General features: G+C 34.1%; 1 protein-coding gene and 1 pseudogene across 1 annotated transcript; both read right to left on the minus strand.

The window, feature by feature from the left end:
* Nucleotides 1-2,411: 2,411 nt before the first annotated feature.
* Psmd14 (proteasome 26S subunit, non-ATPase 14) lies at nt 2,412-107,468 on the minus strand. The gene is made up of 12 exons (XM_027938024.2): nt 107,280-107,468; nt 100,294-100,422; nt 96,989-97,040; nt 45,466-45,537; nt 45,116-45,235; nt 42,972-43,042; nt 41,695-41,845; nt 28,615-28,722; nt 22,000-22,074; nt 18,165-18,290; nt 5,385-5,447; nt 2,412-2,821 (listed from the first exon to the last, which is right to left on the minus strand). Exons 3-12 carry the CDS (start codon nt 97,034-97,036, stop codon nt 2,723-2,725), a joined length of 933 nt encoding a protein of 310 aa, XP_027793825.1. The 5' UTR covers nt 97,037-97,040; nt 100,294-100,422; nt 107,280-107,468; the 3' UTR covers nt 2,412-2,722.
* Nucleotides 107,469-138,043: 30,575 nt separating this feature from the next.
* LOC114094764 (la-related protein 7-like) lies at nt 138,044-138,659 on the minus strand (annotated as a pseudogene).
* Nucleotides 138,660-144,179: the final 5,520 nt, after the last annotated feature.

Raw genomic sequence — 144,179 nt, forward strand, 5'->3', positions numbered from 1 at the left:
AGTGAGGCATTGGGACGCGGGGGAGGGGGAGAACAGCTATGACACCATTTGACTCGCTTGTTTTCCTACTCTTGACCTTCCACCGCCATTTGTTCCTCTGAAAGGCTCTTGTCCCATTTTGGCCACCTACATTTCCTCCCCTCTTCCAATCATTGTCTCTGATTGCCTCTCCCTCTGGTGCTTCATAGGGTATCTTTCTCTGTCCTCAATGGGACACGAACCTTAAGTATACACGGAGAAAGTGAGACACCCGCTCTCAGCTCCTTTTGAGGCTTTCCTATTCCTGGCACCCTGAACTGGCTTTTTTTTTTTTTTTTAAATAAATAAAGAATGCAAAAGTGACACGTTAAGGTGTTAAAAGGAGAGAGAAGACATGGAGTGCACCTCTTAATTTTTAAGAAATTGAACTAAGGGATGAATTGCACTGACCCACTTTGGATTATCAGAACTATTTTCAATAATTCATCACGTGTAGTCTTTGTTTTGAATTAATATATACTCATGAAGGAAAACTAAGACTTTCCTCAAGATCACAACTAATTATGATCCATACTTCTGTAGACCAGTGCATATGAACCATCCCAGGATTCTTGATTGTAGGTTTGGGGTGGAATATGTTTCCATAATATCTACATGCTATTAATCAAGGCAGGTCACATTTTGAATCGTGAGGTTGGAATTTTCAGTGCTGTACACTAGTCTGAGGAAAGTAGGGCTATATCTGTGCCGAAGGTTTGTTTCCAGAGTTGTATTAACTCTACATAGTGGGTAGGTAAGAGCTCACATAAGCATATCAGATACACGTGCACCCATGTGTGGGCAAGTATGTGCACACAAACACAAAGTCATTTCAGTGCCTAACTGGGCCTAGGGCATCAGGCTACTGATAAAACAGTTGCACATTCCAAGACAAAGGCATTCCCTGAGCTTCTCCCCTTAGTATATCCTGATTCTTGATCCACTGGACTCAATCTACAAAGAAAACACAGGTTTTCTGCTAGGAGGGTTTTTAACATGTTTCTGAAATTGGAACTGTCTCCAACATGAATCAAGAGGAAGTGTTATGTGGCTATGGAAAATCCAGGAAGATCAAGTGATCAAACAAGGGCAAAAACAGAATCACTATGTAAACCTTATCAGAAGGGTTTTAATCACTATGTAAACAAATACACACCTTGAAGTGAATAAAAAAATAAACCTGTGAATACTTTCCAATCTGAATATCAAGACCAGTCCTTGACATACTAAATCTTTCTTCTGAAGGCATACTCTACAAAAAACCTTAACTAGCTCTTGAATCTTTGAAGTTAAGAACCTTAATTATAAAGTGGAAAAAAAAGTCATGTCCAAAAAACCTACAGAGATTAAGCAAAAGGAAAAATTCTACCTTAGTTTAATTGTAAATGGTTAGCTAATCCTAATAACCTGGATTAATATATTACATGTTCTACATAAAAATATCTTTATGTAAAAGAAGAAACTACAGAATGAGCAAAAGGTGCTTAGAATTCCTCTTAATTCAACCAAAAATGACACTATGAGACATACTGAGAATTTAAGCCATTTCTTTGTTTTTGTTAACTTCATCAGACAACCAGTAAAAGCCTAGAATTGTTCAACTAGGACAATAAATGGTCTACCACAATATTTATAATTCCTAAAGTAGGTAAAGTCTAAATCTTAAGACCCCAAATAAACCTTGCTAAGTCTTGGAAATACTCTCACAAGGAAGGGTGCAGACTGGAGTTAACCATGGTGTCTCTCTCTTTTTCCATATGCTTGGGGTAGCCAGTATGGTGCTGTACCATGAATCTTAACAGGGGCATATCAGGTTGGAAGGCTAAGGGTTGACTTCATTTCTGAAAACTGTCAATAGTCAAAATGTTTTTCTCCATCAGAAAACTGAGTATTTCTAAGTTAGTTTGGGAAAGATGAGAGGAAAAAATATTGCTCATAAACTTATGTTTTCTAAACTCACACCATGGCTACTTTTTTCATTTTGCTTTGAAGACGACATTGTATACTTCTGTGGCTATCTTAGATGAAAATCTAGAAGAGTTTCCAGCATGCAGATCCTAGAAATTTCAAAATTATTGGTGGAATGTACTCTTTTAAAATATGAACAATTCTAAATTAAAATTGCCCTTTTCTTCTTAAATGTACTCCTCTGAAATCCTGAAAGTATATGCTTTTAATAAAATGTCAACATTTTTGGGGGTGGGGTTACTCACTCATAAGGTAGCCACTCATTAATGGCAGTCATTTTGCATCTGTGAAGTTCTGTTATCACACTGATATAATTTTATAAGATCTTAAAATGCAAAGGGAAACATCTCTGTGTAAGATTTCCGAAGCACTGTCAAATGTTATTCTGTCAATTCTACCCAGTGCCAAAAAGACCTCAGGAGACATGGATTGTAAATGTATTTTATTTTGTAAGCAACAATCAAAATATATTTGTGCTACTGATTTCTTCAAATATTAAATGGGATATTAACCCACTTTGATGTATTCTTGCTCAACTTTGGAATCTGCAAAGACCCTAACTAAAGAAAACAGAAGTAATTGCACAACTGAGACTAGAAGTGTTACAGTGCTGCAAATGATGCCAGATGTCTTACATTTAACCAAATACACCTTCAGTGGTCCCTTGATTTTGAGCATTAGGAACAGCAGAGGAAGATACACTGAAAGTATCACTATAGTAGCTTTTTGTGTTGCTTTATTTAAATACGACGGTATCCAACATAGCTGCTAAACACTGGACAATATTTGAAGTCATAAGTACATCCACATGTTCTTCCAAATGACGTTTGGGATCCTAAAAGGGAAGGAATAAATAAGAAAAGAAAAAGAAAAAAAGATTAATCACTTTTTTTTTCAATAGCTGATGAAATTAGTAACTTAAATTTCCTTAATATATTGTTACATTCTTAGGGTTTTAAAATCTGTTAAAAAGATAAGTAATTAATAAAATAACAGATTGCACAATGAAAAATTAATTTACAAAATCAGTGCTATAACTATAGAGATTTTACAAAGGGTAACAAGGAATTATAAAGCCTATTATCATCTGATTTAAAAAAGGATGCCTTTTATGTGTGTGAATATGCCGGAGTATGTGTGTATATTCTCCGCTGGTCATATTTTTTGTTTGTTTTTGTGGAGCTAGGGATTGAACCCAGAGCTTTATGCAAGCGCTCTAGAGGTAGAGCCCCAGCTCAGGTCACATTATTTTGTTATCCCTAGAGTTTGAGGGAGTGCTTTATTTGAAAGAGACATATCAATAGGTAAAAGTTCAATGTGAATGCACACCACTTTTCTCCACGTTAGTAAAAATAAGAATTCTGCATAATTTTAATACCTCAAGAGCTGAACTTTAAATGATTCACAAAATATTCCTGGATCAAAAGTCACTGAATTTGGAAATTTTAAAAACAATTTGGATTGATTCTAAAATTTTGTTTCATGCAGATATTTTGGAAAAATACACTAGAAAATGACAGAGGTGTAATCCTTTTAACTAAAACCTAATCAGATCTATTTTTTGAAATAGACCTAGTTAAAAATGAGGCTTAAGGGCTCAGTGGTAGAGCACTCACCTAGCATGTGTGAGGCACTGAGTTCGATCCTCAGCACCACATAAAAATAAATAAAATAATGGTATTGTGTCCAGCTACAACTAAAAAAATAAACATTAAAAAAACGAGGCTTAAAATTGCATTGTAATAAAGGAAGAATTTCATCTATATTAATGTTTGATAGTGAATGGAGTATTTCAGCTAAATTTGAAAGCTTTGAAATAAAGGGTACATATTGTACACAATTTTTAAAAAGTATTAAAGCATTATTTTTTATGGGTATTGTTAAAAATCCCAAGGTTCTTAATTTTAAATAAATGCTCATCATTGGAATTATTTTTTGGCTGTGCTTTTCTATCTATAATTTCAACACACTGATTTCTTTAAACAACCCAGAGATACAATGTGCCATAAACAATTTCAAGTCACTGCACCACAATGTTATTATTAGAAAAGGGTCTTGATTCATTTTAGGTGAAAGATACTGAGAGTGACTGGTAAGAGAGAAAAGATATTGGTTTGATTCCACTATAGACAGTTTCCTTTTGACATAAAACACACCAAACCAATGAGATACTTAGTACATTTAAATAAATGATTCTGATGACTATTAAACTTTGTCAATTATATATTTTTCAGTTTCACTTTTTAGTTCTTTTATTTTATGTGAACTATTAAATAAAAAAAGTCTACATCATGAAACTATAACCTCAGAGAGTAATTTATTCAAATAGTGAATTCCATGAAGGGTAAAGACTCCGAACTGGTGATCTAATATTATATATTAGGTTAAGATAGTGGAAAAAGACAAGGCTGATATCACATAAGTCGAGAAAATAAGATTAATTATATTTCATGGGGGGGCTATTTGTTTTTAAATTATAATATTCCAAATGTACTAAGAATTTATTTCCTGATTTATGATATATAATAAAGTCAAACCTTTCCCCCTTCCATTCTGTTAGGAGTAATTGGTTTTATAGTGAATTGGTAACTCATTTATCAGTTATCTACATTACTTCTTGTGGCAGCTGGGTGATTCTTAGAGATTTCCCATCCAAGAATGGTCCTGGCCCAAACCTACATAGCTTGTGAGATGTGATGGGATCAGAGCATATGGTAGGATGGCTGAAAGCAAAGACAGCTTAGTGTCTTGCATCTGAAATATCATGATTCTGCCAACATCAGCAATATGATAACCATGTTCCATGAAATGGGGAAAAAATGTAATCAACATTCTTTAAAAAACAGTCTAATTAATCTGTAGATTCCTTTAATTGGTTGGTGTTTTCCCCCCACCCTTAGATAATAGCAACTAAAACATATCTTTCATCTTAGAAAAGTCAAAGAACAAATACTTAAAACCATTTCTTTTCATGCATTATAACCAACATAGTTCTAACATTTCTCAGATACATTACCTATATATTGATAAAATAATTCATTAAAAACGGTTAAATATAAAATAACCCTACCATTCTATTATCTTACATGATCTATAGTAAAAACAATATTTGCATAATTAATTCAGGACAAAATGCCCTAATTAATTTCTAGTAAATAATTTTTACTAAAGATAGTATATCATAGGTATAGATTTATGATTTATTCTCTATAGATGGCAAAGAGAATTTAACATCAAATAAATTCAGTGACCTTTAAAATTAGTATCATATTCACATGAGAGAAGAAAATGTAGAATGAACAGACAGGGGAAAAAAATTTACATAGGCCCTAAAATAGTTTTAACTCAGTAAGAGCAGGTTATTATGAGACAGTAAAACTGATTATAGTACACCTCACCTGCTTGCCAACATTCTTTATTGCCAGCTGTTCAGGTGTCATCTTATCTTCTTCTTCTACAGCCTGTGAATAAAACACAAAGGACAGAGCTTCAAATTCTTCATTTACATTTCCCTCTGAAAAATAATCACCAAAATAATGGGGATCATAATTTTCATTCATAAAACCTTTTACTCAAAAAATTTATTGCACAAAAAACCAATTTTACTAATCTTCATAATAACTTTCAGCGTAATGAAAGTTATTACTGCTATTATTTGAAAACAATGATTTCAAACAATTATTTGAAAACAGACTTAGGAAATATGTAAATGGTATTGAAAATATCAAACTTGATCATTAAATGGTAGTATTAACTGCATGGAGACCATTATTGAATTCTTTGAGAGGTAGAGGGAAGTGGAAGTAAAGCTGCTTTATGGCACTGTGGTACTAATTATGCTCTATCATCTTTTCCTACTTTTACAAGTAGTTCTCCCTCAAGTTCCCATTTCTTTATCTCCTTTATTCTTGTCAATCCAGCCTGCATATATACAGTATATATTTAATGGCACTTAGGATCAAAGGAGCTACTGACATTTGAACTACTTAATAAATCACATGTTAATCTCATCATATCTTTAAATCTCTTCTGGGAAAAAAAATTGCACTACTCTACATGAGGAATCTTTAGTAACAATAAAGAAATCTGAAGTTTTTGACATCAAAATAATTAGGGGCTGAGGATGTGGCTTCAGGGTATAGAGTGTTTGCCTAGCATGTGCAAGGCCCTCAGTTTGATCCTCAGCACTTGGCGGGGAAAATTACCTGAATCATGTAAACAAACCACTTTACACTACTTTCAGAGTTAGCTGTAAACTCTTGTGTATGACCACAAGCTTCCTAGCATAATAATTTTAAAAATCATTAAAACATTTACAATATTTATATTAGTATTCATCTCTCAAAAATGGCACAAAATACAAAATCTTTATTAAGAATCCTAAGCTTAAGGAACCTTCTTTTTAACAGTTTGGGTCCCGAAGTCCTGAAGATAGCACTATGCATCAGGAGAACTTGTGGTCTATGATTTTTTCATAGCATCTGATGATTGCAAAACAAAGAAAACTTTATGATTGCCAACCTCAAGAAATACTACCTCAGCATTTACCATAAAGATGGTTACAATAAGGGGTGAAATAGTAGTGGCAGAAAGCAGGAAACCAAAATCCCAGTGAGGGTTAGATTTGGATACTCTAAACTTAATAATCTCACAGCTGCCAAATTTCTTCATGTGTGAACAATGAACATGTAGGAAACGCAATCATCAGACATTTCCCATAAACTGGGAAGTTTGGCTGCATTTCACACCTTCTTAATAGTTTTGTAAACAGAGAACTTGAAAATGAGCAAAGATGGCAAGTGTCTAATTTTATAAATGGACAAACTATCTAGAGAATTTTTCCCAATAGAACCTGCCTAAATAGAAAAGATGGTGAATAAGTATTGTATCTACTTATTACTAGAGGATACATCATTAGAAATTACATTTATGACTCATAAACCTGAAAGAAGGAAAAACAAAATTTAATAACACTCCAAATCTAAAATTCCCTAGACAGAGAATATGTTCATTTTCAGAGTCAGATGTCACTCTATTATTCTCAGCTAGTTATGAAAGTATTTCCTAACTAGGAAATTGCTTCTACTTTTCAATGTTTCACATAAACAGAAACACTGACATGCATTAAGAGTTTTTCTTTCTAAATTTCTTTTACAAATTGTGACATTAGACTTTATTGACTTAAAAGCATATTAGATGAATGAAACAATTCACATAAATTTGTACTACATATCCATTCAGTGTTAGTTGTCCTATGCACATGCCAATAACATTACTTACTACAGTACTGGAAGGAAGCAAGAGTTTTGGAATTTGGCTCAAACTGCCAATCCACATACAAAATAGTTATTAGGAAGTATTTTGGATTATTATAAATATCAAAGGTGACAGATATACAAAGATGAAGGCCAAAAGCATTTAAAGCACTAATCTTATCTGAAAAGATAAACAGAACATAAAGAGCTCTAACAAAATTTTAAAGTCATTTACATCATTTTACCACTTTACCAATTAGTTTTTTCCATTCCCAATAATTAAAAGAGAGTTCACAAACTCTTTGTGAAGTGCAGATGGTAAAAAGTACTCCCAGCCATAGATGCCATCTGGGAAATGAGGAGCAGCTGTAGATTTAGGCATATACTAAGGTTGCAAACCCCCATGACAAAAGGAGTAAGCACATCTCTTCCATTCTAAGACAGACCAGATCATTACATCAAACCCCTAAATATTCTCTCCATCTACCTAAGTCACCTATATCTTATCTACCATCTGGGCAAGACCAGTTTGTCTTCATTCACAGTTCTAATCTGGCTAGTCACCAGGAAAAATTAAGAAATGGTAGCAGCAGAAACAAATGAAATTCAGGCACAGGCAGTGTCCTCACTAGGGAACTTCTGTGTTTATGGCAACTTCTGTGATTTGGCTTCAAATTTTGCTTTTGCATTCGTGCTCTTCGGTTTACTCAACCAACAAAAAAGCACTGAAAATGTTTGTGGCTATTCACACTAGAAACGTTTTTAACAGTTTATCAACAAAGACCCCCAGATGGCTATCCCATCACGCACGGTCTGCACAGTTCTAAGAAATTCTTGGAATTTGGTCTGTTATATGATCATAATCCCCTCAGATGTGCCCCCTATCTTAAATAGGTTTTACTAAACCTCTTAACCTCATTCTCTTTTTTCTGTTAATATTCCAAGTTTCTCAAATGAAAAATCTATATCTCAAATTTCACCATTTTATTTTCCTTTTAACAAATGTAGATTGGATCCTTGGTGTTTACTGTCACTCTTTTAAGGCCCTCCACTACGCCAATTTCAGTTTTTTCAACACCTTTGGATTATTCCACCTGTTTTCTATTCTTTAACCCTTGCTTTTGATACCATTCTTATTCCACATACTTCTCTGATTATTCCGTTGGATTCTTTTTTCCCTGATGACATGCTTTTTTCATTCTGTAACATGCCATGATCCCACTTAAGCACATGCTTTCTAATATAGCCAATATGGCAATTTTAATGTAAAATAGAACACAAACTGTTAAATGGAATATGCTTTATTTTATTTTTTTTAACCAGTAAACAACCTCTGGATAACTGCTAGTGGATTTCAAGACAACATATTTTACTTCTTTTATGATTGTAACATTTATTTTTTACACTGAGAACAACACTGTTGTTCTATAGCTGAGAATAACACTATGGGTTATGGGTGTAGACAATGTATTTAAATAAATGGCTTTTTATAAAACACACTTGGGAAAACAAAATGAACAAATATGAAGCAATCTGAAAATTATCTGAGAAGGTACAAGAAGTTTGAGTATGAATTACATCAGAGTTTTTTTTTCTACCCATCAGTATATGTTCTTTACAAATATTAACTTACTGAAGTCTGAAAACAATCGAATGATATAGTTAGTCAATATTTGATATTTAAAGACATTAGGCACTATATCCTTGGGGTACCATATACTAATTCCAACGATATTTCTTTTTTGGGGGGGCAGGTACTAGGGATTGAACTCAAGGGCACTCGACCATTGAGTCATATCCCCAGTCATATTTTGTATTTTATTTAGAGACAGGTTCTCACTGAATTGCTTAGCAAGCCTCACTTTTGCTGAGACTGGCTTTGCCTCCTGTCTCAGCCTCCGAAGCTGCAGGCATGTGTCACTGCGCCTGGCTTAATTCCAGCAATTTTCTATCATAAAAGGAATTTTTCAAATTTGTTTTGCTCTCAAGGAGCTCACCTTTGGGCTTTGATTGCCTCTAAATCTCAAATTATAATGCAGTATGAGTGTCCAGAAAGAAGAGTGAGAACACAGAGATAAATGTACCTAACTTTTTTCTTGTGGATCACCAGGGGAAAAAATGTCAGGGTAAGAGTATGCAGAATTCTCTGGAGGAAGAATACATCATATGATACTTATTGGTAACAGAGAAAGAGACCCTGGAGACTGAGTGGCTGTAGGAGAAGAGAAAGAGGTTAAGTCCCAATTTTAAAGCAAACACAATGACTAGGAACATGACAGTATCCCGACAATAAAACTGGTAGAGGAACTATTCTAGGTAGAAAGCAGAATAGACACTACTGTTCACTCTTAAACATTAGCACTTGAAGCACCTGGGACATGCAAGTGGAAAGGTCTCAGAGCCAGGTGTGGTGGTACATCCCTGTAATCCCAACAGCTTGGGAGGCTGAGGTAGGAGGATTTAGAGTTCTAAGTCAGCCTCAGCAACTTAGTAAGGCCCTAAGCAACTCAGCGAGACCCCATTTCTAAATAAAATACAAAAAAGGGCAGGGATGTAGCTCAGTTGTTAAGTGCCCCTGGGTTTTAATCCCTGGTACCAAAAACAAACAAAAAAAAAGTCTCAGAGATGATGAAGAGGATAATAAGTACCAAATGATAGGGAAAAAGATATTTCAAAAGTTAATATGGCTAAACCATGAAAACAATCCCCCTGCCCTGTAGTGCTGGGAGTCAAACCCAGGACTTACACATGCTATGCCAATTTTTCTTAAAGAAAAGTTTAAAAATAGAAAAGCAAAGGCAGCAAAATGGAAGAGTTAGGAAAACCAGGTAACGTATTGCCACGGAAGTAAAGGGAAGAGACTTAAGTTCAAAGGTATAAAGTACAGGCAAGGAGGCAAGGAAAATAACTGAAAAAAAAAAGCAAAATCAATGTACTAAAAAAGTGAATCAATTACTTCTTTTAACAAGGTGGAAATAGTAGAAACTATCATTAGTATTCCACTCCATCAGGGAAAGGCGGTGTTTCTAAGGACACTTCAAAAAAGGATCAATGACGGGAGAGTTCAGCCTTACAGAACGACAGGTACCAAGTATGCAATGATGAAAAATAGCTGAGGCAGGGTATGGTGTTGTAACACCTGTAATCCCAGCAACTCAGGATAACCACAAGTTCAAAGCCAGCCTCAACAATTTAGTGAGGCCCTAAACAACTTAGTGAGACTGTGTGTCAAAAAATAAAAAGGGGGTGGGGATGTAGATTAGTGGTTAAGTGTCCCTGGGTTCAACTGCTGGTACAAAAAAAGATTTTAAAGAAAAAGAGATGCCCTTTAGAGGGCACGGCACATAGTAGCTCCTTAAAATTTATATGTTTATGTTAAGATCAGTTAATCCTAATGATTAGTTTCTTAAATAATAGGTATTGCATCCTTCATTCATTCACTCAAATATGTATTGAGCATCTACCATTTATCTGTCAGTGTGCCAGAAACAAAATGAGACTTGATAGCTGAATTCAAAGGGCTTAAAGTCAAAACAAGAAATTTTAAAAATAAGAATTAGCTTAACAGAGATACATTGGAGTATAAATAAGCATTCCAAATTGTTGATATGAAGGTCTCAATGGTGCAAGAGTGTTAAACTGAGCCCTGAATGGGAAGGCACTACAGTGACAAGGAGTGCTTTAGGCCAGGAAGCAAGAAAGAGCATTCTAAGTTTAAAGAACTGCAAATTATTCAGTAGCGCAATAATATAACAGTGGTTAGGAGATAAAGCGACAGAGGTTTAGACTTCATTCTAGGGCAAACAGAAGTCAGTCATCAAATCTTTTTAAAAGCAAGGCAGTGGCATGAACCAATTTATGTTTTAAAAATTAAGGTAAATTTTACTTAACATAAAATTTAACCATTTTAGAATGCAAACATTCAAAAACATTTAGTACCTTTGTAATGTATAATTATCGCCTCTATTCCCTAACATTTCACTATCCCAATGCAAAGCTACTTAGTCTATTACTTCCTACTCTTCCCTTGCCCAACACCCTGGCAATCAGTAATCTGTTTTCTGTTTCTGTGGATTTGGATACATCACATAAATGGATCACATAAGAAGACCTTTTATTCCTGGCTTCTTTCATTTTTGCTGCCCATGGTATTAGAGATCCACCCACGTGTAGCATGTATGTATAGTTTATTTCTATTAATAGCTGAGTAATATTATATTATATTATATATGCGTGTGCACATGTGTGTATTTATATCATGATTTGTTTATCCATTCATCTATTCATAGACATTAGGATGTCTCTATCTTTTGGCTATTATGAATATTGCTGTAAATATTCATATACAAATTTTTGTATGAATACCTATTTTCACTTCTTTTGTGCATATATTCAGGAGTAGAACTTCTGGGTAACTCGGTTTAACTTTTTGAGGAACCACCAATTTGTTTTTCATAGTGGCTGCACCATTTTATATTCCTACCAGGAATGTATATGGATTCCAGTTTCTCCACATCCTCAGCAACACTTGTTATTTTCCATTATTTCAATTATAGCCATGCTATGGGGTATGAAGTGATATATCACTGTGGTTTTGATTTGCATTTCCCTCAGGATCAGTGATGTTGATTGTAAAGAAGCAGTTTAGCTCATGGATTAACCTGGTAAGTAGAATGGCTTACTGATTGACTAGACAGATGTAGGGGAAAGAGGGAGGAGTCAAGAATGCTATTAATAACAACAGAACTGGTTGTAGCCATCATGTGCCAGATGCTTCACACATACTATTTCCAATTCTTAAAACAACCTTTTTTCTTTTTAATTTTTAGTTGTAGTTGGACACGATACTTTTATTTTATTTATTTTTATGTGGTGCTGAGGATCAAAACCAGGGCCTCGCACGTGTGAGGCGAGCGCTCTACCACTGAGCCATAACCCCAGCCCCTTTTAATTTTTTTATAGTTGTAGGTGGACAGCATGCCTTTATTTGTTTAGTTTTTTATGTGGTGCTAAGGATTGAATCCAGGCCTCACACATGCTAGGCAAGCACTCTGCCACTGAGCTACAGCTACAGCCCCCAACAACCTTGTTTTTGAGATAAGAAAATAAGGTTCAGAGAGGCTGACTTGTTTCTAGCCAAACAGGCAACAAGCAATGAAACTTTGGCTTAAACACAATCCTATCTAGATCTCAAAGCAACTTTTATGGTAATTAGGGAAAAGTATTACTCTTAAATGATGCACTTTGAATAATAATAATAATAATAATAATAATAATAATAATAATAAAGCAAAACCCAAGATTATTAGGTGACACTGAAAAGCACAAATTCTTTACAAAAATCTTATAGGAAGACTGAAATAAGTTAGACTCATAAAGTTAAAGGTCGAATGGTTTTTTCTCATACACAGAAACCATAGCACAATAAGGGGGGGAAAGTGGGTAGAGCAGATCCCATGAAAATAGAGGGACTATCTGTGGAGTAGAGAAAGAGCACTGAAATGGACAAAATCATGCTATATACATATAAGAATATACCACAGTGAATGTATATCTATAAAGCACCATTTAAAAACAAACCAAAAAAAAAAGTAGAAAGAAGACCAGTAGAGTAGAGGAAAGGGAACAGGGGGAGAGAAGAGAGAAGAAAAAAGGAAGCACTGACATCTGAAAAGGAGCAAATTATATTCCATGAATATATGATTTTGTCAAAATGAACCCCAATATTATGTATAGCTATGATGCACTACTAAAAACTTCTAAAAAAAAATCAACTGAGGGCTGAAACCAATAAAGATCTGGTTTAATTTAAAGGTGGCAGAAGCACCCCGAAGCCCTAGATTTGATCCTTAGCACTGCAAGCCAAAACAAAAAAAGCAAATCATATAGGGATTCAATTTTAAAATATAATGACATATAGTAATGTGAAATAAAGATCACATGTGTATGTACATACTTTGTGTGTGTGTGTTTAACAGAAATTATGATTCAGCTTTTTGAGAAAAATTTCTAGGGCAAAATCTATCCAATAACCATCTTCTTCTTCTTTTGTAACATAACCCTGATTTTACTAAAGAACTTTGCTTCCAGCTAAAAGACCACATTACATAGACTTTCTTGCTGTTAGATGTGTCCATTTGACTAAAGTCTGCCAGTGAAAGATAATCAAAATTTCTGGGAAGAAATTTATGGGAAGAATCCTGAAAGGGAACTAATTTACCCCTGTTTTGCTTTTCCTTCTCTTCCAGCTGTGTCAAACTTAGAGGAATGTTTTGGGAGGAGTGGGAGCACTAGGGATTGAACCCACAGCCTCATGCATGGTAGGAAAGTGCACTACCAATGAACTATTCTCCCAGGGCCAGTAATATAAAACTTAGATGGGATAGCTAAAGCTCTAGCCATGAAGCAAGAGATGACCTAAGGATGGAAGCTAATCCATGGCAAATGGAGCAGAAAGAAGGAACCTGGGTCTTGCATGACTTTGACGGTTTATATTGCCCATGAAGTACAAGAGATATCCCTTTCTATTTTATTTAAGGCATTGACATTTTGAGCTAACACAACCCTAGATATAACACTTGCTGAAGGCAAAAGCGTAAAAATTCAGGAGTTACATTAAGTATAGAACTCTCTGTTTCCCACCTTAGAGGTGATACTGTTACCAACACAACATACTGACCTATATAGAGATCACTTTGAAAAAAGGGGAAAAAGGAAATAGGGTAGGGATTTTTTTTTATGTTGTTATACAATTTTATTTTTCATACTAAACCTGTTAAAGAGAGCATATTGATTTCAATAGTTAAAAAGATGGCCTCTAAAAGATGTTATTATCTACTTACCCAGTAATAGTACATTTTTATAAAATATTTTTTTAATTTAAATTAAAAGGTATTTCTACTTTAACTTTTTCTTTGACTACTTAATAAGGTTATCAACGCCATTTGTCTTTCTTCAGTGAGTTTCCTAACTCATTTGCCCAACTGATTAATATTTTTACTACCTACATTTATTCTTAATTATAATAGTTCTCAAAGTTCTCTAGCTTATTCTCTTGGATTTCTATGTGTGATTACAAATATATCATATTCAAATAATGATGATCTGACCTATTTCCCCCAATATTCATATCTTCTTTTGTTTTTCTTATCTTATTACACTAACACAAAACAAGATTTTCCTATCTGACTACTACAGTAAATGAACTGTAATCATATTTACATGTTTTATATGTAATCATATAAAAAATTCAATTTTTTATATGAAATTCAAAAATTTCTTTCAGGTTACTAAGTAGGTCAATATACCCATCTAAAAAACTGTTAAATCTTAGAATTTATGGAACTATATGCTTGGGGAAAAGGCAAGTTTTGCTTCAATGCTATTCTTTTCAAAAATGGTCTCTTTTGCAATTCATTTTTCACCTGAACATTCATTTACAAATAATGTAATCAAATATTATCAAAATTTAAAAAAATAGCAGATGCATGTTGGCATGAATAAATTAGGAGGTTTGGAATAACAGAGCTGTGGGTGTTGTAGTTCAATAACGAGAAACATCAAATTAGTAGTAATCCAGTAGAATTTCTGTGTGGTGAATTTAGACTTGAAATTGAAAACTTGGAATATAGGAATTTAATTATTTTCTAACCTTTCACTTTAGGACCTAACTGGCATCTAACAGTAATTACCTTAGTTTAAAACACCAGCCAATTAAAAAAGAATACTATGAAGAACTGGTAGCATGGGCCTTTCATTTTATATTTTAAGTGTTACTAAAAAAATCCACTGTATTTCTTTCAATCAAAGAGGGAATTACATTCCCAAATTTGGACTCTTTCATATCACAGCTTACACATTGTTTTCATTTTTTAACCAAACCTTACAAGTTTTTGAGTACTACAGAGATTTTTTAAAACTGTAAAATAGGAAAAACTTCTGTGGACGGGCAGCAGTAACCATAAATAGGTTACTTCCTGGCAGTGGTACCAATACAAATTTACTTAAATGTGTAATGTAATAAAAATCATTCCTACAGTCTGCTGAATAATAAATTGTAACATTCTATTTATAAAAGGTTAACTATTTTAAAAAATAAACTATCTCTATCTAGTCTTCACATCATGAAAAATACTAGAAAGATATAAAATAACTTACCTACAATCTAGCACTAAGTGAGTATTTCCAGTTGAAATACTATATCTATAATAAGGGTATGTTCTTCAAAGCCAAACCTAATTCTGCCAAAATTTAGTTTGTAAGAACCTATTAGATTTATTTCAAAACTGAATTACCTTGAAAGACTTATTGCTACACTTCTGTAAATCTTACACATTTGTCTCCTGGATAATAGTTTGGTTTTGGGGGTAAGAAGTGTTTAATTTAAAAGGGAAATTTTATTTTGGTGTAATATCCTATGTCATTTTAAACTATGACCCTGAAATCTTAAGTTCCAGCCCTTACTATTAAATTTTAGCCCCACGTTTCTGACCGTTTATTTAAAAATTAACTCTCTCCTTCCTCACTCCTATCTAAATTGAAAATATTAATGGTACCAACATACTTCTAGTCATTTAGACAGGAAATCTTGAGTTCATCTTTGATTCCTCCCTCTTCTTTCACCTGACTTATCCAACCAGTACCATGTTTTGTTTATCTACCTATTAATGCCTTCATTCCTACTGTCACTAAGTTAACCCAGACAGTCAGTACCTTTTGTTTGGTAATAGTGAATAGTAAACTCCTCTTAAATAGAATTTCCCATTCAAATCTTCTCTTAAAGGATCCTTCTACACTATTGTAAACTTATATTTCTAACGTCAGGTTCTGGGCATATCATGCCTCTGATCAAAAGTAATTTGTATCCTGATATTCCCAGAACTATTATTAGATTTTAAGAACTATAAAAAACTTAACTCTACTATTCACCCTCATGTACTATATACTCCAGCCAAGTACACTGTTTCATAAATACTCCATGTACCTTTTTTACCTCCAACATTTCTCCAATCCTAGTTAATCACGACTGTATGCTCTACTTATGAGTTCCAATTTTTTAGACTTCACATGTAAGTGAAATCATGTGGTATTTGTCTGCCTGTACCTGGCTTATTCAATTTACCATAATGTTCTCCAGGTTCAATGTGCTGTTGCAAATGATGGGATTTCCTTCTTTTTAAAGGCTGAATAGTATTCCATTATGTATGTGCTTCATTTTTTCTACTTATCTGTTGATACACACATATGTTTTTGATGTCATATTTTGGCTATTGTGAATACTGCTCCAATGAGCACTGAAGTATAGATATCTCTTTGACATTTGATTTCATTTCCTTTAGATAATATCTAGTATTAGAATTGTGGGATATGCCCTATGACCTTTTTATCTACTAGGCATTGCCCATATTTACTTTGCCTATGGGTACATTCCTACATGTTTCCAAACTTACTCATCCTTTAAAGCCTTGTTCAAATGTTGTTGTTTTCTAAGAGAGAAACCTGGGACAGTATCACAACAGAAAATCAGAGCCTCTGAACTCCTATAAAACTTCTCATGTGCTTCTCTCTGTCCAACCCCATCCCCAGTCCCACTGGCACCAGGGATTGAACCAAAGGGGCACTTTACCACTGAGCCACATCCCCAGCCCTTTTTTTGTATCTTATTTAGAGAAAGGGTCTCACTCACTAAGTTGCCGAGGCTGGCTTTGAATGTGGGATCCTCCTACCTTAGCCTCCTTAGCCACTGGAATTATAAGTGTGTGCCAGCACACCTGACTCAGGTGTTTCTCTATGGCAATTTGTACAATGTCTAACTTCCAGAACATATAAATCTCTTGGATACCTTTGTTAAAATATAAATTCTAAATCAGTATGTCTGAGAATCTATATTTCTAACAAGATCCCATAAGATGATGATCCAGCTGGTCTATGGACATTTGAATACTAAGGTGTTATGGAACAGATTTTTGCCTAGTGCTCTGGTTACTTATAAACTTTTCTTACTGTCCCTATTTTCCTATAAATGAAGCAAGGCTCTCAGTTTTCCACTTCAACTTGTACAGGAGATAGTCAATAAATACTTGCAAACATAACACTGCATAATGTATAAGGGATTTTTTAAAATGCAGGCTTTCAATCCATTAGTGAGTCTGAATCTGAATGTATGATATGTATGTATACAATTACAACAGAATAAAATGGAGTTTGACGAGAAAGAACAAAAAATGTATCATATGTAATAAAGGTAAATACTGATTCATAAAACATTATAAGTTATACATTCATAAACATTTACATTTACTGGATCAAAAAGGAAACTATTTTTTATGTATGGTCTAAAAAGTTGGAAAATATATTTTGGGTTGAATTTAGGTTCCAAAAGACATGAAAGAAAGTAAGTTCCTTGAATAGCAGAGATTTTGTATGGCTTAATTTTTACCATATCCCTGGTACCTGGCACATAGTATGTTTCCAATAAATATTAATTGGATTTTTTTAACCAAATGGAAAGTAGAAAAATTCATAAAACAAAATATATGCAGCAAGTAGTAAGCTGTTGTTTCTGTTCTACATTCCCTTACTCTCTGTCCCTGAATAATAAAGACATTTCAAATGTGCAACTATATTACATGTTCTATAACAGGGACTGGCAAACTAGAGAACCCATGGGCCAAAGCTGGCCAGCTGCCTATTTTAATGATCACAACCACATTCACTTGTTTACATATTATGTATGGCTGCTTTTGCACAATAGTAGTGGGTATTAGGAAAGACTGAATGACCTGAAAGTCAAATATTTACTCTCTGATCTAGAGAACAGGCCTCTGTATTTAAACTATTTATATTTATATAGTTGCTTGGTATCTAATCATATATATTTCCAAAAAAAAAAAAAAAAAAACTAATGTTAGAAGTAATTTTTACCTTATTGTAATTCTTGGCTAATTCCAACATCTCTTTTACCACCGACTCATTGTGTTTACAATGTTCACTGTAGTCCTGAAGTGTCAAACCTTCCATCCAACTCTTCTTATGCAAATTTAGCAGCATCTAAAAAATATAAAGAAAAAGTAATTATTTTCTTGCCTGAAGGATATTCCCCCTTCACTTGACTTGAGAAAATTCACAAAATCTTTTTGAATTAATGAATTCAAATAAATTCCTATTAGAATTCTCCTAAATTTATAATAATAATTTAAAGAGTACTCCAACCCCTGGCTTTTGCTGTCCTACCTAGAAGGTGATTCTCATCTTTGCTGGGCTTACCTTACTCTCTTCCTTAAAGACAGATGATTCCCTAACCACATTATCTAAACAAGCCATCCCATGCTGTCTTAAACATAAAACTTTCTTTTTAAAATCTGCTATACTGTAATGTGAACACCTGAAATTATTGTTTACTTGTTTACTGCATTTCTCTCCCACGAAAGGGAAATCAAAAGGGCAGGGACTCTGCCTTGTTATTTTCAAGATCATCGGGGGCTGGGTTTGTGGCTCAGGGGTAGAATGCTCGCCTAACATGCATGAGGCACTGGGTTCGATCCTTAGCACCACATAAAAATAAAACAAAGATGTTGTGTCCACTTAAAACTATAAATAAATAAATAAATAAATAGATAGATAGATAGATAAATAAATAAATAATTTTTTAAAAAAAGATCATCAGGGTCTAGATTCTAAAACAATATCAAATAATAACAAACAATAGGTATCTTGTTTGAGTGGACAAATTAAATTTTTATTTTATACACAGAACTGCTAATTTTTCATGTAGTCGGGTTTCAAATGCCAAGGTAAGGAAATAAAATGCCCCACTTACTGACTGTGTGTCAGTCTTTTTTTTTGCAGGGGCAGGGTGTACTGGAGATTTAACCAAGAGGTGCTTTACCTCTTAGTTACATCCCCAGCCCTTTCTTTCTTTTTTTTTCCCCCAAGACAGGGTCTCACTAAGTTGCTTAGCCCAGTTTATATACCTATGAATTAAAAGCTTATACTAATCACAACGATTTCTTCAAATTCTAACATTCCATCTATAATTTAAAAACATAAAACTTTACTTATGTAAGTCATGAAGCTGTGAAGTAAATCAGATTTGTCTAGTTTGTAATCATATCAACAAATTGGGGCTGGGCTCTATATTAAGTGATCATGAAATTAAACACCTTATATCAATGCTTCTCAAACTGGACTCATGTTCGTTCTTTCTTTCTGTTTCATTTTTAGTGCTAGGGATTGAACCCAGGATTGCTTAATCACTGAGTCACATCCCCAGCCTATTTTTTAAATTTTGAGATAGGGTCTTGCTAAGTTGCTGAAAGCCTCATTCATTTGCTGAGGCTGGCTTTGAACTTGTGATCCTTCTGCCTCAGTCTCCTGAGCGGCTGGGATGTAGCTCAGTGGTAGAGTGCCCCTGATTACAACCCCCTGTTTCCCAAAAGATCCAAAGACATACTTTTGAAAATGTATGGGCTCAATTTAGGAAAATCACACTAACTTGTTTAGAGGTCTCCAGCTATTTGTGATAATTTATCTTACTCTGGAAAATAACATGTATGACAAAATCACCTATGAAGTTTTTCAAGACAGAAACCTCCCTCATTCCCTTCTTATGGTCCCAGGGTTAATAGAAGAATGTAGTAAATCCCACACAGGTAACTTCAATGTCTTTGATTACTTCCCATGTTCTCCACCGATACTGTTCTAGAAAATAGATACTTAAGTAAATTTTTTCACCTAAACAAAATATTTTCATTTGTTTTTGCATGATTATTAACATAAATACTGTTTATTCTAGTATTTAACACTAGTTTTCATCCACCATGAGTTTTTTACTTTCTGGGTTCTTTACTTTCATTTATTTAATACTTAAGAAATTTTTTTATAGTTACAACTATGTATGCTATAAAGTTAACCATAATTAATGTTGAGAATTGGATTTGCTACCCCTACAAAGAAAGTTTCAATGGAGCAAAAGGACATCTTGACAATGACTGCATAAAGATTACAATGGGACAGCCAGGTAAGGCTTGGGGTTAAGTATACAGGTTGGATGAATAAGAATAAAGGCAGGCTTTTATTACCATGAGAAGAGCTGATCTGAGTTATTAAGAGTATAAACATGGCAGTAATTAATTTATCTAAGAGTGTGAGTGTGTGTGTGTGTGTGTGTGTGAGAGAGAGAGAGAGAGAGAGAGAGAGAGAGATTAACTGGATATTACCAAATAGATGCATGACAGATATTATATTGATAAAATATTTATGTATCTAGGTGAATTTTTCACTTTGAATCTGAGTGGAATCCTTTTTCACAACCTGTAATTATTCCATTAAATTGAAAATAAGTTTTGAAAGTGTACTTCAAGCAATCAAGTAAATCTATCACAGCAGGAGACAACTTTGTGACAAATGCAAGCAGTTAGAAGACAGCTTTATAGGGTTCCCTCCTGTCAAAGAGGAACTGGTCTCTTGCTCCCCTCATTCATTACTATGTTCAAACATCTAGGTCCTTTAGGTGAGTGTATGGGTGGCTTTGGGCCTTGGTTTACCAAACTTAAATATAAAAAAGCAACCTCCCCCCACCAAAAAAACCCCAAATGGAATTTTTTTCAAAAAAATATAATACAGCATATTCTTTACCTCCAATTTAGAAATGAGATTAAAGATGGAAATGATATACTGAAAGAGGGGATAGATGTGTGGACAGCACAATTAACTCTCCTTCCCACTGTCCATAAACCAGATGCCCCCCACCCACTCCAGTAAACACCTTTGTGAGAAACAGTTTCAAGTACTAATTGTCTTGTTTGTTACTGAATTCTTATCATGTGTGTACTTCAAAATGGCTATAGTTCCCAAAACTCACTAGTTATCCATAGGAAATTCAGTGTTCTTAAAAAAACATTTTTTTTGTCCTTCCCAGAGAGAAATATAAGAAGCTAATTTAGTACAAGACTAATTTTAATAGTAAAGGGGGGAAAGTGGTTCAGATTATAATTTCAAAAAAAAAAACCAAGCAGAATTAAATTTTGATATTAATCATGAGAAAAATTATACTAGAAATAATTCTAATAGCAGACATAAACAAAAGAATTTAAACCATCAAGATGTTTGGCATTTTTCAAAAGTAATCACATTTGAAAACTGTATTAAAAGGGACAAGAATCTAGTTTGAAATATTTGAAAACCTTAAGCTGTTTCTTTACTCTCCTTAATTTACCATAAACATATTCAAGGGCTGGGGTTATAGCTCTGTGGTAAAGCACTCGTCTCGCATGCATCAGGCACTGCGTTCGATCCTCAGGACCATATAAAAATAAATAGATCAAGATATTGTGTCCATCTACAATTTTAAAAAATACTTAAAAAAATAAACATCAAAATCTACAATGACAATTTATTCTTAGCAAATCTGAAAAGCTACATTTTTAGTAAGAGAATTATAAAAGTCAACTTTATCAGAGATGATAAATTAATCAGAAACCCCACAAAAATAACGGAAATATATTTTTAATTTATCATGAAACAAAACTGAACACTTTCATTTTCCACTTCCTCTCTCACTTCAGCACCTACCAATTAAGGAAAAACAAGTCTTTCAATAAAATATTTCTTTATTTTATGTTATAATTCATCAGGATTCAAAATAAATATTTGGAAACAGCAGAACAGGTAAAGAAATCAAATTTAAACCATATACCAGTTAATAGTCTAAATGGTGTGAAAGATGATTTGCTCTTCTAAGACAAAAATTTAAACTTACCTTCTGTTCCAGTTCATTTTTCCGATAGTTAATAGTGATGGAGTAATAATGTCTGTTCAGTCCATGAATTAAGGCCTACATAAATGATTTAAAAAAGGATAACTTAATATTTTTCATCTAATAAATAAAATATTTAAAATTATTGATATATCCTATACACAATACTCTTATCATCTTCTAAAAAGGGTATTTTATCTTAAATTAAAACATTTTTCTCAACCACAAGTTGAGGAAAGTTTTTTGTCAGTTTTCAAGACAGGGCCTCACTAACTTGCTGAGATTATATGCGCCACCATTTCTGGTTTAGAAGTAAAGTGAAATTTAATGGAATGGGTGACACATTTTTAAAGCATGATACAGAGCCTGAGAAATTCAATTTTTTTGATAGCCTTGAGAAGACTTAGAGATAAGGTCTGATCTCATCACAATCTAAGTTTTAATTACCTATTTATAACTTTTAAGTCAGATGTAATACCTGGTGGTTCTTTGTATTTCAAAAGTTTAAAAAGCCGTAAAAATGCATGTGTTTCTTCAACCACATTAATCTGGATTTTATTTCCTAGTTCAACTTTTATCGTTTCAAATAATGTGTTCAGGCACATCTCCAAATTAACAGTGTATATTTTACTCTTTACTGTTTTTCTTGCTCATGCTCTTATATAGTGACATGCAATCTACTAACCAGAATTTTTTTTTTTACCATATTCTGTCTCTTAAGACAAATAGGCCAATCAATTATAATAAAAATGTAAGCTAATGACATATCTATATTAAAAAACAATGATACTGGATGTGCTAAAATCAATTCACAACTGCCCAAGTATCTAACTCTAGCAACAGTGATCAACTGTGATTCAAACAGTATCCTGGGAGACCTACAGGACCCTCTATCAGTCTAAATGATGAAAATACAGAAATACAACTTAGGAGTATTTTTAACAAGTATTAAAAAAAAAAAAAAAAGGCTTTGGGAAAAACAGTCAAGAATCTACAGACAAAGCTAACCAAAATCACCACCAGTCTTTGATTGATGGAATTTTTACAGTGTAGATGGTGCTGAGATAGAAAAAGAAGGAGTAGGGAAGTGAACATTTAATGATCCCCCAACATCTACTTTACACATCACATCTTCTAATCTTCAGTAAGGTAGGCTGATTCCATGTGCATTTGTTCTTTTTTTTTTTTTTTTAAGGAAAAGGCTTTACATTTTATTACATTTAATGTAGAATCCCGATTTTTTCCACATTTTTTTACTGGTACATTATAGTCATGCCTAATGGTGGAATTCACAGTCATCCACACAGTTTAACAATATGATTTGGCCAATATCGTTCTTCATTATTTTCCTTTTTCCTCCCCTCCTCCCTCCTGGACCATTTCATCTATTCTATTGATCTCATTTAAATTTTCATGAGACCCCTACTACCCTAAACTTTCTTTTCCTTTTTCCTCTTTAGCTTCCACAATGAGAGAAAACATGCTATCCTTGATTTTCTGAGTTTGGTTTAAACATAATGGTCCCAAGTTCCATCTGTTTTCCTGCAAATGACACAATTTTTTTATTCTTCTTTATGGCTGAGTAAAACTCCATTGGGCACATTTTCATTATCCATCATCTAGTGATGTACATACTGTCTAGTTCTATAGTTTAGCTATTGTGAATTGTGCTGCTATAAACATGGGTATGCATTTATTGCTACAGTATGACGACTTTAATTCTTTAGGATAAACACCAAGGAGTGCTATGGATGAATCATATGGTGAGTCCATTCCTAATCTTTTAAGGACCTCCATGTTGATTTCCATAGTGGTTGTGCTAACTTACAATTCCACCAATAGTGTAAAAGTGTTCCTTTATCTCCACATACTCTTGAGCACTTAAAATTGTTGGTATTCTCAATGGCTGCCATCCTAATTGGAATGAGATGAAATCTCAGTATAGTTTTGATTTTCATTTCCCTAACTGCTAACAATGTTGAACATTTTTTTCACATATTTATTGGCCATTTGTATTTCTTCTTGAGAAGTGTCTATTAGTTCATTTGTCCATTTATCAATTGTGCTATTAGGTTGTGTTTTTTGTTTTGTTTTGTTTTTAAAGAGAAGGCGAACAAGAAGAAGAAAAAGAAAAAGGAAGAAGAAGGGGGGAGGAGAAGAAGAAATTAAGAATATCTATTAAATCCTTATTCATTTCAAAGTGAATTAAATTTCAATGCATGAAAATATTACATTGTATAGATCTTTAATCTAAACTTATCTTTGTGTATTATATGAGGTGTATCTTCTGTGTAGAGAGTTAGAAACATGTGCCCAATTCTGTAAGCAGACAGTCTGGCTGGAGAGTGGAGCTCAGATTGAATATCCCTTCATCCAAGCACCTTTATGTAATGCATTATCTGCCCAATTCCATGTGGTGATGTATCAAGTAACAATTGTGACCAAAATATATACACAAAAGCCAACATGGTAGACAAACAGGTCTACATTTTAGATAGTAATTACACTGCTAAAATAAACAATTTGGTATCTGAAGGCACTACCTTCTTGGTTTTCAATTAAATTATTTAGATAAAAGTAATAAGACAAACACAGACAGAATTAAAAGACTAAAGATAAAACAAATTTAACTTTAAATCAAATGATATACACAGTCTTCTAATTTTATTTGCTCATCTGCTGTGTACTCCAGTGAATTCATCACAAATCAGAGAAAATCGTTGTGAGCTTTTTGGTCTCATGTAAATGGTCTCATGTAAAGTAAACTGCACATGGCCAGTTTACTTCTAATTATGCCTCTATACACTCCCTGCTGTGGAAAGCATTATAAAACACACAGCTTATGAATTATATATAAGCAATTGGTCCTTGATACGCTTGAAACATTATATGCTCTTAAAAATATCTGCTTCATCTAAAGATAAATTTGTTTGCCTTATTTTACATTAATAAACTGGAAATATGGTGCTAAACAATATCCATTGAATCACATTCTAAAATGAAGCTTTCTATATATAAACAACTCATAAAAAAAACAAAACATATTTTGTGGTTGCCTCCATAGTAGAGAACTGGGTTGCAGAAGGTAAAATCAGAAGGGAAAGTTTTTACTAAATGCCTTTTTAGGTCTTTTGAATCTTGAACTATATGACACATTATCTATGCCAAAATTAATTAATTAGATTCTCAACTATTATATAAAAGAATTAAAAGATGTGGTTATGACCATCAGTTCTTATATTAAGTGACTGAATTAGGAACAACTCAATTTTCTGGGCCTTAGTTGCTTTATCTACAAAACGACAACAGTTTCCTGGGCAACTGTCTTACAATGGTGTATCTAATAATTATCAAAATAATGTATGCAAGTAGCTTAACCCTACTACACAATGCAACTGTACTGAGAGCTAAAAGCCCTATACTTACAAGCTCAAAATGCTTGCACATGCATCTATGCATCAACATTCTCTAAATTACGTGAGTCTGACAATCTTCAGATTTATTGCAACACTTTTATCTGAAATGTCTGAACAGTTTTTAATGGAGTAGTTCTACAAATTAAGTTACCAAAATAAATGTTTATTAACACTCTTAATTCTAAACATTTAACAACAGTAAATATTCCGAGTACAAAACAATATAAAGTCTTACACATTTATATAGAAGCCTATAGTACTATATAAGTGTTAAAACTTTTCCCTCTTTAGCAGGATTAATAGCTTCTCCTTTATAACACATGAAAGTGTAAATAAAATCTGCCTATTAGCTACTTCAACATTATCACTAATATTTTAAAAATAACAATTTCTAGCCAGGATTGGTGGCACACACCTGAAATTCCAGCTACTCAGAAAACTGTGATAGGAGGATGACAAATTTGAAGCCAGGCTGGACAACTTGGCAAGACCATCTCAAAAAAAATTATAATATTTTAAAGCAGGATGCTTTTTTAAAGAATACTGGATCCAGACGTAGTTACACATGCCTATAATCCCAGGCAGTGGCAGAAGGTATGCTAGTTTGAGGCCAGCCTGGACAACGTAGTAAGAACTTGTGTCAATATATTAAAAAAAAAAAAAAAGGTTTACAGATGTAGCTTAGTGGTAGAGCACCCTGGATTCCATCCCAGTATGGCAAAAGAAAAAAACTCTAAAAATATTTTTGTTTCACTGTAGAAAGTTTAAGAAGTATGGACAAGGAAAAACAAGAAAATAAAATTCTATAATTCTATCACCTAAAAGTAATCAATACTAATGTTTTGGTGTAAATACACAGGCACAGTTTATAAAATTGTATATTTACAAAATGAAGAATTTGTATATCTTATTTTATAATCTCTTTCATAATATATTTTGATCTTTCCTTAAGTAATATACACGTAATCATAATACTCCCCTACCACTTTAAGTATAACAGTAAAGAAATAGAGTTAGAAAATCATTAGTGAACGCCAGCATGTACTAACAGCTGCTTTCAGACTTCTACCCCTACTACTTGAGAATTCGCTTAAGAGCACCAGCTAACTTTCCCTTGAAAATAAAAGGCATTTCTGAAAAGCTTTTAATCCCCATGTTAAAGATTTCACTAATATTACATTAAAATTATATTATGGTCATTACCATTTACTTCAAGCTCTTTTGGGTTGCTTTCTTTTTAGTGTGTCTTAGAAAAATAAGAAAGTTTTTTAAGGTATGGCTTTATTCAGTCATTTTCTGGCTTGATCCCATTTGTGTGTTTTTGTATTGAAATTGTCTTAAAACTGTAATGCACCCAGCTAGATGTCATTCTGATGGGCGCTATACAAACTGTGAAATAAATATATCTACAGATTCTAATTGGAAGGCAAAACAAACTAAAATGAAAGGAAAAATATTGATGCTGTAGCTATTATATATACATAGGTGGTTTAACTCACATTCAGAATCTGTCTCATAAAGTTCACCAAACTAAGACTATAACTAAGGGTTAAAAATATAAGTGGACTGGTATAGAGTAAAACAGATTTTAATATTGATTTAACTCAATTTTTAAGGTTAAAAAGCAGTGTTTTATTAAGAAAGAAAGAAATCTGCAACAGGTGGCTACTGACTTACAATTAGGAAAAACTTCTGGCAGAAAATACCAGTAATCACAATGATTTTGGATTGGAGATGCTACTTAACCTTTTATAAAAAATAATGAAGCAGTATGACTCGATGGGAGTTTATAAGAAAGGTCATTATCACAAGCTAAACAGGTCCAATAATATATTCTCTTGGAACATACAAGTATGGGCTTGTCTATCCCCAATCAAAATCACTGGTAGCTTATTTCATACTCATTATATTCTGTAATCTTCCTTAAGTTATAAAAAAAAATTTTTTTTTTTTTTCAAAAGCAACACACCTCAATCCTTTGAAACAAAACATTTCACTTTGATGAAGATTTCGGATGAGTGGTTGCTACAAAATCAAGTGTTTAAAAGTACCAAGTTATCAAAGTGTAACCAACACTTAACCATGGTTAACTGTTAAAGCCACAATTCCCCAAAGACAACCTTATAGAAGAACGAGGTGTCAGAAGGGGAACAGCAATAACTCCTATGTCTTTGTCTTATGTGTTCTATTTAACCAAACATGTTATTTTTGTTCTTTTAATTAATCTTTAGAGAAGTAATTAACTATACAGACATAGGCTATATGGCACATTTAAAATAATTTTTGCAGACAATGAAAATTTGTATTCAAACAATGAGACAAGTAAACGACTTGTCTCATTGACAAAGAAAACATTAATCACTCAAGAGGATATTAACTGTCTGAATACCAATAACTCCAATAACAGTGGTTGATATCATTAGATAAAATAACTTATAAACTCTCATAGAAAGTAATATTGTGTTTTGCAGCAGTTATTTTAAAGATGAAGATTAAACCAAAAAGGTTGGAAATTTTAAGTATTATTTAAGAATTGTTACTGGGTCTGGGTATAGTGATACCCCAGTGCAATCTCAGCAACTCAGGAAGCTGAGGTAGGAGGATGGCAAGTTTGAGCACAGTCTGGAAAACTCAGCCAGACCCTGTCTCAAAACAGAATTTACAAAAGGGCTAGGGGGATGTACCTCAGTGGTAAATTGCTTGCTTAGCATGTATGAGGCCCTGAATTCAACACCCAGTACCACACCCCCAGTAGACACAATTCCAAACTGTTTTCTAGAGGCTTGTTTAAATATGTATCAGTTCTCCCATTATTTTCTGCTATGAGAAATGTGTACAAACCAATCAATTGTGGTGGCCGATACCTTCCACCTAAAGCTCTTATGGGTTCTTCTCTATAATGTTAACCATACCTAAGATATTCTTAATCTAAAGGCTCTGCTATGCTCCCAAATGCTTACATATGGTAAAAAATTTAAAGATCTTACTAAAAATTGACTCATGTATGAACAAATATAACTTCTAAAATAATATTCATATAATTCTCTTTTAAAATAAAAAAAACTAATTGCAAACAAAGTAAAAACGTGAAGAATTAAGATCTTAAAATGACTGCAAGTCTGAAAAAGGTAAAAGAGTTTTTATACTTTTAAAATACATTATCATTTTACATACATTTCATATTATCAAATAGAGCCATTACCTGGATAGATGGCTTGTTCAAGTGACCCAGATTTGAAGTTGTTTGTCTTGGTTCATGTCCTAAGACCATCATATTAGCATTGATCAATCTGAAGGCATCAATAACAACCTGTAAAAACAAGGTGTCAAGTCAATTCTTTAAAAAAAACAAGTGATGATGCCAAGCAACAGTGGACAAGGCATGATCAACTTGCATCTGTTTCTGGCCTATTTCCAGAAAATCATTTAATTATAATATTAATAAAAAAGAACCTCCTGCTGATTGTGCCATCAGCACACCACCCTCTATCTTGTAATGTAAGATGACACCAATTATTGCAATTTTCATGAAGCAGTAAAGAAAAATGTTAACTTTGCATCTTTATTATTAAAATACGTCATTAACTAAACTTACACCAAACAGCCTTCATGGGTGTGCATGTTTGTCACCTAAATTCTAACTAATCAAAATGAATGACAGAGAAACTAAAACTGAAAGTGAGCACAAGCTAAGGGACTACATCCAAAGCCCAGCCCTGTCACATCAATTATACTACCACAGTACTTGAAATGACAATAAAATTGCAGCCAGCCAGGCACTTGCCCATGTATTCTCTTCTAGTCAGATACCTTTCACTTCTTGTGACTATGAAAGACTTTATATCTTGTCTGATGGCTTTACATGTCCAAGCCACTGTCAACAGAGGAGGCACAATGTAAGAAAACCAAGGTCATCACCGCTTTAAGCTAGGATCATGGTATTCAATGATGTGGCTATAAATTCACAGTACAGAAATTAATAATTGGTAATTAATTATAGAAAGTTTTAAAATTCTTACATGATATCATCTGTTAGCTCTTAGTAAGGGATAGAATCATATACTATTCTGTGTCATTCTGTCGTCATTATTATAGATTTAAAAGAACTTCTTGAAACTTTTTATTTTTAATTTTTTAATAGTTGTGGATGGACAGAATGCCTTTATTTTATTTGTTTATTTTCATGTGGTGCTGAGGATCGAACCCAGTGCCTCACACATGCTAGGCAAGTGCTCTGCTGCTGAGCTACAGCCCCAGCCCTTCTTAAAACTTTAAAATAGCATCAAATTTTAGGTGAACACATACGACTTTAGAATAGATTGCCTCTTTAAGGAAATTTAACTCAATACACTTGTCATACAGCACAGTTTTAGAGCAGGACATTATTTCCAGATTCACTTTTTAAAATGTTCAATAACTGAAATATGCCAGCCCTGCCCCCTGTCCCAGTACTGGGGATTGTACCCATTGAGCTACATCCCCAGTAGACACAGTCTCACTAAACTGTCCAGGTGGACTTGAATTTGGAATCCTCCTGCCTCAGTTTCCTAAGTAGCTGAGATTACAAACATGTGCCACCAGGCCCAGTGAGATAAACTAATGTTTTAAAATCTACTATCAACTAGATTCACTCTCATTTGTACAATTATTGTTTAAACATAATGAGAGATTAAAAATAATGTTTTTAGATTAAAGCAACGAAAATCTAAAAATCATATAGTAAATATTTCTACATGCTTTGGCTAAAGAATAAGATTCAAAGAAAGAAAATCACCATTTCTAACAAGGCTGAAGAGAAGAGTCAAAATATTATATTTACAAAGGTATAAACTTATACCCAAAACTATGACAAGTGAATCAGTCTAAGGTCTCTGCCCAATTGGCCTAAAAAAATTAACTTTGAATTTTGCTTTTCTTTCTAGTTCAAATTTTCCGAGAGATTTCTCTTGCCTCAAAATAAAAGCAAGCATTCCCAAAACATGAATGATTTAATAGTTTGTAAACTTTTTTCCTTTTTATACAATAACCTTTATCTAGACTTAACTTTCACATTTATATGTGAATATGGTCTAAGTTTCCTATATTTAATGTTTTAATGTATTTCCTTTTTTCATAACACATAATAAAAACAGGTACAGACATACTTTAAATAACATCCAGACCAGGTGTGGTGGTGCATGCCTATAATCCCAGAGGCTCAGGAGGCTGAGGCAGGAGGATAGTGAGTTCAAAGCTAGCCTCAGCAACTTAGCGACCCTAAGCAACTTGACAAGACCCTGTCTCTTAAAAAAAAAAAAAAAAAAAAGAAAAAAGAGCTGGGATGTGACTCAGTGGTTAAGTGTCCCCTGGGTTCAGTTCCCAATATAAAAAATAAATAAATAATAAACAAACAACATCAAACAATTGTTTTTAAGAAAACTTCACTGGAGTAAAATTTTCTTATATTTTGTACTAAAAACACATAAGATCAAGTTAACATGTGAGCAAAGGAGGGGAAAGGTACCATTCTGACAGGTATACAAGGTAAACAAATACATAATTAAAAATCAGCACCCCTAACTATTAATGGTAAATATCATTTTGGTCTAATTGTTTTATGATTCTATTTTTAATAATTCAGTTCAATCATTTGTAGGGGAAAAACAGACAAAATATGAAAATTTCATTATGTATCACAGCAAAATGCTTAGTTTTTTATACTGAATGTTTTCAAACTAAAACAGCAGAGAGCTATTTTACATGCAAAAGTCTTTTGTATTTTTCTGGAATATTATAAGCAGGTGTGAAACTTTGTGAACAGGAAATGAAAATAAGAAATAAATAGATATCATGATCTGTTAAAAAAAACTTGAAATTTTAAAAATTCTACAAAGAAATTAGAAAAAATAAGGTTTTAATATACTGTTCAACTAATAAATGATGTCCTACGTGAAATGACATGTTCAGATTGACCATTCCTGAGCAGCAATATGATAGCCAATAGAAATGATTACAGGAAGATGAAGGAAATTTGCTGCCATCACTATAGCAACTGTCTTAAGGAAACTAACGTGTTCAACAACCTGCAAACCAAAATTAGATTTAGCATGCAATAAAAATATAAATATGGCAATATAGTCTACATTTTAATTTCTCTACAATTTTATAATTGCTGCTTCTGCTGTGAAAGTAAGCGGGTTTCTCCTTTAGAGCAACCTATCAAAATAGACTCATTAATGTCCAGTGCACTAATGAGCAATGGGCAAAAAAGGTGTTAATTATGCACAGTAAGTAAGATTCAAGAAAAAGCCCTAGTGAGCACTTGGAGGTGTGTATAAGCTGAAGGCATTTCTCTCTGTTTGTGTATTTACAGCATGATGCAACAGAATGACAGCAAAATGGTCACTCCATGTTTAGGAAGAGAAATCTTAGATGCAACATACTAAACAAAGAACCCCCAAGAATTAATTAAGATCTGGGGAAGAAGGAGGAATAATCCATTCTTAGAGCTTTATGAATTTCCTAAAGAGTTCATTTGAAGTTTATATAAACTAGTTCAGTCTGTCTTGTAAATCTCAAATAGTAATTTAATCAAATTCTCTGCACAAAGATTATCTCCTTATTACATAATAACAGAAACCTCCAAGCTAAACTATGAAAAATAATTTCTGAAATGTGTTGTGATGCTTTAAAAATTCCTTCCCATAATGAAGTCCTGTACACCACATTGAATCTCTATTTACCAGCCTGACCATTTAATTTTTTCTGGTACAAGTGCCTTGAGACTTTTCAGAGGTCACTGCAACAGTAGACAGCTTATAACAAAACCATTAGCAGTTTGGCTAGCTTAGGGAAACCTCTTACTTTCCTTTTTTGTTTATTATCACTGCATGAATCTGCAGCATATGATAGTTTATAATTTCTCAGGCTTGTTAAATTCATGTTAAAGGTCTGTTTTCTTGTTGAATAAATTTTGTTCATATAATGCTGCCTATTTCATACACTCAGTCTTTAATAGCACCTTTGGTCTATGCGCAACTCACAGATCAAAACAGAGGACTAAAATAGGGGTTGATGATGCTATTTACATGTGTGATTCCTGCTGTCTTCTTGTTAGTAGCTTTAATATAATAGAAGACCTTGTCTGTTTTGTAATTAACACATCTTTACTGGAGAGATATTTGGAAGTGATTGCTGTGAATATACTGGTTAGTAAAATAAACACAATCACACACCACTTTCTGTTATCAGACAAATTTGTGAATTGTACACATTATACTCCAGATCAACAAACTGTGATATAACAGCCAAGTAGAAGACACATATTTATATAACCCTTTATTTTTCTGAAAATATGTATTCACTCTGACCTTGCAAATATAATTAGCTTGTGGGATGTGCAGATTTCAGTACCATGGTTGCTTTACTAATTGCAACTCTTGGAAATAGATACTAAATATTTGGAAGCTGCCAATACAAAATAAAAACTGCATCTTTTTTGTACATCTGTCTTAGCTTATAAAAGCAAAATAGTTTTAAAAACAATACTGAGTTCCATGTTTATTTCAAGCATACCCAAGGGACAAAAATCTATCATTTCATGTCAATGACAAATCTGGTTTAGGGCTTAAAACTTTAATTATTTTCAAATTTCGTTTAAATTTTTTTGGCTTCTTTCATAGTATATGCTATTTATTTTTAAATTCATGTGTTCTTATCAACTGCTAGGTCATTTGAAACACTAAATTTCTAAAGCATCAATCTATAGTTCCCTATTTTCATATTCTAAAGGAAGCTATTTTTAAGCAAAACTCTTCAAATTAGTTTAACATAAAGATTTTTAAAGAAAAATGTATACACACTTATGGCAGTAGTTACTATAATTTTTTTCTGTCTCTTTCTCTTCCTCCCTCCCCAGTCTCCCCACTAGTTGGCTTCTGTGGCATTTCCAGTTCCATTTATATTGAAGTCAGTGATCATGAGAAGTGTTTAAAATACAGTAGCCTCAATGTTTCAAGAAATTATAATGAATTCATTTTCTTAAGCTTAAAAAATCCTAAACAGTCTCAATCTTCCATAACCTTACAGGTAAACTCACTATAAATACATGTAAAATGAAGTGAAATCACCAGAAAAATTTTAAGACCTGAAAAATCAATGCAAACACTAAAAAGAAGGGAGGGTGGTGAAATAAAATTCAGTTACCAGTTAGGCTATAGTCTACCAGCATATAAAGTCTCTAAAAATGAGAGGTGTGGAGAGAAAGACAACACCCCATATCAAATACCCTTTATCACCTAGCAATGACCTGTTATCAAATGCTTAGTTTGTTTCTGGATTCTTTAAAAATTAAAGAGTGCATGTGACCTGGGAAGTACTACTTAGGGGTTTGTGACCAGCTTGTTACTTCTGCTGCCATGCACTGCCACACATCTATAAGAGAAAAACATCTTATGTCTCTTGTAAGCCCACAGCATAAAAAATTCAGAGATATCTTACTTTTTATGCCATTTCCAATGAAAAGCTCTAAGAACTAAAACTGACTCATGCCAAATGCATATCACTGAATTGCTGTGATTTCTTAGTCTCAAGTTTGCAACACGGAAATTATTTATAAAATGTCAATTTTAGCTCTGGAAAAGAAATTCCTATGTGTATGTACATTTTCTTTCTTCATCCTCAGAGAATTGCTTACTGTAGCTAGAGATCTGTGGTACAACTTTAATATATTGGGAGAAAAGGGGGATGGGTGAAACTAGCGTAATGTACTTTTTTGACAAGTGAAGACAATGAATCAAAATTAAAGCCACAAATTTTAAACATATATGCCTTAATAAAAACAAATCAAACTTTAGAAAGTAATATGACAAAAGGTAATTAGACATTTACAATTAGACTCATGAAACACTGTGAAAATAATTTACTTAAGTTACAAAACAAAGTTTAGCAGATTTTTTTACACTGTATGCATACATTCAGTATAGTGTGGGGATTTAAGTACTTGAAACACCGGGGATTCAGAAACCTTTCTGGATCTATTATTTTCTAGTTAAGCAACCTAGGAAAAGTTATTTGAACCTCTCAATCTCTGCTCAGGAATGAGTGATCAGAGTTGGTAATAAGATTAAATAAAATAATCTATGTAACTGTGTGATCATGGAGCTGCCCAATTCAGATCTTCCTTCTAAAGAACATGCTGTTGGGAACAACTGGCTCACAACTTCCAGCTGTTACACTTTTGGATCCACTGAGCATTGACACCAGGTCCATGCATCCCTCTGCAGATCCCAGCAAATGATTAAGCACAACAGTGGTACTAGAACTTAGCCATTCCTACCCCCCAAAAGGGATTTTTCTGAAGAGCAACTTGGCTCATGGACTCTCCATCAATGTAGCCGAAACATTATCAAAATTATCCTGCAGTATGAGGCTTTTTCTGCATAATCCTACCATCCCTTCTTCCCCTTTCATAGGGTCAAACTTGTATAACAGTTCAAACACCCTCCCCTTTATTCATTATGAGTAGCCTCCAAATAAAACAAAGCAAAATACTGCATTTGTAAATACTGTGAAAAGTTGGAAAAAATTACCCTAAAATTAAATTATAAGCTTGACATTCAGAGTTATTTGGCATACGAAAAGAAAATCAATAGTAAAACAAGAAAATACAGTTTCTTACAAAAAACCCAAATTAAAATAAAAGTAGCTAGGTATACAAAATATTATCTCTTTTTTAAAATGACTTAATATGCCTAGAATCTTGACACTCCTGCATGATAGGTTTTTCTAGAACCCTATGTGACAAATAAACAGTGAACTTAAAATTGAGCTCCTCAGAGGCCTACTAATGAGCTTCAAAGAAACTATCACCTATGAATCATTGGTCTGATACCAACTCAGAGTGCCAATTCTAACTGATGGCTATTCAGCCAACCTACATAAAATGAACAAGTGACTTCATATCCTTTTCTAGTATACAAACTAAGGCAACACAAAACTGGTACACCCATAGATAGTTCTGTATAAAGTAAAGGATTATAAGACCCTAGTGACCAAAAACATGCTAACATGGCAGTAGGGCAGGTAAATGAGAGGAATAAAAGATTTATATTCCTTCAAATTATCATCTTTCAATAGGCAAAAGCATTAAGTATGAAAAATGTTGGATAAAGTCAATTAATTCACTTTTATGCATTTTTATTTTGGTTAATTAAATTAATTAAATACTATATAAAAACTGTCTTGCCTAATCCACTCAATAATTAAGAAGTAGGCTATTATTGATAACAAAATGTTATCAACTTATGAGATTCAGAGAACTTAAGTAAATCCATTCCATGTTTTTGTGGCAAATATATATATATATATGGTGCAAAATATCCATTGCAATGAATGGGGAAAAAAAAAAAAAAAAACTCTCCAAGAAAGCATTTTTGGTTACTATAATCTATAAGTTTTACCATTCAGGTTTATTTTTCCTATAAGAAACTTGAAGAAAAAGGAAATTAATTATCTGTAAAAATCTAATCATTAACTTTAACATTATTTATTCCCACTTTTCTTATCAATGCTTAGTTTTTAATTCATGAGCACACTTCCATGGCATGGGAAATTGAAAAATTCAATTTAAAACACTGACTGGTGCTTAATTTGGAATAAAAACTGCATAAGTCAAGCTATCTCGAATGGGAAAAGTGGCAGTGAACACCTGTTAATCAGCTTACTAGTAGCTTAACAATAATCACTGAGGAAGAACCTTGAAGAAAATTTACCATAACCAATATCCTCCTTAGTATATTATGATGATAACACACTAAACCTGTCAAAACCAAATCCCAGGTCCAGAAAAGTACTAATTAACAACGGCTAAAGTCAAATCATCTAGGATACAATCCTTAATATATGTGACATCCCTGAAATGGCATCTGTATCAAATTTATAAGTCTTCTGTATAAAATTGGCATTAAGGGAGTAAATATTCTTTTCTATATCTTCAGTGCATGCCTGGCACACAGTAGTGATCAACAAGTGTCTGAATGACCAGGAATAATTAGAAAACTAATGAAATGACATTCAATAAACTAGAGCCAATAAATAATATTCTTATACATAATGGGCTATTGTCTTAAAGGTTTTACTATTTTTAATGAAACAGTTGGATTCAAACTAACTTGAAGCATATCTGTATCATTTAAAATGCACAGCAAGTCCTAAGGCAAAATAAATTAGTTCAGAGACATTAATTCAGAAGTTTTAGATTAAAAGAATTCCACTTAGAACTGTTACCTCTATATAAGATTCACTGTCTTAGAATTTTAAATATAAAATGGCTTTTATCTTTCTAGCTGAAATTTTCTGATTACATCTACTAAATAAATGCTATAGTATAGCATGAATTTTAAAATCAGGCACATTAGGATTTGTAATATTTTATAGATATTCTAACAAAATCTTGAGAATTTTATAAAACTTCAAGCTGATATTTAACAAGAAGCAAACAAAAGATATGCTAAATATCTTTCACTACTTTTAGAAGATAAATAACATGTTGAACTTGAATTCTGATCTGATTATACAATGTTCAAATTCATCAAGACTAATATCCATTAGCAAACTGTTTAACTGACTCTCAATCTCATTTCAGTCATTTGAATAAATGACTATATGACTGCTAACAAAAATGACCAGAACTCACAAAATTTAGTTTTTTTAAATGCTGAAAGTTGAAAAAAAAGAAAAGGAGGGTAACAGCTGAACACTGACAGACACATTCATTTCTTGATTGTATTTATGAATAAAGTACTCTTTGCAACACATATTTTTTTATTTTTTGGTACTGGGGAACCAACCCAGGGCCTTGCAAATGCTGGGTAAGTGCTCTGTCAATGAGCTATATCCACAGTCTTGCCAGGAATTGTAAATTCCAAGATAAGAAACTGTTTCTCCCCTCAAAGAGGTTCCAATCTTGTGAAGGGGAGACATTTATACAGATGAGTAGAAGACAAAATGGTTAAACTATTATTTGATTATTTTAAAACCTCCACCATCTTAAAACAGAATTTCTAATACAAAATTTCATGGAAAAGTAAAACTTTTGCTCCCTAATTCCTCAAAAGGACTCAAGCTTCTTGATGTCTGAAAATAACACATAAGGTCTTAGAACATTCGTTCCCTAACTCATTCCTCCTATTATTTGCATTTATTCTCCAGAGACCCATCTTCCCATATGATGCAAACTCTTCTTTTGCTTTTTAGTTTCTTGGCACCAGGGATTGAACCCAGGGTCACTTAACCACGGAGCCACATCCCCAATCCTTTTAATATTTTTATATTTTATTTTGAGACAGGGTCTCACTGAGTTGCTTAGGGCCTCACTAAGTTGCTAAAACTGGCTTCAAACTTGCAATCATCCTGCCTCAGCCTCCAAAGTCACTGGGATTAGAGGCATGGACCATCAAAGTGATATCCCATTCATCAAACTTCACCCCTAGTTTCATCTACTTAGTACAGCATATACTATTTTCTTATTTGCACTTAACACATTTGAAAAATTTAATTTGCATTTACCATTTTTTGCTACAAAGTAATACTTTATTGTATACTGGCACATACAAGATTCTGAATAAGTATTTGCTGAATTTGCAATTTAATACTGAAGGAAACAAGCAATAACAGTATAATTTACACTGTATTTGTATGCAATGCAGGATATCAGTGTATAATTGGTAGAATGTTATCCTGCCCACTAGTAACACTAAATGTATATGAATTGTCTTCTCAAAGAGACAGATTTTATTTATTTTGTGTCCCAGAATCATTAGCATATAGACATATCAGCCAAACATAAGAAATACTGATGAGCTGATTCTGCAATTAAATAAGTATCACATTTTTAAAGCATCTATTGAATATTTCTGATCAGATTAAATATATATATATTTCAAGAAAACCCAGCCAGGGTAAGGAAGTAATTAGACTAATAGTCATTAGTTTTTTCTTGTTTTCAAAATAAGAAAAATTGATTTCTGGGAGTTAGCAGGTAATATATACACATTTTACTAACATGAATTGTGTCAAGGAGAATGAGTTCTCTATGGCAGAAATACATTTTAATAAATATATTTAAATATCAAAACCAAGCTATAGGCTAGTTTTATCATTTTGTTCAAAGTAATCATTCTTCTTGGAATGAAGAAGTCAGTCACATTATAGATTGAATTAACTTCCTAATTTGCTGGGTTAATAAAGTCCAGTCGTGGGCTGAATATATAAAATAACAAAACATTGAAGCAGAATACTGAAAACTATTTCACTGAGTAGTTTAGAGCAAAACTTGCTTGTAATTTCTGAGCTTTGCTCCATTTAAATTATGAATGCAATTAGTAATGGTTTTTACCTATAACATTTAAAAACATTAATAGTACTGTATAACATACAAGGTAATATGATTTTTTTTTAAATCACATAGTCTATTTTCTTATGCTGTATGGTCTCATTTGTCCTAGGGATGTCACAAAAGCTGACAGGGATCAATCTTCTATATTGTTTTATAAAATTAGTAGAACACAAACCACATGGAAAATATCAATTAGTACATAAAACTATAAATAACTATTGAAAACTCAGATAAAATATATAGCTCTTTCCTCTGGCTTATGTGAAAGGAGTGATGCCTAGCCACAACAACTTAAGGAAAAGCCCTGCAATAACATCTGGTATTCATTTTTCATTACTGAGTTACTTTGATTATATAATTCATAATAGTATAATATTAAAGAGCCAGTAAAGAAGGTTGAACTCTGAAATTTTATAAACTTGGATTTGTATTCTTATTTGCTGCTATATCCTAGTCTGATTCTGGCAAAGTAATCTCTTTGACTAATTTTTTTTAATCATTTGTTTGATGAAATGTAATAGTGCCTATTTGAAAGATTACTGTAATGAATAAGTTAAAATGGTTATTACTATAATACCTGGCAAAAGCAATTATTCAATAAAACACAATTAAGTCTCCCTAAAATAAAATTTATTGTGAATGAACTGAAATTACAAAGAAAAAATCCATGCTTATTTTACCACTCAAAAAAAGAGGCAACAGAATTTTGAAAAACAGAAATATAAAAATATACAGAAAGGTTTTAAAAACCATAAATAGATACCCAATTTACATCATTTACGCATAGATTTTCATTTTAACTCCTGATCTAATGATTGCCTTACTAAATATTTAGACAGACCTGATAAGTCACATGCAGGGAAGGGAGAGACTCCTATGCTATTTTTCATTTTTGTAAGTTTATATTCTTAACTTTAATAATTTTAATGAAAATAACCTGGTTATGGACTTACTAGTATTTAATTTGATTCATAGTGTTGAGAGGTTTTGACACTGAAAGAATCATAAATTACCACCAAACCCAGACACCATATAGATGAAACTGCATTATTAACAAAAAACTGGATCCTTATTTAGGGTGATATATAATTATATTATATTTTTAAATTTTTTTGTGACATAAAATAGATATTTATGATTTCATAAATTTTTGAACTTTTAAAAACCAGATTTAACATTTGAAAGTATATAATTACAAGTGTATCTTAAGTAAAATCTACTCTTAATATGAACTATAACTAATTAAAATAGTGCAAATTCTAATATTATACAATATTTAAAATTAGGTTATGAAACTGAAATTGCCATTTAAAATTAAGCTTCAACTATTACTTGCAAATTACTGTGGTAGAGGGGGTTTATGGGATAATTTAATATTTCTAAAATATTGTTAATTTAATTATTACTTGAGTTATTAAAAAGGTTCCTTAAATACTAAATAATTAAATGTAAGAGGTATTATACAGTACTTTAATTTACAAAACTAATAAAAATGAAGTTTTTTCAATTCCTTTTATTTGTATCAGTTAAGTAGCAATATACTTAGAAAAAGAAAGTAAATAAATTGGAATATAGGCATACAGAAGTATCAGAAGTTAACCATTCTGAATTGTCTAGTATATTAGTTTCTATTATTATTTTTGTGGATCGTTTCTGCCTCTGAAAAGATAAATCACACCTAATAGGATCATGTTTTAGAGAAGACCTCAATTTTTATACATCCTAATAATATGATGTCAGAAAACGTTCCGCTTCAAATTCCTAACAGATACAAACACTACATTTTAAGAGCCATGTTTAGTTTGTTTGAGCTGGAGAGCAGATGTAAATGTAATCCACACTACTATCAAACTCCAGGTCTGACAGATATCAAGCTAATTTTTATTTCTAAGTACTTTAAAAATTATTTGTAAAACTAGCATAAAAAGGATTCCATAAATGTATTGTGATTTTATTTTAACAATTATTCTACACTACAATGGAAGTACATGCTCAAACAAGACACCTCAGCAGTATTTTAAAGCAGTAACCACCTAGCCAATTTCTGTATGTTCTGTAGTTTTTCTAATCCACTCTCCCTGTGGTTGAGCAAAATCGAATTGCCTCTCACATTTGCAGACAGCTCTGTGAAGGTGATAATAGAGCTGCTCCCTGCTGTCATGAGGCAGGAAATAGGAAAATGGCATATGGGGCTAGAAAGAAATAAAAAAAAAAAAGAAGAAAGAAAGAAAAGAAAAGAAAGAAAGAAGAGAAAAGAAAAGAAAAAAGGAAGAAAGCGAAAGAACAAACAACAAAAAGAACTAAATAAGAACAAAAGAGATTTTAACAAAGAATATAACCCAATATACTTTGCAAGTTAATCTCTTTTCAGAATCATTTAGCATATTTAATCATTCATCTGCATCCTCACTCCAAACATGTGAATGGTTGATACCAAGTCTCTGGGGCAAGTTTTCATTGTCTAAAACATTTGGAAAACAGAACTCCAGAGTATGTCCCTCACAATATCAATGAAACAGAGCCCTTAATAGTCATTTTGAAGATGTACTGATTCCAAATTCACCAGAAAATAAAGGTAGAGAAATGCTTATCAAGATATTAATAAAATGTATATAGCAGACTTTTAATATGGATTAACACTTTCAATTTTAGGAAATTTTTAAAAATTAAAGATAAATACTCGTTTACAACAGTAGGTGATTAAAGTAACAACATATCCCTAAATAGTTAAACTACTAATAATACCAAGGCATATTTATGGATTGGTACACTTGTTTGATTATTTTAATAAACAGTGGTTTTCTGTGTAATTAAAGACTCCTGCTTTAAAACAAAATGGATTTTTATTTAAAGTATGTGTAAACAGAATGTGGCAGTAGATGGCAATAAAGATAGAAATGACTCTACCTTTCCTTTTACACTCTGAATGGGATCCACAACCACTGCCACAGCTCTCTCCGACAAGGCTTCAAAGCTCTGCTGAGTGTTGATATCCACACCAGAAAGCCAACAACCAAAGCCAGGGTGACTGTGATACCAACCAACAACCATCTCAGGCCTGAAACAAAGAGGGCATTCAGACACTCAGAACAGAACAAGTAATACATTTATGATATGAAAAGAAACAACACACTAACAGGGTATAAATTAAGAAGAGATGAAAAACACACAGGTGTGAAAAAGCACCATTAGAAACTCTGAAATCCTACACCATATTATCCAGAAAACATGGAAATGAATAAGTGTGACAAAGGAGTGCTATCATTAAGAGATGCACATTAGCAGTGGTAGATAAGGCTTTCAGTTTTTCACCTTGTTACCACACTTTCTCAGAGCCAGTTTTTACCCTTTCAGCATTCAAGTAAATATCTACTCTTTAACTCCTTAGCTCTGGGAGTTGGATTTTCCAGACACAGAGTACATTTTTAACAATGGACACCAGGATCCACTGTTGTGAAAGGATTAAATATCAATTAAACCAGCAGTAGAACTAGGAACTCAGTCAAAAACCAATTTGCACTGTTCTGCTCAGCTGCTGAGCCTTTTGCTAACACTAATTTTGAAGTTTTTTCCACAGTAGAAGAATTTGAGCAAGAGAATGGCAACTACTGAGATTTAGTCTGAGGAAAAAAAAACTTAAGAATATCTGGGTTTTACTTTCTCTATCTTTAAAACTCATGTCTACAAATATACTTGAATATTCAGAATCTAATTCAGTTACAACTATCAAATACACACAACATACAAGTCCTTCAATTACAAGTGTCTACACAGTAACTCTATATGCTAAACAGAGAGAAGCCTCAGCTCAAGCTTACTACTTGACAGTCAAGAATTCTAAAATGAGGCAGTTCTCTGACTGGCAGATTTCTTTCATTCTAGAGGGAAGAAATACTACACTAGCAGTATATTAACCTGATACTAAAAGATACTTTTATATTGATTCCTAGGAATGATACTCATATAACATCCATAACTTCAGGGTATGTTTCTAAAGATATCTCCCATTTTTTAAAAAAAATAATCAACTGGGCTGGGGTTGTGGCTCAGCGATAAAGCACTCGCCTAGCAAGTGCGAGGCGCTGGGTTTGATACTTAGTACCAGATAAAAATAAATCAATAAAATAAAGGTCCAACTACAACTAATAAGTAAATAAATAAATATGATCAATTGAACTACTTACCTTCCTGTTTGCTTCAACATATCCAACATTTTGGCTTGGAACACTGGATCAACTGCTTCTACACTGACACCCTAGTTTGGAAAGAAAAAAAAGTGATTACTGTTTTATAACTTTGAAAAAAAATGAAACTTTATATGTGTTAGTTAATGAGTTAATACAACATTCAGGATCCTTTAAGAGTTTATGGCTATTTCTATGTATATATTTATCAAAAATGCCAAATAATTTAACCAGCTATGATTTTTGGTTAGACCTATGTAGGCAAATATATTTCCTAATGTCATCCTCTGATAACTGATAAAGACTACAAATATTCAGTTATTATAATAGAAAATTATTTTTTCAATAATTTACTGTCCCAATAAAAGCAATTAAAAAAACTTCCCACTGGACCCAAGCCTGTTAAAATGTTGTATTTTTCTAATTTAACCAAAACAAGATTTTAGCACATGAAAGAATAAAGAGGGCTCATATTATCTAGTTGATTGCCATTATAACTCCCACAAGTTGTCTTCTAACATCTGAAATCTAAGCACCTCTGCCCCAAAGATAACAGTAATGGAATTCCAACAAAGAGTGCATCCTTTGAAAACAATCTGATGTGTTTTTGTTTTTTTTAAACAGTTTAAAAGGAGACAATGAAAAAGGGGAAGGTGAGGGAGAGGGGAAAGAGGAGTGGGAAAAGGAAAAGGTGGAGAGGAGGAAGAGGAGAGGACCAGGAGGAATATGCAATAGAGACATATCTCTTTATGAGAAAGTTTGCTGACTCTTGGGCCAGAAGAATAATTTTCTAATTCTACTACATTATGCAAATATGGGGATCAAAATATTCTATTTTATACTGTCATATAAACATTTACATGGAAATGATTATATTAAAACCTAAGAACCATTTACTATAATAGGTATCTACATAATGACAGAAATAATTTTATTATGTGTTTCATATATCTAACATGAAAAAGATAGTTACAAGTAATAATAATCTGTGGTTTAAATCTAAATATTTAGTTAATATGTAGTATTCCTCTAAGTCCAAATGAACAAAAACAAATACAATGGATGTCTAGATGGACAAAATTCAAAAATTAGCGTATTTCAACAAATTACTCCAAAGAAAATGTTGTATATTTTTCTATTATTTTATATTACATTAGATATATATTGCACTCTGTGGTAAATATTCTATTTAAAATGTTTGTTGTATACATAATGCATCACTTAAAAATAATTTGTTCTCTAGTATGTACCTTATCAAAGCAAACTCAGTAAGAATCTTCAAGTAGAGCAAACAGCTTTATGACAACATTTTTTAAAGTAGATATTTTACAAGGCTCAATAAGAGAAATGTTGCAGAACAGAGATAAAACTCCATCAGAAAAATAAACTTTTTAAAGCAAATAGGTGAGAAGAATACATGTGTTATTTTTTGGAAGGTAAATAGAATGGTTATGGAATGTCTATTTTTAAATCTAAATGCACATGTTATCTACATAAGTCTAATGCATTTAAAAAAGTAAAACAACAAAAAAACTTTAGAAAGATTAACATTTTAATAAAGAGGCAGAGTAAGCAACTTTCAAAACTCATATAGAGTGTGGTTCATATAAACAAATTATCATACCTAAATAAAAAGAACTAAGAAATCCTCTATAGTTTTGGGTTTTGGCTTTTTACTAATTTTTACTAATATTTTTAACAGGAAAATCTTAAAAGTCATTCACTACCATATATAAAACAGTAAAAATAAGGGCATGTTTTAAGACCATGTAAACAAGATATGAGGACTAGTTAATACACAGGCATTAAATTTTTAAATAAGAGAATCTAAAATCTATTGAAATAAGTGTTCAAACTAATCAAACTAGAATCATGCTTTTAGTTAGTTGCTAACTTTTAAGTCCAATGTTTTGCTAATTAAAGATGAAGGAACAAGTTAAGGGATTTTAGCATTACCATCATCCAGTTTGGAGACCTATAAGAATTCATGATGCATTTAAAGATAAATGACATATAATCTAGAAACATTAATATTATAATTTTTTTCTCATTGGAAAGACAAAACAAAATGATAAAAGTTATTTTGCACAGGAAAAGAAAAGAGAAAAGATTTTCTTGCAGCAGGCAACCATAAAAGTACTCACTGTTCCTGATTGTGGCATAGCAAACACATCAATCACTCTGACTGTGTAATCATCAACAAATTCTCCAAGCATTAGACCCATAACTTCCATTGGAACTCCAGCACGGCCATGTTTTAACATCTGTAAATAGGAAGATATGTGGACACAAAATGTATTCAAGACTTTTGGTCTCTTTTTTTTGTTTTTAAAAATAATCTAATTTTTCTTCAGTGGAATTAAAAGTCTATTTTATAGATGTGCCTAAAATAATACGCAAGTCTGAGGGGATAAAGATGGCAAATATACCAAAGTAGAAGATAGAGTAAAAGCAACAGAGGTTTTTAATGCAAATAACTCCATTCATAACTTACTTTTAACAGAGCCAGGGAAGAGATATAAACTTGTTCTGCTGTGTCCACTGCAGGAGCATCTGTAGGAGGCCCCTAGAAACAAGTACATCAAGTATTACACACAGAGTATAGGAGTGGAAATTAAGTTACATGTCATATAAATTTGATTGTTTTTAAAAGAAAAACATGTCAAACATCTTTTCATTCAGTTCCAATGCAAATACTCATGTTTATAACAAATTCAAATCTTAAGAAAATACAAAAGTTAGCACTTAGAAAAGTTTCCAATGGCCTTAAAGCTTCTATCTTTCAGCAATGCTAACCTATTCATGGTACAAAATAACATTTCCTATTGAAACGTGAATATAAAATGCTGTTAGACTAGCATGATTAACTGAAAGAGAAACAACAAATCCTCTGAGCTTCTTGATTTTTAGCTAAAGATAGCACACAGATTAGGGATACAGAATTGTTTTGCTGATTCACAGATATAGTGGGAGGGAAAGGGAAAGACTTCTAATCCCTAGGTGAAATAGCTGTGAACAACATACTCTGCACTTCACCTAATGAAGCTGCTCCCCCCTCCTCCCACAACAACAAATTTAACACAGTTGTCTCAGGCATGAACAAACTGGTTAAGTTATGAAAATATCTCCAAAATCCTGACTACTACTTTTAAAACAAATATTATTAATCTTATTATAGACTATGGAAGATACCAAGTTTCTCTGGAAAAATCTTATTCATGAAAAGAAACAAATTTCTTTTTACTCTAACTTTCAGGAACACAAAGCAACTTATAGTCCTTACCTTCAAGATGCCTACTATCTTACAATCTTATGTGATTCTTCCCCCAATTAATAGACACTTTAAAAACTTCTTGCTTTTTCAGTGTTGGGTAGGCTGGGAAATTATCCTGAGATGTGATTTGTAACTGCCAGGTCCTGCTTTACTTAAAAGTTCTCACCCTGACAACAACTTTACTACAAATTACAAAATAAACATGTAGCTATTCAAGTTGTAACTCAATGATCTCTCTTTTACTTACTGAAATTCAACAATTGCTTTACTCTTTACAGTCCACACTTACAGCTCTATATGTGTTTCTTCTATTTATATGCTAAATTCTGTGATTTGTTTTGTTTAAAAGCTCATAATAATTACTCAAACCATTAAGTATAAAAGGTTCTAGAGTAAGTTTTCTCTAAATACAAGAATGTCCAGTAAAGTGGTAAAAAGAAAAAAAAAAAAAAAAAAGTCAAGCCCCACAAATTTGTATTTTGATAACAAATGCCAGACAATAAAGTTTTAAAATGACCAAACTTTTCATTTATCATCGAATGCAGCTTTTTATGGGGGAGGGGGGTGCATGGGATTTAACCCAGAGGTGATTTATCACTAAGCAATTGCTGAGGCTTTCCTCGAACATGATCCTCTGGCTTCAGCCTCCCAAATTGCTGGGATTACAATGTGCACTACCATGCCTGGTTCTACTGCAGCTTTACTGCTTATCTTTTAAACAGATAAGAATCTGTTTTAGGATGAAAACTTGGTGGCAAGCTGAGGTTCTAGAAGGTCAAAACATTGGCTGAAGTAATAATTTCAGTGATATAATCTTATTCATTTAAATAAGACAGGAAAAATTAAGAAAAATTTTAGAACAGAAGCAAGATAGATGTAATGAGAGGTTTGGGAAAATAATACTATAAGGTTAGGATGATGAACACTATATTCATAACATTATTTCCTGATCTGGAGCAAATTTTAAAATTGCATGTGGAAGGCCAGGTGCAGCAGTGCACATCTGTAATCCCAGTAGCACAGGAGGCTTAGGCAGGAGGACTGCAAGTTCAAAGACAGCCTCAGCAACTTGGTGAGGCCCTAAGCAATTTAGTGAGACCCCGTCTCAAAATTGAAAAATAAAGAAGTCTAGGAATGTGGCTCAGTGGTTAAGTGCTCCTAGGTTCATTCCTGGTATTCTGCTCCCTCCCCTACCAAAAAAAGCATATGGAAAACAAAGTTACACTGGTGTCTTGACTATAGATATTAATAGTCTTTTCTCAATTTGTCAGAAAATATTTAGGAAAAAGAGAGGATTAAAACATCACATCATCACCAAAATGTGTTACTGACAGAATCCAGAAACTATTACTGCCAAAAATGAAGGAAGAAAACTTGTTTTGTACATTCTAAATAATCAGTTCCTAGCAAAGTGCCTGGCACATAGTAAAAACTCAGTAAGTATTTGTTGGGAGGGAGAGAGGGAAGGAGGGAGGGAATCAATTAAGATAGCATAAGCCAATGGAACAGAAAAGAAAAATTGCTACCAGTTATTTGTGAGAAAGGAAGCAAGCCACATGCAAGTAAGTTATCTTAGCACCTCTCTCACAATATATTTTCCTCTAGTTCAGAATCTTACTAACAGAGAGCCATGTACCAAGTGAAAACCATGCAATTGTTTCTTTTAATATATGCTGTTTTTGAGACAGCAGTCAGTGGTATTTTCTGTTGCCCCTCTCACATTCTCAACCTTCTTACTGTTTTATTCTGCTTCTTGATCTAGCAGGCAGACTACATTTCCCAGACAAACCTAGCAAGAAGTAAAGAAGGGTGTGCAGCAGTGAAATGCACTGAGAGGTAGTGTGTGTCTATGGGACAAATAATAAGGATCTTGATAGCAGTGAATATATGAGGCTATTGTTATTTACATGTTTACCTGTTTGGGATAGCACAGAGATCATGTAGGAAAAAAAATTACATGGTTTTTTTGAAAACCATATTCTGGAAACTGAGCTCAGAAAGGTATGTGAGAACTTGTACAAATACATATCAAAGGTGACCTAAAAGCCCTGAAGGTGAAGGAAAAAAAAAATGTGTAGCTACAATTATGTCCATTATTTGTGACAAACCCAACTGGAGAATGCCATTCTGACTATTCAAAGAGACACCCCAAAATAGGAAACACCAATGAAATTTTGGAAAACTGCTTAGTGTACATAGAATATAAGAAAGAAGGTCTCTCTTCTCTTTCTTCCATACTGGTGATTGAACCCAGGACCTCACGCAGGTCAAACATGCCCCCTACCACTGAGCTATATCCCCAGCCCTTTAAAATACATTTCTTTGAGACAGGATCTAAGTTGCCCAGGCTGGTCTCAAACTTGTGATTCTCTGCCTCAGCCTTCCAAGCAGCTGGGATTACAGGAATGCATCACCTTGCCCAGCTAAGGTTTCATTTTTATGAAATATAAAGTTAGAGGATAGAAAAGATAAAAAATAATTAAAGATTAAGATTATACTGGGAGAGGGCTGGGGATGTGGCTCAAGCGGTAGCGCGCTCGCCTGGCATGCTTGCGGCCCGGGTTCGATCCTCAGCACCACATACAAACAAAGATGTTGTGTCCGCCGAAAACTAGAAAATAAATATTAAAAAATTCTCTCTCTCACTCTCTCTTTAAAAAAAAAAAAAAGATTATACTGGGAGAAACAAGGGTAAAATAACATGACAAGTTTAATTCAGAGACATAGAATAAAAAATTCTCTTTTACAAAGAGAGGGGACAACAGAGCTGTAAGTGTTGATTTGACTATTCTAGGAACATGGATTTAAAAGTCTTTTAAACAACTTTAACATAACCACTATAAAAATTAACACACTAGAAAAAGAAAGAATAAAAAGGAAGGAAGGAAGAAGGGAGGGAGGGAAGGAGAGAGGGAAACACAACCCTGCCCAGTCAAACAACGGTAGGAAGGCAAGACAGGAGAAAAATGATAAGATCAAATATACTGGTTATGAAAAACATATAAATGGATTAAAGTCCCCTGTTAAAAGATAAAAGCATCCCAAAATGAATTTAAAATGGAAATTTGTGTATTTGTGAGCAAGATTTGTCAATGAGATATAGGATGAATATCTCTTCTCTAAAATGCTTGGGATTGGGCTGGGGATGTGGCTCAAGCGGTAGCGCGCTCGCCTGGCATGCGTGCGGCCCGGGTTCAATCCTCAGCACCACATACAAACAAAGATGTTGTGTCCGCCGAGAACTAAAAAAAAAATAAATATTAAAATTCTCTCTCTTTAAAAAATAAAATAAAATGCTTGGGATCAGAAGTGTTTCAGATTTTATTGTTTTTCAAAATTTGGGATATTTGCATAGACTTTACCAGTTAAACATGCCTATTTTAAAGATCTAAAATGTGTAAAGTTCCAAAATCTGAAACTTTTTGAACACTCGAACATTCTGGATTTGAATCCAAGCATTTTGGATTTTGATTAGGGATGTTCACCCTATGTGTGTATTTCTTGTGTAAAAGAAACAACAATGGCCACTATGGTTCACTCCTCTTACATTTCTTCAGTGATGTATTACACCAATATTTCCCAGTATTAAATCATCTTTATATTTCAGGGATTAAATTATTCAAATTTTATGTAATAGCCTTTACTTATGGTTTTCATTTTTCTGTTCAAAAGGGAGACTGGTCTGGCCATTTTTCTGCTAAATTTATCTGTCTCTTTAATATTCAAAACAGTTCACTATTAAAACATTTGGGTTGGGGATGTGGCTCAGTGGTAGAGTGTTTGCCTAGTATGAATAAGGCCCTGAGTTAAATCCCTAGCACCACCAAAAAGAAAAACCCCCAAACAAAAAACTTTTGGCTTTGAGGCTGCTTTTGGAGCTAATTACTATAACTTTTTCAGTGACATTGATAAATTCAGTTTATCTCTATCAAAATGGAATGAACTACTATACAGCTGCAGAAATTTCCATTTCATTCAGATTTCAAAGCTATCACCATAAAATTGAACATATTTTATTCTCATTTTTTATTGTTTAATACTGAAAACATTTAAAACTAAATTTGTTTCTTTCTATCATTTTACTACAAACCCACATGCATTAAAGAGTTACATTTTTAAAAAAATCAAGTCATAACAAAAACTATGCTAAATATACAAGAAAATGTCTATTTGATCTCAGGGTAAAGAAACACAAACCCAGTGTTCAAACAAATGAAAGAATGTACATTTGACAACAATCTAAAATTTCTTAACACAGAATGAAAAAGCATAGTAAAACAAATACCCTCTAAAAAAATAGCTATATTTATTATAAATCAATAAATTATATATTAAAAATATATTTTTTATATTTTATATTATATAGTATATTAAAAAATACTAAAACCTTAATGGGAAACATGGACAAAGAATATAAAGGGACTAATTATATAAGAAATACATGATAAAATAAATACAAAAAATGGGGCTGGGGTTGTGGCTCAGTGGTAGAGCGCTCGCCTTGCACCCAGGAGGCCCTGGGTTCCGATCCTCAGCACCACATAAAAATAAATAAGTGAAATAAAGGTATTGTGTCCAATTATAACTAAAAAATTAATATTAAAATAAATAAATAAATACAGAAAAATGTTCAACCTCCCTAGCTGACCTTCTTTAAAGAAATACCAATCAACACATTAAAACATTGTGTTTTCTTCCTACCAAACAAACTTTACCATACCCTATTCTGGGGAGGGTATAATAAAAGAGACACTGTTTGTAGGAATGTGAATTGGCAACTGAACAAATGTAAACAAAAGCCTTACAACTATATAAACTTTGTGACCTACTTTTTCACTCTTAGAAATTATTTGAGTAAATCAGCAGAGATGTTTGCAGTAACCAAACTGTTCATGATACTTTTTTTAAATAATAAAAATAAACCAATGAACTTAACCTATAATTAAAGAGTATTGTCAAAAATCCCTTCCCTCCAAAGGCCCTAATGATCTGATAGACATTATAAACTTAAGTTAACCAAGTACCCTAATCTGCTGCTATATTTTAACATACAGTCTTGAAAGAATTGTTTGCTAAACTAAAAAGAAAGAGGCAAGGTTGTAGGAAAAAAGAAACCCTGCATAATGCTGGGAATAAGTTGGTACAGCCAATATTAAAAAGAGTATGTAAGTACTTCAAACGAACAAAAGGAAGGGAAGGGGGACAGAAATAGTAAAGACAGTAGAATAAATCTAACATAATTTTCCTGTGCATACATATGAAAATACCTAAGTTAATCCCACCATCATGTCTACCCACAAGAATGTGATTCTAATTAGAATAAGATATATACCATGCTTGTGTAATTGTATTGAAATGGATTTCCTGTCATATAGAACTAAGAAGAATCAATAAAGTAAAATAAGAAACTATCACATAACCTAGCAATTCCTCTTCTGGATATTATAGCTAGAAGAAATGAAATCAGCACCATAAGTTATCTGCACTCCCATGTTCACTGCAGCACTATTCACAATACCAAGATATGGAAACAACACACGTGTCTGCTGACAGATCAGTGAATAAACAAAGTGTGGTATTTATGCACACTAGAGTATTACTCAATCATAAAAAGAAAGAAATATTATCATTTGAAACAACATGTATAAAATTTGAGGACATTACACTATGTGAAATAAGTAATAGAGAGAAAGACATGATCTCACTTATAAGTGGACTCCAAAATAATGAACTCATAAAAACAGAGCTGAATGGTGGTTACTAGAGGTGGGAGGTGAGGAAAAAGGAAGATCTTCAAGTACAAACTTTCAGTTATGAGTAAATTCAGGTGAGATGACACATGCAAATTAATCTGATTGTGGTAACCATTTCACAAATATATGTATGTGTGAACTCATCACACTGTATCCTCTAAGATCATACAAATTTGTTTATTAATTATACATCAATAAAGCTGGGTGAACAAAAAAGAAAGCTAAGAAAAAGGAGTGTGGCTACCAAATACATTCACACTGAGGCAGATTTCCAGGAGTGATGGGGTGTGAGCGCACCAGGGATTGAACCCAGGGGAACTTAAAAAAAAAAAAAGCTACATCCACAGCCCCTTTTATTTTTTATTTTGAGAGAGGGTCTCACTAAGTTGCTGAGGCTGGCTTTGAACTTGTGATCTTCCTGCCTCAATCTCTCCAGCTACTGGGATTACAGGCTTGTGCCACTGCATCTAGCTTCTACCCTTTCTCAGTGGCTTAAGAAGGGGAGGAATTAACCCATAAAACAACCAGTTAGGCTTTAAATGATTACTAGTGCAAAGTATTTTAGTGACCCAGGAGGCAGCCTTTGTAGATCAGTTCTGGACTCTAAGTAAAGGATTCCACTTTTCCAGAGTCCTTCACTTTCAGAGTTACCCCAAACAGGAACATGACTTAAAAGTCATGATATCTAAGAAATGTTCAAAAGAACTTGATGAAGTTTGGAAAAGACCCAAGGTACAGAACAGCTCTCTTTAATTACCTGAAAAGTTATCAGAAGATGTTTAAACCAATAGTTCTCAAGATACAGTCCCTGAACCAGTCCTATCAGTATCACCTGGGAACTTGTTAACAATCAGAAATTGTGGGTCACAGTCCACAGATAACAGGGTTTTAAAGAAGCTCACCTACTACTGAGTCTGATGCTTGAAGTTTGAGAAGCACTGAGTTAGACTATATAGTATGTAGAACTATGGACTAATGGAAAGAAGCAGCAGGACAGTAGACTAGGAAACATCTTACATTGATCCAAGTTATCCAAAGAAAACTTAAAAGTTAATGAGTTTTCTGTAGTGGATGTTAATAAACACAGTTGTTTAGATTAGTAAAAATGTCATTCAAAGGATTCAAACATTTTTTGGCTGATTAAATCAGATTATATTTTTTCAGGTTCTCTCCTACCTTCCTATCAACTATCCTATTGTATCCGAAGGAAGACATCTCAAATTCCATGTCTTCAAAACATCAAGCTCACCATGTTTCTCCACAAACTAACATGCTCAGTTTATTCTAATTAATATCTCAACTCTCTCAATCTAAGATACCTAAGCAAAATTTCTGTGGTCTCTTCTTCAGTTCGTACTTTTAATATATTGCCAAGTTTTATCAATTCTTTACTATTTTGCAGTGGCAAAGAGTTTTTAAAATACTCATTTTTAAGAAAGGAGTTGCAAGAAAACACTACATAAGGAGTTCACTCCTAGTCAAGGAAGTTTGGAGTATACTGTGTATTCATCCACCTGATTCTCAAATATATGTTGTATGCTAGGATAATAAAGGATATAAGTAAAATCCTGGGCTAGGAAAAAAAAAATCTGTTTATCTTTGTTTAACCTAAAGTTTTCTAAATTGGTACATGGGTCACATAGTACTATCAAAAAACCTGGAGTTTCTGTTTCAGGCTCTGAAAAAATATATCATTTTTTTTCAAATGTGTGAAGAGGCTACAAATAACAGTTAAGTAATTGCTTTAGCTGTGTGGTTAAACGAAGGCTTCAAGAAGCTTGTGAGGAAGTCAAAATACACATCGGCATAGATTCAAGGCTAAAAAGTATCACAACCAGGACTAAAATATAATTTCTGATTTCTAACAACATCATACCATCCCACTTCAGATGCCCAAATCTACTTTTATTTTGAGAGCTTAGTTCCTTTCCATTGTTTATAATTTTAGAATCCTCCACCACCTGTAACCATTTCCTATTAAGGAAAATGGGAAGAAAACCTGGAATGTCCTTCCTATTCAAAAGCAGTTAACATGCCCACTGAGAAAAGGGAACACATACATAGGGATCCCCCTATGTTTTCTAAAATCTAGAGGGCACAGTGGGCTATCAGAACAAAATACAGTTCTTGGTGTACTTATAACACGGAATATATGCTAACATGAAAGCAACAACAATAAAATCTTTTTATTAAAATCTACCATAGGAAATTTAAGTCACATAAAACATTAGTAATTTTTAAAAAAAATCTCTGCATATAAATGATAGATTAAAAAAGCCAGAATAGTTTTCAAAACTATCCAAGATTTAAATCATGGTTATAAAGTCATAGTTATAAAACCATCATCACTTAAAATTATTTGAGAATTGATTAATCCTATTCTAAAGAACTGAATAATTAAGATACTAATTCATGATAGAAGCAGAGGTCTCAAAAATGAAAGTTTTTTTTCCCAAGATACTTCATGTACTAAATGGCTATCCCCTAGGCAAAGAAAAAATACTGAGGTAGAGATCTATTTCAAAAATTAAATAACTTTAAAAAATATATGGGTCACAGGATTCAGTGAGGACCGTAGGAGTGGTCAGGATGATGAGGTGATAATGGCCACAGAAAGTATATTGGGATTAGCAACCCAGAGGAACAGACACAGATAATGGTTTTAGCCCTCACCTATAGAAAGTTCCTAAAACCCTTTAACTTTTCTTGCTCTAATGCTTCATATTTCCAGTCCTACGACTTTACTGAGAAACCAAAGATTCCACAAGTAGGAAATGACACAACTGTTTTCTTAAATTAACTATTGTTAGGCTATGTTTATATTCAACTAAAATAAACATGTGATCACAAATAAGGGCAAGTTATAATATCCCCCATTATAGGATTTTTTAAAAATCCTAAACAAATGAAGAGAATGTAAACCACTTTCATCATCTTTCATTTAAGAACTTACTATGTTTAAGAAACTAAACTAAATGCTGAATAAATTGAGGGCAAAAAAAGAAAAAAACCTGTATTGTTACAAATCAAATGAAAATCTAGCTCCCAAACACTGTTTGAATTTTTAAAACTGGCTAAGGCTATTAATATAAAAAATAGTAATGGAAAAAGTCTTCTTTCTGGTGCTTCATCAACAGCATAGCTATAAAATTATCAGCTTCCATAGTGTGTGAACTATTCAAGTTAACTCTGCTGACCTTGTAACAACTATTTCACCACCACAATAAACAAGAATCAGAAAGGCACATTTTGGAGATTGAACATGATATAAGTGAAATGTCAATGTCCTTTAGTAATAATTATTACAGTAACTAAAGGCACAAGTATTAAGTTAAGCGGTACTTAACTAAAATAAATAAATATAAACTGAACTAGTCTATATTTTATACAATGCCACTATGAAATAAAAACACATATCACCAAGGACAGGCAAGTAAAATAAGAAGCACCTGACTGTTCTCCAGCTTTATAGTCTACTGTTAAGAGACTATTAAAAAAACTGAGATATGACTTACAGTTATAGATTGCTGTAAAAACTATGAAACTGCGGTGTGCAGTGGTGCATGTCTATGATCTCAGAGGCTAAGAAGGCTGAGAATCATGAGAATCACAAGTTCAAACCCAGCCTCAGCAATTTAGCAAGGCCCTAAGCAACTTAGAAAGACCCTGTCTCAAAAATAAAAACATAAAAAGGGCTAGGGATGTGGCTCAGTAGCTAAGCATCCCTGAGTTCAATCCCTGGTACTAAAACAAAAACAAAACTATGATACTAAAATGCACATAGCCCTCACAAAAACCAGAAACTTAAAAAATTACTTTTGCTGTACACATCCTTAACACTCAATTCCTAAAGGCAACTCTGAAATAATGGATTTTTAAAAATAAGTTTGTTTTGGGGTGGGGAAGAATTCATACTTTGTGCGTAGCTAAGACACAAGCACAGGCTGTGTGACCAGTCTTTATTCACACAAGGAAATCAAACTAACCAGTCACAAGAAACCTACTATGGACCACACAAAGGTATGAAACTTACCTATGTACAATGAGTTTTTAACTGCTACATTGCATAAAAAGAAATTATCATCCAGGTCCAAGAATTTAAATGTTGTTAAATTAAACGAGACAATTTTGTTGTTTTTCTTTCCCCACTTAGAAGGTTAAAATCTGATCCAGCATAAAAAGCTGTGATTTTTACTTGGGCAGCCCTTATAGAGTAAGTGCTAAAAAAAAAAAAAAAAGCCAACCAGCAAGCATTTGCCATTACAACAGCATAAAAACTAACGCTTTGAGGTGTTACCTACTCAGGCCTTTTAACAAATTTGTTAGCACTATTAGTTATATTACTCCACCTTTCTCTTAGTGTGAACTGGTATCAATTATTTAGACAATTTTATTATGTTATTAAAATACCTGATGATTAAACACGAACCTAAGTGTCACTTAAGATAAATGTAAAGTATCATCACTGGATTGCAACACTCCCAAAATACTAAAAATATAGTTATCTCAGGAAATGACAATGAATATTTCAAAATTTGTAAATAAAGTTGTTCTAATATTAAAATATTACATAGGATTTAATTTTATCATGGCTGTTGAAAAGTGCCTATTTGGTTTTGCACCTTAGAATTATTTTTAAGTCTATTAAAATGTGTTTTTAACAAAGAGAAAACAACATAAAACCTAAATATATAATATTTTGAACAGTTGGCAGAAAAAAAATTATGGTATCCAGTATAATCTCTAATAACATCTATCATAAAATTAAAATATTTAAATGAAATACCACCTTCAGTTTAAAACCCCTCAAAAACAAAGACTAAACACAAAATAAGTGAATCCAAACATACAAATAACTACTACTGTACTGTTTATTTCCTACCCAGCAAGGTAAGAAACAACCTTTTAATACTTTAATTTTGTGAGTATTAAACAACTAGTGTGAAAAACAAGCTGCATGTAAACTATTTCTACTGCCTGAGCTTCAATGACTAGCTGAGGCAACCTGTTATAGGAGGTGTTAATTGGCAATAGGAGTACAAGTCAGAAGCATGTTCCCCATCGTCCTAACCCAGCAAGGCTAGGTCATTAAAGTGGAAATGAATTCTTTCATGTTGACTTAACCCTTTCGGTGCATGATTTCAGCTGTTTTCTCTCAATTAATTAAAAAAAAAAAAAAAAAACTTGTTACTTTTTAGAATTAAAAAAAAAAAAAAAAAATGCCCCCTCTTCCCCAAAAGTCCTTTGGCTGACAGTTCCAATGACTTATTTAGAAGAAAGAACACAGCAAGTTAATTGCAATGTAATACTGCAACTCTCCTGAAAACATAAAAACTAATTGTATTTGCTTCTTTTAACACTGTAAAGAAGATCTAAAGTATAGTGTTTAGAAATAGCTCAGAATCCTTTAGTCATATAGAATTGTGATTTACATTTATGTGTGAGGATCCAACAACTGCACCTATAATCATCTTAACACTGGGATTTAGTACTAGTAATATATTCCCATATCATCCCTATAAGAATTCCCAATATAAAAATGTTTTGAAATGTATGAGTTAATACACCTTTCTAATTATGTTTCATTATTCTGATAAGGTACATAGTCACAGCATATCCTAATGACTGGTTGCCAAAAAAGCCAAAATTCCTTTTATGGCATGATCTCAGGTTTCCAGATGGCACATTAATTCTTAAAAGAAAAAAAAAAAGACAAAAAGAAGGAAAGAAAATAAGAAGGGAAATGTCAAAATAATGATGCATTGCTTTTCAAATGCCACATTTATCAATACTAATATCCCATGTATTTTAATCATTACAAGAATTTAAAATAAAACTCAATTATATAAACAATATTCTAAACATTACAATTAAAATTAATACATATGCTGCATCTTTCATCTGAATAATCTTGAAAAGTATTGACTTTAATAAAAATCCACAATATCAGAGTTAAGAACTAAAAATGTGAAAACCTATTACACCTAAAACTATACTTGTGATAAGCAATCAATAATTATCAACATGATAGTAGAGACATAATTTCGCCCATTGTTGAAATTTAACTGGGCTCCTGAGTAACTATGACCAACAATATGCTTATTTATTAGAAACTTGATCAGTAAGGGACAAAATAATAATGGGAATTATACTATATTACAACACTATACTGTCACTGTTCTTTACCTATTTCACCCACCTCCTTTCAAGTCCTCCAATTATTTGACAAACTCAGTTGCTGCCTTTCTGAGAACTTTCCCTAGTCAGATTGAACTCCTCTAATACAGCAAACCTAAATGGCTGCCCTAGAGCCAATGGTTTTTGAGAATATAAAAATTTCAGTGGGACACAGGCAGTGGGGTGGTGAGATGATGTAATAGAAAGGATAAGGGGGGAAATGATACCATTACCTGGTTATAAGGAGACCTAATAAAAATAACATAAGGGTTGGTGGCCTAGTGCACCACGCCCAACTGTGACATTCTTTCCCTTTAAGACCACCCTTAATACTTACTTTGAAACAATTTTCACCTACTTAAAAATGTGTGTATATGTGTGTGGGGAGGGGGGTGCAGAGAGAGAGAGAGAGAGAGAGAGAGAGAGAAATATGCCATGAGGACCAATCACTCTAAACATCTATGAAATCTCTCACCAGAACAGTGATTCCATTCTGAGTGACTATCACTCTCCTCCACTATGACAGCAAAGGAGAAAGTGTAATATTTGACTACTTTTGTTTTAAAGGATTTTTTACAGAAAATCTGTTGAAACCTCAGAAAATAGAAGATAACTATAAACATTTAGCAGTGGCAAAAACATACTATCTTTTATAACTGAAATAGGGGACCACAATCTAGCAGAAACTTGAATGTACTACAATAGAATATTAAGGTATCAAAATCGTTCCCTAATAGACATTACAACTAGCTCCAGTTCTTTAGTCACAAATGTTTCTCCCCCACTTTAAAACTATTGTTCAAATATAGTACTATTTATTTAAGTATTTCAATTATAAAACATGTAAAATATATTCTTCCACAAATGAACTGGGTTATTTTGGGAAGCATCCATAATTCATAATTCATTATTAATTAGCTCATCTTCTAAATTATTCTGTACAAAGCCGTGAATCGAATGCTACACTCACTGATACATACATACAGAGACAGTATGCAAAATTTATTTATTCATTCAACAATCACAGACTTAAAAGCTCAGTGCTGGCAATGTATCTCAGTGGGAGAGTGCTTGCCTCCCATGCACAAGCCCCTGAGTTCGATCCCCAATACTGCAAACAAAAACACACACAAACAAAAAACACCCCATATGCCATGTATTGGCTATATAAAGAATAGAAGGGATAAGGGGGGAAATGATACCATAAAGGCAGGCAGTTTTCTGCCCTTAAAAGTTTAACATTATAGAAGGTAGGCAAGAAACAGGAAAACTATAACTGCAACACATTAGATAAAGTACAAAAATAGAGGCATATATAAAGCACAGAATTCACTACAGTCTATTTAATATAATCTCTCTTTGTGCTAAGAATTGAAGAATATGCAGGTCTTTTCCAAGCAAAAGTCAGGGGAGAGCTCTGCCTTGGTTCTCATGGCATAGGTTGATTGTTATTTGCTTAAGAATAAGCAAATAACAATCAACCTATACATTATCATTCAGAGATTTCCAGGTGATAAAGCAAAAAATTAATAAATTTCCACGGGTGCTCTTTTGAAGATGTGACTTAAAAAAAAAAAGGTCACCTTTAAAAGTATAATTTTTAGGGGGACAAATGAATGACAGTAGAGGGGGCAGAGAGAGAAGAGGGGAGGGGAGGGGAGGGGGGGATAGTAGAGGATAGGAAAGGCAGCAGAACACAACAGACACTAGTATGGCAATATGTAAATCAATGGATGTGTAACTGATGTGATTCTGCAATCTGTATATGGGGTAAAAATGGGAGCTCATAACCCACTTGAATCAAAGGGTGAAATATGATATATCAAGAACTATGTAATGTTTTGAATAACCAACAATAAAAAATTAAAAAAAAAAAAAGGTATAATTTTTAATCAAAAGTTCAAAGCCAGCCTCAGCAACTTAACAAGGCCCTAAGCAATTCAACGAGACTCTGTCTCGGGATATGGTTAGTGGTTGAGTGCCCCTGAGTTCAATCCTTGGACCAAACAAGAAAAAAGTAGACCTCTAGAGTGCTTGCCTCGTACGTATGAGGCACTGCATTCGATTCCCAGCACCACATATAAATAAGCAAATAAAATAAAGGTCCATCAACAACTAAAAAAAATATTTTAAAAAAAGATAGTAAGGGTAAGTAGACCTTACCTAGACTTTTACATTTATAAAAAACATCCAGAAATATGATATGTCAAGAGCTTTATAATGTTTTTAACAACCAATAAAAAAAAAATTAAAAAAAAAAAATAAAAGTATGCTTAATACAAAAAAAAAAAAAAAAAAACATCCAGCACTTAAGAATATAAATCAGGGGCTGGAATTGTGGCTCAGCGGTGGAGTGCTCGCCTAGCAGGGACGGGACCCAGGTTCGATCCTTAGCATCACATAAAAATAAAGGCATTGTGTTAATTAAATATATATATATATATATATATATATATATATATATATATATATATATATATATATATATATATAAATCAAACATTCTGGAGTTCTCTGACATGCCTGAAAGAAATAGAGACACAAGATAATACTTGAGGGATAAGATGGTATGTCTTTCTACACAAAATGTCAGTCTGTAACATAATGCAATAACATTATTGTGACATTATATTATAACCTTGAATTAGGATCATATAATCCCCAGAACAAAATATTCTTTCAATAAATAATATTTATAAAAAGCTGATTATCAGACATGGGCACCACTGGAAGAGTGGACAGAGTTCTAGGCTAGGATTAGTTGGATCAATGATCAAAGGAGCTGAAGGTAAAGTGGATGCCACTGTGAGCAGCTGTTAGATCCACAAAGCAGTCATAAAAGCCAGGCCCTAGAGGTGCTAATATGAATACTAATAATCTTGCCTGTTTGTGTTAATCTTGCTGTATATTTTCCAAATATGTTATATTTATATTTTGCTTTATTTTTCAAATGTTATTTATATCTCATTTAATGAAAGAAGAGGAAGATAAAGTAACAATAGATAAAAAGAGAACATTATACAGATAAGGGGAATTCTAAGTATTGGGTCAATGTGGACATGGGTATCAGAAAAAAAAATTAAGAAGATGGCAAATATTTGTAAGACACTATGATATGTACTAGGTACATGATGAACCAATCAGATGTAGTACCAGTCCTTAAATGTAGTACAGGAGACAGACAAAACACAGTAAATGGAAAAATAAATATAAAACTTGGGTTTAGTACCAACAGGAACAAAAATAAGCCTCATGGATTTAATAAAAGTAAGGTACAACTTTGCAAATGGTCACTCCAGAAAACAAATAAGTAAGGAATAGCTAAAATGGTGGTTCTTGACCCTGTATATACCTCAGAATTGAATGGAAAACTTCAAAAATTCTTATATCTGGGCCTACTCAGATTTAACTGCTCTAGAATGAGGCTCAGGCTTTTTTTTTTTTTTTTTTTTTTTAAGTTCCCCAAGTGATTCTAAGGTAGACTTATATATTTTGTGAGGTTAATGAAATAACTGGAATGAGTTCACCAAACTAAGCTGGCTTGAAATTTCAGAGGTCCATAGCCAACTGTCAAACACATCAAATTCTAAATTACTACAGAGTTTTATTTTAAGCTCAGTGAGATGGAGAAGTTTACAAAATGTAATAGAAATATAAAGTAGGGATAGATTAGTCAAATCTGAAGACATATGGTAATGCCTGTGTGTGTGTGCTTGTGTTACTAGAGATTAAACTTAGAGGTGTTCTACCTCTGAGCTACATCCCCAGCTCTTTGTATTTTTTACTTTGGAACAGGGTTTCACTAGGTTACCCCAAAGTGGCCTCAAACTTAGAATCCCCTTGCCTCAGTCTCCCAAGTAACTAGGATTGCAGATATGCCCCACTATGTTGGGCCATATGATAATTCTTGCTATCTACAAATTACTTCTGGTCCTTCTCTCAGGCACATAATAGGACTGCATTTCCCTGACCTCTTACAGCCAGGTGTGAATATGTGACTTGCTTTAGCCAATGAAATAGAAGATTTCACTCTGTCATTTCCAGTGAAAGCTGTCCAAGAGACATTGTTGAGTGATAGTGTTCTGTTAGCTTAAGTCCTAGAGTTACCATAGAACAAAGCACCCAAGCTGATCCATGATACTCATGTAGCATGAGTAAAGGAAAACTTTGTATTTTTAAGCCACTGAAATTTTCAGGGTTGTTCCTAAAACATCACTGAGCCCTATAGTAAAGGAAGGAGAAAAGAAGCATTTAAGGAGTCTGGAAGGAAAGTTAGTGGTACAATTATTAAACAAACAATAGGGGCAAAGGGCATTTATTTAAAATATACAAAATCCTGTAATGGATGAGCGGAATGGCACTGCATGGGACACATCAGGAAATACAAATACAGTAGTATAATACAGCTAGTTTGGGATTAAAGAGGTTGGAGCAGGAGATAAAACTGGAGAGAAATCATGAAGGATTTCTCTAAAATCTAAACAGAAAATCAACTCACAAGAAGGCCAAAGGGGCCATTCTGTGAAGACACACTAATCCTTGACTTTCTTTCTGCTCTAGTGTAACTAGATAATGATAAGACTGTTCTCACCTTCGAGATGGCACTCTTCCACACATCATTTTAGAAAACTCCCAAATGATTCTGATCACACAGTTTTTATCATGGGGCTCTCCTTCCCCCATTCCTTTGAGAATCACTATACTTTGACCTGAAGACTGTAATTTTTATTTAACAGGAAAGCTTACTGAGGACTTATTATGGTTGTTTAAATAAATGAGTAAAATAATAAATACCAGTTCCAGGGGTGATGGTGCATACCTATAATTCCAGCAGCTCAGGAGGCTGAGGCAAGAGGATTTTGAGTTCAAAGCCAACTTCAGCAACTTAGTGAGGCTCTAAGCAACTCAGCTAGACTGCCCCTGCCCCCAAATTTAAAAATGAACTGGGGATGTGAATCAGTGGTTAAGTGCCCTGAATTCAATCCCTGGTTTGAAAAAATAAAAATAAAAAAATTCAGTACTACATTTTGGAAAGGACTCCAGCATTCTGGTGGTAGAAAGATTTATTAAGGGAGACTGGAAACAGGTGGGTACAGATGAGATTATGTAAAGGCTAAATTAAGAAGAGGCAAAGAGAAGAGAAGTAGCACACTTAAGACAGTTTTAGGAAGCAAATGCTTCCTAAAATATTTGGGGGCTAATTAGGTGAGGGATAAGTATAATATGGTTGCAGATTTTGCCTTGTCCGGCTACGTAAATCCTGATACCATTAAACAAGACAGACATTTCCTGTCAGGCCATATCCAAAATTTCCAGAATCTGATTATTTCTTTACAACACCTGCAATACAACACTCTGGTGATTAATTATAAACATTTATGTGAATATGAAATCCATTTATATCTCATTTTAAGTAATTTTGTTGTTACTTCTATTGGAAGTTATATGAGATTTCACTTCCTATTACCTTGATTAATCAAGACCCGACATTACTAAGTTCAAAGATAAATTAACATAGCTGTTAACATTACCTAGTCTGCAAATGGCTGGTTAGGCCCTCCTAAAGAGGATTCCCCTCTCCCTCCAAAACAGGATAACAGTAATTTACTAAAAATTAAACACTGTAAACATCTAGTCTTACTGGGACTAGTTTATTTCCTTCTTGGTACAAATTACTGAAGTTTTATCACTAGATAAAAATACATGATACTGAGTTAAATTTGTATTTAAGATAAATCAATATTTTTAATAAGTACATTTCATGCAACATTTGAAATAGATCTGTATTAAAAATTATTTGTTGTTTATTTGAAATCTGTTATGGTTTAGGTATGAGGTGTCCCCCAAAAGCTCATGTGTAAGACAATGCAAGAAAGTATGTAGATGAAATGACTGGGTTATAGCCTTTAAAAAAATCAGTCTATTAATCCACTATAATGGATTAAATGGATGGTAAATGTAGGCAAGTAGGGAGTAAATGGAGGAAGTAGGTCACTAGTGGCTTGTCTTTGGGGTTTATATTTTGTCCCTGGACAGCAGAACTCTGTGCTTCTTAACTGCTGTGTCCTGAGCTGCTTTCCTCCACCATGTCTTTCTGCCTCATCTTAGGCCCAGAGCTGTGGAGTTGGCCATTTATAGAGTTGGCCATAAACTATGGGCCAAATAAACTTTTCTTCCTCTAATTGTTCTTGTCAGGTCTTTTGGTCATAGTGACAAAACAAAACAAAACAAAAAAATGGATTAAAACAAAACTCAAATTTACCTAGGCATCTAGTATTTTTATTTGCTAAATCTAGCATTCTTGTCTACAAATAACTACAAGTCCTTTCTGTCCTAAGACCCTTTTCACAATTTAATTGTTCTGAGCAGCTTAAGCCAGAGGCAACTTAGTATTACCATATATACCAACACCTTTCTCAAATCTCTTACCCTCCTTGTCTTTAAATAAACAATACCTTCAAGACTAAAGCACCCTCACCAAATGGAAGCCCACAGTTCCCTTCTATGAAAAGAACAAAAACTAAATTTACATCTTAATAATATAGATATATTTTCATTCTTGTTGTAAATCAGTATCTACTTTGAAAACCTCTCCAAACGCTAAAATAATCATTCACTAACTGGCAAATACATGTTTTACTTTAGGCAGGAAAAAATTCAACATTCATAGCACACAGTGTATACTGCTCTGCTGGTCTTTCCATCCCCCAAGCAACATTCTTTTGTGGAAGGCCATCCTCGCACGTGATTTGAGTTACCTCCCTGGCTGGTAAGAGGTGCTTAGTCACAGCTGTGTCAGAGCCTTTCCCCACCCTTTTCCAGGTCTGGCCACTGCCCTGAAGACCCAATCTTCGCCCCTGACCTTGGGATGCTGCCCCCCTTAACCTTCATTGGAAGGGATTTTCCCCGGAATTTTTTGTTCCCCAATAAAAGCCCACTCCCTGGCGTGTTCTCTCTCTCACGCTAGTCTCCTCTGTAAACCTCGCCACCGCATTAGGTGGCTGGAGGCGGGAGCTAGGAGAAGCCGTCCTGGAGCTGGTATTAAAGGTAATAAGAGTCTTGTCTCTTTAATTTAAAACTCCCTAGCATTAACTCATGAATCGAACCTTCTTTCATGAAGACAGCGCTGGTCCTGTGGCAGATTCTTTAGCTGCCTCAGATTTTTTTTTTTTACTGTACACTCCTCTCATCCTATCATTAAGTGTCCATTAAACCAAACACTCCAAAAGGGTTTGGCACTTACTTGTTTGTAGCTTCACATGGCAACCGGGTCAGTGCTCTGCATACAACTTGTGGAATAACTTAATAGAAAAGTCAAAAAGTTTAGAGAGAGGCTGGGGTTGTGGCTCAGCAGTAGAGCGCTCACCTCGCACATGTGAGACGCTGGGTTCAATCCTCAGCACCACATAAAAATAAATAAATAAAGTAAAGGTATTGTGTTCAACTACAACTAAAAAAGTTATTAAAAAGAACATTTAAAAAAAGTTTAGAGAAAGCTACTGACATAATTGAAAAATTCCACACTACAGAAAATTACCAAACACACATGAAAAAAAGATGCTCAATAAATAACTCTCCAATCTCTTTATAAATAAGTGCAGTTTTAGCTTTTATTTTTGACTCACTATCTCACCCACAAATATGCCAAGCAGGCATTCTGATGCTTCTGTAAGCCAGGCATATATGAAATGTCTTAGAACAGAAATTCTTTGCTTGTGTGGTCTCCATTAAGAACTTTAGATCCTTTCTCTCAGAAGAGTTAAGTATTGTAAAGACAAAATAAATGAGAGGAAAGAGAGAAAGGAACTGGATAGAAAACTAATTAGGCGGCAGACTGGGTACTGGGGTCATCCACCTAGCTTTCTTAGGCTTAAGAGTATAAAGCTGCCTCTCAGGGATTGAGAGGCCAATGAGTAGGTATGTGAGTGGGAAAGAGAAGGAGAGAGTGAAATGACAATCAACCTTAGAGTGAACAACAATTTATTTTTTCTAACCAATGTCTTTTAAAATTTATTATAAAATACTTAGAAAACTCAAAAAAATGAGTATTTAAAAAACTCGTCATCCAGCTATGAAATAAAAAAATAAATGAAAGCAAGTGTATCCTTTTCCAAATTTGATGGATTAGATCCTTACTCCAAACCCCCAGATGTAGCCACAACTCTGATTTTCGTGATATCATGCATTTCTTTATACTTTACTACATATTCACACACAGATACAGTAGTAACATTACTTGTATATAAATAGACTTTAAAACATTCATACAGAACTTATTATTCCTCCATTTGCTTTTTTCCTTCATTAGGTTAGTATGAATTAATACTGCTGATATGTGTCCTACTGCTGAGCACACATTCTCCTACCAATAGGCAATTATGTTGTTTTTGACTTTTTGATATTACAAACTAGGGATCAGCAAACCAGTCTATAGTCTATAACAAACTACAGCTGGGTAAATCAGCTGACTGGACAGGCAGGCCCATACATTTTTGTATTTTGGCTGCTTTAGCCCTACAGTGACAGAATTGAGTAGTTTTCACTAAGTCATAGATCACATGGTCCATAGCCTGAAGAATTTACTATCTGACCCTTTAAAAGGATTACCAAGCCCTGTTATAAACAGTTGTACATATTGTACATATTCCAGAATCCATGCAGGACAATTTCTTTAGGGAATATAATTAGGAAAAGATTTGCTGTTATAAGACAGGCAGATCTTTATTATTACAAGACTTTGTCAAAATGTTTTCCAAGGGGTTATATACTACCAGTAGCTTATACATGCTTACAGAACATTCATGTTTCTTGTTTATCTTTTGCCCTTTATAATTCTATTATTTTTTCAAAAAGATTTTTTTGGGTGCAGGACTGGGAATTGAACCTAGGAACACTCTACCCATGAACTATATCCCCAGCTTTTTGTTTTGGTTTGGTCTTTTTACCTTGATAGGTTTCACTAAGTTGCCCAGGCTGGCCTCAGAACTTGCAATCTTCCTGCCTTAGCCTGCCAAGTAGCTGGGATTACAGGCATGCACCATCTTACATAGCTCTTTTGCCCATTTTAAAATGGGTATCTTTTTCTTGTCAGTTTGCAGAAGCTCAATATATATGGTGGTAATGCTTTTTGAATTGTGTTACATAATCTTAACTCTTTTTTCAATCTGTAGCTTACTGCTTTTGGGGGATGTGGGGGAATACTGGGGATTGAAGCCAGTGGTGTTCTACCACTGAGCTATGTCCCCAGCCCTTTTTATTTTGAGACAGGGCCTTACTAAGTTGCCTGGGCTGGCCTTAACTTGTGATCTTCCTGCCTCACCCTCACGAAGAGCTGAGATTTCAGTCACCCACCACCATGCCTGGCTGCTTTTTACAACTCTCCTTAGTTGCATCTGAAAAGTTGAGTATGGCAACAATTAAACCAACTAAAGAGTTGTAAAGATCACATGACTTAAGATATTTAAAGTACTTAGAAGAATGCCTATTTTTTTTGATGATGGTTTTAGAAAAAAATAAATTTTAAATGTCAATGTAAATTAATCAATCTGTCCCATTATTATTTGTACTATGTTTAAGAAATCCTGTCCTATACATTCAATTTTAAGTACCTGTAAAGCAGTATAGGTCTCAACCTCATCTTGTTTACTTACTACTTCTGAATGCTAAGAAAAAAGAGCACTTTCTATTAACTTGGTTTCAATTAACTATTTCAATATGAATAAATTTTCCTAAAATCTACCAACTATTTTAAAATTCATCTCTTAAAAAGTCAAAATAGAAAACTTCATCTAGAATGATTTTTTTCCCATAAAAAAAGTAAATAAAAGGGATACTGCTTAAGTACAAGAAAGAGCAACAGGGATTAAGTTTAAATTCCCACCTAAAACAAATTACAAATGGACAAAACTGTATTAAACAATAGTGTGTAAGACACTGTCATCGGACAACAAAGAACTGTGATCCCTGAGTACTGGGGAACAACTGAGGTTAGCCACCTTGAAACAACTGCAAGGCTCAAGTACAGGGAAGAAGAATCCAGGCAAAATCTAGTGTATTCTCTGAATTGAGGTTAAAGAAACAAGATTATTAGGAGAGCAAAACTGCTACAGTTATCTGGACACAGTCACAGAGATAAAAGAGCTATAAAGAGAAAAACCCTAGAGTTCTTCAGATCCTGAGTATTGTGCATGTGCAAGGAAACTACCCAAATCTAGGGAATCACCCAAAAAGATTAAAGGAAAGAATATGTATCTCCCATAGCAATGGAAACAGTGTTTGCTTCCACCAGCCAAACTGGAAGTTTTCAAAATTCACAAGACAATGATTAGAATAGACAGAGGTACTGCTTCAATAATGAAAAATAATAAGCCCTAGAGAAGGTACTGCTCTAGTCTCACCTAAAAAGTTAAAACACAACTAGAAAGAATCAAGGAGCATCCAACTAAGTCAATTGCATCTCATAGCAAATATTAAGAACATTTATAAGAATAAAAATATAGACAGTATACACAAGGTAAAACACACAACTCAGGCATCTAGTAAAAAATTATCATTCATGCAAACCAGCAAGAAAATATGACCCACAGTGAGAAGACAAATCAATTGAAATCAAGCATTGGCACAGATGTTAAATATAGCAGGTAAGACATTTAAAGTTATAAAGACTGTCAAAAAGTTAAGCAAAGACATGGAAAGTATGAACACAACCCAGATTAAATTTTTTGAGATGAAAATTTCAATACAGTAGTGGCCACATGATAAAGCAGAGGGTGAACTAAGAGGAGCCTGGTAGAACTTAATATCTAGGACTGCCAATCATTGGCCATAAGAAACAATGCTATAGTATGAAAAATAAACTACATGGGATTAGAAGAAGATTACACCTTGCACAAGAAAAATAAAAAACAAACATGAAGGCAGAGAAATACAACATGAAACACACAAAGTCCAAAGATGGGAAAAGAACCAGACCCATCAACAACTGTAAGCAGAAAAACATACATTTGTGATTTCTCAAACTGGGGTAGGGAGGGTAGAAGGGAACGGAAAAATATTATGAAATAATGATCAATATTTCTCTAAATTTGATGAAAATAATAAACCTACAGATATACAAAGTTCAGTGATGCACAACTACAAGAAACAAAACATATCTGTGCACATCATAACCAAAATCAATGATAAAAAGAAAAATCTTAAACATATTAAACAATAATAACAGATATATAGAGATCAACAGAACAGAACTGAACATTCCAGAAATAAATAAATCTAATATTTATGGTCAACTTGACAAAGGGAACAAGATAATTCAAAGGGGGAAAGAACAATCTTTTCAACAAATAGTGCTGAGACAACTGAATATCTATATGCAAAAGCATAAATCTGCACAACAAAGTGTATCTAGTACCATGGAACTGTTCACTGATAAACCCAGCAAAGATTTAATTGAATCACTAAAATATTCAACTAATCTAAAAGGAGGCAGAAAAAAATTGACAAAGAAGAAATGAGAGAAATACCAAACAAATAGAATACAATTTGATTTAAACTTAATCATAGCAATAACTGCACTTAAATGTAAAGGACCTAAGTAATCAACTAAAAAGCTGAGATTATCAGACTGAATTAAACAACATTAACAATAAAATCTCAAGATCTACTTATATACTACCTACAAGAAGCATACTTCAAATAGGATAATCAAACAGGTTAAAAGGAAGATATATGACATTAACACTAAGCAAAGGAAAGCTGAAATGCCTACATTAATTTCAAACAGTTTCAAAGCAAACAATAGTATAAGGCATAAAATAAGTCTTTTTATAATAATGGGGTCAATACAATCATCTTAGTATGCAGAAGCATCTGACTGATTCAGACATCCAATCCTAATGAAAACTATCCAAAGCCTGATGCAGTGGTGCATGTCTATAATTCCAGCTACTTGAGATGCTGAGGCAGGAAGACTATAAACTCTAGGCCAGCCTGATCAACTTAGCAAGATCCTGTCTCAAAATTAAAAAAAAAAAAAAAAAAGAGAATGTAGCTTGGTGAGTGTCCCTAGGTTCAATCCCCAGTACCACCATCACCACTACCAACAACAAAAAAACCCAACCTCAACAAAGTAGGAACAGTAGAGAACTTCTTAAAGTTCTAGTCAGATAAAGGACATTCAGATTGGAAAGAAGTAAAATTCTGTATTCACATGCAAGATATAAAAATTACTTGTGATAATATGAAAAATATAAAAATTAGAAATTTTACACTGGGTTAAAAAGACCATAGAGCAGGGGGGTGTAGCTCAAATGGTATATTGCTTGCTTAACACGAGCAAGCCCTTGGTTCAATATTCAGTAACACACACACAATGGGCAAACAGCTAATGGAAGAGAATACAGATTGCAGAAAGAATCATACTTAGAAGGACAACTGATTTTCAACAAAAGCACAAGCACAAAGATGAAAAAAAGATAAGCTTTTTAAACAAGCATTGTTGAAACAACTGGACATCTACATGTAAAAGAATTTTTTTTAAAAAGCCAAACACAAAATGTACAGAACTAGAGATCATGCCAACAGAAGTAAGTCAGGCCCAGAAAGAAAAGTATTATTTTTTCTCCTAAGAGTAATCTAAGGCTTAAAAAAAAAAAAAAAAAGACATGAAAGTAAAGGGGGGACTTGAAGGAAGAGGACCAGGATAAGGGATAGTAAGAGAGGGTAACAGGAGGGTGGACATGATCAAAGTATGTTATATGCAGTCATGAAAACATCACAAAGAAACCCATTATTTTATATAATATGTAATAATAATTAAGATTTTCAAACAGTAACAAAAAACTGAACATGATCCATACCTTGAACAATATACAAAAATTAATTCAAAAAGAATGAAATATGAACTTTAAAGCATAAAACTTCAAGAAAAAAACATGGGAGAATATCTTTGTGATCTTGGACTAGACACAGATTTCATAATTATCATACCAAAGCACATTTAGAACAGAAAATTTTTGTAAATTAAGACTATATCTGGGCTGGGGATGTGGCTCAAGTGGTAGTGTGCTTGCCTGGCATGCGTGAGGCACTGGGTTCGATTCTCAGCACCATGTAGAAATAGGAAACATAAAGATATTGTATCCACCTAAAACTAATAAACAAATAAATAAATATTTTTAAAAAGACTACATCAAAATTAAGAATTTTGGTCTTCAAAAGAGTTTATTAAAAGAGTAAAAGGGTTCGGTGCAGTGGCACACACCTGTAATCCAAGCAACTCAGGAAGCTGAAGCAGGAGGATCACAAGTTGTAGGTCAACCTTAGCAACTCAATAAAACCCTCAACAACTTAGCAAGACGCTGTCTCAAAATAAAAAGGAGTAGGGATGTAGTCTGTGGTAAAATGTCCCTGGTTCAATCCCCAGTCTCCCCATCCCCCAAAAAGCTTAGAAAGGTAAGCAATGGACTGGTGAAAAAATATCTGCAAATGAATGACATGTTTAATTTAAAAAATTATCTAGAATACATAAAGAATCCACAGAATTCATTAATAAAACAAACTACCCAATAAAAACTAGGCAACAAATAAAAATAATCATACATGGATGACAAAAACATGAAAAGACATTTATCATCACTAAGTCATTAGGACAACAGAAATTAAAACCGCATTCAAATACTACTGCCTGCTAAAATGGCTAAAATTAAAAAGACTATACCAAGTACTGACAAAAAAGTGAAAGAACTAGAGCTTTCACGTACTACTATTGGGAATATATACTGGCACAATCACTTTAGAAAATAATTTAGTAGTTATTTTCCCTCTAGTGTTGGCAATTGAACCTGGAGGCCTCCTATATGCTAGGGAAGTGATTTTCCACTGAGCTATATCCCCAGCCCAATTTAGCAGTTTTTAAATAAGTCAAATATATACCTACTACTGACCCACCCACTCCAATTCTAGTTGTTTACAAAGAGAAATGAAAGCAAATATCTGTACAAAGACCAGTACACAATATTCACAGCAGCTTTATCTGTAATTAACCAAAAACCAGAAAATACTAAATATCCATGAAAAAGTGAACGGACAGACAAAGTTTAGTGTATCCATCCAATGAAAGTAGTCATCAGCAATAAAAAGGAATGAACTATTGATATACACTTAGAAAAGAGTCTCAATGTAAGTACAAATGTTCCTTGACTACAATGAGGGTTATTTTTTATTAAATTCATTGTAAATTGAAAATATTGTTAAATCACAAACATTGACATTTCCACCAAAGGGAATACACAACATCAGTTTGTTGAAGAGGTATCTGTATTCCGGTGTTTACTGCAGTACTATTCACAATAACCAAGATATGTGCTATAGTTGAACAGTTTATCCTCAAAGGTTCAAATGCTGGAAGCTGGATCCCTGATGTAATATTGAAAGGTGGTGAGATCTTTAAGAGATAATTAGGTCATGGGGGCTGCACTCTCAGGTCTCACTGACTCAACTGGTTACCCTGAAAGTGAATTGTTATACAGCCACCCTGATACCTCCTCACAATATCTCTCAGACACATGGCTCTTTGACACATAACCACTTCCACTCTTGCACACAATTCCACCATGTGATACCATCTGATATAAGGCCTTCACTAAAAGTGCAGCAGCTGGTACCATGCTCTTGGACCTCTAGAACTGTAAGCTAAATACTCCCTTTTTCTTTATAAATCAACCAGGTATTTTGTAACAGCAACAGAAAAGGACTAAGACAATTTGAAATCAACCTAAGTATCATCAGTGGATGAATGGTTAAAGAAAATCTAGTAGTACATATACACAAGAGAGTATTATTCAGTCATGCAACAACATGTACAAACATGGAGGACAGTGTATTAAGTAAAATAAGACAGGAAGAGAAAGATAAATACGACATGATCTCATTTACATGTGAAAGCTAAACTGATCTCTGAAAAGTAGAGAGCAAAACAGTGGTTACCAAAGTTTGGGGAGAGAAGAGAAAGGGAAGGGAGGGATGGAGATAAGAGGGAGGCTGGGGAGAGAATGGTTAACAGTTATAGGAAATAGAATGTTACAGTTATAGGAAAAATAAATCCTGGTGTTCCCTTGCACAGTAGGGTGACTACAGTTAACAATAACGTATATTTCAAAATAGCTAAGGGAAGATTTTGAAATGTATTCACCAGAAAGAAATGATAAATGTTAAAGTGATTAATATGTTTATTACCCCTATATGACCATTTCCCAAGATAAAACATCACATTATACCCCATAAGTATGTACAATTATTGTGTCAAACAAAAATAAAAAACTTACGAAAAAGAAAATGAATTTAATATATCAACCTACCAAAGACCAGTACTTATCAACACAGTATACTATAGAGTATCCATTATCTGCCCTTGTGTTTACACTCATGATGATGAGATTCACTGGGAGTTGCTGGTCACTGTCACTGTTCAGCATCTCAGGACAGTATCATACTACATATTGCTAGCTCCAGAAAAATTTAAAAAGCAAAATTCTAAATCTGCAGTATGGTTTCAACTGAATGCCTATCATAAATGTCCAAGGTAGAGAGGAAAACTCCTAAATTGAACCATTGTAAATCGGGGACCATCTGCATAGCAATGAAAGCCAGGTAAAGAGTATCTACCATATGTTTCCATTTACTAACATTCTAGAAAATGCAAACTAATGAACAGTGCCAGCAGATCAGTAGTTGTCTGGGAGGGAGGAATGCAAAGAAATGTATTACAAAGGAGCATAATAAATTTTGAAGAAGATGAATAATTCATTGTCTTGATTGTAGTGATGATTTCATAAGTGCATACATTTGTCTCAATATCCATGGGGGATAGGTTCTAGAACTGACTTCTCTTAACCAAATCAGCGCATGCCCAAGTTCCTTACATAAAATGGCATAGTATTTTGCATATAACCTAGGCACATTCTCTTGTGTAAATTAAATCCATCCTCGATTACTTATACTAGTAAAATGTAAATGCTATATAGTCATTATATTATATTGTTTGGGAATGTAATAAGAAAAAAAAAGGTTAAAAAATCATTAAAGACATAATTTTTTCCAAATTTTTTTTGTTCGGTGGTCAGGAACATACATGAAAATGGAACCCACAGATACAGAGGCCTAACTGTACATTAAAACTTATGAAATTACATACTTACAATATGTATAGTGTACTATTTGTCAATTATATTTTAATACAACTATTAAAAACAAAATATTCCTACAAATTCTTATAACTCAAAAAATACTGTAAATTTAATACTTTCAGTATCTCTTATGATCATTATTAAATATAGGAATTACAAAATAAATGTTTTTACAAACATTAAACAATGGGAGAAAAGGCTTTATATACAGTAAATAAAATGTAGCATGCATTCAGAAATGCCAAGTTAAAAAAAATTTTAAGAGCATTTTTTTTTAGATTTCAAACAAAAATCTCTTGGTCCTATCTACAAGGTGACTGGATTATAGAAACCTGTGTTCTCTCTCTCACACACACACACTGAGAGAGAGAGAGAGAGAAGTTTCTAAAATTTCACTGCTTATAAGTTATAATTCCAAAGATAGTTCCAAGAAATCTTTGAGAAAAATTCTGGTCAAGGGCTGAGGTTGTGGCTCAGCAGTAGAGCGCTTGCTTAGCATGTGAGAGGCCCTGGGTTTGATCCTCAGAACCACATAAAAATAAATCAATAAAATAAAGATATGGTACCCAAATACAACTAAAAAATAAATATTAAAAAAAAAAAAGAAAAAGAAAAATTCTGGTCAAAAAGACAAATTTAGTCAGACATGGTGGCACAGGCCTGTAATCCCAGCGACTCACGAGGTTGAGGTGGAGGATTACAAGTTTGAAATCAGCCTCAGCAACTTAGCAAGACCCTAAGCAACTAAGCAAAAACCCGTCTCAAATTTACACACACACACACACACACACACGTATATTCACATATGAAAAGGGCTCAGTGGTTAAACACTCCTGAGTTCAATCCCCAGTATTAATAACAATAATAATACAATTTAAAAATTACAAAAGACAAATCCAGTTAGGGATACTTCAGTTAGGCTCTACAACTCACCATGATGCTGTGTGCTTAGAGATCACAATCTTTTAAACAACCTTCTGAGTAGTACTATGGTTTAAAAAACACTTTTAGAATGTCTCACCATTTTTCATTTATCCTATAACCATTAAGTAGATGATTTAAACACATATATAGAAATAAATGTAGATAAATAACTTGTACAAGCTACAGGTTGAGGCACATGTAGAACTAGAACTTGTGTCTCCTGATTCACAGTTCAATTCCCTTTCTGCTACAAAACATCATTTCAATCATTACAAATGTATTTTACTGTTTATACACTTTGCAAAATATTACTGCTCAAAGTCATTTACATTGGCAGTTCTGAGACCATTGTCATGAACTAAGAATAGTCATTTAAGCTAGGCACCATGGTACCATTCAGAACTTGAAAGTATAGTTTTGTCAGTTGGTACACAAAAACTTGAAATTAACATGGAAAATAATTTACAGATGGCTATATGTAATTCAGAGAAGTCAAATGAATAAAAGGTGGAAAGATCTATCATTATAAACCTAAGTAGAACTAACTAAAGCTATTCTGTAGGTTCAGCCACAAGTCAACATTAAATAGCCTCTAACCCTCATTATCATTAAAATAAGATACAGTGAAGCAATTCTTATCTCTCTCTTCTAAGTTGAGCTCCTAGCACCATGAGAGATCCATCACATATACTACTTCCAATAACATAATATTGCAAAGTGGATACACTTGTCATTGTTTGGATATGAGGTGTATGAAAACCTTCTGTGTTAGTATAGGAATAGTCAGAGGTGAAATGGTTATGAGAGTCATAACCTAATCAGTCCATCCTAGTTTGAATGGAATAACTGGGTAGTAATTATAGACAGGTGGGGCATGCTGGAGGAGGTGGGTTAATGGGGTTTGGGGCGGGGGTCACCTTCCCATTCCCCAGTCAACCCATTCCCCACATAAGCAGAGCAGTGTTCCTTGCTCATGTCCTTCCACCAGGATGCTCTGCCTCACCTGCAATGGAGTAGGCAGATCATGAACTGAACCTCCGAATCATGAGCCCAAAATAAACTTCCTCCTCTAAGTTTTCTTGTCAGGTATTTTGGTCATAGTGACAAAAATCAAACTAACACACTATTGAAATTATTTTATAAACGAAGAAGCTCAAAGTAGTTAACCAGAGTATTCTATGTGACCAAGGTTAAGTGGTGAAGTTTAAATTCAAACCAGTACTTTTTCTACCCCATCAAGCTAAACCTATTCTGATCAAACACAAAAATTACACTTCCAGAAATTTACTCTCTGGAATATGCAAGTGAAAGAATGTTTTCAAAGAAACACTACAACATTATAAATCAAAAGATAAGAAATAACTTAAGAGTTTATTAACAGTTCCTTGATGAAGTAGAAATGTAAGCCATCATTTCAAAAATAAGCTATATATATAGGTGAAATTACTAAGATACACTGTGAAGTAATATTGTATACTGTACTGTAAAATACAGCATCCAGTGGTCACATTAAACTTCAATTATTCTACAATTAAATAAAGTTTAAACATTTAGTTCTTCAGTCACACCAGCCAAATTTCAAGGACTTTATAGTCACATGTGGCTAATGGCTACCATTTTGAGCAGCTAGATAAAACAACACATTTACACCTTAACTGAAGGTTCCCTCAGACCACTGATATAGAATATCTTTACAAGGACAAAAACAAACTCTTAACAGAGGTTGTGTTGTTTCCAGAGAAGAGAACAGAACCCAAGTACATTTACTATTCTACATATACTTGTTTATAACTTCCAAACTCTGTAACACGTCATATTTGTTTCTCAACAACAAAAAAACCCCACCTGATTTATGTTAATTAGAAGCGTAGAAAGCTCAGAAATTCTGAGACATAGTAGAAGTCAGGGGACAGAATCATTTCTCCAAAACTTTCTAGAAAAACAGCTGAACACTACCTGAACTTCAAAGAATTCATTTATTCACAATAGTGTTTGGAATTCCATACAAAATACGACACAGTTCATACTTCTGAGGAATTAAGGGAAAAGGAACAGAAAAACACATCAGAAAAAACATGCTTAGAAAGCATGAGAGTGACAGTAGTCAAAGACATTGGGGAATGTCCTATTCTTCCTGGAACAAAGCACAGGTCATGCTGTCACATCTATTTTTCTTTTCTTTGTCTTACATTTCCATTTAAGTTTTACAGAGGAACACTTAAAAAGAAAAAAAAAGTTTCAGTTTTGCTCTGAAGCCACATTTTCCCCAAATGTTTTAGTTTTTCAAATCTTATAATAAAATAAGTTACTTGTTATATGCCTAAATTTCCTTACTGTAAAAGGAAACCTGTTGCTTCACTGTTATCTAATTACAATATTTTTGCTGAGGACTGGGGACAACTTTCCTGAACAAAACACAGTACCAGACAGCTCAAATTACATTTGAATTGATACTTTTCTCTCACTAGGAGATTGTTCACTTGGGAAGGTTAAACGGTCTGAGAATAGTGTTAACATGAAAACCTACTATGGTAGAACAGGAGCAAGATCCCAGCCTATCTGTTTACCTACACATTTACACTGCAATCTCATTTTCTTTTGGATACGTCTCACTACTGTTTACATCTAGCCTAGCGCCAGAACCCTGGCCTTTTCATCATTACCAATATATACTGCCTTTCACAGTGATTCTGGCAGGTCAGAGATCTGTGTCAGGTCAAACAGAAGGCCAACCTTATGTCCACAAAGTGACGAGGATCATGAATTTGTTCCCACACAGACTAGTAACCAGGAAGTCTGCCCAAATTTCAAGAATCTGAGCTAATGGGAAAAGAAGAAAAGCCCAAAGAAGCCTACCACAGAGGAATGTCATTCAGAGACTCTAGTAATCCAATCATATCCACAGACATTTAAGGAAGTCAAGTTACTAAGGAAAAAAAGTTCCTACAATATGTAATAAGGTTAAGCAGGTTACAGTGGGAAAAGATATCTAAAAATTATTTACAAGGGATTGGGTTGTAGATCAGTGGTAGAGTGAGTACTTGCCTAGCACACAGAAGGTCCTGGGTTCAATCCCAGAACTACAAGAAAAAAAAAATTACAGAAATTTATATCTTAAAGCTATTAGAAAACAGGTTTAAAATGTAATAACTAGCAATAAATAATTTAAATTATTTAAAAATGTATAGAAGAGATGCCAAGATCATTTCACACAAGTGCTATATGTAGACATCTCAACACTTATGTAGCCTTAGGCTACTACACTTTTTGGGCAGCACTGGGGATTGAACCCAGAGCTTCACACATGCTAGGCAAGTGTTCTACCACTGAGCCACATCCCCAGCCCCTACTATACATTTATATGAAGGAGTGAGACATTTGAAAATGAGTTTGTATTAATGAGATTGTGCAAAGAGACTCTCCAAAGTGTGCCAGCTCCACGGCTCACAGGCAATGAATGAGCACTGTCTGCCGGTGCCAGTCATATTACCAACCAACATTACTTTGAAGGCCGTGAGAGAAGCTGTTACCACTCTGGTTTAAACCCAGAGCAGCAGATTAAACAGAACTTTACATCAGTGGCAGGTCTCCCAAGTTCTCTTGATGCCACAGAATTCATAAGTGGGATCAGTATGTTCTAAAAAAACATGGTACTGCAAAAGGAAAAAAAAGGTTCCACAGCATCAAGCAGTGTAATACTTGAAACCTCATCATCAAAGTGACAGTTTTCAAGTGCCATTTATGATGCCCTAGTCTGGAAATATCCCAGCTAACCCATCTGATCAACAATTTCACAGATGGAAGCACTTGATGGCTAATTGGCAAGTCTATTATTCAAATAAAACAGCTCTCTGTACCTCTTTTTTCATTATTCAAGTCAAGGTACAACAAGACGGGTCAGTGAAATTAGCTTAATAAGAGAAGCCTCTTTCCCAAAATAATTTTTCTAGTGAAACAACGTATTTTGGCAATTAGAGTACTGATCTGTTTACAGCACTAATCTGTTTCCGAATAGTAAGAAAGATGTTTTAAGGATTCATAAATGTAAACCTTTTCTTAAAGGTTGTACTGTTTGTAACATCTGCCTTTATCAATGTCGATATAAATTATTACAGGGAATAAAATGAATGAAATATTTACTCATTTCTTAAATATTCTTAAAACATGGACCAGGTATTTCATGTCAGAATAAAAAAATAACCCTCTTAAATAGTTTATGTTTCCTAAACATTTAAAAAACAAGCATCTTATTCTTCATCTACATTTTCAATAAAAATTTCAAGATTATTCATGTTTTATCGATTCGTGATGCAAACACTACAAAGTTTATGTAGCTGAGGAAATGTTGAGGTAAATAAAATAGGTTTTCTTATCACAAAGACTTGTTTCAAACTCTAGTTCCACTTCTTGACTCAACCTTATAATACGGTAATAATTATTCCTACCTATGTCAGGATTATTATGAGGATTATATAAGAATACTAAATATATAAACACTTCATATTAGAACACGGAAGGCACACAGCATTAGTCCATTGGCTCGACTCTGGTTACCCTACCCCCTTCTATTAAGTCCTAAAGTGTAACCTTTGCACAATTTTCAAAATATATGAGGTCTCTTTATAAATCCATACATTTGCTCTAGATCCCACTGGCCATGGCATTCCCTATTCAGCTGTCTCCCTACATGATGAAAATTCTCATATCAAATTGAAAGCCTTCAAGGAAGAGCCTTATACAAAAACTGGGCTAAATATTCAAAGACCACATTTAGCTTACAAGATAGGAATCAGAAAATGTGTATAGTACTAGAATCTGCAGATGGTAAAGGGATACTAACCCAACAGTGGAACCTGGTACAAACTAAAGTAAAATCAAAACCATCTCCTTATAGTAACATAGCTATATTATGGTTACAGAAAGACATTCTACAAGGAAATGAAATAAGTAGTCTTCCATGATATATAAGAAACATCACCTTTCTATAAAACAAAATGGGCACTTTTCCAAAATTAGGTTTTGTTAATTCTACTATTTTTTGGTTTTGCTGCTGTTGGTGATGCTAGGGTTCAAACCCAAATAATCATGCATATCAACTGAACAATCTACCACTGAGCCACACCCTTGCCCTATTTTTTATATATATATATATATATATATGTGTGTGTGTGTGTGTGTGTGTATATATATTTTTCTTTTTTGGTGGTACTGGGGATTGAACCCAGACCTTGTGCATGCAAGGCAAGCACTCTACCTATTGCGCTATATCCCCAGCCCCCATTATATACTTTTGATAAGCATTTCACTTCTAATTTTTCAAACTCTAGTGTTTACAACCCTAAGGATTAGGGAATTAATAAATAGGGATTACCTGCCTATCACAGGCAAGTAAGAATGTATGCCAGTAAAAATATATGCCAATTAAAAAAGGGACAACAAGCAAGAGAAAAGTAAACCTATCATAATCATTAATTTACTTTTCATTGTCTCTAAACCTTCCCATTCTGCCCTTCATGGGCATTCAGTTTTTTGCAGGGAATAGCCTGTGAAATCAAAGCCAACAGTCTGAAAAGAAGCAATGGGAGGCTGCCCTGTAGAGACCTCTGCCCAGCTCTGGTGGCATGCTTCTAGGGCACTCGACCCAGCATCTCACAAAGAAGCACCTTGAATGTGTGTTATGGCAAAAGAACTCTAGTCCTCTATGTCCAAGTTTTAAATGGGTATAATATAAAGACAACTATCTAAATGGTAATATGAACTGAAAAATTAGAAGGTATGTTATTGACTTCTCAGATATAAAACCCAAAGGACTTAAAAATAACATACCAGTGATGAAGCCACACGTTTATACCAGCTCAACTTCCAATAGCCAAGCTATGGAAACAACCTAGGTGTCCTTCAACAGATAAATGGATAAAGAAAATGTGGTGTATACATACAACGGAATCTTACTCAGCTACAAAGAAGAATAAAATTATGACATTTGCTGGTAAATGAATGGAACTGGAGGCTATCATCCTAAGTAAATAAGTCAATCCCAAAAATCCAAAGACCAACTGTTCTCTCTGATTTATAGATGCTAACCCAAAACAAGGGAGGATGGGGAGAGGAATAATAGAAATTCACTGAATTAGATAAAGGGAAGGGAGAAGGAAGGGGAAGAGGAAAGACAGTAGAATTAACCAATCATAACTTTCCTACCCCTGAATTTGTATACACGACTAGGGTAACTCCACATCATGTACAACCACAAGAGTGGGATCCTAAATAGGTTATATTCTATGTATGTATAAACTGCCAAAATACATTCTATTGTCATGTATAACTAGAGAGAACAAATTTTAAAAATGGAGGGTAGGAAAAGGACACAGACTGGATAATTTAGGATCATTACACTCATACATTGGGAATATTAAGATTAAGTTTCAATGTCCTACTTTCCTATGTTAAAAACAGGATCTTCCCTTATTGACCACCCTACATATTCTTTCTACCAGAAACAATCAGAAGTCGTAGATTTTCTCAGAGCCTTCACTTTAAATTTAAAATACCTTAACCATTTCACTCTTCCTTATAATTTGATTTTATTTCATCAGAATATGATTAATTCTTGAAGAGTCTCATTGTAATTAAAAATATATCACCACTCTCTTATGTTCCTAAAGAACTAGAAAAAAATCATTTATTATAATTTCATATCAAATTTGAAATTTAACATTCACAAGTTTCCCTTGAAAGACCTGTCACAACTAGAATGTTCAAGTAAAATGACACAGATTAACAAAAATGCATCCAACAGGATTTTGTTTCTCATTTATTTAAGAACCCATAAGATTTGAGAACCCTTAAAAACAGATCTGCGGCATCTCAAGAGCACCACATTTTTCACAAAACTACCTATGCAGACTACAAATGGCAACTGAAAGACAATTCTCTAATTAGCTTACTTTTGACCTGACCTTTTAAGAGTAGAAACATCAGATAAAGTATATGAATAGAATGACTAGAAACTCTGCTTTATAAAATAATGAAAAGTCATTATCACTCAAACAAGAGTAGCAAAAGAAAAACTACTAAAAGCATTCTTGCATTTTTTGTTTCTAAAGCAAAGGAAAATGGCCAAATCAATCTAACAATGTTTAGGAAGACTCTTTGTACAGGGGACCATCAGACAAAGAAAAAAAAGTCTAAAAAAATGGTAAACAAAAACATCCATCAGTATATATACACTGTCAATATACGCACGTTAAAAAAAAAAAAAAAAAAAACTAACTCATAAAAGCCTTTTGTAAAGACTTGCCCATTTTCATGTTCTGGCACCAAACTTTTGCACAGTGCCACACACCTGTAATCCCAGCTATTTGGGAGTCTAAGGCAAAAGGACTGCAAGTGCAAGGCCAGCCTGGACAACTTAGGGGAGATCTTGTCTCCAAAAAAAAAAACACTGTACTAGCTGCTTGTATCTGTTTATTCTTGGCTTCCTTTGTCTCATCTCCAGATTACCCAGGTTCTTTAAAAATGTTAAAAATTTTTCTTTAAAAATGGACAATTTCATGAGACCCCATTTTAAAATAAAAATTTCAAAAGTGCTGCAGACGTAACTTGGTGGTAGAGCACTTGCACAGCTTGTGCAATGCCCTAGGTTCAATTCCCAGTATGGCACAGAAAGGAAAAAAAAAAATGTACAGAAAAAAACTTTATTTAACACCATTTAGTATTACCCTATGACTGGCTCTTTTGCTTTAGTTTTGTTTATGTAAAAAATTATACACATCAAGTTGAAGCCCTTATGCCTGCCTCCCTGCTCATGAATTTGGTGTGGACCTACACCTGTGCTATACACTATGGTAGCCACCATGTGTGGTAGCTAAATGTGACTATTTAAAATGAAATTAAATTTTAAAATCCAGTTCTTCGACTCTACTAACTATATCGACATGGCCTCAATAGGTACATGTGGGTTAAATTAATAGAATAGAAATCTCATTTCTTTAGCTGCTCCAGTCACATTTCAAGTGGTTAATGTGGCCAATGGTATTGGTAGTACAGATACAGAATGTTTCCATCACTGCAGAAACTTGGACAGTGCTCCTCTAGACCCTGTATGTTTACTCAAGAGTTATGAGCCCTTGAAAAAAGTGTTACTTTGTGTTTTTAAAATTTATATTAATGCTTTACACTGTATATATAGTTTTACAACCTGAATTTTTCTCTTTATGTTTATATGGTCTATTATGCATATTGCTATATATAATGCAATTCATTTTCATTGCTGTGAAACATTGCATCACACATTTTACCAGAGTTTTTTAAGAATTCTGCAATTTTTGAATATTCAAAAAATGTTATAACAAGTATCCTTAAACATGTTTCCTAATAATCCATGAGTTTCTCCAAAGTAAATAAATAGGACTCCTCCATCATAGATGTCTGGGTATTATAAATGTTGTCAAATTGCTCTCCAAAGTGATTTTAATCATTTACATCCTCACATGTGTTCTTTTAACATATATTTATTATCTACTCATTGCTAGGTAATGTTCTAAGCACTGAGCTACAATCCTTAACCAATTCCTCTTACACCTACATAAACATCTTCCCATAAGAAAAAAAGATTACACGAGAATTCTTGCTTACCTAAATTGTCATTTCACATAATACCACAGGCTTTAAAAAAAAAAAAAAGATCTAAGCCAGACATGAGAGTGCACTCTTGTAACCTCAGCAACTCAGGAGGATGAGGCAAGAGGATCCCAAGTTTAGGGCCAGCACAGCCACTTAGTGAGGCCCTAAGCAACTTAGCAAGACCCTGTTTCAAAATAAAAAATAAAAAGGGCTGGGGGATGTGGCTCAGTGGGAAGCACCTCTGGGTTCAATCTCAGGTATGTGTGCACACACACACACAACACACACACACACACACACAAATCTAGTAATTGTTTTAAGCTTTTATTACCCTGATACATAGTGATGCTGAGTATCTTTTCATATTCCCATTGGCTGTTCTTATCATTTCACATTCCTTTTCTATGTTTTTTTGTCTTATTCTTATATTACTAATACAAGTCAAATTATGAATCTTTTGATTTATGCTTTCTATCCTGAAGTTATAAAGACACATTTTCTTCAAACAAAATTGGAGTAGGGAAGAGTATCTATAGTGTGTGCTTGACATATTGACATCAGTTTAATTAATCCTAAAGACCATATAAGGAAAGTATTATTAAATTCATTTTAAAGATATGGTAACTGAATTTTCATTCTTTCTTGTGGTAAAAAACGCAACATAAATTTACCATTTCAACCTATTTTAAAGTGACAGTTCAATGGCATTAGGTATGTTCACATTATTGTGCAATTCTCACCACTAATCCATTTCAAGAACTTCTAAACTCTGTACCTATTAAAATCCCCATTCTCTCCTCCCTCCAGACCCTTGCAACTACCATACTACTTTATATCTCTTTTAATCTGCCTGCTCTAGGTACTTTCACGGAAACATGGGATACTTGTCCTTCTATGTTTAGCTCATTTCACTTAGCATAATGTCTTCTAGATTTACTCATGTTGTAGCTTGTGTCCAAATTTCATTCTATCAAAGCTGAATACTATTTCATTATACATATATGCCACATTTTATTTATTTATTCATCCATGGATGAGCATTTGGGTGGCATGCACCTTTTGGCTATTACGGAATAATGTTGCTGAGGAAACATAGTGTACAAATGCTGGAGTCTCTGCTCTCAAATCTTCTGGACCTACATCCAGAACTAGAAACGTTGGATCACACAGTAATTCTATGTTTAATCTTCTGAGGAAACATTATACTTTTTTCTGCAACAGTTCTTTTACACCAACACACTATCAATGCACAAGGTTTTAAATTTCTCTAATCCTTATCAACATTTATTTTGTTTTGTTGGTAGTAGCCATCCTAATGGGTATATATATCTTCCACATTTGTAAAGTTTGATTTCATAGGGAAATGTTTACCCCATTTGGTATACATTTTTGTGGACAGCATAAAATATGAGATCTGATTCTAGCCTTCCCCATATTGAAAGCCACTTACTTCAGCAACATTTAATAAATAGGCCATTTCCTTCACCACTAAGCTTCATTTACTGATTGATTGATTTGACTTGGTTGCAGAGTTAGGGGATCCCACTTAGGGCCTTGTACATTCAAGGCAAGTGTTCTACTAATGAGCTATACCCCTAGTTCTTTATTAGTTAAGTTTTAATGCCACCTATATGATAAATCAAATTCCACATATGCATGGGTTTATTTCTGGACTTTCTATTTAATCATATAGATCTACCTGTCTCTAACAATATAACACTACTCGAAACACACATTAAAATTTACTTTGAAATCAAAGCAAATTTCTTTTTTCTTTTTGGAATTTCTTTGCTGTTTGGGGGACTTTTTTTTTTTTTTTGCCTATGATTTTTTTTAATACCTTTATTTTGTTTGTTTGTTTGTTTTTATGTGGTGCTGGGGAATCGAACCCAGGGCCTCACACATGCTAGGCAAGCACTCTACCACTGAGCCACAACCCAGTCCTCCTATATGAATTTTTAAAGTAGTTCAATTCCATGAAATTCTGGTTGATATTTTTATTGGAACTACATTAAATTTATTATTAATTGAAAAGAACTGATAGGTGGCAGTAAGAATACTAATCCATGAAAACGGTATTATTTTTTCATTTACTCCAGTAATTTTTCTCATGTTAAATTACTACTTTCTTCAAAACAATGGACTAAAACTAAGACAAATAACTGAAACATTTCTACCCCAAGATCTAACAATAAGAAACTACAATAATGGATAGTAGTTAATATACATAAAACCCATTTACTATGAGATATAGGGGTTATACAAAGAAAATGTCATATTTGATTCATGGTATTATTTTTTAAATGTAGCCATTAAAATAATTCCTTAAAATGTTTTATCTCATCACATTCAGAAAGCCATTTCTCATCATTCTCCCACAGTATTTCTCCCACATTTTTGTATCTTGAGATATAATATTTACATCTAGACTATAAAGTTCTATATTTTGGCCATTTAAAACATAACTGAAGTCAGGTGTGTTGGCATACACCTATAATACTAGCTCCTCAGGAGGCTAAGGCAGGAGGATCACAAATTGGAAGCCAGCCTGGCAATTTAGGAAGACCTTGTTCAAAATAAAAGGGCTGGGGTTATGGCTCAGTAGTAGAGCACTCGTCACCTAGCGCAGGCGAGGCCCTGGGTTCAATCCTCAGCACCATATAAAAGCAAATAAATTAAAAAAAAAAAGGTATTGTGTCCAACTACAACTAAAAAATAAATATTAAAAAAATAAATAAATAAAATTTAAAAAGCGCTGGGGATATAGCTCAGTTGGTAGAGTGCTTGTCTCACATGCATAAAGCCCTGGGTTCAATCCCTAGCACCACAAGAAAACAAACAAATAAAAGGGCTGGGGATATAGCTCAGTGATAAAGCACTTGCCTAGCATGCATAAAGCCTTGGGTTCAATCTTCAGTAATGCCAAAAAACCCACCCTGACAACTTACAGGCAATACATATATAGGCTTGCTGCACATGTGTTCAATTTGGCCTACACTGTGTATCTTAAAAATTGAAGAACAACAACAAAAAAACATCCCTAGGGTTTTTCACATAAAAATCATGATTTCTGACTCTGCCTTAAACCTTACAGGTTACGTCATTTTCTTCACAATGATCACTACTTTACACTGAAAGTAGTTAATGTGTGCCAGGCACTTAAAACAACTGCTTGTGCATCTACTTGAATGTAAAGATCCTAGGTAAAGTACTAAAGTTCTTGTTCATCTTGGTATTCCCTACAGCCTAACACCCACTGCACAGAAACTCGAACTACTGCCCTAGCAAATTAAAACTGAAGACAAGGTGACAAATATTATTAATATTTACTTTTAAACTTACCTTGACTAATTTCCAACACTAAAACAGACCCAGAAACTTAAAACAGAAACTTTCAGAAGCTAGAGACTATGTTAAGACCAGTCTCACCTCTTGGGCTCCGTTTTTTCTCTTTTTAGAACTAATTTAGCTGCCACAATTTAGGATGGGGTGGTTAAGACAATGAAAAGCCACACTACAGCAATATATGTTTCTAATGCAATCATCTCACACTTTTTAGTAATTTCAAATTTCTAAGCACTTTAAAAAATAAATTTAAAAATACATTTAAAGTTTAAAGTTATTTTGCATAGTTTAATAATACTAACAAAACATCTCTTTCTGCTTCATACTACAGATAAATTATACTGAAGATTAAGACTGTAGACAAGCTGGGCACTGTGGCACACCCGTAATCCCAGCAGCTCCAGGGGCTGAGGCAGGAGGACTGCGAGTTCAAAGCCAGCCTCAGCAAAAGCGAGGTGCTAAGCAACTGAGTCCCTTTCTCCAAATAAAATACAAAATAGGGCTGGGGATGTGGCTCAGCACTTGAGTGCCTCTGAGTTCAATCCCTGGTACAAAAAAAAAAAAGACTGTGGACAGATTTAATTATTTTATCCTACCATTATTCAAGTACTAAATTTAAAAATGTGGTATCACAAAAAAATAAAACTTTTAGAGTTGTTCCAGAGGTATAGCCCATCATAATAAAGAATTGGGAAAAAGAAGGATGATAAAAACAAATGGAAGAAAATGTTTTAAGATAGTATGAAATACTAATGTCTAATTAAGAACTAAAAGTAGGCCAACAGACATGGCAATCTGAATAATTTCAACACAGTAAAAGAGGAGGAGACTCATTTCTGATATGGGAAGTTTTCTGTAACTATCTCATTAAAAATGTTCTTTTTAGCTTTACTCTATATATCCATTTTCTCTTCTATCTCAATGATTCTCAGGTTTGTTTGTTTTCCTTTTAATGTTCTAACACTGAAATGTTCCAATGGGCAATGAAAGAAAGACTAACAGTATGAGGTGGATATTAATTTCAAAGAGAAAAATCATGAGTGATGCAAATGTATGCATGTGATGGGATTAAATATTTCATGCATTTTTCTATGATTGTGTTTTTCTCATATACTGACATCATTTTGATTCATTTGTAGTTCACTTCAAAATCTGCATGTTGTTGCTTCTGATTCTGCAGAGCACTTTCTCCAAATTGAAATTTTAATGACTCAAGAAAGGTTGTACAATTTGGCATTGCTATCAATAACATTCAAAAGGATGTGGAAATCTTAAGTATAACAGCCTAATGAATATGGGAATGAAGGGAAAAGAACTTATAGAGACTCAACATAAATATAAGTTATACATGCCTTATCTATGGAAATTTTCACTCCTAATTTTCTATACACATGAAATTAGAGATTGGGGTTGTTTTTATATTTTGATGACTTTCAACACAGAAATATAATTTTTCACATCTCACATAAAACCACTTTAAGCATGAGAAAGAAATATTTTCATGATAAAAGAATGGTCATAAACTCACTTTTAACAGATGTTTGACTTTAAATTAAGTATTTAAACATAGAGTTTATGTCACCATATTTGTACTCTTACTCTAGGCCCTGAAGGTGTTAAGAACAGGCCTGGTCACTGTCAGAATTTCTGGTGGCTTGGAAGAATTTTTTTATTCTAAATTTTAAATTTATTTATTTATTCTAATTTGTTATACATGACAGCCAAATGCATTTCAACTCATAGTACACATAAAGAATAAAATTTTTCATGTCTCTGGTTGTACACAAAGCAGAGTCACACCACTCATGTCTTCATACATGTAATTAAGGTAATAATGTCCATCTCATTCCACCATCTTTCTTACCCCTATGCTCCCTCCCTCCCCTTTGCCCCATCTAAAGTTCCTCCATTCCTCCCATGCTCCCCTTCCCACCTCCATTATGCATCAGCATCCACATTATCAGAGAAAACATCTGACCTTTGGGTTTTTTGGGATTGGCTTATTTTACTTAGCATGATATTAGCCAACGTCATCCATTTACCTGCAAATGTCAGTTTTATTCTCTTTAAATGCTGAGTAATATTCCATTGTGTGTGTGTGTGTGTGTGTGTGTGTGTGTATATATATATATATATATATATATATATATATGCCATAGTTTCTTTAACCATTCACCTACTGAAGGGCATCTAGGTTGGTGCCACAATTTAGCTATTGTTAATTGAGCTGCTGTAAACATTGATGTGGCTGCTTCACTGTAGTATGCTGTTTTTAAGTCCTTTGGGTATAAACCGAGGAGTAGAATAGCAGGGTCAAATGGCGGTTCCATTCCCAGTTTTCTAAGGAATCTTCATACTGCTTTCTAGATTGGTTGTACCAACTTGCAGTTCCACCAGCAATGTATGAGTGTGTCTTTTACCCCACGTCCTCGCCAACACTTACTGTTTGTATTCTTAATAGCTGCCATTCTGACTATAGTGAGATGAAATCTTAGAGTAGTTTTGATTTGCATTTCTCTAATTGCTAGAGAAACATTTTTTTCATATATTTGTTGATTGATTATATATCATCTTCCGAGAAGCGTCTGTTCAGTTCATTGGCCCATTTATTGATTGGGTTATTTGGTTTTTTGGTGTTACATTTTTTGAGTTCTTTATATATCCTAGAGATTAGTGCTCTGATGTACATGTGGTAAAAATGTGCTCCCATTCTGTAGGCTCTCTCTTAAACTCACTGATTCAAGTTTGGCCTTTTAATGTTCTTCCAGAGTTTTTGTGTATTCTGCACGTTCTATAATTTTCCCCTTTATTGGATTCTGTGTACTCAAGATTATACACACTATCTTCCAGGACTGAAGTTCTGTTTTCTTTTTTAAATAATTTTTTTAATTTTTCAATTTTTTTTATTTTTTTTAATTTTTCAATTTTTTTTATTTTTCAATTCTCGGCGGACACAACATCTTTGTTGGTATGTGGTGCTGAGGATCGAACCCGGGCCGCACGCATGCCGGGAGAGCGCGCTACCGCTTGAGCCACATCCCCAGCCCTGAAGTTCTGTTTTCTATGCACTATGTAGTCCAATCTGTTAGTGATGAATTTTTAATTTAATTATTTCTTTGATTTCTAGGAGTTCTGCTTGGTGTCTTTTCATTGTTTCTATGTCTTTATTAAAGGAGTCTTTCATCATCTCCTGTATTTTTCTCTCTTAATTCCTTCCTTATATCTTTTTTTAGTTCATCAAACCTTAATCAGATTTTTATAATCCTTCTCTGGGATTTTGTCCACATCATTATCAGTAGGATCTTTATTACGGAATTGTGAATTTGGGGGAGACATTTGCCTGTTTCTTCATGATTTGGGAGGTCTTGGACTTGAGAATCAATTGGGATGAATTTCTTACCTCTTTTCTATATGTGTCATTTTGTGGGTATTTATATTTTTAGAACTTCTCTTTATGCTATGTTCATAGAAGCTAAGTGGTTCAACCTGAGGTCCCTCTCTATTCCTCCTTGGGTCCTTGTTTTAGATTTGGAGTTTTTGTCTCCTTGAGTATTTGATTTGGAGAACTTTAGGGCTCAAGTGGAACAGTTGTGTATGCAGAGAGATTTACTGTTGTTTGGTTGAGATGTGAGTATTTCCTAGCTCCAGGATTTGTACTCTGTGATTATGAAGTGTCCCAATTTCTTTTGGCCACACTTACTAGGGAACCTGGAGTGGTCCTAATGTCAGCAACAGATGTACAACTTCATGATAAATTTCCAGTGTCTACTTGGACAGCTATGAAACTATGTGCCACCTATTGCAGAAGTTGTGGGGTCAGCATTTAACAATAGTACCAACAATTAAAAAAAAAAAAACACCATTAACTAGAAAGAAAAAAAAAAAAAGGAGGAGTTTCATGAGAATGAATGGAGGTAAGGAAGTAGTGTATGTGAGTTTAAGTTATTGCAAGATACCTAGAAATAAATAGGAAAAAAAAATTTAATGAAAGTGTGGAAAGCAGGCTGTGCTGAGTTACTCCATGATATATATAAAACAACAGTTTTCAGACTGTGCCTAAACTTTTGTTACTACATTTTGCAAAGCACTAGTTTGCTTTAAGTCACTCCATTTTGAGTTTAAGGACTGAGGTGGAATGATTCCACACCTTGTTTATATAAGAAAATCACCACCATCTGCCAGAAACAACTGCAAGGTATGAACTGATAAATCACCATGCTAGTAAGAATGATCACCCACTTATCAAATTAATCAGAAGCACATGGATACATGGGCATATCAAACTCATACAGGAAAAACCAGATCCATCAAATGATGCAACCCCTTGGGACCCATAAAAGGAGAGGCATACCAAGACTAGACATAGCAGCATATTGACCCCATCACCTGGTCACTCATCACAAGTCTTGTCCAGGAAAATCGCTATAGCAAGAAACCTCTAAATTTCTGTCCTTGATCATTTGCAAAGTGTGGTTACTCTTGCATGTAACAATCATCAAGGTCCCACTCTAAGCTAACACTGTAAAACTGTCCAAGATCTAAACCTTGGACTAGAACAATTTCCTTTTCTTTGACAGGTCTATGCCCTGAAGTCCTGAATAAGTTCTTCAGCTGGCTGGTTCATAATCTTATCAGACCACCTACAGTGACTCTGAATCCATACCTGCTCTCTTGCTGTTGGCTTAGTTCAGCCTTCTGAACACTTTCTTAGCCTTTCTGTAACCTATATATGTAGTTGTGTAAAGTATGGTGTGGGACTTGTTATAGATATTATAGATTAAGACTAGAATAAAAGAACCTGTGATTGTCAGGCTTATGACTATCAGGTGACCCACAAGTATTCAGTGAACTGCCACTGATGAAAGTGGTATAGCCTGTGAATTTATCATTAGTCAATAAATTCTGACCCTGTGGAAAGACACAAATGTGGTTATAAATTTGTGTTTCTCTCTATCAATGACAGCACTCTTCTGACAAGCAGGATTCCCTGGAGTTTTATTATTTTAGGCAAGGATCAGTGGAGATAAGCAAGGTTTTATGAGGATAGGACTAGAGGATATGAAAGGATTAACACTGGAAAAGAGACAGGCCACCTCCTTTTCAAAGAAAACCAAGAGACCAGATGAATAGAGACTTTGATTATTTAAGTTCCATTTTATCTTCTGGCCCAATAATAGTGCCCAAATAAAACAATCAAGGCCAAGTAACCTCAAGTACAATGAAATTTCAGTGTCAACTATGATTATAATGCTGATATTTCTGTATTTTATTAATTCCTCCATTTAAAATAAACGTGACAAATTAGCACAAAGAGAAGATCCCAAATGTCTTCTTACCATATCACTGCATTATATTAAAGGTATTAAACTAGCTGTGCTTGGTGGTAGTGTTTTTCCACCATGCAGGAGGCTCAATCCCCAATCCCAAAGCCAATCAATCAATCAATGAGCAAGCAAGCACCAAATAAGGACATAAGAAAAATTCAAACAAACTAGACATGGTGATACAAGCGTATAATCTCGGTAACTTGGGAGGCTGAGGCAGGAGGAACCCAAGTTCCAAGTTCAAAGCCAGCCTCAGGAAATTAGCGAGGCCCTAAGCAACTTAGTGAGACCCTGTCTCTAAATAAAAATTACAAAGGGCTGAGGATGTAGCTCAGTGGTAAAGTGCGTCTGGGTTCAATCTCTGGTACTTTGAAAAAAAAAAGAAAGAAAGAGGATTGGGGTTGTGGCTTAGTGGCAGAGCGCTTGCATAAGAAAATTTCAAAAAGATACTGAATGACTTCCACACAAATAATGGAGTCAAGACTAAAAGCAAAAGTTTTTGTGGTATAAATTATCCAATCCTTACTCTGGGTTCTGGGCCCAAGACCTCAAAAACCTTTGGAATTTCCTTAATAATGGTATGTTTGTTATGCTAATGAATGATTCACTCTGGGCCCTTAGGTGGCTCAGGATGGAGGTGGTTAGTGATTTAAAGGCCTGAAACAGGCCCAATTTCTTAGGAGAGAAAAAAATCTGGATACTGACCTCTATCACAGTCAATGATTTAATCAGCCATGCCCATGTAATTAGGTCCCAATAAAAACTTTGAATACTAAGCTGGGCATGGTGGTGCACACTGTAATCCCAGTGGCTTGGGAGGCTGAGGCAGGAGGTTTGCAAGTTCAAAGCCAACCTTATCAAAACCAGGGGCTAAGCAACTGAGTGAGACCCAGTCTCTAAATAAAATGCAAAATAGGGCTGAGAATGCCCTTCAGTGGTCGGATGCCACCCATCCTCCTCCCCCCCAGTTCAATCCTTGGTACAAAACCAAAAAAACTTTGGATACTAAGGCTCCACAAAAGCAGGTGGTACTTCCTGACTAGTGAACACATCCATGTTTAGAGAGGGCAACAGACCCTGATAACAGAAAGAAAAGGCAGAGAAGCTCTGCATTTCCCCCCAGACCTTCTGTGTTTTGGATCTTTTGTATTTGGCTGAAACTGTAATCATAAGCACAGCACTTTCTTTTAGTTCTGTAAGCTGTTCTTGATCATCAAAAGAGTGGGGGAGGGTTCACCTACAAATTTATAGCCTGTTAGTCAAAACTGTGGATGGCATGAAGACATCTCAAATGCTGCTGGTATCTGAGGTAAGGGCAATTTTGTGGAGGACGAAATCTTTAATTTGCAAAAGCCTAATGTTATCTCCTGATTACCTGGAGAACTATACTCTACTGCAGAATTCCCAAATGACATGAAACAAATGTTTTTAAGCTTATCAAGCAGTGACTATAGCAACTATTATTAAAAAAAACAGCCTTGGACATTTCACTCCTCAAACTTAGGTTATTCATACAGATAATGATTCCATTTACTCACATAATATACATGCATCTTGTATGCATCTTGTACTTTCATCAAGGAAATAATTCTTGAAATGGTACAAAAGGCTATTCAACTCTCTTTTAGTTAAATAACCAAAAGGAACTCTCAAAGAAATCATATGAGGCCCTTACCTATTCTCCTATCTTGTCCCATGTTTTAAAGGGGCCACCTAAAGAGTCAGGCATGATGGTTGCATAACTGACTGGTGAACACATCGATGTTCAGAGAGCACAACAGACCCTTACAAAAGGAAAAGGCAGAGAAGCTCTGCATTTCCCCCCACATCTTCCGTGTTCTGGATCTTTTTTATTTGGCTGAAACTGTAATCATAAGCACAGCACCTTCTTTGAGTTCTGTAAGCTGATTATCGAAAGAATAGAGAAGAGCGGGGGAGTATCAAAACTACTAAGGAGGCATGGGCAACACAGTATAAGACACTGTCTCCAAATATAAAAAAAGAGGATAACAATGGGAAAGGGAAATACCTGCAAATTTAGCAACTAACTTGATCCCATTTTTATTTTCCTGGTACTGGAGATTAAACTTAGGGCCTTGTGCATGCTAAGCAAGTGCCATACCACTGAGCTACATACACCCCCAGCTCTTCGCTTGTTTCTAATGTTTTTGCTGTTGTTGCTATTATCTTTTGGTACTGGAGACGGAACCCAGGGGCACTTAAACACTGAACTATATCCCTGACCCCTTTTTATTTTTTATTTTGAGACAGGGTCTCATTAAGTTGCTTAAGGCCTCTCCAAGTTGCTAAGGATGGTCTTGAACTTGCAATCCTCCTGCCTCAGCCTCCCAATTTGCCAGGATTACAGGTGTGGGAGACTCTGACAGGCAACTTGTCCCTATGTGTGACAGTTTTACCTTTTCCTTTAAATGGCAAGACAATAACATTGCCCACTGATTTTTGAAGAGTTAGAGCAACCTGTGTCTCCTTTTCTCCTACAATTGTTTGTTACACTTTACCTAATTGGAAAAAAAAAAAGCTATTAGTAATTCAAAGATCTTTGAGTTCTTAAGAGCTAGGGGGTCTATGATAGAGCATTATGAAGCCTGTGATCAATCACCATCACCAAAATAAAATAAAGATCTTTGACTTATTAACAATACACTTAATATTTCGTTTCTGTTTATTCAAAAACAATACACTTAACATTTCATGTTACAGAAGTAAAACTAAGTATTTGTCAAGTTAGTCCTACAAGAGTAAAATCAAATTTTAGGGAAAAAATTGATTATCTATTTTTGATAAGGGAGATACCACAAATATAAGAACTCCACAAATTATTCTTTTGAGAGCTTGTCATCTAATTGGGGAGATGAAATACATACATGAAATGACAAGTTCTTAAGCAACATATTTGTAAGTTTCAATAAGAATACAAACTAAGGATTATAAGGGCTAATTAAAATAATCAGAAACTAATAAAAAATTATGGAACAACCATTTCGTTTTCCATTTAATAACAAAGATTTGCAATGGTCATCCAGATACAATATCACTTAATCTGTAGCCATTACTTCATGTCTAGGATTTTCCAGCATAGATTTATAATTTATTGCATTTAATACTTAAGGAAAGTTATTTGGTTATTTAAATATGCTGCATCTTCTGTTAAGAATTTTACTAAAAGCATTATCTTTATCTATAATTTGAAGGTAAATTTGCAGTATCTACATGCCACTTCAGCTCATGTCTGACATTTTTATGTGCCAAAGAATGGATTACAAAAATGAAGACTCATGAAGAAATTGGCTGACAGCAAAAAAAAAAGAGAGAGAGAGAGAGAGGGAATATTTAAACTAACAAAAGTAAACAATATAACTAAAGTCTATTCAAGCACAGAATATAGACTCACAAAAAGATTTCGTCTTTCTAAAGATGAAAGATGAACAGACCTAATCAAAGATTCTGTACAAGTGATTCTAAAACAGAAAATTTCATTAAGTCTCAAATAAAATTGTTTCTTACAGTAAATATACCTCACTTGGAATGAAGGAAGACAAAGGCATCAATTAGTGATACAGAAAGGAGAGAAAGTTGGTAACTAAAAGGACTATAAAGTTATGTTATAAACATTTCTAACATTTGGTCATAAAACAATAATTACTTAAAAGTCTCAGAAAAGGAACAATACATATCATTTTTTCTGTCAATTAACATTAGGGAAATGGAAGAGCAGAAAGATAATCAGAACTTAAACTAGGAAAGTCTTCTTTAGAGGACAGAATATCCTGAGATAGAAATCTATCTACAGGCCATTTTCCTAATAGTATGGAACAAAATAGATGATCATATAAAACTTATTTAATGAAAATGTAAAAGAAATCATATATATATGTATACACACACACACACACATACACATACATATATATATGAAATTTAAAGGAAAAAAGAGATATTACTCATCAATTCATCTAGGTATAATAATGAACAGCAGGAATTTTTCAGTGTTAAGACTCTACATACAAACAGTCTATGGGTCAATTGTCTAGTACTGGTAGTATACCATGTTCACTTTTTCATGTGTCACATCTAAAGTTTACAATGTAAATTTGGAAATAAGATGTTTTGAGTTCTTTCTTTACTAAAAGGCAAATTTATAATTTCACATATCCCAAAATTTTAAACAAAACAGAGAAAATTCTTATTCCCAGGAGAAAATTACACTAAATGAGTAAAAAAGTTTCCCACTTGTTATAGTGTTGCAATACAGCAGCCACTAATAAGGTGATCTTACCATTAAGTAAGTTACCTCTTGAGTGATTTTCTTTGAAGTAGTTTCTTTCCCTTTGAATAACTACAGAAAAGCTTATAGTTTACACACAAAGAAATACTCATTCTGTATACTAACCTGGCCCAGTCCAGGCATACCTCCTCCAAGTCTAAGAAGTCTGTCCATATTTCTAGAAAACAGAAACAAAGGAAAACGTTTCTAAGCACAAAAGTGTTTGCTCAATTGCTATCTATATAATTCACCTTCAGTCACTCAGTATGTCAAAAATATTGGTGGTAATTACAACACAACATCAGACTTCCTGTTAATTAACACCACATATTAATTCAAGAAGCTGTCTTCCATGCTAATTAACAGACCTTATTTCACTGCTTTGGTTTTGGGTTATCCCCAGTTTTAAAGACAAGCAATCTTAGCATACTTTCAAAACTTTGCTATCATTAAGTTAATTATATTTTCTTATTGTTATCTAATAAAGTACCTGAAGGAGGAAAAAGTGCCTGAAATGCTTATCATATGTATGATTGAATTTCCTTCAATTTGTCCAGAGTGTACAAATAAAAATCCTCACTTTTAAATTAAATTTTAACATCCTCATTAGTAAGTTCTGTGCTAATTAACTTACAGCTTGTCAGTTATCATCAAAACTACATGTGAAAGACATTGTGAGCAGATTATGGATCTCTGAATTAGCATCAAAGGCTTTTTAAAATGAACTCATTATACTAAAAGAAATACTAAAGAGTAAACATTAAGTGCATTAAGATAGTGTTCTAGAACCTAAATAGATATTTTCTGTTATTTCAAATGTTGTAGTGATGTACATCTTTTTCACTAAGGAAATCCAGCTGCTGAATTCAAAGTTAATTGATTCAAAGAAGATTAATTTTGAAATATCAATTTGACTTATTTCCAATGTTTAAAATATAGAAGATAAGCTTTCTCAAGTCTATACTTGAGAAATTAACAGAAGAAATAAAGAAACTGCAAGTGTTATCCAATGTCAAATACACAAATAGAAGTCATTATTATTATTTTTTTATTTAATTATTTTTTTGGCTGTAGAGTCTTTATGAAAACTCTATAAGAAAAACACCTTTGGAAGAAAATAATTTTACTGATAGCTACACTGCTGAATCAAGATTTACTGCTGGGGCTCGGGATGTAGCTCAAGTGGTAGTGCGCTCACCTGGCATGCGTGAGGCACTGGGTTCGATCCTCAGCACCACATAAAAAATAAAATAAAATAAAGATATTGTGTCCACCTAAAACTAAAAAACAGATATTAAAAAAAAGATTTACTACTGATTTTTCATAGTTATTTAATAGCTATGGTGTATCTGCATAAACTTGGCCTAAGTAACATTTTATTACAGTAACTAATTTCCATCATTTATACATCTTCTTTTTTCAAATTATTTTTTAAAAGGCCTTGGAGCTGGGCACAGTGGTGTACACCTCTAATCTGAGCAGCTAGTAGGCTGAGACAGGAGGATTGTGAGTTCAAAGCCAGCCTCAGCAACTTAGCAAAGTCCCAAGCAACTTAGCAAGACCCTTTCTCTAAATTTAAAAAAAAAAAAAAAGGTTAAACAGCCCAGGCTCAACCCCTGGTATACAAAAAAAAGGAGACCTAGATTTAATTTTCAGGCCTGCAAAAAAAAAAAAAAATTATTTTTTTAAAGACAAAAATCAGTAGCAGTACAATAAGTTCTTAGAAAAAGAAAATAAAGAATTTTTCTGCTTGAAAACTGCTATAATGCCTTAAAACTCCTTTTCTTCCTAAGTGTTTGCTTTATAAAGTGGTCTTACCATAAATTACACTTCAAATTAAGTGCTAAGGGATTAGTCATTTTTCCATGTTCTATTAGTTGGAACTACCATATAAACTAAAACTCAATAATGTACTTATGATCTTTATATTTCCACCTAATCATGTTTGTTGAATAGTAACAATTTAATTTTGCTAATTTAACAATGATAATATTGCAAACTTTGTTCATAAATTCCACACACAGAAAGGTTCACAAATGGTACAACCCTGGACTCTTCACAAAATATATACACTCACGTAACTATTATCTAGATAAAGAAACAGAACATTACCAAACTTCAGAAATGTTTCTCAAGCCCCCTTCCAGTCTCTATCACTCTGCAAAGGTAGGATTCCAACTTCAGCAGATTAGTTCAACACAGATTAGTTCTCATTTTTTTGTTTAAGTTTTGTTTTTTTAATATTTTTTAAAGTTGTAGGTGGACACAATACTTTTATTTGTTTATTTATATGTGGTGCTGAGGATAGAACCCAGGGCCTCACACATTCGAGGCAAGTGCTCTACCACTGAGCCAAAACCCCCGCCCCTAGTTCTCTTGTTTTTAATTTCACATAACCGGACTCATATATACTTTTGCGTCTGGCTTGTTCCATTGAGCATGTTTGTGAGATTCAGAACAGATAAATTCATTTTCAAAACTGAAAAGTCAAGAAAACTTGATAGTCAAGACAAAATTTCCTCTTTATAACTTTAATTTGTCCCCCCAATAACATTTACCAATAAAATCTCCATTAAATTCTCATTAAAATTCCTCAATTCAAATATAGCATTCAATTCATAGCACTTTGTGTTTGTATAGTACTATGGATTAAACCCAGGGCAACGTCACAGGTGTAGGCAAACACTCAGCAACAGCTCCAGCCCTTTTTATAAAATTTTACTTTGAGACAGGGTCTCACTAAGTTGCCCAAGCTGGGCTTGAACTTGGGATCCTCCTGCCTCAGGCTCCAGAGTAACTGAGATTACAGGAATGTGCCACCATACTAAGCAATGTGTAGCACTTTTGAAAGCCTGCAGACAAGAAAAAAAAAAATTCTGCATATTTTAAAATATGAAAAACATTTTCTCTAGAATATATTACCAAAGAAGAAGGAAATTCTTTTGGATTATTTCAAGTTTATAAAATTAAAGAACCACTGGAAAGAAAAATACAATGAACTTTAGAATAAATATATTCAATATAGGCCAAAGTTGATTCCCAGATGTGTTCAGTTTGTCTATTCCTCCTATGTTGTTTCTGAAGACTTTACACAGACTCCAGATGCTATGAATAGAAATGAGCCATGTGGGGAGCAGAGGGAAAGAAAATCTGGCAGGTCAAATTTGTGTTTTGAGAAAAATTAGATGTCTCAACAAACAAGAAAAAAAAAATCAGCATATTAAAACATTTAAGGGAGGATGACCATATTTAATAAAAATATGAACATCTGGAAATGAAACATATTGATCAATATTTCAAATAATACTACTTTTTAAAATCTGATTATCTATCACATATTCATAATTTAATGTCAGGTAAAAATAACACATTTTCATAGTATTTATCATATCCTGCAATACTTAAAAGAAAAATACATTCTTAAACCTCACCTGTTCAGTAACTATAACTCTTAAGGTGTTAAGCTATAATTTCTTAGGTTTGACAAATTTCTTCTTAATTCAAACTCTTGCTAATTCTGGCAGGTATAATTTTTCCCAAGTATTTATTTTCTTTCTCTCCTAAAAAAAGAAAAGAAGATACAATTATTTTGAGAATTAAGGAGGATATTTTTATACCAAATTCTTTTAAAGAAGCAAAATTCCTAAAAATGAAATGAAAATAATTTATTCCCCTTGTGCTAGGCACAGAACCCAGGGCCTCATGCATGCTCAGCAAGCATTCAACATTAACTTATATCCCCAGCCCTATAATTGTTTAATCATCACTTCTTGAGAGCACGGAATGATTCATTATCCCAAGCAGCTACAGAACACAGTGATTAACCCTGCATCCAAATTGTTTGTATATTTCATTTTTGTGTATTAACTTTAGGAACTGACATTTTATGGCTTTTAGTCTTTCTGGCAGTCTTTCAAAGAACAAAATTTATATTTTTAAACAGAACAAAATTAATTCGATCATGCAATTAACATGTTAATTACACACTACAAATCTATGATGTATTATGGGAACTTAGTGATGTCATTTTTCTTATACTTTGAAAATTTGCTATTCAGCACTCTTGGAATTCATTCACTATTTAATTATTCATGACCATGCCCAAAAAGTTTAAAATAAAGAGAAAATGAAATAGTAAGAACTATATAAAATAAGGCAACAGTGAAACAAATTATAGCACTGAATCATCCTTCAGTTCTGCTTGCCCAAACCATTGATTTTTGAAAAAGATGAAAGACTAAAGACACCATTTTGTAATCTTTTAGGTTTCACTGAACACAGCTGAGAATTTAAAATTTTTCATTTTCCACCCATAATGGCAATGGGAAGAGAATTAACAGAGAAAAAGGTTCATAATTATTAAAGAAACACAAACTGAAGGCAAAGAAACAGGTTAAAAGACTCAAGTTTCCACTAATGACAATAAAATGGATGGTGGGGCTGGGATTGTGGCTCAGCGGTAGAGCGCTCACCTAGCATGGGCAGGACCTGGGTTCGATCCTCAGCACCACATAAAAATAAAGGCATTGTGTTGTGTCCATCTACACCTAAAAAGTAAATATTTAAAAAAATAAAATGGATGGTAGTGATGATGGTGGTTATGGATGATGGCAATTCAACAATGCAAACACACTTAATGCCACCAAATTATACAAAAAATAATTAACATGATAAATTTTATGTGATGTATATTTCATACCCCACACCCTAGCACACACACAAAGTAAAAGCAAGTGTAAGAAGAAAAACCAGAAGTACTGACATTCCAGTACTTCTTTGTTGTTGAGAACTGTCTTGCACAATTACGGGATGGTTGGTAGCATCATTGGCTCTCTACACACTATATGACAGTAGTGACCACACAGTCATGATAATCAAAAATATCTCCAAAAAACCAAACATGAAGGCATAGCCTATAATTCCAGAGACACGGAGGCTGAGGCAGGAGGACTGTAAATTTAAGGCCAGCCTGGACAAGTTAGCAAAAATCTGTCTCAAAATTAAAAATAGAAAGGTCCAGGGATATAGTTCAGCAGTAAAGTGCCATGGGTTCAATCCCAAATACCATTAAAAAAAAAAAAAGTATCCAAATCACTCTCAATCGAGAATCAAGGATGTAAAGCTCAAACGGCATGCATCTTAAGAAGGCAATATCCTAGATAAATTTTCTCAAACGTAAGAACCAAAAAAGTGCTGGAACAATTTGAGAGTTCTTTCAAAAGTTAAAACACAGAATTACCATATGACAGACGAATTCCACTCCTAGGAATATATACCCCAAAGAACTGAAAATAGGTCCTCAAAACAAGTACAGGTACATGCGTGTTTATAGCAATACTATTCTAAATAGCCAAAAGGTGGAAACAGGGCTGGGGATGTAAACAGAAGTATAGTACTTACTGGCATGCTCAAGATCTTTGGTTAGGTTCCCAACACAGAAGGGAAAAAAGATGCTTATAATCCAAATGTGCACCAAAGGACCAATGGAAAGCAAATTCTACTACATACATACAATAGAATACATGGAATATTATTCCACTATAGAAAGGAATGAAGTACCAATCAATACATGTTACAACTTGGTGGAAGTTCAACATTCTGCTGTGTGTAAAAAGACAGGCATAAAAGGTCACTTATCATGTGATCCCACTTACATAAAATATTCAATAAATCCACAGAGACAAAACGCAGAATGGTGGTTTTAGGAGAAAAGAGGAAAATGGAGAAACTACTTAATGGACACAGAATGTTATCAGGAATGATAGAAGTGTTCTGAAACTAAATTGAGGTTGTAATTGTACAACATGGTAAATGAACTAAATGATACTAAACTACTCACTTTAAAATAAACTACTCACTTTAAAATAGTTAATCTTATGTGAATTTCCCCTCAAAAATAGATTTCTAAGACCATAAAAGAAAAAAATAACAGTCTTATCTAGTCAGTCATCCAACAAGGAGTTCACAACATACTATTTTGCAGTAAGCCCCAGTTTTGCTAAAAAGATAGGTAATGTACTCTGTGATCTTTTGTCGTGCTGCCAGTTTATGCATGGACAAACGCTGAAGTGTACACAAAGGTGAATAAATAAGAAATAATGTAGAAAAAAAAAGTCACTGGACTAATTCTATCTGGTGTTTATAAATCTAAAAATAAAAATGTTGCAATTACAGAGCAAAGATGATGGCTATTCTCTACTGAACAACCTTATGAGTTATCAATGTATTATAACTGGAAAAATAAAAAAGCTCTAGAGGTGGATAGTAGTGATGATGGTGGTTATGGATGGTGGCAATTCAACAATGCAAACACACTTACTGCCACCAAACTGTACAAAAAATAATTAACATGGTAAATTTTATGTGATGTATATTTCATACCCCACACCCTAGCACACACACAAAGTAAAGCAAGTGTAAGAAGAAACACCAGAATTAATAAGCTAAGGGCTACCAGAGATGTATATGAACTTTTGTGGGGATTTTTTCGTAGTGTTGGGGATTAAACCAAAGGCATACACATGCAAGGCAATCACACTAGCACTGAGCAGTTACTCTAAACACTAGAGATGTATTTGAACACAGAACTGATCTTTACCAGACAGCTATGTTCCAGGTTTTATACATAATGACTGATGAGCAGTTAATTACATTCAAAGAATGTTGCCTTCAGATATACATATACCTTCAAAATCAGGAAAATAGCCAGGCATGGTAGCACACACCTGAAATCCCAGTGGCTCGGGAGGCTGAGACAGGAGGATCCTGAGTTCAAAGCCAACCTCAGCAATGGCAAGGCACTAAGCAACTCAATGAGTCCCTGTCTCTAAATAAAGTACAAAAAAGGGCTTGGGATGTGGCTCAGTGGTCAAGTACCCCTGAGTTCAATCCTAGGTACCAAAAAAAACAAAAAACCAGAATAAACATTTGTATTTGCTGTAATTTTATTAACATTTCTAATATAATTGTTTTTCACCATCCCCTTATCTTCCTTTCTGCATTTTTGTAAAATGACCTAAAGATGCAAAAACTAAAAAAGCTCCAATGGACCCAAATGGGAAATGGTAATGACTATTTTCCCTGGAGCTATGACTCTGCAATTAAGAATGCCAGAATTCAAATACTGGCTATAATACTTATTAGCTCTGTTCATCTTTCTCAGCCTCAGTTCTCTCATCTACAAAAGGGAAATAAATACAGTATCTCATAGAGTTGTTTAGAAGATTAAAGAAGACAATGGACTTAGAAAAATTTTTAACAAAATCTCTGACAAAAAAAAAGTACACAGTGAATATTAGCTTGCTATCATTAGCACCACCAGTATGCAATAAACTTAGGTACCAGTGCAGACCCACCTTCCTCACAAAGTTTACCATTAATGGGTTTCAAAACACAATGCATGTTTCATAGTACTAAATTAATCATTTTGGAAACAACAACTTGCATTTTGCAGAATTTAGCAAAGACATTCACAAAGTGTTACACCACAACCTAAAACAGAACATTTTTAATTTTTATACATAAAAACAATATAAAAGTATAGATTTTTACACCTATCAAAAGCTGAGGACTTAGGCTGGGGACACAGATCAGTAATAGAGTGCCTGGGGTACAAGAGGCTTAGGGTTTGATCCCTAGCACCACCAAAAGATCACTCATAATAGGATGAACTTTATTTAAAATATTAAGACTATAGGAAAAAGTATTTATACTTAATATAACATCATATATACAGTTATGTTTAGACTCCTAATTGGCAAAAATAAGTACTACTACTGTCAAATGTTGATGACTCCTCACTTTTTCTTAATCTCTCAAGTTAATATCTAATAGAACTTAATAGTGTTCGATCATGTACACACTAGATTTAAAATAAATTATTTAAATATTTATAGATAATTAATGGAATAATGGATAACTCTAAAAAGCAGATCCTTCAAAATTACATTAATTTGGATTTTTTAACTTTTCAAATTTTTTTACCAGGGATACTAGTATCTCAAAAGTGTATAATACAAAATCATGATATCCTTACCTATTCAGGCTTATCACTGTTTCCTAATTCATTGTTCATTTTTCACTCCCCAATCCATTCTGCAGTTAAATACTATTACTTCTCCTGACTAATGTTAAATCCTTTTCAAACTACCCCATATTTATGATCTCACTGTATTTCTAATTCCTCTGTTCTGATTTGTAAAAAGTAATTACGAACTTTTTCTCACTCTTGACATTTTTGAATAGAAAAATTAGAAAGAGTTAACATTAAACTTAATTATATAAATAGGATTTGGAAAGCAAGATTATTCCCCAGTTTAGAAGAATCAGGATAGAATTAAAATATCTAAGTGTCTAATTACAGCATTCAAGTAAGACATTTATTGAGTACTAGCTTGTGCACCCAAGAAATTTAGTGGCTTGTGTTGAAAGAATTTATCATTGATAATCGCTTACATTATAAAAATATTTAAAGTAAAGAGAGCAGTGTAGAGTAATAAAGGCTCTGGAACCACTCGACCTATAGTGGAATGCAGGCTTCACCACCTACTCACTATATTTGTGGGATCAAGTTTCCTTTCTCTAGATTCTAGATCTCACCTATAAAACACCTTGCAAGTTCATTGTCAGACTAAATCCAAAGTCATCTAATATACTGCCTGGAACATTTCTACACACCCAATAAATGTTGCTGTTATTTTTATTATCTTAAAACTGGAAGAGATTATTCAATCCAATTCACTTGTTTTACAAATGAGGACACCAATATAACACAAAGCAGAATATAAAATGTCAAATGAGCCCAACCAGGTGGCACAGGCCTGTAATACCAGTGGCTTGGGAGGCAGAGGCAGGAGAAGCCACCCTCAGCAACTTAGGGAGGCCCTAAGAAACTCAGTAAGATCCTATCTCTAAATAAAATACAAAAAGGGCTAGGGATGTGACTCAGAAGTTAAGTGCCCCTGGGTTCAATTCATGGTTGCAAAAAAAAAAAAAAAAATTAAAAATGTCAAATGAGTGCAACAAAGGTATATGAGAAGTTCATGAGCAAGAATTCACATTGAGTACCCAGGTAAGGCTTTCACAGGTGAACAAGGACTTATGAAAAGAACATTCTTATAAAATTAAAACCAAAAAAGCACAATTGCTTCTTGTTACTGATTTTCAGACAAGTGGTTCCGAACACAGATATTAAGCAATAAAAATGGGATGAATCCATGTCAGAGGTTCATAAAAAAAAAAAAAAAAAATCCAGTTTTTCAATTAGAATGGCAATGTAGTATTTACAACACCTTGGAGGGAAAAGAAGACTGAAGACTGAAAACTTTCTTCTCTTGGCAAGATTTAATTTTGTTCTGGGATAAATTCAAGACAATAGTTAGACTTCCAATAAATATCACCTCACTAAACACAACTGTAGTTAATTCTAGGTCACTATATATCTTAATCTCTATAAATGCACAATAACCCAAGGGATTTGTTTAAAACATGTAAACTTTTAATGAACTACTTGGTTGCCTTACTTCAAGGGCCACCACAATGTTAATTATCTCCCCTGAAACTGTGATCAGTTTTTTATTTCAACATTATCAGTGTTGGCTTTATTCGCATTAAGTCAGCATCATTAAGAACATACTTTTGTAAACAGCAAAAGCAAAAATCATTTTCACACTAAAACCATAATTTTCTGAGCTAATTTTTCAAGCATTAATGTTTGATTATTTTGATTTCTAGAATTTTTCAATCAGTCATTGGATTTGTATGTAGACTTTCGAAAATTCTACATATTCTTCTGACAGACACCGAGCTGAGTTTCCAAGAAAATTAAGTTCCAAGAAGTAACACACAACTGATTACCGAAAGCAGTAAATGTAATCAATTCACCAACCACTATGCAATAAGGGCGACATTAAAAAATAGGTTACAGGCACAATAAGAATAACTTTTATTTTGAAGACATTACATCTCCGAGGGTCTCTGGGTTTTGTAGGGAATTTAAAACCTAACATGCAAAGGGAAAAGGTCAAAGTCTACAAAAGGGACAAGTGATAAAGCAAAGTTTTATCCTCTCTCCCTTGCTACCCTGACTGCTTTTAAGTTTTTCAAAGCAAGAGCAACTATCGACACAGCACAAAGAGGTCATAAACAGGGTTTTATCTGCATAGGGAGAAGAGGTTGAAAGCTATGCTGAATTCGGCAAAGCAGAAACGGTTGAAGGAAGGAGACTAAATCCAGACCAGACCCTGCCAGAGACCCGGAGAGGCTGGCAAAGAGTACGAGGGAGCCTGAGATCCTCCCTCAGGGCCCTGGCCTCTGGTGGCAACTTGGCTGGGCAACGTGACTCAGGAAAGCACGGGGTTGACGGCGGCCTAGAGCGGCTGCCTCCCCGGACGTGCCGGGCCTGACTTCTCAGCCTCACCTGAAGGCGGACGGTGTGGGAGGTCGCGGTCTGGACCCTTGTCTAGCCTTTGCGGTGACGCGGCGGCAGCAACAGTTCAGCCTCCGCCCGGCTCTGGCTCCGCGAACCGGCGATGAATCAGCCCGATTCCATTCAAAAGAGTCGCCCGGGCCCCTGCCGTGAAGCACTTCCGGGTTCACTACTCTACTTCGGCTTCCGTTCCCCCGACGGCCAATTGGAGATGGCGGGAGTCGGTCGGGTGTCCCGCGAGGAGCGCGCCGTGCAGGCGGCTCGGGCTGCGTCTCTTTGTGGGGGGCGGGGCGGAGCGGAGGGGTGTGCTAGACCGAATTTGGCTGCTCGGGCACCACGGATATCCTTTTTCTCTCTCTCTCGTCCACCTCCGCGATCCGGTGCTGTGGCCGGGATCTGGGAACTGGCGCATACAGCCTAGCTTGGAAATGGAGCTGTTAGTATTTGGAGTCCAGAACGCCTTCCGTCTCGGTTCACCGCTTTCAAAAACGGAGAGCTTCACTTGGACTACACTTGGTGACCAGGGAAGGGGAAAGGGGTGATGGGATCTGAGGGAACCGATCATCCTCTTTCTAGTAGTACAGTTTACCCACTCCCCCACCCCCACCCCAGCTGGTCTTACTAAATTGCTCAAGCTGGCCTCGAACTTGGTATCCTCCTGTCTTATTCTCCCGACACTCCAGGTCTGGATATAGTCTCTGTTTAGGACGCCATGTTTATGTTTAGCAGTTACCACTATTTTTCACAAATATGTTCCAGATAACAAACAAGCATGTTTAAGGCATTCCTAAATCAAGAATGGTGATTAATCAAATGGATAGAAGGCTAGGAGGAATGACAGCGTCTAGATAAAAAGCTATTGGGGTTTCTGTTGTTTTTGTTTTTTTATTGTTGTTGTTTGGTTGGTTTTGGTACTAGGGATTAAACTCAGGGGCGCTAGACCACTGAGCCAGTCCTATTTTTCCCCCCAGTCTATTTTGTACTTTTATTTAGAGACAGCATCTCACTGAGTTGCTTAGCGCCTCGCTCTTGCTGAGGCTGGCTTTGAACTCCTGTCTCAGCCTCCTGAGCCTCTGGGATTGCAGGCGTGCCCCGCAAAAGCTGTGTTTTAAATCACACAATTACATAGAATTTCTCCTCTAAGACACTCTACTCATTAATAATAATTTTATTTGGATCCATTTCTTTATGATTTCCCCCCAAACCTGTGCCTACTGGTTACTTCTGTATATTTGGAGGGGAATGGTTAACAGGAATTGAACCCATGGCTCTTTACTACTTAGATACATCTCCAGCCCTCTTTATTTTTTATTTTGAGGCAGGGTCTTTTTAAATTGCTAAGGCTGGCCTTGAACGTCCATCAGCCTCTCCAGTCACTGGGATTACAGTGTGGGTCAAAGCACCCAGCTACCATTTTAGTCTCAGAATTTCTTCCTCTTTTTCTTAGATTACTACTGTATTAATCTCCCTGTTCTCCCCACCTCTGTCTGTCCCTATTCGATCATTTTCCACCTCTTTGACAAATTTTTTTCTGCTAAACATTATAGTAACTGTCTTTTCTTAAAATTCCACTGTAGCTCCCTATAACATTCAAATTAAGGTTAAAAACCCCTCCACTTTCTTTAGACACACTTTGCTCCAGTATTTAGCTGTAAAATAAGATTTCATACAAGTTTTGAAAAAAATGACATATTCCCGGAAACCTGGAAGGCAGATACTTTTTAGATGCCCATGTAGGGTATGCACATGCCTAGGGCTGTCTGAAAAAAGACCTGAGATGTCCCTAGCTTCTTGTGGCTCTTAAAGCAAGAAGTGAAGGCTCAGACTCTAAATTGCAAACTGCTTGACTGACTTTTGAAGATATACCCCCAACACACATAGTTAGCCCCTAAACAAAAACTAGGAGACCTACTGATTTGAAAATATTTAGGAAAACCTCTGTCCAGTCATTAACTGACCACGAAACTAACTATGCAAAGTATTCGGTAGTCACACATAATAAAGAATACAAACTTCTAAAACGTGAGTTCAAAATAGTCACTAAACCAACTACTGTAACAAGCAAGACCACAGCAAACCCTGGGGCGATTTCCAGATTTATCACATTATATTATTTAAAATGTCAAATTTTCAAATTAAGTAAAAGTATGGTACCAAGAAAAAAATCAATGATAAAACTATCCCTGAGGAAGCCTACATGTTGGATTTATTAGATTAAGCCTAAATCTCAAAGGAGATGTGGCTGAGGGGTAGAATTCTTGCCTAGCATATGTGAGGCCCTGGGTTCAATCCCTACTACCACAAGAGAGAGAAAAAAAGTGACTTTAAATCAGATATTTTAAATATGTTTACAAGGCTAATAGAGACCATGTCTAAAGAAAGTATGAGAAAGATGTTTCACCAATAATAATAATGAGAAATTACTTTTAAAAAACCTGGAACAGTTATACAGTTGTTAGCAATTATGCAAGAATTAGCAAATTTTAATCTGGGTTGGTTGAGATTTTCTAACTGAGGAACAAGCACAATGAGAAACTCAGAAGGAGAAGAAAAAGAGATGGGGCACACATAATACTTGAAGGAATAATGGCCCCAAAACTTCCTTTGTTTTAAAGAATGGACCTCACTACATTTTTTGGGCTAGCCTCAAACTTTAGATCCTCTTGCCCTAGCATCCCAACTATGCACCACCACATGGGGTCAAAACTCCCTAAATTTGATGAAAACCGTTAATCTTCACATCCAAGAAGCCAAATAAATGCCAAGTAGGATAAACACAAAGATATCCGGCCTAGACACATTATAATCAACCTGTTAAAAGTTGAAAGTTAAGGGGCTAGGGTTATAGCTCAGTTGGTAGAGTGGTTCAATCCCCAGCACCACAAAAAAGAAAAAAGTTAAAAGCAAAGAGAATCTTATAAGTGGTATAAGAGAGTCTACTCACCATATAATCCCCAATAAGATTTGAAGCAGAAGCTGTTAAAGCCAGAAGACAATGGAATGACTCAATAAAAATGCTGGGGAGGGATAGACCAAGAATTCTAGCCAGGTGCAGTGGTGCACACCTGTAATCCCAGCAGCTCAAGGAGACTGAGAAAGGAGAATCAGGAGTTCAACGCCAGCCTCAGCAACAGGGAGGCGCTAAGGAACTCAGTGAGACCCTGTCTCTAAATAAAGTACAAAATAGGGATGGGGATGTGGCTCAGTGGTCAAGTACCCTTGAATGCAATCCCAGATACCAAAAAAAGAATTCTAGCTCCAGCAGTATTATACTTCAAAAATGAAGAAAATTATTCCCAAAGTATTTGTATAAACAGAAAGAATTTGTCACAAGGAAATCTTCCCTCCAAGAAATACTACAGAGAGTCCTTTAAGCCAAAATGGAAAGACTTTAGACAGTAATTGAAATCTACATGAAAGAATAAAGAACATCTTAACCCAATCAGTAAATGGGCAAAGGAACTGAACAGGCACTTCACAGAAGAAGAAATACGATCAGCCAACAAATATATGAAAAAATGTTCAACATCTTTCACAATTAAATGCAAGTTAAAACTACACTGAGATTTTATCTCACTCCAATCAGAATGCCAATTATCAAAAATATAAGTAAGTGTTGGCAAGGATGCGGGGGAAAGGTACACTCGCACATTGATGGTGGGAATGCACATTGGGGCAATCACTCTGGAAAGCAGGATGGAGATTCCTCAGAAAATTTGGAATGGAAACACCATATGACCCAGTTATTGCACTCCTTGGTTTATATCCAAAGGACTTCAAATCAGCATACTACAGTGATGGAGGCACATCAATGTTAACAGCATCTCAATTCAGAGTAGCTAAGCTATGGAACCAACCTAGGTGCCCTTCAACAGATGATGGATAAGGAAAATGTGTTTTATATACACAATAGAATATTACTCACCCGGGCTGAGACTGTGGCTCAGCAGCTAGAGCGCTTGCCTAGCATGTGTGAGGAGGCCCTGGGTTCAATCTTCAGCACCACATAAAAATTAAAATAAAGATATTATGTCCAACTACAACTAAATATATATATATATATATATATATATATATATATATATATATATATACATACACACATTAAAGAATATTACCCATAAAGAAGAATGGAATTGTGGCATTTGCAGGTAAATGGATGGAACTGGAGACTCATGCTAAGTGAAATAAGTCAATACCAAAAATCAGAAGCCAAATGTTTTATCTGATATGTGGATGCTAACACATAATGGGGGAGGAGGAACAATAGAAGTTCACTGGGTTAGACAAAGGAGAATGAAGGGAAGGGCAAGGGGATGGGAATAGGAAAGAGTAGAATGAACTTTCCTATGTTCATATATGCATACACACCAGTATAACTCCACATCATGTACAACCATAGAGTGGGAAATTATACTCCACGTATGTATAATGTATTAAAATACTTTCTTGTGTATCTAAAAAGAACAAACTAAAAAACACACTGTACTGTGTGTCATGAGAACTGTAATACAAAAAAAAAAATAATAAGAGAGCTCATGTATAATGGCAAAAAAGAACAAATTTTAAAAATTTAAAAGAATATGGGGCTGGGGATGTGGCTTAAGCAGTAGCGTGCTCACCTGGCATGCGTGCATCCCGGGGTTGGATCCTCAGGACCACATACAAACAAAGATGTTGTGTCTGCCGAAAACTAAAAAAAAAAAATATTAAAAAATTCTCTCTCTAAAAAAAAAAAAAGAAAGAACATCTGATAAAGGTAACTAAATAAGTAAATATAAAAGAATACAATTTTATTTTAAATATTTTTTTCCTATTTGATTTAAAATACATCTGCATAAAATAACAATTATAAATCTTTCTTGCCAGGCCTATTGGTACACATCTATAATCCCAGCAATTCAGGAGACTGAGGCAGAAGGATTGCAAGTGTGAGGCCAGCCTCAGCCACTTAGTGAGGCCCTGTCTCAAAATTTTAAAATACAATGGACTGAGGATGTAGCTTAGTGGTAAAATGTCCCCGGGTTCAATCCCAAAAATTGTTTGACAGGAATATTGTGTGTAAAGACGTAATTTGTAAGACAATAACAAAGGGGAGTGGAATGAAGATTAAGGAAGAGAAAGGAAATTAAGCTATATAGTAGCAAAGTTTTGTATACTACTGAAATTAAGTTGTATTAATCTAGATTGTTCCAACTTTTTTATTATAATCCCCAAACAACCACTGAGAAAATATTTTTTTAAAGATGGGAAAAATGACAAATCTGAATGACATTCTTCATAGAAATAGAAAAAGCAATCGTGAAATTTACTTGGAAAAATAAGAGACCCAGAATGGCTAAAGCAATCCTTAGCAAGAAAAGTGAAGCAGGAGGCATCACAATACCAGACCTTAAACTATACTACAGAGCTATAGTAACAAAAACAGCATGGTATTGGCACCAAAATAGCCTTATAGATTAATGGTACAGAATAGAGGGCACAAAGACAAACTCACATAAATACAGTTATCTCATACTAGACAAGGGTGCCAAAAACAATCACGAGAGAAAAGATAGCCTATTAAACAAATGGTGCTGGCAAAACTGGAAATTCATATGTAGCAAAATGAAATTAAACCTTTATCTCTCACCCTGCACAAAAATCAACTCAAAGTGGATCAAAAACTTGGGCACTAGAACAGAGACCCTGCACCTAATAGAAGAAAAAATAGGCCCAAATCTTCACCACAAGGGCCTAGGATCTGACTTCCTTAACAAGACTCTTAAAGCACAAGAAGTTGAACAGAAGTGGTGAGAGAGGGCATCCCTGTCTTGTTCCAGATTTTAGAGGGAATGCCTTCAATTTTTCTCCATTCAGAATGATGCTAGCCTGAGGCTTAGCATAGATTGCTTTTACAATATTGAGGTATGTTCCTGTTATCCCTAGTTTTTCTAGAGTTTTGAACATAAAGGGATGCTGTACTTTGTCGAATGCTTTTTCCGCATCTATCGAGATGATCATATGGTTCTTATTTTTAAGTCTATTGATGTGGTGAATAACATTTATTGATTTCCGTATATTGAACCAGCCTTGCATCCCAGGGATGAATCCTACTTGATCATGGTGCACAATTTTTTTGATATGTTTTTGTATCCGATTCGCCAGAATTTTATTGAGGATTTTTGCATCTAGGTTCATTAGAGATATTGGTCTGTAGTTTTCTTTCTTTGAAGTGTCTTTGTCTGGTTTAGGTATCAGGGTGATGTTGGCCTCGTAGAATGAATTTGGAAGTTCTCCCTCTTTTTCTATTTCCTGAAGTAGCTTGAAAAGTATTGGTATTAGTTCCTCTTTAAAGGTTTTGTAAAAATCTGCTGTATACCCATCCGGTCCTGGGCTTTTCTTAGTTGGTAGTCTTTTGATGGTTTCTTCTATTTCCTCAATTGATATTGGTCTGTTTAGGTTGTCTATATCCTCCTGACTCAATCTGGGCAGATCATATGACTTAAGAAATTTATCGATGCCTTCACTATCTTCTAATTTATTGGAGTATAAGGATTCAAAATAATTTTTGATTATCTTCTGTATATCTGAAGTGTCTGTTGTGATATTGCCTTTTTCATCCCGTATGCTAGTAATTTGAATTCTCTCTCTTCTTCTCTTCGCTAGCATGGCTAAGGGTCTGTCGATTTTGTTTATTTTTTCAAAGAACCAACTTTTAGTTTTGTCAATTTTTTCAATTGTTTCTTTTGTTTCGATTTCATTAATTTCAGCTCAACATAGTTCTCGAAACACTGGCCAGAGCAATTAGACAGATGAAAGAAATTAAAGGCATCAAAATAGGAAAAGAAGAACTTAAATTATCACTATTTGCAGATGACATGATTCTATACCTAGCAGACCCAAAAGGGTTTACAAAGAAACTATTAGAGCTAATAAATGAATTCAGCAAAGTGGCAGGATATAAAATCAACATGCATAAATCAAAGGCATTTCTGTATATCAGCGACAAATCCTCTGAAATGGAAATGAGGACAACTACTCCATTCACAATATCTTCAAAAAAAATAAAATACTTGGGAATCAACCTAACAAAAGAGGTGAAAGACTTATACAATGAAAACTACAGAACCCTAAAGAGAGAAATAGAAGAAGATCTTAGAAGATGGAAAAATATACCCTGTTCATGGATAGGCAGAACTAACATCATCAAAATGGCGATATTACCAAAAGTTCTCTATAGGTTTAATGCAATGCCAGTCAAAATCCCAACAGCATTTCTTGTAGAAATAGAGAAAGCAATCATGAAATTCATATGGAAAAATAAACGACCCAGAATAGCAAAAACAATGCTAAGCAGGAAGTGTGAATCAGGCGGTATAGCGATACCAGACTTCAAACTATACTACAGAGCAATAGTAACAAAAACAGCATGGTACTGGTACCAAAACAGGCGGGTGGACCAATGGTACAGAATAGAGGACACAGAAACCAATCCACAAAACTACAACTACCTTATATTTGATAAAGGGGCTAAAAGCATGCAATGGAGGAAGGATAGCATCTTCAACAAATGGTGCTGGGAAAACTGGAAATCCATATGCAACAAAATGAAACTGAATCCCTTTCTCTCGCCATGCACAAAAGTTAATTCAAAATGGATCAAGGAGCTTGATATCAAATCAGAGACACGCCGTCTGATAGAAGAAAAAGTTGGCTACGATCTACATACTGTGGGGTCAGGCTCCAAATTCCTCAATAGGACACCCATAGCACAAAAGTTAATAACTAGAATCAACAAATGGGACTTACTCAAACTAAAAAGTTTTTTCTCAGCAAAAGAAACAATAAGAGAGGTAAATAGGGAGCCTACATCCTGGGAACAAATCTTTACTCCTCACACTTCAGATAGAGCCCTAATATCCAGAGTATACAAAGAACTCAAAAAATTAGACAATAAGAGAACAAACAACCCAATCAACAAATGGGCCAAGGACCTGAACAGACACTTCTCAGAGGAGGACATACAATCAATCAACAAGTACATGAAAAAATGCTCACCATCTCTAGCTGTCAGAGAAATGCAAATCAAAACCACCCTAAGATACCATCTCACTCCAGTTAGATTGGCAGCCATTATGAAGTCAAACAACAACAAGTGCTGGCGAGGATGTGGGGAAAAGGGTACACTTGTACATTGCTGGTGGGACTGCAAATTGGTGCAGCCAATTTGGAAAGCAGTATGGAGATTTCTTGGAAAGCTGGGAATGGAGCCACCATTTGACCCAGCTATTCCCCTTCTTGGTCTATTCCCTAAAGACCTAAAAAGAGCATGCTACAGGGACACTGCTACATCGATGTTCATAGCAGCACAATTCACAATAGCAAGACTGTGGAACCAACCTAGGTGCCCTTCAATAGATGAATGGATAAAAAAAAAAATGTGGCATTTATACACAATGGAGTATTACTCTGCATTAAAAAATGACAAAATCATAGAATTTACAGGGAAATGGATGGCATTAGAGCAGATTATGCTAAGTGAAGCTAGCCAATCCCTAAAAAACAAATGCCAAATGTCTTCTTTGATATAAGGAGAGTAACTAAGAACAGAGTAGGGTCGAAGAGCATGAGAAGAAGATTAACATTAAACAGGGATGAGAGGTGGGAGGGAAAGGGAGAGAGAAGGGAAATTGCATGGAAATGGAAGGAGACCCTCAGAGTTATACAAAAGTACATACAAGAGGAAGTGAGGGGAAAGGGAAAAATAATACAAGGGGGAGAAATGAATGTCAGTAGAGGGGGCAGAGAGAGAAGAGGGGAGGGGAGGGGAGGGGGGATAGTAGAGGATAGGAAAGGCAGCAGAACACAACAGACACTAGTATGGCAATATGTAAATCAATGGATGTGTAACTGATGTGATTCTGCAATCTGTACATGGGGTAAAAATGGGAGCTCATAACCCACTTGAATCAAAGTGTGAAATATGATATATCAAGAACTATGTAATGTTTTGAACAGCCAACAATAAAAAATTTTAAAAAAAAGCACAAGAAGTAAAATCAAGTATCAATAAATGGAATGGATTCAAATTAAAAAGCTTCTTCTCAGCAAAAGAAACAATAATGTGAAGAGAGAGCCTACAGATTGAGAGAAAATCTTTTTGCCACGTGCACCTCCGATAAAGCATTAATCTCTGGGATATATAAAAAATTCAGAAAAAAAAAACTCCCAAATAATCCAATCAATACGTGGGTCAACAAACTGAACAGACACTTCTCAGAAGATGGTATACAATCAGTCAACAAATATATGAAAAAATGTTTAACATCTCTAGCAATTAGAGAAATGCAAATTAAAACTATTTTAAGATTTCATCTCACTACAGTCAGAATGGCAGCTATTAAGAATACAAACAACAATAAGTGTTAGTGAGGATGTGGAGAAAAAGGCACACTCATACATTGCTGGTGGGAATCCAAATTGGTGCAGCCAATCTGGAAAGCAGTATGGAGATTTCTTAGAAAACTGGGAATGGAACCACCATTTGAGCCAGCTATTCCACTTGTCCGTTTATACCCAAAGGACTTAATAACAGCATACTACAGTGAAGCAGCCACATCAATGTTTACAGAAGCTCAATTCACAATAGATAAATTGTGGCACCAATCTAGATGCCCTTCAGTAGATGAATGGATAAAGAAACTGTGGTATATATACCCAATGGAATATTACTCAGAATTAAAAGAGAATAAAACTATGACATTTGCAGATAAATGGATGAAGTTGGAGAATATCATGCTAAGTGAAACAAGCCAATCCCACAAAACCAAAGGCCGAATGTTTTCTCTAACATGTGGATGCTAATTTACTAGGGAAGAACAGCATTACCTTAGATTAGGTAGAGGGAAGTGATGGGAGGGGAGGGGAGGGGATGTGGGGATAGGAAAGATAGTAGAATGAAACAGACATCATTACTTTATGTGACTATATAACCAATATGATTCTGCAACATGTACACTCAAAAAATGAAATTATATTCCATCTATGTATGTTATATCAATGTGCATAAATGCATTCTACTGTCATGTATAACTAAAACAAATTAAAAAATTTTTTAAAAGACAAAGAAATTTAAATGATCCACTAGAAAATATGTACTTAAAACAAAAGTCAGCACTAATGAAGGAATGGAGGGAGGGAATTATATATGTATGACATAAAGAAAACAAAGGCCAGGCACAGTGGCACATGCCTGGAATCCCAGCGGCTTGGCAGGCTGAGACAGGAGGATCGTGGTTTCAAAGCCACCCTCAGCAAAAGCAGGTGCTAAGCATCTCAGTGAGAACCTGTCTACATAAAGTACAAAATAGGGCTGGGGATGTGGCTCAGTGGTTGAGTGCCCCTGAGTTCAATCCCCAGTACCCCAAAAAGAAAAGAAAACAAAGACTTGCCCTTGGGGTGAAGTCTAACTTTTTTTTACTTTCTTTCCACAGCTGCCATGCCCTTTGGGACCTGCTCCTCCCTGCTATGTCTTTCCCTCATTTCTGTCCACCATTTTTCCTTGCTCTCTCTACTTCCATGATACTCAACTAAGTATATTTCTTTCCCTCTACTTAGGGCACTCTGATACCCACTTTCCCTTTTCCTACTAATCTTTCACTTAGCTAAGTCCTCTTTTCTTCAAGTCTCCAAAAAGTTGCCAGGCCTGCTTTTCATATACCCTCTCCAAGCTCCCTGTAGTATTTTATTTTGTAAAATTCCTCATATTTGTACTGGGATGCCCCATGAAAACAAGTTCATTTCTGTCTAGTTCACTGCCGTCTCATTAGCAGTACCTGACCCAAGTGTGTGTGTTGGAGGGCAGGGTGGGGTCTCAGTATATATTTGTTCATTAAACTTGTTGGATAAATTATAAGAGATGTTAAAGGACTTTCTATTTAAAATCTGCTGCCTTTTGGGTCATAAATGTGTATTAAAACAAAGTTTACTGGAATTTGGAAAGAAGGAAAGAAAAAATAGCAAATTGGCAAATAAAAATGTCCTACCTTATCTGTAACTACATTAAATGTAAATAGAGGGTCGGGGTTGTAGCTCAGTGGTAGAGTACTTGCCTAGCACATCCTTAGCACCACATACAAATAAGTAAAAGAAAAGTCCATTGACAACTTAAAAAATATTTTTTTAAAAAAAAGAAATGTAAATGAAATAAACATTCCAATTATAAGGCAGAGATTAGCAGAGTGGAAATTAAAATGGCATATGAAAATATGTATTTAATGTAACAAAAAACAGGCTGAGGTTGTGGCTCAGTGGTAGAACATCCACCTGGCATGCACAAGGCCTTGAGTTCAATCCCCAGCACCACATATGCACCAAAAAATATCAAAATAATAATAATGTTAATGTAACAAAACCCAACAGGAATGAAAGAATAGAGGAACATAAGACTATAGCATAAAGAAGACAACAGCTAAATGACAAATGTAACCACATTAAATATAAATGAGATAAATACTCCCATTATAAGGCAGAGATAGGCAGAATGGACTAGAAAAAAAAGATCTAACTATATTCTGCCCACAAGAGACAAAAATATAGACTCAAAGACACAAATAGTTTGAAATTAAACCGATAGAAAAATATACACATCAGGAAAACAACTACTTTAGAAATTGTTCTAGCATTTTTCCAAATAACCTTTAAAATATGGTTACTATTTGACCTGGCAATTCTATTTTAAATATTTACCAAAAATAAAAATGTATGTCCATACCAATAATAGAAAGTGGTAGTTTATAGTAATTTTATTGATAAAAGCCCCGGACTAAAAACAATCCAAATAGTTTTGAACTGTTGAATGGTTAAAATGTTGTATATCTTCAATATGCAATCTTACTCAACAATAAAAAGGAAACTTGCTATACATGCAACAACATTGATGAATTTCAAAAATATCATGCAGAGAAAACAAAGTGAGATACAAGAGTACATAGTATAAAATATCACTTTGATGAAACTCTAAACACATCAAATATATATAGTGACAGTGCCTCAGATGATGTCTTGGTGGTTCATAGTGGAGTTATATGGGAGAATTGACAGCACAGGGGCATTGTTCTGGAGTCAAATGTATGTGCTGCCTGCTGCTAGGAGTGACCACAAATTTGGGACACACAGGTTGGTAAAAGGAATCAGTTTTATTCAAAGCTGACCATGAGGAAGATGGGATTTTTTGCCTCACATCACTCTTAGTGAGGAGCTCAGCGTGAAAAGGACTTTTATTGGAGAAAAAGGATGTGCAGTAAGACAGGTGGCAGGAAATCTATACCCAGGGCCTTCCTCTCTAGAATAACTTGTCTCCTTTCCTTTCACTTGAAAACATCACAAAGGACTTTAGCTACCTGGGGCTAACACCTGCATTTTTTTCTTTTCAGATGGTCACTTTACTTTCTGCAAATTAATTCATATACTTTGCATTAGTTGATGATATGACAGATGCTACTTACCATAGAGCTTTCAGGATGAGGAGGTACTTGCCTCTATTCTAGTCACTCAGAAGACCAAGGCAGGAGGATCTCCGGGAGATCAGCCTGGGCAATTTAGTGAGACCCTGTCTCATAATAAAATTTTAAGAGGGCTGAGGATAAGAAGTACTTACCAACCATGCATGTGGTCTTGTGATCAATCCACAATACAGCAAAAAAGAAAAAGAGAACTAAGGAAAAGAGGGGAGCATTATGGAGGCCTCTCTGTAGAATTTAGAATATGGGGCAAAAGGGATGGGTCATTAAAAGATTAGAGATAGGAGGTAAAAGCAATTGTACTAAGCTTCCAGGAGCTTTTCTCTGCAGCAGGCTAGAGATACCCATCCTCCCACTAGGAATCAAACTTGGAGCTCTTCTCATTCTAGGCAAGCACTCAACATATCACCAGCCATTTTGAATTTTGAGACAGGGTTTTGCTAAAAATTGTTGAGGCTGGCCTCCAGTTTGTGATCCACCTGGCATGAGAGAAATTTTTGAGTTGTTATAAATATCTTTGTATTTATTAATATCTTTATTGTTTTACAGTGTATTTATTGCGGTAATGTTTTGTCAAAATTCAACAAACTACATGCTAAAAATGGTTGCCTTTTATTGTAATTTATACCTCTATAAAGTTGATTAGAAAGAAGAAAAACTCCTCGAATTTATTAATTCCCCCTTTCCATCAGCCATACTTTAGCAGTTAAGTCATGTTTTTTTGTGCCTTAATCTTCAAATCTCTCCCCTGTTCTTGCTCTCATCTCTAATACCCACACTGTACCTGTCATTTGGGGAGAAGAGGTCAGTCAATAACACTTGTTACCTTCTAGGAGTCTTGGGTTTGTTATCTCCATTCAGCAAGGAATTGAAGAATAAGGCAGAGAGATAGTGGTGAACAGAGATTTATTACAAGTGAAAGCAACAGACTTCTCCAAAGAGAAGGAGCACCAAAGCCTGGAGTCCATTAGACAAGTTTTGGGTTGTTCTTTGGATGGTCTCTGGAATTCCACCTTTTCTTATCTTCCTCATTTCCACATTCTCCTCTTTATTGTTCATTGATATTCTCCATGTTCATGCATCTATTTTAGTTTATATATTGGACCCCTCACTTAGGTGCAAAAATATGGAAGTATCTATCATGTCTGAATCCCCCGCTTGTGTAAATGAGCACTTTCATAAACCAGGAAGTTGACTTCATTGGAGGACATTCAAGCTCCTTTGGTCTGGACCTGCCCCTGACTTCCTCACTTGCCATCTTGCCCTAGCTTCCTACACTCTACTATATCTCCCTCACACTCATGTAATTCTATTCTGTAATCCCATTCTATTATTCATGATTTACTTATCTGCTTTCTCATCTAAACTTTAAACTTCTTAAAAGCCAAGAACATGGGTTGGTCATAATGGATGCTAAAAATTAATGTTGAATATTGGAGATACTTTTGTATTTTGCTTACAAAGAATTCTTTAAAAGATGAAGAATATTTTACCACCAGATATGGCTCCTCTTGAAATAATCAGTTCTCTAAAAACAAACAACAAAATGTATAGAATTTTATATGGCTGTGTATTTGACATGAATATTACTGATAATGCTTAAAGCATTAATTGTTTTCTTAGTTACAAAGTATTTTTAAGAGACCTATAGTATAGAGAATTGTGAAATCTTTAATATATTTCCTAAAATCACAAATTGCCAAAAGGTCACATTATTAAATGTGTAATGTACACTATGCTTGAGAAAAACTTGCCTGCTCATTTGTTGTTCTCTGAACATGGCAGGTTTATTAAATGAATGAATGAATCTGGCTAGTAACATTAAAACCACATACGTGTTCAAAACCTTAAAATGCATCAATTTTATTACCAAAATGTCTTCCTATTATAAGGAGTTTTAAGGATAACTCCTTTAACATACAAAGTATTACTATATATCTAATAAATTATAAGGTAAATTTTTAGTTACCTAGCTTTATAATTGTGAATATCAAAAAAGGACAATTGCCATTTGAATTTTTAAGAAATGTTTGTAAAGAATTTCAGAAACACATTGTTTTCTGTTCAAAGTTCAAAATTGGTTATAATTGTTAAACCTAATTATAGTTTTTGATTTATGCAGTTTTTGAGTATTATAAATATAGATCCAGCACAAGAGAAAGAAAAAAATAGGAAAATATTTACATTTTAAAGTACAGTGAATTAATTTAATGTATAAAGCCAATAGAATAATGGTTACTTCTGCCAGATGGTATTTTACATTTTGATAAAAAGATATATTCTTAATCATATATGTCAAGGAAAAGCGACCATATGTTGTTAAACACTTCCAATTTGTCATTTAATTTAAAAGGCACTACTGATTTTGCCACAAATTTTTTTTGATGATGTGATATAAGTATTCTTGATGTTATAAAATTTCAATTATTTTCCTTAGTTCTTTTTATCTACTTGAGCAAATAATTTAGTGAAGAATTTCCTTAGCATCTGCAAAGAAATGACTCCATAAAGAGGAGTACACATTCGAGTATATATTCAAGTTATGACTAGATAAGAAGCTTAACCCTCTGTTTTCAAGGATACTGTAGAACTTAATTTATTGTATTCTAGTAAACAGAATATACAGAGTAACAATGATTACATTTTTATTTGCCTTAAATTCAGAAACCTAGTATAGTTTTAAGATTGAGAGAGAAAGAGAGATTGTTTATATTACAAAAATACTTTTCACTACAAAAAGGTTTTTAGTGAAAGAAGACTCAGAAAACCTTGTTCAATCTATAATGAAAAAATGAAACTGATACTAAATAGTTATTAAAACAAAGGTTATATGCCTTTGTTTCCTCTACTTTTTTGAAAAGGTAATTTGCTAAGCATTCTTACTCAGCACTCCTCCTATTTCTCTTCTCACTCTACAGGGCTCCAGGGATGATTTCTTTCTAGCCCCATTAGAGTCTGAATTACCATCTACATGACAAAGCCTTGCACATTTCTATTTTCTGTGCATATCTCTTTTCCAGGCCTTTTCAGTTTTGTAGACCTACATCATTTTATAATCCGTTCTCCAGTTGATGGACATTTGGGTTCATTCCAAGTTTTCCTGTTACGAACAATACTTCTATGAATATTCTAGGTGTTCCCTGATGTATCTGACCAAGAGATTCTCAAGCATATATGCCTAGAAGCAAAATTGCTGCATTTTAATACATGTAAATTTTACTATATTATAACAAATTGATTCCAATATAATATTCAAAATGTTTCCTTGCTATATATTCTCGCTAACAATCAAGTGCTGTTGGACTGCTAATTTTTGCCAATCTAATGGGAATAGAATGATACATTATGTTGCTTTGATTTACAAGTTCTTTATTACTAATGGGGTTGGGCACTTTTCATATGTTTGTTGGACATTCATATTTTTTTCTTTTTAACATGCCAATTCATGACTCTTGCAGATTAGATGTGGTGTCCCGTTAAAGCTCACATGTAAGACAATGCAAGAAAGTTCAGAGGAGAAATGATTGGGTTGTGAGAGTCTTAACCAAATCAGTGAATTAATCACCTGATAGTAATTAACTGGTAACTAAAATGGTAGGGTGTGGCTGGAGGAGGTGGGAATTGGGGCATGACTTTGGGAATATATTTTGTTTCTGGCAAGTGGAGTCTCTCTCTGCTTCCTAATCAACATGTGAGCTGTTTCCCTTTGCCACACTCTTCCGCCATGATATTCAGCCCCAACTGGAACCCCAAGAAATAATGCTGGGCTTCTGTGGACTGAGATCTCTGAAACTGTGACTCCTTAAATAAACCTTTCTTCCTCCATAATTGTGCTGGTTGGGTCTTTTAGTCACAGCAGCAAAAAAACTGACTAAAACAATGACTTTAGTATATTTTTTCCTATGGAATTATTTGTCCTTTTTTGCATAGTTTCAAAGTCTTTATTTTTCACAACAAAGAAGATACATGACATGGGAAAAGTCATATAACTAAACAGTTTAGTAGCAAAAATATAGTAGAGTCAAAATTAATAGTAACCAGTGATATTTTGTGTGCGTGGAAAAACAACTTACGTGCAAACAATGTCATAAACTTCTGTATTATAATTTTTCTAAAGTGATAAAAAGTAAAAGGTCACATTTAAGTGACAATTAAGATTGTATTCTGGCTGGGCACATGGTGCACGCCTGTAATCTCTACAACGTGGTAGACTGAGACAAGGAGGATCACAAATTCGAGGCCAACCTGGACAATTTAGACAGAATATTTTAGACAGCTGTTTACTGTTGTAATCAAAAGACTTGACAAAAACAGAGGATGAAAAACTTATTTTGGGGCTCACAGTTTTTGAGGTCTCAGTCCATAGATGGCTACATTCATTGCTCTGTGCCTAAGGCGAGGCAGAACTTCATGGCAAAGGAAAGCAGCTCAGGACGTGACAATCAGGAAACAGAGTGTGTGCTCTGCTCATAGGGGACATATACAGCCCAAAGGCAAACCCCCAATGACCCGCCTTCTCTAGTCACACACTACCTAGCTATAGTAACCGCCCAGTTAATCCCTAACAGATTGGAGAATTAATGCACTGATAAGAATAAAACTCTCATAACTGGACCATTTCACATCTAAACTTTCTGCATTATCTCACACAAGAGCTTTTTAGGGACACTTCATTTCTAAATTATAACATACTCAAAAATTTAAAAATAAGATAAAAAGGGCTAAGAATGTAATTCAGTGGTAGATGAACTCTGGTTCAATACCCAGTATTGCAAAATAGTAGTAGTAGTAGTAGTAGTAGTAGTAGTAGTACTGGAATGTAATTTCAGGGAGGCTACACCTATGGTAAACTTGAGAAGTCACAGGTCCATATATTATATTTGCAAATAATAAAGAAAATCTATGAACAACAGTCCTGGAAACTTGAGTTTTTACAGTGGAGAAATGTGTAATGTAAAAAAGACATATAGATGAATTTGATATTTCTACTCATTTTGATCAATCTATTACTCACTATCTGAAGTAAGAGGCAAAAGTAAAATATAAAATTAATTGAAGGGAGTCTACATTAGAGTAGAGGAGAAGGATCAGGGAGAGGGAGGAAAGAAGGATTAGGGAGAGTACTGGGGAATGAAATTAAGCAAATTATGTTATATGCATGTATGAATATGTCACAATTAATCTCTCTTTTATGTGTAGTTATAATGCACCAATAGAAATATTTTTAAATAAAGCAAAATACAATGTATTTCTCATTGTTTGTTGTGAGTACCACAGATGGTACAAAAATAATTTTAGATGGTTCAAGGATACTTTTTTATATTACTAGAGATATACTTATCTTGATGTATAATAGAAAACCACATAAAGAACATATCCAATCTGTGATTTCACAGCCATTGTTGCTAGAGACAATGCTTAGTGATTTTTAAAAACTTCTATTTTAAAGTAGATAACACAAATGGTATGTAGATAGGAAAAAAATTATGATAATGATACATAAAATTATGAAAATTTGGGAAACATTATACAATGGCTTTGATAGTAGATAGACCTGGGTTCATTAATTGACTCTATTACTTCCTATTTATGTGAATTTGGCTGAATTGTTTACTTTCCTTGGCTGTACTCATTAGTATATCAGTTGTTTTTAGCAAAGACCAAAAGAATAATGGCTACTAAACATTTTACAATATTTCTTTCTCCTGTGAAAGCTTAAACTTCAGTGGTGAGAATTAGGGTGGCACTACTCCAAGGAGTCTAGGGTCCTTCTACCACCATCATCTTCTCACACTATAGTATGTGGAAAGAGGAAAAGAGGAGATATTAAATGCAGGAGCTAGAACTTGTACATATCACTTCTGTTTGCATTCTAATGGCTTACTGCAAAAGAGACTATCATCTGTAGTGGGCACTCAAGACACTGGACATAAAGCAACAAAGGACAAAGAGTCAGGAGAGATGGAAAACAAATGAAGACAGCTTGGTAGTTCCTCTAGTTGTCCCAGTTTACTGTGTGGGGAAAGTTTCTTGGCCTCAGCACAGAAGAAGGGGAACTCACAAAGAGCCTAAACAGAGGTCTACCTGAGTTGAAGAGACAGAGGTTGGGCTGGGGAAGGCAAGGAGGCAGGGTAGAGTATGCAGGACAGTTTACAGAAAGGAGAGAGATGCACAGGGAGAACAGAGAGTGAATCAGAAGTTGGGGTTGTGGCTCAGTGGTAGAGCACTCGCCTCGCATGTGTGAGGTACTGTGTTTGATCCTTACCACCACAAAAGGTATCGTGCCCATCTATAACTAAAATAATAATAATAAGAAGAAGAAGAAGAAGAAGAGAAGCTCCCTAGTATATTTAGTTGAGTGGTGATAAGTACATGGACGTGGCTAGAGAAAGAATCATGTGAAAGGATTAGAGGGAACAGCAGCCGAGGAATAATGCCTGTTCCTGTAGCTACACTTCAGAAAACTAGTAATGAATTAGTACTAATGAATCAGTTAGAGCTCCAACAAAAGTATATGCTTCAGGAGTGGGGAATGATTAGCCCTAGACTAAACACAAGTTTATTGCTTCTTAAAAAGCTTAAAAGCAAGACCTTTTATGAATCAAACTATAAATCAATTTGATTTTATGAATTAAAATGAATCAAACTGTTTTTAAGTGACTGAACCAGATTCAATATTAAGATATCAATTCCTCCAAGCTGATTCATTTGGAAATTTACATGGAAATGTAAAGGACTTAGAATAACCAAAATGTTCTAAAAAGAACAAAATTGAAGGATTTATGCTACCTGACTCCAAAACTCATAAAACAATGATCCAGACTATGGTATTTGACAGTTCTAGAATCAAATCCCAGTTTCATTTCTTACTTAGGCAAATCATTTAATCTCTTTGTTCTTCAGTTTTATTATCTTTAAAACCAAAATAATAATGTTAACAATCTCACAAGGTCATGTGACTAAGTGAAATAACATGTATGAAACATTCAATACAGTACTATACCATGAGCCAACTTTTATTATGTACTAGAAACAGGCTCTGTAGAGTATGGACTGTGTCTGTCTTCATTATCATCATATTCTTAGGACCTTAAAAGGAAATTTGAGTTCAACTATCTTAAGCAAAGAGCTAACAATAGAACGGTTACATATATAGTTAAGGAATTTAAGCTATTATCTAAAAATTCAACAGAACAACTTTTCATCTTTATTTTATTTATTTATTTATATGTGGTGCTGAGGATTGAACCTAGTGCCTTGCATGCCCTAGGCGAGTGCTCTACCGCTGAGCCCCAGCCCCAGCCCAACAGAATCATTTTTCAAATGATGAAAACGAATTTGGAGAACTGTGGTCTGAATCCCAGATCACTGTTTTCTAAGACAGCACATTTCTTCTTTTATTCTCATATACTTCTGCCTTGGCTTTGGAATACCTTACATGTTCATTTGTGGAGGATTTAAAAATCAGTTTATAAAAAGCAGTTTGCATAGGATAGTACTGGAATTAAGCATATTCAGCTTGGAAAATGTCAGAAAAAAAGCATAATGTGACAAGCAGAACTTGTCTAACAATTTAAAATTTGTTCCTAATAATCCAAATTTCAAAGGATAGATGGTGTTAATTTTGAGGCAATGTTCAAGTTTCAAAATAGAAAAGTCATGGGATATATAGATATACCGATATAATGTGAGAAATGCTATTTTTAAAATATTTAACATAATATTGGGTCATTTTGAATAGAATTTTGTTCATAAGAATTTCAAATTAAATTGTCTGTTGATTACTATTTCACAATCTCTCTAGAATCTACTCCTTTCACTTTGTAGTGAGATTGGACCCTGCTTATCATACTTCAAAACCCAACACAAATACTTCCAAAAAAATCCTTAAAACCATTCAAAAATTATCTAGCCCCTTTTTACTGGTATTACAAAGTGTTGGGTCAATTTTAAAACCTTCCCACTGTTGGTAAGTTTTGTTTGTTTTTACTTGAAAATATTCATGTTCCAGTTTTGAGCTAATTTTGCCATATATATTTCCAATTTCAACTGTTTTTAACAAGTATTTAAAACTGGCATCAAATATAATTCTTCCAGTGTAGTCAGGAGAAAAATGATTGATGATCCATAGCAATAGATTGATTCTATGTACACAGGAGATAATAAGTAATAAATTTAATTTTAATATTTTTTAAAAAATCTAATTTTGCTAGGTATGCCCCATGATATTGTCTCTGCTCAGTACAAAGAGTTATCTGTATAATTTTCTACTTCTGGAATTTTCATGGCCACATTCAATGTATGTAATGTATTTCTCTCCTATTACATCTATCTACAATTATGAAGCTCACTAGTATATCTATCCATGTTTTTTATTTGCATACTTACTAAAAACCCCCATTCTTTTTCTAATAAGCATGTGCAGGGAGGGATATAATCTCTTCCTATTTTTGGCCTTTGACTAGGCCCCTTTTAGAATCTTTTATCTAACTTTTATCTTCATATTTTAAGAAAAAGAAAAAGCAACAATAATTGTTTTAATAATAGAACACATGAATAAAGATGAGAATGATTTTTTTTCCTAACCTAGAAAATAAAACTAGAAAAGAATTCAAGGCAATGCTAAGTTGTTCCCCCCCAAAACCCTGAATATACTCTATCCCATAGAGGATGAAGAATGATAATTTTGAATAGTTTATTAATTATAAATACAGACTTATATTAACTGTAAAGGTAGAATAAAGTACTTCAGCTCTTAACTGTTTTGAAATAAGTAAGATGAATGGGTTGGGTGGGTGTAGCTAATTTTTGGAGTGATAGTATCTTATCTTTCACTTATGAAGTAGGGAATTTATAGGTGAAAAAAGCTAAAGTACTTTCCCTAAAATTGTTAGGATACAGAATAGCCAAAATAAAGAAGAGAGAAGATCTAACAGCCCAGTATCTCTGGACTATGACCTTTCTAAGTGATCATTTGAAGACACAATTTATGTGTAGTCCTGCTTAAGGCAATTGACTATATCTATTGAAGGATCCAATGAATTGACTTTAATTCTTTAATTCCAGGATTCAAACAAGTATGATATCACTTTTTTTTCAATATGCAGAATACTGTTTACATAAAATTTTACTCTCTTAAGAGTGGAGTATAAACTATTTTTCTTAATTTCACAAAATCTTCAAACTGACACTTTGTTCCTATTTTAAGAGTGAAAATATTAGTGACTCATTGGTTAGGACTTAAAGTTTCTAATCCTTTTATAAAATAAACTTGATCCACTTAAAAGCATGTGGATTAAAGCAAAATGTGTTAAGTATCAGAAAATGTTGCTCCAGTTAAACTTCAAAAGCTTTCTTAGCCTCTAATGAGGTAGTTTAAACAAAATCATCTTTGTTGGGAGATATTAATTAGGTCTATAAAGAGTCCTATTATTAGAGTCTAACTGTTCTTATAATGAACTTATTTGATATGAAGACTTGTTCACTATAAACCTAATCTTTATATTAGTTTTCTTAGTATTTTGTGATTTCTTTGTGCAATTATTGTGGACATAATAAGTCAGGCAATAACCTTAGCACTTTAAAATGTTAGTATAATAGGTGAATTTCTTAACAATTTGGGTGAAATGAGCTTACTCCTAGAGAAGAGTTAATATGTGTTCACAAAATGACAAAAATTCTTTACAGATAGGTGGTCACTTTAAAATATACCTCCATTGTTCAATGAAAAAGACTGAACGTCATAATTCTGAGAGTACATATCACTTGATTAAGAATTAAATAAAGGTAAATTATTTTTTCTTAGATAATTTTTTATTTTACATTTTCAGAAAAAAATTGGGTTATTAATGCTTAACAAGAGCAGTTAAGGTATTATTAGTTATTCTAACTAAAACATTTGAAAATAATGTTAACACAATACAACATCAAATCATATATATATATATATGTATATATACATATACATATATATATTTATATATTTATTTTGCGGGGTGTGAGATGGGTACCAGGGATTGAACTCAGGAGCACTCGGCCACTGAGCCACATCCCCAGCCCTATTTTGTGTTTTATTTAGAGACAGGATCTCACTGAGTTGCTTAGTGCCTCGCTTTTTGCTGAGGCTGGCTTTGAACTCACGATCCTCCTGTGTCAGCTTCCTGAGCCATGGAATGACAGGTGTGTGCCACGGTACCCAGCTATATATTATTTTATATATGTGAATTTTTTCATGAAATAACTTTATGAGACTAGAATACCAAAAGGCTTTCTGGAGTTGTAATACTAACCATGAGATCTGTCCTATGGGATTTCTTCAAGGGAGACATTTAATAACATGCTTTAGAAATTAGGATGAAGCTAATGCATTATGATAAATTTCACCTACGTAAAATGTTTCTAATGAATTTGTAATTGTTTAGAGGCATTTAAAAATAACTTTCAAAGAAACATTGTATGTTTCTCTGAAATATCTTTTCAGTTTTTTAACCTGTACATATTTCAACTCTATAGAGCTATAATATGTAATTAAATAATCAATAATGAGACACATGCAAAAGATTTAAAAATCAGTCAAAACTACTAAGATCCAAGGGCTGATGATGTGGCTTGGTGGTAGAGCTGTTGCCTAGCATATATGGGGTGGTAAGGTTTTGGGGTTCCATCCCCAGTTCTGCAAGGGGAAAAATATGGTGAAAATCACTTAGAACTTAGAAAGTGAAAAAAAATCAATAAGATATTCACTTAGTTACTACAAGAAAGAGTGGACTATGGCTAGTCTAGAGTTGCATTTAATCTTAACAAAGGGATGAAAAAAGAAAAAAATAGCACAAAAGGTCTGAATCTCCTCATGCTATTGAATTTTTTACTTTAAGTTATTTAACTGCTCTGGGCTTTGGTGGGAAGGAATACAAAATTGTTTTCCACTTCTTCCTCTTCTCATCCTCTCCCTATTTTCATCTAACAATGAAACATTTTGTCAAAAGGAATCTTACATAGGGCACCCATATATAAAACAGATAGATACAGAGCTACTTTGCTGAAGTGGAGAATTGGGAAAATCTGGAGCCCACTGCTAATGTGTTTATGCTTTTTTTCCCTTTTTCTTTTTCTATGTAAAAGTTTCAAAAAACACTTAATGGCTTTATTTTTGCTTCTGGGTCATATATATTCAGAAGATAATTTTCCAGCATGCTATAATTTGAATATTGAATGCCCCCAAAGTCTGCTGTGTTAGAAATAGATTTCATCCATAGGGACCAGAGCAGGGTTATTGGGAGGTGATGAAACCTATAAGAGATAGGACCAACTGGGAGATATTAAGGTTAATTGTAGATGTGCCCTTGAGGGGATTCTGGGACACCACCCTCTTTCTCTCTCCTCCTTTACTTCCTGGCCACGAGGTAAGCAATTTTACTTTTCCATGATATACTAGCTTTCCATTGCTGTGACAAAATATGTAGAAAAACAACTTAAAGGAGAAAAATTTTATTTTAACTCACAGTTTCAGAGATTTCAGTCCATGAGCACCTATTCCCATCACTTTGGGCCTGAGGTGAGGCCAAACATCATGGTGGGTATGTGGTGGAACAAAACTGCACCTGGAAAATGGAAGGAGGGTTGGGGAGGGAGAAGAGGCGAGGTACAAAATATATCCATCAAAGACACACTTCCAGTGACTTATTTCTTCCAACTAGGCCCTACCTCCTAATCTTTCCATCACCTCCAAATAGTGCATCAGCTGGGGATTAAGCCTTCAACACATGAGGGACATTCCAGATGCAAACCCCTGCCCAAAGCAATAGAGCCAAGTGGTCATGAGCTGGACCCTCCAAAACTGTAAACCAAAATAAACCTTTTCTCTTTATAAGGTGATTATCTCAGCTATTTGTTACAGTAATGGAAAACTGACTCACAATGTAAATTTTTAAAAAAATATTCATCTTTTCCTTCTTCAAAGACTTTTATATCCAAACCCTTTATTTGAATTTTATTTTGGTGTAAGAAATTAAGTAAGGGATCCAAATGCACATTTGTAAAGATCATTACTTAGTTATCCCTGTATTTATTAGGTAATTTGTCTTTATTCTACTGATTTAAAATGTTACCTTCCCCGTGTAATAAATTTTCACATATCAAATCTATTCCTAGTTTCTGGTACTTGAGTTTTAGGATTGCATCTCTTTCTTCCCATTCTACTATTCAACAATGACCAAGAAGGACATAGTCCTGCTTCTTATTTTGTTTCATTTTTTTAATTGTGAGGACTTTTAGTTCTGTACACTAATTGTTTGTTTTGTGTTTACCTTTACATGCCACATTTACCAGTCTTTGTTGCAAACTGTAAACAAATATTGTCATATATTGCATTTACAATAAAATAAAACACATATAAAATATTGATTAATGATTAAATCATAAATTCTGGACCGAGAATAAGGATGTTTCTTATTCAGTAGTGTTATTTGAGGATTAAATGACTTAATATTTGTAAAGTACCTAGCACTGTGTCTTAGTTCATTTTCTGTTGCTATAGTAAAATACCTGAGACTGGGAATTTAAAAGAACAGAGGTTTGCCAGGTATGGTGGCACACGCCTGTAATCCCAGGAGCTTAGGAGGCTGAGACAGGAGTATTGTGAGTTCAAAAGACACAGCGAAAGTGAGGCACTAAGAAACTCAGTGCAAAACTCAGTGCAACTGAGTGAGACCCTGTCTCTAAATAAAATACAAAATAGGGCTGGGGATGTGGCTCAGTGGGCAAGTGACCCTGAGTTCAATTCCTGGTAACCCTTCCCCCAAAAAAGAGGTTTAGTTGGCTCTGGTCCTGGAGGCTGTAAAGTCCAGGAACATCTGGTGAGTGTTTTTTGTTGCATCATAACATGGCAGAGGGCATCATATGGTAAGACAGAAATGCCAGATAGTGCCAAATTATAAAATAATACAGCTACAAGCACAATAACCCATGAATCCATTAATCTATCAATGGATGAAGGGATTACCTCCCCAAAGTCCCACTTCTTAACTCTGCTGCACTGGTGAACAAGTTTCTAGCATATGAAATTCGAGGAACACATTAAAACTGTAGCAGCCTTTTAATCTCTTTATATATTTTCCATGTTTTAATCCCTCTGTGATGGATTCTAGCTAATTTTATCATACCTATCTTTCAGTTCTCTTAATTCCCTCTTCATATTCTAATCTTTCATATGTGTTAGTTTCCTTTCTTCATGGTGTCTGGCACCATTCCAGCTATGTAAATTCAGACTACATAACTATGCATGATTCAGGAGGGGTAGCAATTCAGATTCCCAGCTTTAAGTCATGGTTTCAGTTTTTGTTCCTCTCTTTTAGAAGGGACCAGGTCCAAATCTCTGGTTTCCATTAGGGAGTTAGAGCTCTTTTTCTATCCTATATTACCCATATTTGTGTCTGATTATTCCCCTCAATCACATTGGCATCTGTACTAGTTTCCTATTGCTGCTGTAACAGATTACCACAAATATAGTGGCTCAAAACAACACACATTTATTCTCTTACTATTCTGGAGTTTTAAAGCCCAAAGTGAGTTCAACAGGATGAAATGAAGGTGTCTGGATGCTCAGGAGAGAATCTGTTTCTTAACCCTTCTAGTTTCTAGAGGTGGCCAGCATTCACTGGGTCATAGTTACATAACTCCAGTCTGCTGCTTTCTCATATCACCTTCTCTGTCTGACCTCCTGCCTCTCTTATAAGTAGAATCCCTATGATTATACCAGATCCACCCAAATAATCTAGTATATTATCCTCAGCTCAGGAACCTGAATTTAATCATATCTAGAAAGTCCCTTTTGTCATGAAAAGTAATATAAACATATATTGTTGGAACTAGGACATGGACATCTTTAGGAGGCCATTATTTAACCTTATAGGCTTGCTGTTTGGGCTATGAATTCCCTATTTATTTCAAGGACCTCTGGATTTTTCTTTTTTTCCCCTAAAGCATAGTTTTGTGTTCAAAAATATTTTTCTTGTATTAGAAATTTCTATGGATTTATATAATAAAAGGGGGAAGGGTCAAAGCATAAAGAGATTTTTTATTAAATACAATATCAAGCTGTTGAAATAGGGATATTATAAACAACTATAGTAAATAGCTACAAGCCAGGTGTGGTGACACGCAACTGTAGTCCTTGCTACTCGTGAGGCTGAGACAGGGGGATCAACTGAATTCAAAAGTTCAAGGTCAGCCTGGGCAGCATAGTTTGACCCCATCTTAAAAAAAAAGTTATAATCTTATTATCATTTTTAAATACAAGGGTTTCAAATACTTCAGGCTTGTGAAAAGTAAAAAATAAACTTTTTTACATATATATATAAAATTGATGTAAATATTATTTTGTAAATGTATAAAATGACCTTGTATGAGTTAAATAACTAAGATGTTGGACTTGTTTATTACCACAACATAAATTCAGCCTTCCATGTGTAGTCTTTCCTGCTTAAGATAGCTGCCTTTTCTATAATCTTCTTGCTAGAACTCTGTCTAGGAGTCTTATATCAGAGTTAGAATCGCAGCAGGAAACACACGATATCATTAAAAAAAAAAAAAAGTTTACTGAGGACTTCATGAAGAGACATTATCAAGTTTAATGCAGCTCAGCAAGGGATAGGGAAGCATTTAGTGCCAACAGGAAGCCATTATTACCCCTAGGTTTGAAGAAGCAAGAGAAAGTAGTTGCTACCAGAATCTGAGATGGGATGCCATCTAATAAGTGATATGGCCTAATTGGAATTAATTCAGACATTTAAAACCTGATATTGTTGGGGAGGGAGCCAAAGAAATGAATATTCTAATTTCTTTCCTTTTCCTCCAACTAGCCAAACCCAAGTGGAAGCCAGGAGTCGAGGAAAACTAGTCACAGGAGCCCTTAGAGGCCAGCCTCCCAGGGCAGAAAGCCGAGTGGAGAGTGTGAGAAGTAGCTATGGAGGGTAGGAAAAGATACAGATTATCAACATGTCTATGTTCTGCTGAAGACAAATGAGAATCTAATACTTTTTACAGGACTTATTATAGTTTATGATTATTAGGAGTCAAGTTAGAAAATATCTAGAGATAGTATTTTTTCTTATTTTAATTTTTTGAAGGTACAGCCATATGCAGGTAAATGAAGAATTTTAGGGAATATATACATATCATTTAATATAGAGATTTAAGTTTAGAAAGAAATGAATGGGGAGAAGAAAATGCTACAAATATATACCAAACACTGTGGGTGTCTAGGAAAAAAATTATTTTAGGAAATCTTTGAGTTTCCTTCAAGTTTTCTGATCACATATGGACAGGAAGTACTTGACCCTCTAACTTTTTTTTCTTGTTTAGAATCATAAATCACTGTGCATTTAGATTGAGTCAGTATAATGACAAAATAAGGTGGAAAACCAACTACTTTTCATATGTACTTTATTGTTTTTTGAGAAAACACTGTGGTTTCCTGTTGACAATCATATAAAATAAATCTTTAAGTAATAAATCTTTATGTAAGAGATGATTTCTTACATAACCCTAATGCCATTCTCATGTTATTTTTTCTTTACTCTCCACCTTGGTTTCTGCATCAATATTGCATGTTAATTTCGATTTCATGCTACTGGCTTATATGCCTTTTTGTTCTCTCTTTGTCATTTTATATCTGTCATTCTCTTTTAGATCTTGCTAAAAATATCTTAAATCCTTCTCTTGTCTGATTATATTGCATCTAAAATGTTTCCTTTCAGTACTTTGGTTTACTTTTTACTATTAACTAGCTTTGCTTATCTACATTAATAAAAGGGCCAAAGAATTAAAGGAACCAAAACTTATTGATTCCTTCCACAGCCAGGCATTGCTATTTATGGTTTTGTTAGGAGACAAACAGATGAAGATGGTGGGAACACAAGGTTAAGAGAACAATTCTATAAAATGGCCCTTACAAGCTTTCTTTTCCAAAAAGCAATTTACCTGAAGCCCTGCCTGGCCTAAGTGGACAGGATATGTCACATTTCTCAGCCAACTATGTAATATCTGCAGGAGAAATGCAGGCCTGAAATAATGTTGATAGAAGGGAGCCCAGATCCTGAAACTCATAGCAATAAAATCTGTAAGAATGTATGGTTAACAATCTAATTAGACGGTCTGGGGTTGTGGCTCTGAGGAGAGAGCACTTGCCTGGCATGTGGGAGGCATTGGGTTCGATCCTTGGCACCACATAAAAATAAATAAATAAAATAAAGGTATTGTGTCCATCTACAAATAAAAAAAATTTCAATTAGAACTCTTCAGCATGGACCAGGGTGACCTAAAGTTGCCATGGCAGTGGATACTTAAAAGTCTGATGTCATCTTGCTGTCAGTCAAAAAAGAAGTGAATCTTGGTGGGACTTTCTGGAAACTTCCTTGGGATTCCCAGTAAAACTGGAGTGCAGGAGTGACATGTTGTCCCTTTCCTCTCTGATAAGACCCACTCTCTCCCTTGAGAGTGTCCCCTTTCCCTTTTTCTATCCTTTAAATAAATTCCTGCCTATCACTTTGAGAGACATGTCTGAAATCTTTCTGACTTGATAGCAAGAATTGGGATTTGAAGGATGGGTCTTCACACTGCCTCAGCTGCTCAGAAGGCCCTAGCTCTGTAACAGTTTCACCTAATTGACATTATTAATTCTTTTAAAAAAATATTTTTCTAGTTGTAGTTGGACACATTACCTTTATTTTATTTATTTTTATGTGGTACTGAGGATAGAACCCAGTGCCTGGCATGTGCTAGGTGAGTGCTCTATATTGCTGAGCCACAATCCTAGCCCCCTGTATCATCACTATTTATGCTAATAGTACCTTCATCATCTTCAACTCTTTTCTCACTTTGTGATCTTCATTGATCTCTACATTTTTAAATGTAAGCAAACAATTTTTAGTTTAATATGTGCAGTTTAAAATAGACATTTTTTAACAAAGCTTTGAGCAAAATCTCTAGATTTAACTAGATTTGTCTTAATGCAAATAACAAAACAATTACCCCCAAACTATTACTTTTTGCCACTAGAGGGTGCCTATGTCTAAGTAACACAATCTATTCTTTAAGTTAAACCATTTGGGAAAACTGTTGTCTTCCTTTGAGGTAAATTCAAGGAACTTTTCATGATATGACACATATCTCTTAAGAATGAATTAACTATAAATTACTAAAGAATTTTTTCATTATAAATAGTGTGTTAAAATCATACTATTACAGGCTATACATATCTCTTGCTTCTTAAACCAGGGAACATAAACCTGTTTCCTGAGCCCAGTAAGGTGGTATGGGCCTCTAGTCCCAGCTACTCAGGAGGCTGAGATAGGAGGATTGCTTGAGCCCATGAGTAAGAGACAAGTCTTGGTACCATAGTCTGACCCTGTCTCAAAAGAAAAAAGAAAAATAATGTTTCCTGATGATTAATAATAATCAACATAAAAATGAATTACCTTACTACACAAGTACATGTAGATTATTTTAATGTTTGATCCTACCTTAAATAGCTCCTATTCAGGTGTGGTGACCACTCCTGTAATCTCAGCTACTTGTGAGGCTGAGGCAGGAAGATCACAAGTTTGAGGCTGGCCTGTGCAACTTAGAAAGGCCCTGTCTCAAAATAAAAATTTAAAAGCACTGGGGATATAGTTCAGTATATCTGCAAGGCTCTGGGTTGGATTACCCAGTACCACCAAAAAAAACAAAAACAAAAAAACTCCAGATAGCTGTACTTTCTGAACCCCTTCTTTACAGTATTTAATAATATAGTATTTGGGTCTTGTTTTTTAATAAGCATTCATCTTTTTTTCCAGACATTATTTTTAAAAAATAATTTCTACTAGCAAATTTTCCCCAATTACTGTTTTGAAATATTGCTCCTTTAATATTGTATGATCAAATAGTATAAATAAATAAATAATGTTATTAGGATTAGGCCTAATACAAGTCCTATTGCTGAATTGTATAATCTTTTGTATTTTTTTAATGTTTAAAACATTTATTTATGAAACCAGGTAAGGTTGACTTATGTAATTTTAGCAAATAAAGTATTGTCATATATAGTGCACTTCTGTTTAGAAAAAAAGCTTATTTGCAACTTAAGTAACAAAGTTTTTTTAATTAAATGTAGATTTTAGAAATACATTCATTATGTAATACTACCATAATAAAAATAGATTTTCCTAGAATTTCTTAAGTACCCAGTAAAATTAAGAGGTGAACTTTAATTTTTCAATCATATTCAGAAATTCTAATGTGTTTACTTGCTTGTTGAGTCTTTGCCAGCCTGATCTTTTCAGCTTTGATGATTAACTTCTCAGTGCCTCTTTTCTTTCCCCAAGGCTGATTAAGTTTGGCCTGTCTATCTACCAAAATCTTTTGCCAATACCTCTGTTCATGATCACCAGAAAGGACCTCGAGTTTCCAGCAGTGCTTTTTAAAAAAATTTCAATATATGCATTCATTACTGCTTAAGCATCCTCAGGAGTTTTAAATCTGACATAGAATTCTGTATCTCCTTCTAGTAAATCAACATAAACAACTTGTGAGATTGCAGCCAAAGTGTCCCGAACTTGTTTCCTGCCAGGTAGAGGTTCTGTGCTAATGATCTTCACAATCATTCCACTCATAAACTGTGGTCCTGGATCATTAACCTTCTCCTGAGGGTGATTCTCTTGACTGTGGGCTTTTTCATTTCTCATTCCAGAGTTATTAGGAACTTCTCTGCCTGTCTGCATTCCTGATTCTGATTTTATTTGGGATATAGTGTATATAATGTTTTGTTTTGTTTCAAAGAAGCCATGCTGGCTTTTTGTAGTGCTAAATATTTTTTTTTAAATCCATCCATTTGCTCTTGAATCAAGAGGAATTTCTGAGAAGAAAAAACACCCTCTCTTTTATATGTTTTAATGGCATGTTTCTAGTACCTTATGACATCTGTTTTGAGTACTGAAATGTTTTGATTATTGAAATTTTTTAATGTAATATATTTTAACATACTTATTTTACTTGTAATTCATAACTTATTTCTAGAGCATTCAAAAAATTAAGTGCTATGTACGGCATTAAATTTTAAAACATTCTTTTCCTTTTAATTTTATCAGTAATGATATTATTGATCCCATTAAGATGACTTTGGGAAGAGGAAGCCTGAAGATTTCTGAGGGGAAAAAAAAAAAAAGATGACTCTGGGTCTGAGAACATAGTTTATATAAATAATTTATTTCAAAAAAATTTTAAACTTTTTTTTGGTCCTGGGAATTGAACTCAGGGGCAATCACTGAGGCACATCCCTGGCCCTACTTTGTATTTTATTTAGAGACAGGGTCTCACTGAGTTGCTTAGCACCTTGTTTTTGTTGAGGCTGGCTTTGAGCAGGGATCCTTCTAAGCCATTGGGATTACAGATGTGTACTACCACGCCTGGCTAAACTTTGCAGAAGTAGTCCATATGACTACTAAAGAATGATTTTGTTTCTAAAATGGAAATACTTGAAGAAATTTGTAACAAGCATTAATATTAAACAATAAAGTCATTCTCCACTTTAAGTATGCTTAAAAATCAAGAAGAGTTTTATTACATGTGTACAGACTCCAGGGTCCCACTTCTAGAGATAGCATTTTAATTAGTGTGTGTGTGTGTGTGTGTGTGTGTGTTTGTGTTTTTTTTTCTTCAGTACTGGAGATTGAACCCAGGGTTTGCACATGCTGGGCAAGTGTTCTACCTCTGAGCTGTATTTCTAACCTCTTTATTTTTTATTTTTATTTTTTTAGACAAGATTTTTTAAAGTTTTCCAGAGTTGTCTCAAATTTGCCATCCTCCTGCCTATGCCCCCTGGATAGCTGGAATAATAAGGGGCACCAAGATGCCTGGCTCAGAAGTCTGTATTTTAAATAAACATCCCTATAGATTTTACCTCTGCTTCTTAGTGCTGAAACAAAAGAAGAAATTCTCCCTTAAATAAATATAAGTTTAGTGCTTTATTTTGAATTCTAAATTAAGGAGTGTTATACAATAATTTATAAGAGAGAATATAGTTTTTCACATGAAAGACTCTTCCAAAGTAAAAAATACTGGAAATTACATTGAATACTTATTTTCTCAATCACTCTTACATGGATATGTTTCTTCATAGTCCAAGTCACATCTGAAGACGGGAAACTAAAGTCAATTCATATTATTATTTATTAGTGACTTTCTAATATACATTTATAAAAATTAATTAAAATTAAGGTAGCTATCCCAGACTTTTTTTTTAACACTGATCCTTACTTTTTAAAAATGCTAACTCTTTCTAAAAATCAACTTTTGCCCTCCATACCTTGTAGTAACACTTTTCCATGCCTTTTAAGTGACCCTGTTTTGAGCAGTGTTAACACTTCAGAAAAATCTCCAGATATGTGTCACGTATCTTTTGGTCTACTTTAATAATGAAAAAGAGCCTCCTTGTTATCTTCACTTGCTCAACCAGTGTACATTTTTGCCCTTGTGTTTATACAGTGCCTTCATTAGTGGTTTTTACTTGTCTAGTCTTTTGGGCCATAAAACTAGAGTTTATTATCCTCCAGGTGATGAATTTTCTTATTTACAAATTAATTGCAGATCATGTGTGGGCAGCATGATTGCTGATCCTGCCTAACGAATACATTTAGTGTTTAATTTTTTTCTGTTGCTATTTTCTAATTTGAAGTGGGTAGACCAAAACCAATTAATTCTATTCCAGTTTTTCAGTACTTTGCTGCATGCTTCTTCTGTCACTACAGATGCTTATGACTCTTAATGTATGGCTTTAAATAACATCAATATTAGAGATTTGCTGATATTAAATTACATGCTCCTGATAACTGCATCTTTCAGGTAAACCAGAGCTGCTAATTATTTACTTTAAAAAATTTTAGGCCACATATTCAAAATTTGAATTAATTTATCTTCAACAAAACTGTTTATAATCAAATTTCCTTAATAACAATCATAGAAATGGAAATCTTTAAGAATATTTGAAAACATAGCTCAAAGACTATACCTAAGTGAATACAGTTTTATGAGAGAAAACATTTTGCTATGTTTTGGGTTTTGGTATAGACATGAAATTAGGAAATAGGTGTGGGATATTTTAGATGTAGAAGTTAGTAGTTTTTCCTACTTCTCAGTATCTAGTTAATCAAGAGGTATGAATGAACTAGAAAAGGAACTTGTATTTGTAAACACAAGTATTTATTCCAAAATTTCTAGTAATATTTATAGTTTCTGACTGAGCTTTATCATTAGAGCAAGTAAGGGTGAATAAATGAACAAGTAAATAGTTATGCAAATTTACATTGACATATCCAAATCCCTAACACCACAAGAATCTAGCATACAATAGAAGCACCATCAGTTTTCTTTTATTTTAAAAAACTGTGAATTGGGTATATGTCATAAGGTTAGGCAACTGACATTACAGCAACTCAGACCTTAACATAATAATGATAACCAGGTACAAAAAAACTTCATGACATGAAATAGCACTAGACACTTGAAACAAAAAGAAAAGTGAGATGATGGATATGGATTTAAACATAATACTCTGTAAGTAGACATTGTATTTCTAGCACTATGCTACATGTGCTTATATAGGTTATTTCCTTAAATCCTCAATAGTATGCATATTTTGAAAATGAAGAAGTAATAATTTATTCCTGGCTTATTAGTTTTCCTTTTCCCAAACATATATGCTACAGCAGTAATGGGATTGTTATGACAAGGGTCATTAATGCTTAAGGCTGTATAAGTACCTGAAGAAATTCAAACATTTGGTACTTGAACAAGTGAATTCAAAATTCATCTGACTCTGAGATTCTATAAATTGATGTAATGGTGCTCTGTCTTAGATAATGAAGGGGTGTAAACATCATGCAACCAGGACACAAACCCAGTAGTACAGTATGAGTACAAGACAGAAACTACATCCTTGATGCTCATGATAGACTACATCCATGGTAACCTGCCCTGGGGAATTTGTAGTGAATTATGAATATGAAATTAATTGTTTGTCCTTAATCCTCTGTAGCACCATAAAATAATCACCTAATAGCTAAAACATGAAAAAGAAGGGAACCACTCCCCAAACTTTTTAACTCTCACCTACAGAATGAGCAGAGGTTAGAACATTCTAATTCTGTTTCTCTGTAGGACACCAAAAATAGAAGCAGCTCGCATTGAAATAGTCCTGTGACTAAGCCTAGCCTCACTGTTCCATGTTTCTAACTGCATGCTCTTCAAGGTTGGAGTTTTTTTAGAAAGCTATTAAAAAGTGGGAAAGTAGGCCCAAAAGTATGACTTAGAGTTTACTTTTAAAAATTCAACTACTTAAAATTCATTAGTATTTAAGGCACTGTTATTTTCACTTCTTTTTACTTTATTCTTTTTCATTTTTATAGTCACACAGATAAGTTATATGTTCATGTTCATGGACTTTTGAAAAAATAACAACCTAGAAAAAAAAAGTTGGGAGTTGGACTTTAAAAATCAGAAAAAAAAAGGAAGGTAGGAATAAAGCATATTTAACATATTTTATCTTCTGGTAATATTGTCTTTTGGCTACTTTACATGATAATTTGTGTTTGAATGGACTCCAGTGGCAAACATTCCTAAGTATTTGCTTGCAGGAATTGGGAAGAATGCTTTGTATTTTCAGATGTTTGCATTGGTATTATACTTGCCCCCCCAACCCCAAGTTCTTAAAGTCAGTCCCTAATTTCTCACTCAAATTAATCTTAACACTTTTTAGTTTGATAAAATATTTATAAGGTCAAACTGATCATTTAGCCATTCACATTGTTGTACAGTCATCACCACCCACACATTACTTAAACTTTTCATCTTTTTTTTTTTTTTAACCTAAGGGTTAGAGATGTAGAGTTGGAGCATTGCTGCAGTTTTCATGACTTCCATTTTACTTTTCTTATTGGATTTCTACAAGATAAATTTGCCAAAGAACTTCTAACCTAAAAGGCCATGCTTATCTTTATTTAGTACCAACAGATACTAATAGGATGAGGTAGCTAAAGAAAGCAGATGAACCAATGCAAATTACAAGGAGTTCTAAGGATATGTGCAGGGTCGTAGGGGTTTTGAATCATCTACAAAACTTCAATCATATCTGTGAAATGAAGAACTTTTAAAAAATCTCTAAAACTAAAAGCTAAAGCTTAAAACTGAATTCCTATAGCCTAGACTTTTTTCTCCAACAGATGAAATATAGCTCATAAGATATGAATTTCTATTGGGGATAAACCTTGTGAAAATGTCAATCTTTGTACATTAATTATTTGTATATCTGATATTGAATCTCCAAAAGAGCTTTACATGGTTGTTCTTAAAATATAAGCGTAAGATAAGGCCAAACTCACTCTTCCAGGAAATCTATTCATTCCTTAATTTATTTTTCAATTGAGCCTGAACATGGCTTAGGTGAAAATAAGATGATCTGGATCTGTCAGTATTGATATATATATAGGTGATTCCTTTATTATAATTTGTGAAATCTGTGCAGGCTGTCTTGGTGAGAGATCTCATATGGGGAGAGATATGATACAAGATGGCAAATGTCAGGGAAGTTGTGCAGTTTCATGAAGTGGTCAAGTACAATATGTTTTAAACAAACAAGGCCTATTCAAAGGCAAGGTGCTAGAGTATAGCATTTTAGTGCAAATTATTTGATATCTTAAAAGCTATTTCCCGTTATTTCTTTTCAGTCTAAAGTGACTGACAACACTTTTTGAATCACTTGCTTCTATTTGAGTGGCATTTCATTAAAACGTCCCAAGCTAAGATTTCTCGTATTCCTTTATTAAATCTGTAGTCTACATCAAAACTGTCTATGACCATGAGTTGTTTGTACTTATGTCTTTACATTAACTACGTTTCAACTGTATTGAGAAAATCACTTTTGTTTTCAATTACTTATTTGATTCTAAAAGAAACAGTTGTCAGAAATAAGTTTACAGTGGTGAATGGTGGCTTCGGTAGGTGCAAAATCAATTTGTAACTTTTATTTAAGAAAAGAGATCTGCCAAACAACTCACTGTTCCTTTAGCTACTGATTTTTAGTAGCAATGGTATACCTAATTCTAAAGGGAAAATTCTGTTTTAAGAAACAAGACAATGTGCAAGGTGCAGTGGGGCACCCTTTAATATAGCTACCCAGGAGGCTAAGGCAAAAAAGTTCAAGGCCAGCCTGGGCAACTTATCAAGACACTGTCTCAAAATAAAAAATAAAAAATGGATAGGGAAGCGTTCAGTAATAGAGCACTTCTGAGTTCAATCCTCAGTACTGCAAGAAAAAAAAAAAAAAAAAGACAATGTATTAACCTCCAAGCATTATCAT

Source organism: Marmota flaviventris, chromosome 11, assembly GCF_047511675.1.
Source record: "Marmota flaviventris isolate mMarFla1 chromosome 11, mMarFla1.hap1, whole genome shotgun sequence".
Classification (NCBI taxonomy): domain Eukaryota; kingdom Metazoa; phylum Chordata; class Mammalia; order Rodentia; family Sciuridae; genus Marmota; species Marmota flaviventris.

Excerpts from the sequence above, each read along its gene's own strand:
- Psmd14 (XM_027938024.2), bottom strand. The coding sequence starts at position 97,036 with ATGGACAGACTTCTTAGACTTGGAGGAGGTATGCCTGGACTGGGCCAG. Across the intron at positions 41,846-42,971 it reads ATGTTGAAGCAAACAGGAAG|GCCTGAGATGGTTGTTGGTT; the intron begins GTAAGTAGTTCA and ends TCTTTGTTTCAG. Across the intron at positions 28,723-41,694 it reads TTCAGAGTGTAAAAGGAAAG|GTTGTTATTGATGCCTTCAG; the intron begins GTAGAGTCATTT and ends TTGTTTTTACAG.